Raw genomic sequence first — 121,896 nt, forward strand, 5'->3', positions numbered from 1 at the left:
AATTTAGGGTCACCTTGCCGCTGGTGGGACGGCTTGTATACTTTTTTTGATCAAAAATAGTTCACTAAGTACCCTATATTTATTATGCAACTTTGCTTTACATTTATATATAATGATGGTAGGGTATGAGATATATTTTTGTCTTTTGTAGGTTTTGCTTCTTTTTGCTAGTGTGAACATGCTCCTATTTCTTGCATGTCTACCATCTTAGACCTCAGTTCACATTGCTTGGTTTTTTGTCTTCTCTTCAGCCCGACAGTCTGTCTCCTGCATCCGCCAGTCTGTCTATGGGCAAGTCCACCTGCGGAACAGGAAGCACCTGCCAGTTACCTGCCTGCTACCTGCCGTACCTGCTAACCCGCTCACCTGGGAGCGCTCACCTGCTACCCACCTGCTAGCCTACTTGGAGGCTCCGCCGTCACTTGCCGTGACCACCTGCCTGCCAGCCAAGAGACTCTTACCCGCTCAGCCGTCACTTGCCGTGACCACCTGCCTGCCAGCCAAGAGACTCTTACCCGCTCAACCGTCACTTGCCATGACCACCTGCCTGCCAGCCAAGAGACTCTTACCTGCTCTTCCGTCACTTCCTGTGTCCACCCGCTACTCCGGTCAGTCCCAGCTATCTGACCCGTGGGAGCCACCTGCACTCTACAGGGGCGTCCCCAGAGTATCTTCTGGGCCCCCCCTTGCACCGCGGCACAGAGGTTCCACCACCCGGACCCGTTACAGTTTGCTCGGGCCATGGAACCCGGTGGCACCCAAGCTCCCTCGCTCTCTGACTTATTCCATGAAGTCTCCCGTCAGAGATCCCAACAGGAATCCATCCTGAATCACCTGCGCAATGTCAACTCCCATCTGGACACACTGACTGCTCCTTCGGGACCTGCCTCCAGTCGCACGACCCACGCCTCGGCAGCGCCGCTGCCCATCAATACCATGGTACCCGGTCCTGGTCCCCGGCTTTCTGCACCGCCCCGTTTTGGTGGAGATCCCGCCTTAGCTCGAGGCTTCATTAACCAGTGCACCCTGCACTTTGAACTCTTGGCACATCATTTTACCTCTGACCGGGCCAAAGTGGCCTTCATCATGTCCCATCTCACTGGGGAAGCATTGGCCTGGCTAAATCCCCTGTGGGAGAGAGGGGATCCCCTGGTGTCCAACTTGCTGGCTTTCCTCACTGCTTTCCGGAAAGTCTTTGATGAACCGGGACGAAAGGCCTCATCAGCCTCCTCTCTGCTACGTCTCCGCCAAGGGAGTCTCACCGTGGGCCAATATGCCATACGGTTCCGTACCCTCGCTTCTGAGCTTGCGTGGGATATTGAGGCCCTGGTGTCCGTCTTCTGGGAGGGCCTTTCCGGTCGGATTAAAGACGAACTTGCCGGTCGGGACGTTCCAACCACCCTGGATGACTCGGTGACTCTAGATACCCGGATTGATATCCGGTTCCAGGAACGTACGAAGGAGACCACCCGTGAGAGAAGGTTTCCCCGCCTTGCTCCTACTTTCCAGAGACCTGTCTCCTCATCTGTCACTCCCCGGGCGCACTCACCCGAGCCCATGCAGATCGACCAGACCAAGATGGTCAAAACTCGTCAAGAGTCACGCCGAGCCGAGGGGAGCTGTTTCTACTGTGGCAGTAAGGAGCACCTGATCCGTTCCTGCCCGGAGAAGCCGGGAAACTCCAGTGTCTAGGACCGCTCGGAGAGGTCCTCCTAGACAAAAGTAAACCCTCTCTATCTCTAACCTTGTCTGTCTCTATCTCCTGGGGAGAGAATCGGCACTTTGAAATTGCCCACCTGGACTCTGGAGCTGCTGGAAACCTCATCTCCCAGTCTCTGGTAGAGAAATACCGTATTCCCACCAAGCCCCTGGCTGAACCATTGTCTGTTGCCTCCGTGGATGGAAGACTCCTTCCGGTGACCATCCTGCTCGTCACTTAACCCTTAACCTTGCAGGTGGGAATGCTGCACTCTGAGAAAATCTCTTTCCATGTGCTGTCCGGACTCTCTCACTCCCTGTTGCTAGGTCTACCCTGGCTCCAGACACATGAACCCGTATTGAACTGGCGATCCGGTGAAGTACTCCGATGAGGTCCAGACTGCTATAAGACCTGTCTGGTTCCGGTCCGCCCAGCTCGCCCTCCGCCTACTCCAGCTAATTTACCCGGTCTTCCGGCTCCTTACTGGCCCTATGCGGATGTCTTCGGTAAAAAGGAAGCGGACACGTTGCCACCCCATAGGCCATATGATTGCCCGATCGACCTGGTACCTGGCGCCACTCCACCCCGTGGGCGTATTTACCCGTTGTCAGCGGCCGAGACCCGGGCCATGTCAGAGTACATTGAAGAGAATCTGGCTAAGGGGTTTATCCAAAAATCTACCTCCCCGGCTGGGGCCGGATTCTTCTTTGTCAAAAAGAAAGATGGCTCACTTCGTCCCTGTATTGATTATAGAGGACTTAATCAGATTACGGTAAAAAACAAATACCCCCTGCCGCTCATCTCTGAGTTGTTTGATCGCCTCAAAGGCGCCAGGATCTTCACCAAACTAGATCTACGTGGTGCATATAACCTGGTCCGTATCCGTCAAGGAGACAAGTGGAAGACAGCATTCAATACCCGGGACGGTCACTATGAGTACCGTGTGATGCCCTTCGGTCTCTGTAATGCTCCCGCCGTCTTCCAAGAACTGGTCAACGACATCTTCCGTGACCTCCTTTACTCCTGCGTCGTGGTATACCTGGACGATATCTTGGTCTTCTCTCCGGATTTGCCCACACACCGGAGGGATGTTTGTCAGGTCCTGCTTAGGCTCAGGCAGAACCACCTTTATGCCAAATACGAGAAGTGCCTCTTCGAACAGACCTCTCTTCCATTCTTGGGCTATGTTATCTCCCGGACAGGCCTACGAATGGATCCCGAGAAGCTCTCTGCTGTCCAAAACAGGCCCCGTCCAGAGGGGTTGAAGGCGATACAGCGATTTCTGGGCTTCGCCAATTACTATCATCTCTTCATCCCACACTTCTCGTCCCGGACTGCTCCCATATCTGCGCTCACCCGTAAGGGGGCAAATCCCAAGGTATGGCCCCCCGAAGCCGAGGAAGCCTTTCTTTCCTTAAAGCAAGCCTTCACCTCTGCCCCAGTTCTGCACCGTCCGGACTGCAATAAACAATTCTACCTGGAGGTTGATGCCTCCTCCTCCGGAGCCGGAGCGGTACTCACCCAAAAATCTTCTTCCGGGAGAATGGTAACCTGCGGCTTCTTCTCCAAAATCTTCTCCTCTTCTGAGCGCAACTACTCCATAGGAGACTGCGAATTGCTAGCTGTCAAATTGGCACTGGAGGAGTGGCGCTATCTGCTTGAAGGGGCTCTTTACCCAGTGATCATCTACACGGATCACAAAAATCTGGCATATCTCCAAAATGCCCAGAGACTTAATCCACGTCAGGCCCGATGGTCCTTGTTTTTTGCCCGCTTCGACTTCATCCTACATTTCCGCCCGGCGGACAAGAATATCAAACCTGATGCCTTGTCCCGATCCTTCCTGTCCTCCGATCAAGAGGAGGAGCCTATGCACATCATCGACCCCTACAAGGTGATGAATGTGGCCCCCTTGGATCTGACTCGTCTTCCACCCGGAAAAACGTTTGTAGCAGTTCCTGATCGTGAGAAGGTTCTTCACTGGGGTCATTCTTCTAAACTAGCTGGCCATGCTGGCCAAAAGAAGACCTTCCTGCTCATTACTTGGCATTACTGGTGGCCTACCCTGCGTAAGGATGTTGTAGACTTCGTCACGGCCTGTTCTTCCTGTGCCCGCAACAAAGTTCCCAGACATCTACCAGCCGGCCATCTCCTGCTCTTTCCCGTACCTGCTGCCCCATGGCAGCACATAGCAATGGACTTTATCACCGATCTTCCTGTTTCTGCCGGGTGTACGGTCATTTGGGTGGTCGCTGACCGCTTTTCTAAGATGGCCCACTTTATTCCCCTGCCTGGTCTCCCATCTGCACCCGAGCTGGCTAAAGACTTTATCCGTCACATCTTCCGTCTCCATGGCCTACCCCTCCACATAGTGTCGGATCGTGGGGTTCAGTTCACCTCACGCTTCTGGAGAGCCACATGTGAGCTGCTAGATGTCACCCTGGATTTCTCCTCCGCTTACCACCCACAGTCCAATGGTCAAGTGGAGCGGATCAATCAGATTCTTACTAGCTATCTCCGGCACTTCGTTAATGCCCACCATTCCGATTGGGTGGATCTCCTACCATGGGCCGAGTTCTCTTACAATAACCATGAGAGCAAATCCTCTTCTAAATCTCCGTTCTTTATAGTCTGTGGCCAACATCCCCAGATTCCGGTTCCCGTCTCCGCTTCTGTGGACAACCCTGCCGCGGAGTCTCTTGTCAGTGAATTTTCTACCATTTGGGAGAGTACTAGGTCCGCTCTTTTTCAGTCCTCCGAGCGGATGAAGAGATATGCTGATAAGAGACGTCTGGATCCGCCTCAATTCCGTCCAGGAGACAAGGTTTGGCTCTCCTCCAAACATGTGCGGCTCAAAGTACCCTCCTACAAGTTGGGCCCTCGATTCATCGGACCCTTCGAAGTCCTCAGGCAAATTAACCCAGTGGCCTACAAATTAAAGCTCCCGGCCACCCTACGCATTCCCAACTCCTTCCACATATCCCTACTTAAACCCGTTGTCCTTAACATTTTTTCCAACAATCCAGGTACTCCTCCTGCTCCGGTTTCTGCTGAGGACGTCTTTGAGGTAGAGAGTATTCTGGCCACCAAGAGGGTAAGAGGGAGAACCTTTTTTCTGGTAGATTGGAAGGGGTTTGGTCCTGAGGAAAGAACTTGGGAACCCAGGGAAAACATCAACGCCAGACTTCTCCTTGAGAAATTTCTCTCTGACCTAAAAAAGGGGGGGCCTAAAGGGGGGGGTACTGTAGCATCGGCGTCTCTGCCCCCCGCTAGGCAGAGACGCCGTCCCTCTCACCTTCCTGCTCCGGGTGCGGCGTCCTCCAGCGCTCCTTCCCTCGCTGCTGCCGGCGCGCGCTCCTTCCCGGGCGCTGTGCTTAGGGCGCGCGCGCGAGCGCTCCCCCTCTCTTATAGGGACCGCGCGCGTCGTCCTAAGGAGTCCCCGGCCAATTGCCGGAGGACCTCCCATATTTAAGGCACCTCCTCCAAAATGGAGGTGCCCGAGCAAAGTTGTTGCAAAGCATACTCACCTCTGCTTCAGCCCTCAGGTCCCGTTGCCAGCCTGACTTCCAGTCCTGTCTGCCTGCTTGTCTTCTCTTCAGCCCGACAGTCTGTCTCCTGCATCCGCCAGTCTGTCTATGGGCAAGTCCACCTGCGGAACAGGAAGCACCTGCCAGTTACCTGCCTGCTACATGCCGTACCTGCTAACCCGCTCACCTGGGAGCGCTCACCTGCTACCCGCCTGCTAGCCTACTTGGAGGCTCCGCCGTCACTTGCCGTGACCACCTGCCTGCCAGCCAAGAGACTCTTACCCGCTCAGCCGTCACTTGCCGTGACCACCTGCCTGCCAGCCAAGAGACTCTTACCTGCTCAGCCGTCACTTGCCGTGACCACCTGCCTGCCAGCCAAGAGACTCTTACCCGCTCAGCCGTCACTTTCTGTGACCACCTGCCTGCCAGCCAAGAGACTCTTACCTGCTCTTCCGTCACTTCCTGTGTCCACCCGCTACTCCGGTCAGTCCCAGCTATCTGACCCGTGGGAGCCACCTGCACTCTACAGGGGAGTCCCCAGAGTATCTTCTGGGCCCCCCCTTGCACCGCGGCACAGAGGTTCCACCACCAGGACCCGTTACACAACTGCTCTGTTCCTCCTCCAGAAATGTACTCCAGGTGTAAAACGCCCTTAAGTTGCAAAACATTTGTGCAACTCTGAGTTGCGTAAAAAATTTGTGACATTTCTGGCAAGAAGTTCTTGATAAACCAGGGTCCAGTGTGTACAGATTTTCACATTACTAAGATAGGAGATGACAGTTGGTGCTCACATAGTTCTATGGAGACAGAGGAGGAGCTAAAAGCAGACAAAGACATTCTGCTGCAAGTTCTACTGAAATAACAGTTACGCTTTCAATTGCTCTGCTAAAATTACAGCTGCTCCATGATTGGTTGATATGGGCAACAAAGAGCTTCCGTTACAGATGTTTTACTGTATTAATCAAGTCTTTAAATCATTTAGATTATTTAACGTGATTGATAAATGGAGCAAAAAAATAAACAATAAAAAAAAATATCAAATAAATTTCATGTATAGAAAAAGTTTATTTTTTACAATAGCTTCAACAGACACTGATAAATGAAGAGACTTTATAACTGTTGAAGAGCACAGGTCTCTCAGCTAGGCTGATGATGTCACTGGTCCTCTGTGATGTCACATGACCTTTGGCTTTGGTCCCTCTGTCATGTCATGTGACCTTTAGAGTATGATGATGTCACAATTGACTTTGTGATGTCATGGAATAGTCATCAAAATGTCACTGCAGCCTGAATATTGTTCATATGTCTTTATCACTTGGTGGGTGAAGGCAACTTTTACTTGCGCTTGGCAAATTTTGGTTTTGTATAAAATATAAGACCGTATAATAGAAGGCTTGTTAGAGGAGCAGTTCCAAGGGCCATCATGGAGCGCTACGGAGGTGAACAGGACCTTCTTCAGCCCAAACAGACATCTATGGAGCTGAATATGGAGATTTGGAGGAAGAGAAAGGGAGAGAGAATAGATGAGGTGCCAAAAAAGAGGAGAGCAGAAACAACTGAGAGTGAAAAAAATGGCACCAACCAAAGCATTATCAAGGCTTCAAAAAGACCTGGAAGCCCAATACAGGAGAGTATCATGAACAAGAGGAAAAGGGGAGTAGCAATGGGGGACAAAACTGATGATGGATCCAGTGTGTCCCCCATTACTGACACTGAGCAGCTGTCAGTTGAGTTCAGATCTAAGAAACCGAGAGCCAGTATTCCCCAATGTAGCCATTGCCAGGATTGTCCACATTTGGAAGATCCCGCTTATTATGATTTTGGTGCCTTTTCTATTTGATACCCTTTAATATTGTTCTACCACTATGTGTTGTAATTCTTATTGGAGGCCACATTGCACTATATAGGAGTGTTACATCTTATTTCTCCTCTCTCTACCAGGGACAACCCCAGCTGAATCCTCCATCATTGTGACTGGACTGGAGAGCTTCACCTTCCATAAAATGATTGGAGAGGGCGGATATGGTAAAGTAAGCATTTGGAATTGCAGTGACGTCATCATCATGTATGTAATATGACTCTAGAAACATCACTGCCTCATCTTCTCATCACGTCTCGTGGCAGGACAGGCCTTTCCTCCATTTCTAATGTTCTCTATCCTACAGGTCATGTTGGCCACACATCAGGCCTGCCAACAACAACTGGCAGTGAAGATGGTGAAGAAGAGGCTCCTACTTGAGAACTTAGGAGACAACGTTCTGATAGAGCGACAGGTCCTGGAGATGCCTAGGAATAGTCCATTCATTACTCGGCTTTTGCCACCTTCCAGTCCCAGGTAAGAAGGTCATAATCCAACAGCTCTGAGTCTTCTATGTGTTCTATGAATGTCAGTCTATGTGCCAATCTGTGTGCAATGTTCTATGTCACTACCATAGTATTACATGTATTGTAAGATTATAACCAGTGCCGCATATCTAGAATATGGCAATAACCCCTATTATCGCCTCTGTTTTATCACAGGACCACGTCTTCTATGTCATGGAATATCTCAGTGGAGGAGACCTTAGAGACCTCATGGCAACAAATGCCCCATTTCCCATTCCAAACACCAGGTAAGACAGAATATGGATGTATTAAATGAAGATGATGGTTGTCAGGAACATCTGGCTTTAAGTCATTAGTCTCTTAGTTTAGTGGATGAAATGTTGGTTGTTGATGATTTTCTATTTTTTTCCCATCAGATTTATTGCAGCTGAGATAATGTATGGGCTGCAGTTTCTCCACTCCAGAGGCATCATACACAGGTAAGTGCAGTCTTATTCTGTGTAGACCTGATATAAATACTCCCATACCCCCATCCTCATGCTCCCTGTAGACACTTAGTATCTCAGGCCATCATGGGGTCCTAATCCCGGCTAATCTAATAATTATGATATTTTATAAACTCTTTCCTTTATCAGAGACATAAAACCAGAGAACATCTTACTAGACAGCAACGGTCACTGATTTCGGTCTGGCCGTGATGAACATCTTTGGCGATGCGAAGACTTCAGATCAGGTCGGAAGTCTTTTATACATGGCTCCTGAGGTGAGGAAGCATCTACACATCCTTGACTTATCAATGTGTACAAGGCTGGACATCTCCATGTCTTCGGCTATCTGGACAAAGTTCTTATTGTCTTCATGTCTTCACAGATTCTTCTAGAGAAGCCCTACAACATGGCAGTGGACTGGTTCTCTGCTGGTGTGGTGATATATGAGATGGCTACCGGCAGATATCCATTTTATATAAGTGTAGTGCATGACACCACCATAAAGTCACTGATCAATGATGATCCTGCCTTTCCAAAAGGACTAGACCCCCAAGCCAAAGCCATCATAGAGGGGGTGAGTATAAATAAACATCTAAGTAATAAAAGGGGTAAATATAACGAAAAACACAACAATGAAAATGGAAATCAACTGGAGACTGAATTCTTAATTATTTGTTTCCAGCTCTTGGATAAGTCACCAGAGAGTCGGCAGGTAGCTGTGGACAACATCAGGGATCATCCCTTCTTCATGGAGATCAACTGGACAGATATAGAGGGGGCTGGAGCGTGTCCACCATTCCAACTACCACCTGTACGTTTATCACCCAGAGAAGATGGTGGCAGCTGTACATCTCTATTGTGTGTCTTCTTTATGACCACTGGTTCTTGTATTTTCTTTCCGCAGCCACCAGTGATGACATCAGATATAATGAAAAATGTCCTGCCCTTCACTGAAGCTATTAAACCATCAATGGCCGAAACAGATCAAAAACTCTTCTGTGGATTCACATTTGCCAGTGATGGATGGAAGGTCATAAAACAGATACCAAAATCTGTAATACCCCATCGCAGGTGAGTCAGTGTAAATGGGACAGGAATTAGGGAGCTTTTTAAGGTTACTCTCTTATCCTTTGAATCTGTCAGCAGAGTGTAGTGTGGGAAACCTCTTACTGACTGCTGCTTACAGTCTGCTGATGGGCCCACAGGAAAAACCTGGAGGCGTTTTCCTATTAGGATAACCCCAGTTTATATGTCTTATTTGGGATATAAGAATTGTTTCTAACCTATTATCTCTCCTGGCAGAACATTTGGCAGTATTGTGAAGAACGCTTTCCACAATCTCTGGAGGAGAATAAAATGCTGGAAGTGAACAGCTCTGAAAACCACTGTTCACTGGTTGATATTCCACCATCACCGCTAGGAGTATCCTGAAGGCCGTGACTTGCAGTGTAACGTGCAGCCATACCCATTCCTCCTCCCTGCTGTAATCCGGGCTGGGGGTTTTGCTGGATTATGGTGATCTGCAGTGTCCGAATACAAGAAGAAGCTGGAGACCAAGAAAATCCTACCAGGAGTCAATAAAATGACTGTGGACCAGCGCTTCTAGACGACATGTTGCCTTGTGCTCCCAGGGAAGGGCACTTATCCTTAGGCCATGGTTCCCTAGAGGTTTCCCCCACAGGGGGTTTTTCCTCTCCTGAGTGCCAACGGATAAACACAACAAAAGAATCGCAGCTTGTCGCACCCTGCCCTCGGTGGAGCTCACACCAACCACTAGTGGCCGAGAGGAACCTAAGAGGACATTTATCAGCAATAAACAGGACCATTCACCATCATGTGCTAGTAGTAGATTTATTTTATATCTGAATGGATAAGTATTTTACCTTTAACTCCTTAAGAGCACAGGCTACATGTAATGTGTTGATACATTTTATGTACTTTTCATTGGTACCATTTTGAGACACATCAGACTTTTTGGTTCATTTTAATCTGTATAAGTTTGTTAACTCTGTTTTTGAAGGACGGGATGAAGAAAAAAATGCCTCTTTGGTACACTGTTTGAGGTTTTTTTTGAAGAATTATTTGTGCAGGAGAAATAATGTGTAAATTTGATAGTTCAGGTTGTTATTCTGTAGGTGCAGTGTGGCTCCCAGCTGCGCTTGGTACCACAGATCCCAGAGGGGTGCATGGACGGATTCCTCCACAAGAGGCCCTCATAAGCATTCACACACCTCCACCTTCCACCTCAGACCACCAGAGGGAGCCGGTTAGGGATATAAATAGGGAAGGTGGAGCTAGGCAGTTCGGTTAGTCTGGGAGTCAGCTAGTCTGGAGTCCACAGAGAGTGAAGTCTGTGTGAAGTCTGCTGCAGCCAGATAGGAGCTCCTGCAGTTGCTAGCCTGCAGTCGAGCAGAGTCCAGACTCAAAGAGCTCAGGTTAGTGAGCCAAAGGCATGCCGACGCCATAAGAGCGGTGAAGAGTAGCGAGGCTTACTGCCCATGTGAAGCCTAGTGAGGGCCCGAGCGAGGCCGAAGGCGAGTGGAAGTAGAGTAACATAGGGGGCAGAGGAGCGTTATCAGCTCACCCCAAAACCATATAACGGACACCGGGTTGGCGTCTGTAAGGATCTCCTATATCCAGCAGAAACAACCGGAACCCCTGGCGAACTACATGTCCCAGGAATACCAAACGCTGACTGTTATACTAGGGTCAGGAGCCACTGAAACCCCAGAAACCAGGGAGTGCGTACTCCAACAGAAGGCCCTACCACAGGATCAGCAGGTGCAAGACAGAGACCAAGTTAGGCCTAGCTCCAGGCAGGTCAGAAACATACTAAGGAAAGGCAAGGAACAAGGAGGCCCCACTCCCGCTCACTGGGGAGAGTCCTGAAATGCACCCTTCACCCTAAAGTGCCCTGGATTGTGCCTGAAACACCACCAGTAAAGGTACTGAAGTGAACCGTTGTGTGTGCCTATCCTTTCCCTGAACCGGCTGGGTCCCCTCTGTCCTGCATCCCCCCATCTACGCTGCCCTGAGGTCCCGCTCCACCTGTAGGGAGCTACACCAACTAAGCTGCCTGAACACCGGCCTCAGAGGACTGCAGCAGCGCTGGTGAACCTCACCAGAATCTACAGGTGGCGTCACGAACATTTCCCCTTTTCCTATCCTATATAAACTTTTCCCTTTTTGTTTTGTCTTTTTACTGACCGCCCTGGGTCACGAACCGGGCCAGCGACCGTGATAATCCCAGCAAGCAGCCATAGGCCCGGCTGTCGAGTACCCCACGGCCCAGGGGGCGCGTCAGCTTTGGCGTCACGAACAGGATTCCGGTCCTGCTGCAACGACGGAGTGTTGTGCCCGTTGCCACCGAGTACTGTGCGCCTTTAATAAGAACTGTGTGTTTAACTGTGGTGAAGATCGGCGTCATTACTGTGTTGCCGTGCGGAAAGAAGAAGGGCGTAACCGCGGGAAACTTAGGGGCGTAGCTGCTGAAGCGCACGAAGCCCCGGACACGCCCCACGCCTCGACGTCAGACCAGGAAGAGCCAGGTCCTGGAAGGAGCCTCGGTGAGCGCTCTGACGTAGGACGCAAGCGGCGCAAGGTCCTGAAGAAGATAGTCACCTGCGGAGCTGGGACTTACTGGAAGAAAAGAAAAGAAGGTAGGCCACGGTTAGCTAGGGGGGCGCCAGAATGTCGGAAGAACAGCACAACACCGAAGTACTGGTTAACGACCCTGATCATCAACCCGCGCCCGACGATGAGCAGGCCGGAGCAGCCGCTCCACAAGCGGGGCTGGTAACCCCTGTCATACCCATGGCCCTACAAAACATCCCTGGAGCGAAGTGGCTCCCCCAGTACAGCGGCAAACCAGATACCCTGTGTGACGGGAGCTGGTTACCCCATCCGCAGATGTCCAATCTTCTTTGGTAGGCCCCTGACATGGAAAGGCTTTTCTTACACTGGGATATATAAAATATGACTATCACACAGTGTCTCCAAGATGAACTTAACTTTTATTCTCACAAGCAGGTTTTATAGAGAATCACACAGGCTATTTTTAGCACCCATTGTTCTCACCAGATAATACCCACAGTAGGCTCCCAGACAGCAGTTATGCAACTGTAACGACCGGAACGCCGGTCGAATCTGTATGAGGAATACGGCGCTACTATGAATGACTCCGACCTTGTATAGTGGCAAATAACTTTCTTTTTACTGGTCACAAAAATGACAAGGTTAAACAATTCTACAAAATATGGGCCACAACAGCCACTAACACAAAATACAAGTTATGCAGCCCGAGAGAGCCCAAGTGCCAATCTACCCCTGGGCTATGCCGCTCCCACTCTTATTCAGTACAGGGCCTACCCAGGACGTTACCACAGACGTGGCACGTGATCCTCCCAGGAATATAACCTTAAACCCCCCTCCCACACTAATACAATGAAATCTGGGTACCCTTGTTTTCCCTTTAGAGAACACTCATATATTTTACCAACGCGTTACCTATACAGTGTACAGTTTCTCTTCTTACAAGAGCAAAGAGAAATCTCTCAGACTTTATACATATACAAACAGTTAACAAACTAAACCTTTAACTAGACTCTGATCTCCGGCCACAGGGTTTGATCTGCTTCTCCTTCTCACCAATCTCTCCAGCACATCCAGGTGTAAGCAGGAATTAGAATCAATCTTAGTCTCGAAGTGTAGTTCACAACAGGGCTCCTTTGTAGTACCCACGTGCACAGTCTTAGTATGTCAGATCCTTCACAATCTCTGGATCAAGCCTGATCAGTCCATCAGCAGTGATATACACCAGGCAGTTCTCAGCACTACTGAAATCACTAACTAGCTTTCCCTAACTGACTACAAAGTTGGTGACCGGTCACATATCTCAGTTACTCACAAGGCACAGCTTATTCTTGGACACACTGTCTGGCTCCAGTCTGTACAAGCTCTCCAACGTCAAACAGCATCCACACGCATGTCGCCTTCTCAAGGACTTCCTGGATCTCTCTTTTCCCGGGCTTTTTACAGATCCCTGGGCTTTTTCTTTACTTGTTTCTTGCTGACCCCTAATGGCCGGACCAAGTCATTGCAGGAGAAATTTACACTGTCATAAATATGAGCTCATTACTAGAAAGACATGTCAACCTGTTACACAACAACCCATTAATCAGCACATTGTCTGTTTGCCACTGCTAAGTGAGCACAGGAAGGTGGGGGCCAGGAGTGTTTCGGTCACATCCCAAAATGTCCAACAATATGTGATCCACAATATTCACCCCACTTTATAACATTATGTCCCATTAGCTGCATAGGCGCTACGACAACCCCCATGCGGCAAAATCTTGGAGTACGGGGTTGATCCGTCACAATGCTCCCCCTTCCCGGACAGGATCGGCCTACCCAGTCTGCTTCCCGATGGATCAGCTTGGAGGAGGTCCATGATTTATGAGGTTGGTAGCAGGTCAGTTTGTCGGCTTAGTCCATCGGCGTTACCATTTTGCTTGCCGGGTCTATAGTGGATGGTGAAGTCTAACGGTTATAGCGCCAAACTCCACCATAGTAGTCTGGCATTGTCCCTGGAGACCCGATTAAGCCATACCAGGGGGTTATGGTCCGTAATGAGGGAAAACTGTCTTCCATACAAATATGGTTGTAGCTTCTTGGCAGCCAATACTACTGCCAGGCATTCCTTTTCGACGGCCGCATAGCTGACTTCTCGAGGCAGTAATTTCCAACTCAGATAAGCTATTTGGTGTTCTTGGCCGTCCGGCCCGACTTGGCTCAGTACTGCCCCCAACCCAAACATAGATGCGTCTGTGTGAAGAAGGAAACGTTTAGTTGGATCGGGTGCGGCCAATATCGGGGTATTTGTGAGAGCGTCCTTTAGCTGGCGGAAGGCTTCCTCACACTCGGAGGTCTAGGTTACCTGGCGGGGGAGGTTCTTACGTGTCAGATCAGTGAGGGTCTTGGCAATGCTGCTGTAATTAGGGACAAATTTCCTATAATACCCCGCAGTCCCTAGAAAGGCCATAACTTGGGTTTTATTACGTGGGGTGGGCCACTTGGCTACGGCTTCAATCTTGGCGGGTTCCGGTCATTGTTTTCCACCCCCCACCCAATGTCCTAAATACTGAACCTGCTATGATCTGCTACAAGAACTAAGGAAAGAAAGGAAAACTGTCCCTACAATAGGACTAAGCTGATTCTCTACAATGCAGCGGGCAACCTGTTCCTTGTGAACAGACCCGCCTTCGTCCTCAGCTAGTCTGAACGCAGACCTATAGATATAAGGGAGGGGTCCCTAAAAGTACTAAGGACTGGGACAAAATTGGACACCTCCTAGCAGAAGTTGTAGCGGAGCAAAAAGACAAACAGACAAAAAGTACTAGAGGTCCAAGGACCAAGCAAACTATAGAGATAGGTACAAAGCACCTGGCTAGATTAAGAGTCAAAGTAACACTGAAGTCCAGAAAAGCCAGGAGGGCGGAGCTGGAATAAATAGGCAGCAGGTGACGTGACCACAAAATAGAAAAAAACTAACAGGAGGGTTCTAACAGAACCTCTGCTTTGCCTACGTGACACTTGTTGGGGTTCAGGGTGATTCCGGCTTTGTGGATCCTATCCAGTACTGTCTCTAGGTGATTTAGATGCTCATCCAATGTCGCACTGTAGACGGCGATATCATCCAGGTAGGCACAAGCATAGTCCTGGAGACCATCCAGAAGCCGGTCAGCCAGCCTCTGAAAGGTCGCAGGGCATTCTTCATCCCAAATGGCATAACCCGAAACTGGAATAAGCCAAACGGGGTGACAAATGCAGACTTGGGAATAACATCAGGACTTAGGGGGATCTGCCAATAGCCTTTGCATAGATCGATGGTAGTCAAATACTTTGTCCCAGCCAGCCGGTCTAACAACTCGTCCACACATGGCATGGGATACGCATCCGTCACAGTTTTCTCATTTAGCTTGCGATAGTCTACACAAAACCGGGTCGTCCCATCTTTCTTAGGCATTAACACTACAGGGGACGCCCAGGGACTATCTGACTCCTCAATGACCCCTAAAAGCAACATCTCCTGTATCTCTCTTCGCATCCCTTCTCGTACAGACTCCGGGACGCAGATGGGGGGTTGTCTCGGGGGGGTCTGATCTTGTATCTCAACCTTGTGTTGTGCAAGTTGGGTGAACCCCGGTCTCTCTGAGAACATCCTCTGCCGCTGCCTCAGCAATGTTTCGGCCTGCTCTCTCACCCGGGTCCCTAGGTATTCTCCTAAGTGTACCTGGTCCCAGGTTTTCGACTGAGTCCTCTCACCCAAAACATCAGGCAAGGGGAGTCTGGCTAAATCCTCTGCTTCGGGTGCGCAGATGGCAGCTACCTCTTCAGGGCGCTCCCGGTAGGGCTTCAGCATATTCACGTGGAACATGCGGATAACCCTGGGGTCGTCACAATCGGCGACATTGTAGGTGGTGTCGGCTATTTTCCCCACTACCCAGTAAGGCCCCTGCCATGCGGCCTGGAATTTGTTCTGCCTAACCGGTTCTAGTACCAGGACCCTCTGTTCTATCTCGAAGGTGCGTTCTCTAGCCCTCTGATCGTACCATACGCGCTGGCGCCGTTGGGCCGCCCGCATGTTCACACGCACACGCACAGCCTGAGTCAACTCCTGCAGGCGGTCCCGGAGTTCCAGCACGAAGGGCACGATAGGGGTTCCTGCTATGGTTTCCTCCCCTTCCCAGGGCTCTCGCACTAAGTCTAGGGGCCCCCTCACCCGCCTCCCATATAACAGTTCAAATGGGGAGAACCCCGTAGATTCTTGGGGCACCTCCCGATAGGCGAACAGGAGGTGCGGCAAGAATTTCTCCCAGTCCCTGTAGGTCCGGGTGAACGTCCCAATGACGCTTTCTTCTTCTTGCCAGCTAGAGCGCATGCGCCCTACGCCGAGCGCCTCGGACTTAAGACAGTCCGGCCAATTGGGAGCGCACGCGCAGTAAGCCGGCACATTACCGTGGGGATACTGTAGCGTGCGCTCCACAGGCCGGAAGCCGGAAGTCCCATTTACAGGAAGTGCCAGCGGGGGTTATCCATGCGCCGCAAACAGCTGCTGCTCATTTCTTTCTAGCCACGTGACATCCCACCCTCTAGTTGATAGGTGGTCACCACACATAAAAACCACATGCTTCTCCTCTCTCTCCACACCCCCTGAGGAAGTCTGAATAGATGAAACGTGCGTAGGGGATTGAGGGGCTCTGCACTATATGGTTGCCTGTTACATGACCAGCCTCTAGGTATGCTTACCATCTTTTTTACTACTTTGCATCTGCTTTGTTAGAGTTGTATATTCTCACTATTTGCAGTATAGCACTATATGGTGGTATATATACTGTACTTTTACATGCTACTATGATATTTTGGCACTGTATTTAAGATGCTACCCCTCACAGTTTGGAGGTGCTTTTTATCTCATCATGTTATTGTTTATATATTGTATCAATAAAAATCTATGTTTGCTGTAAAATCTGGTCTCTGACACTTTAATCAGACTAGGACCAGGTTTATTGATAGTTGATGTTTATGTGCTTCAGCAATTATTTACTTCTATAGGACTTTATCTTTTCTTTTTGGATCTTAAATTCTCCTAAGTGTACCTGGTCCCAGGTTTTCGACTGAGTCCTCTCACCCAAAACATCAGGCAAGGGGAGTCTGGCTAAATCCTCTGCTTCGGGTGCGCAGATGGCAGCTACCTCTTCAGGGCGCTCCCGGTAGGGCTTCAGCATATTCACGTGGAACATGCGGATAACCCTGGGGTCGTCACAATCGGCGACATTGTAGGTGGTGTCGGCTATTTTCCCCACTACCCAGTAAGGCCCCTGCCATGCGGCCTGGAATTTGTTCTGCCTAACCGGTTCTAGTACCAGGACCCTCTGTTCTATCTCGAAGGTGCGTTCTCTAGCCCTCTGATCGTACCATACGCGCTGGCGCCGTTGGGCCGCCTGCATGTTCACACGCACACGCACAGCCTGAGTCAACTCCTGCAGGCGGTCCCGGAGTTCCAGCATGAAGGGCACGATAGGGGTTCCTGCTATGGTTTCCTCCCCTTCCCAGAGCTCTCGCACTAAGTCTAGGGGCCCCCTCACCCGCCTTCCATATAACAGTTCAAATGGGGAGAACCCCGTAGATTCTTGGGGCACCTCCCGATAGGCGAACAGGAGGTGCGGCAAGAATTTCTCCCAGTCCCTGTAGGTCCGGGTGAACGTCCCAATGAGTTGTTTTAATGTTCCGTTAAAGCGCTCACACAACCCATTGGTTTGCGGGTGGTATCGGGCGCTTCTAATGGACTTTACACCACACAGTCTCCACAGTTGGCTGGTCACCTCTGCCGTAAATTGGGTGCCCTGATCCGAGATAATCTCCTGGGGAAATCCAACCCGTGAGAAAACCTGAAGCAGGGCAGCCGCCACCGTCTCTGCCAGTATGTTAGGTAATGCAACCGCCTCTGGATACCGCGTGGCGTAATCTATCACTGTCAATATATACCTTTTCCCTGACGGACTGGGTTTGGCTAACGGCCCTATCAAATCGACCGCTACTCGGCTAAATGGCTCCTCCACAATGGGAAGGGGGTTAATTTGGCCTTGCAGCGATCTCCCCTCTTGCCAATGCGCTGGCAACTGTCACAGGTCTGGTAGTACTGACGAACATCATGGGATACCCCTTGCCAAAAGAAGTTTTGTGTCAGACGATGCCTGGTGCGGCTGACTCCGAGGGTATGTCATGAGAGATTCGCAGCAACTCCTGCCTATACTTTTTGGGAACTACCAGCAGTCGTTTTACAGTGGGGATCGTCCCTGAGTGAGTTTGCTCTGTAACCCTGTAGAGGAGTCCCTGATGCCATATAAACTGTTCACCTTCCAGTACCCCTCTCCCCTCCTATGCCTTCCCGTGATACCCCTGCAATGAGGGATCCTCTAGTACCTCCCTCCTAAATTCTGCTGGGGTGTCCCATGAAATGTGTCTGGCTATGGGAATACGCGAAGGGCTGTAGTGTTTTACCTGGGCCTCCTCCGAGTGTGATTCCGCCTCCGCAGCTCGAGCTTGTCTCCGGGTAGTCACAGGATATGTCTCAGCCAGGGGGGCGACCGAGAAGGAAGACAACATGGGCCCCAAGTCATTTCCCAGCAGGACATCTGCAGGCAAATCCTTCATCATGCCGACCTCGACAAGGCCATCCCCGACCACCCAGTTCAGGTGAATCTTGGCCGTGGGCAGTCGATGTATGGCTCCCCCTGCTACACGGACCGCCACTGTCCGACCCGTCTTTTGGTCTTGGGCGAGATGCGACTTCACAAGGGTCAGAGTATCTCCGGAATCTCTTAATCCCTGCAGCCGTTTCCCATTAATCCATACCGACTGTCAATGTTGTTGTCGATTATCTGCCTGGGCTGCCTGCACAGGTCCACTTCATGCAGCACTCCCTCTATCTCTTCCAACCCATAATTAGCCATAGCCACCGATGCCGGGTCGGTTTCGCCTTGGTAGCAGTGTACAGCGGCCCGGTTGAAGGTAGCCATTTCCGGTTTTGGCCACTGGGTGCGCTGGGTCCAGTTGGGACAGTGTCTCTGCAGGTGACCCAGCTGATGGCAGGTGTGGCATCGCACCCCAGGAGGACTCTGGTAGGCCGGGGTATTGGTGGGTCACCCGCCAAGCTTCTGTGGTTTAGGGGCCTCCAGACCCATGGGAGGGGCCCTTGAGACAGTTTTGGACCCTGACAATTGGGCCCTCCTGGCATCATAATGTTCATCGGTCAGCCGTGCGGCCTCCTCAAGAGTCGTCGGTCCCGAAGCCATTCTTGTGTCTCGGGAGTTAACCCAGTAAAGAATCGTTCTAACGCGATGAGCTGTAGGACGTCCTCCTTCGTGTCTGCTTTGCTACCTTGCACCCACTGTAGCAGTGACCGCCATAGTTTACAGGCCCATTCAGCGTGGGCATCCGTTTCCAGATTTGTGGTTTGCGGAACTTTTGACGGTATGCCTCTGGTGTTAGTGCATACCGGGCCAAGATCACTTCTTTGACTCGCTTATAGTCCATACAGTCCTTATCCGATACAGTGCGATAGGCATCCGCTGCCTGGCCTGTCAGCTTGCTGACCAGAATCTGGACCCAATTCTTCGGCTCCACTTTATGAAGGGTACACTGCCGCTCAAAGTCCTGCAGAAAGCCATTAATGTCTTCCTCTGCCTCCCCCAACTGTCGGAAGGCATTGTATTGGATCTTTTTGTGGCTTACCCCTGCTGATACCGGGGAGGAAGCCAGGGCTCCCCCTGCTCGCTGTATCTTCTCTCTCCGCTCCGCCATCTCCATCTTGGCTAGCTCTATCTTGGTCCGCTCTGCCATCTCCATCCTGGCTAGCTCCATCCGCTCTGCCCTCTCCATCTCCATCTTTTTATCCAGATGAGTACGCACATCAGCCATCACCTTATCTATGATCTGTACTGCCGGGTTGGGAGCATAAAGTGCCAGTCTGCTCTTTACCTCCGTCTGGAATTCAGTCTGTTGCGTTGTCGAGCTCCATAATGGCAGCTATCCAATCCGCTTTTGTTTTGTTGCTGGCGGTTAACCCTCGAGCTTCCACAAGGTCTTTCAACGTATTCCTCTTTAGCTACTGGCAGATGTCTTCCATTCAGTCCTTGGTTCCTGAAGAAGATGGACCGACTCCCACTTCTGACACCAGGGTGACGGGAGCTAGTTACCCCATCCGCAGATGTCCAATCTTCTTCGGTAGGCCCCTGACATGGAAAGGCTTTTCTTACACTGGGATATCTAAAATATGACTATCGCACAGTGTCTCCAAGATGAACTTAACTTTTATTCTCACAAGCAGGTTTTATAAAGATCACACAGGCTATTTTTAGCACCCATTGTTCTCACCAGATAATACCCACAGTAGGCTTCCAGACAGCCATTATGCAACAGCTCATTAATCAGCACATTGTCTGTTTGCCACTGCTAAGTGAGCACAGGAAGGTGGGGGCCAGGAGTGTTTCGGTCACATCCCAAAATGTCCAACAATATGTGATCCACAATATTCACCCCACTTTATAACATTATGTCCCATTAGCTGCATAGGCGCTATGACAACCCCATTGTGGCAAAATCTTGGAGTACGGGGTTGATCCGTCACACCCTGTCTGGATTCAAAGGAAGATATGCGGTATACTGGACATGTACTCTATGACAGACAAACAAAGAGCCGCTGTGGTATTGGGACAATTGACTGGTGCTGCGGAGCGTGAAGTAGAAACCTGGTCGGCCGCAGACCAGGAGTCAGTGTCCGCAATCTTTAAAAAGTTACAGACTGTCTTGAGGATCGTACTGAGACGGACCTCCGGATGAGGTTCTACAACTGCTCTCAGCAACCGGAGGACAGTGTTCAGGACTATGCCTGGCTCTTACAAGGCTCCCTACGAGCTCTGAAACAGGTTAGTCCAAACAGCATCGATAATGAGAATAAAATGCTGAAGGAACAGTTTGTTCGGGGACTGAGGTCTCCAGAGGAGAGCAGGACTGTGCGTTGGTGGTCCCTGGATCATCCAGATGCCACTTTTGAAAACCTCAAGGACATGGCGATAAAAGGACTGCAGCCCCTGGAAACAAATACTATTCAATGTTACCAGGGTGGGGCCACACCAGTGCCTGCAGCATACACCTTTTCCCCGGTGGCTGCTGAGGCCAAGGTTCCAGCAATGTCCCCTAGTGAGCAGGACAACCTGCGCTCTGAAGTGCGTCAGTTGAGCAAAACCCTGACCACTGTACTGAGTGTCCTGCAGCGGCGGACGGAGCCCGAGGCAGAGGGGAGGATCCTGCTAGCCGACAGCCCTGAGGATGTCCCCTGGATGAGGAGGAGGAGGATAATGCCACCCCCTGAGAGGACCAGCGACCAACGCCGCCCGCCGAAGGACCCTGTCTGCTACCGTTGCCGCAAGACAGGTCACACCGTCCAGAGCTGTCCTTTAAACGAGAAAACCCTGGAGCCGAGGGACGACACCCAGGAGTAGATTCCCCAGGCCCATCAGACTGGTACAGCAGGTTCGTGGGAGGAAGACCTTTCCTGTCCATTGTGCTGGACGGCATCCCGACACACGCTCTGCTGGACACAGGATCTCAGGTAACCATCATGCCTGATGTCCTCTACAAAAGGTTCTTGTCCATAGATGAACTAAGCCCACCAGATCCAAATCTTTCAGTCTATGCCTCAAACGGCCTCCCCCTTAACCTAGTCGGGGTTAAGGATGTGGCAGTAAGGGTGGGAAGAGTGGAACTGAAGGACCAGGGACTAATTGTAGTAGAGACTAATCCTGATGATACAAACTTGTATATGGTACTTGGCACAAACATTGTTGGTAACTGTTTGGGAGAAGTGGTGTTCTTGCTCCAACAGCTAGCTGACACTGCAAGACCAGGCCAGAGGAAGCCTATGTTTTCATTGGCTGTAAGCCATAATCATCAACATTAACAGAAATAAACACTTGAAATAGATCACTCTGTAATGACGCTATGAGTTTCACTTTTTGTATTGAAGAACTGAAATAAATTAACTTTTTGATGATATTCTAATTGTGAGATACACATGTACATGTCAGTGTATGCATGATTCCCGTTCACAGAACATATACAATCAAAGTGCTCTCCTTCGCTAAGCCGAGCCATCTCTGTGACCAGCGTAAGTTTCTTTTGTTTATCCTCTTATTTTATGTAATTGTATGTGCTGTATTGCTTTGTCCCCTTTGTACATTTTTTTGTATATTTTTATAAACACTGCCTATTGTGCTGGATTAAATATAAAATTTAATAGTTATGTTCCTTTTGTTCTGTAAACCACACCCCTGAAAGCCATACGCTACCAGAAATCAGGCGTCAAGTCCGCCGTTATAAAAACGACTGATGGTGGCAGCGAATAAGTTATTGTGGAGTTAGCAGTCACCATACCGGGGTACATTTATAAATTTCAAGCGTTGGAACCAGAGGTGTATATACCATATGCTCACTATTAGTTTTCCAATAACCGGCCTATCAGTGGTAATAGCCGCAGCCTCATCTGTTAATCGTTGGCCAATTGTGTAATTGTCCTGACGACAGGTGGCAGCAGAGGACTGTTCGTGGCAAAAAAGTAACTGGGATGTGTTCAGCGTGACCCCCTGGCTGTGAACTTTGACAATACACATTACTTAAAGGCCCTTTTACACTGACAGTGATCAGCATCAATAAATAATAGAGATGGTCTATCTTTAGTGTGGCGAACTCTATGTAGGAGACAAATGATACAGAATATTTTATTTCTGGTATTTTTTTTTATTGTGAAGCACGCACCGAATGGTTGTGAGCTACTGAACACCCTGATCGGTGGAAGAAGGGGCCAGCGCCCCTGATGAAGCCACCGTGAGTGGCGACACGCGTCGGGCACTGCGGCGCCAGCTGTTCTCTCTCACGCACAGGCTCCCACTATATGGTATTACCTTCTCTCTTGTTTCAGGCCCCGCTGCAGACATGTGTACATGTTAGCTTTGGGGGCAAATTTGGCCACCCACAGCGACTGTGCATCTATTTATGTGGGGGCACTTTCCAGTGTGGGGTAAAAGATATTGTTCTATTGGATTATTTATTTATTTATGCATTATCATTTCACTGGCTTGGCTCCCTGTAATTGGTAATGGTTGTATCAGTCTGTCTGTAGGCACCTTAAGCTATATCTCGCTTTTCCAGCCATTGGTGCGTTTTACACGCCTTCTGTTAGTTACTCTCTTTTCTGATACATGCATTGCAGGGTCTGGGTAGTATTGACCATCACAGATATTGTGTTGAGCCTGTGCGCTCTGTATTACGTATTTCTGTCTTATTTTTGTATTATTATATATTGCATTATTATATACTAGATTTCATATTAGTGCATCAGCTGGCTCCTTTGATAGTGGTGTTTTCCCACTATTTTTAATGGTGTTTTATTTGTTTGTTGGTTTGTCATTATGTGTATATGTGTCAGGAATTATTTGTGTTTAATAAATTAATATATTTTTATATATCATTATTGCCATTGATAATTATTTGGTTACTCTTGATTATTTGGGTGATTACTGCCAGTTAGCATCTCCTCTTTCCTTGTTGTTTTTCATACTTGCTAGTCTATGAGATGCCGCAGGTAGATCCCGCTCATTAGATGGTGCCCTCCTCATTCATGGTGGTTGTTTACTCATATTCTTCATGTATAACTCATTAATAAAAACCCTTGTAGACCTTCAAATATTTCTTAGCCCCAAAGTGAGTGTGTGTGTGTGTGTGTGTGTGTTGGGCTCTGTGGGAGACATTGGAAAGGTTGGCAAGAATTGCTCTGTCAGTGGAAGAGGTCGTGAGCGGTTTAAATGCCACCACTCTGATGGAAAAAAAGATATTCATCAAAAGGGGGACCACTGTAAAATTTACTGAACAGTGGGGAAGGGGGTGCATGGATTAAATGCCCAGAGGTGTTGTCAGAGGTACTTGCAGGATATGCCATTTAACTTACTTCTCCTCTAAAAACCAACCTAATATTTCATCAGATATGAACGATTAACTGTATAGCTCATGTTTAAATTGCCGTCTAGACATTGGACCCAGCCTAATAAACTGAGTTCAGACAGGCGAAAAGTTGGGTGGGTGAGATTGGGCATTATATTCTTGTCAAATAATTGATACAAAATGTTACTTTATTTCTTGGGATTGTATAATATGATTTTTTTCATCAGCCATTTTGTAAGATGGAAAAGTTTGTTCAATATATACGGTATATTTTTTTAATTAAAAAAAAAATAATGGTCTGTGTATTTATGTGCAACAAAATGAATTTAGGTCAGTTTTTGGTTATGAGTAAATCGCTGCCATCTGAATGAGGCCTTACTCCCAAGTAGACATATTGTAAAGGGCCTACCACAGCAATAAAAACAAATGAGAATTATCTGTCCTTCCAGGTTTAATAGTTTCAAAAATAAAACAGAACACACAAAAGCATGAAAACCGTTCCAGCACAATCGTCCCTTCAGGTAAAAGTCCTGCAGACTGAAGATGTTCGTGAAGTTATACACTGGTGGCTAAAACCTTCTCCCCTGTGAAATATCGAGGTCCCCTCCAATGGGGTGCTGGCGTTCTACAGCAGGTCGATTCAATGTTTGCACAGAACAAACCACAGGGAGTTTCTTTCTCACAGGCACGGAGTATATGTAAATTGTGCAGTCGCTGGTCGGGTACTGCACAGCCAGTCACCAGTTTACAAGGAAATTGTTTCTCCACAATTTTTTTTAATTAAGCAATCATATTTAAATTTTTATTAATAAAGTAATTTTTTTGTGGGGCAAACACTAAACTATTTACACCTTAAAGAAGTGAAAGGCACCTGCATAAAATCTATATACAACCTTTCATGACAAAATGTTGCATAAAGGAATGACTACACTGGAGTGCAACAGAAAAAAAAAATCCTCATGTCAGGTTAGGAAAGGTTCCCTCATCACTATTCAGTAACCAGCATCACCAACAACTGCACATTTCTATTTTCTCAGATGACAGCACTCTGGATTGGTGAAGACAGGGCATGCGGAGGACCAAAAGAGGCGGCCGGCTGAGGAGAGATCAGTCTTCTAATTTCTTGCTCTCATGGTCATCAAAATATGGGGAAAAAAAAGAATCTCAGAATTACTAAATGTTGTGGAAATTATACTTTTCCAGGTATTGGAGGGAGAGAACCAGACATCCCCGTTGATGGTCCTAGGAGAATCTAAGTGGAAAAAAAGAAACATTTAAAATCAGTGTCCAGCAAAAGTGGTCACTTATATTTTACTATATTACTTAAAGAGGATTTTTAACCAAGGGGACTGAAAACAAAATGTACTAGCGGCATTTGCCTGTCTGTTAACCCTTTCACGACATGTGCCGTACATGTAAGGCGCATGGTGTGTCTCTCCCTTTCCAGTGCCCTAACAACCACGGGTGGAATCGTGATCCACCCGCAGCTGTTAACATGTTAAGTGCCGCTGTCGATTTCTGACAGCGGCATTTAATATGGCTGCGGCGGAAGGACGTCACTAGTCCCGCCCATCGGTGCCCGTGTCACATGACCGCGGGTCGCCAATTGGTGGCATCAATCTGGGGTCTGCAGGAGACCTCTGCGGTTGTCATTGCCAGGATGCTATGAGTAGCAGTCAGTGCTCATAGCAAGTGAGCATTTCTGCTACAAACAAGCGATCTGATGATCGAGCTTCTAGTCTCCCATGGAGACTATTGAACCAAGTAAGAATTAAAAAAAAAAAAAAAAAGTTTTTAAAAATATAAAAAGTTTAAATCACCCCCCTTTCACACCCATTCAAATAAAAAAAAAAAATATATATATAATATACACATATTTGGTGTCACCGCGTTCAGAATCGCCCGATCAATACTTTCTTTGGTTGCTGCAACATTGCAATAACAGGCTATCAAAAGATTGAATAATAATAATCTACTCCAAAATGGTATAAACAAAAGCATCAGTTCGGCACACAAAAAATTAGCCCTCACCCGGCCCTGAAAAATGGAGACTTTTTTTTTTTTTTTTACCATGTTCACTAAATGCTGAAACTGACCTGCAATTATTATTCTCCAGGTCATTACGAGTCCGTAGATGCCAAACATGTATAGGTTCTTTTTTATGTGGTAAAAAAATCAAAGTTTAAAGAAAAAAAAAAAAACAAAAACAAAAAAAACTGTGGAATTACACTTTATTTGCAACTTCACCGCAGTTGGAATTTTTTCCCTTATTTTCCAGTACACGATATGGTAAAACTAATCACAACTTGTCAAGCAAAAAATAAGCCCTCACACGGCCATATTGACCGAAAAATAAAAAAGTTATGGCTCTGGGAAGAAAAGGAGCAAAAAAACGAAAGCGCAAATATGGAAATGGGCCACAGCGTGAAGAGTTTAAAGAGATGTTAGCAATCAAGGTATTTGGCCCCTAATGAGTTAACTTCTGTAAAGCCCAAGTGGGCGTTATCAGATAGTTTTCACTGAGGGTGTGTATTTCTCCTTGTATGATGCGGACCAATCAAATAGGCAGCAAAACACTTCCCCACCATAGCTTAGAGAAAGTTTCTCAGTGTGTGTAAGTATACAGCTCCGATCTCCTGGTCTAACCTCAAGTATGATTAGAAAGTGCTGGCAGTAGAGCAGAGATGCCCAACACCTTTCAGATACGGTCATTACTGCCCCCCATGGTCCCATACCCTGTCACTATAAGTCTCATATAGGAACAGCCTGCTCTGCTCTCATTGCAGAGCAAATTCAAGTTTCTGGGAGCACAACAAACTTAAGTGTGATAGTCACACCTAAGAGCTCACCTGGACAAGCAGTGTGGGGGGGGGGTTGGCATTATAGCAGACTGGTGTTGAAAGAAGGCTTTGTAATGTGAAACAGCTAAACTCAGCTGTGCTTCCCCTTACTCCCATACTGACTGCTGGGGCCATATCTGAAAGTCATCTGTGCATTACTCCCAGCACTTTGTAATCATACAGCTCCGGTCTAACCTCCTGCATGATTACATCTCACACATTCAAAAACCTGCTCTGAGCTATTGTGGGGGGGATGGGGTGTTTTTTCCTGCTGTGTGTTGATGCACGCTTATGACTGGTCAGCATGACACAAGAAGCAGCATACACACAGTGAAAACTCTAACACCACCCACTTGGCGACTTACGAGTTGCTTGCACATAACATACATAAGTGTGATACTGACACACTCCGTAATCAGGAGAGCTGAGAGAAGGGTTTGTAATTTGACACAGCTAAACTCAGCTGCACTGCTCCTCACCCCACACAGACTCACGCCGGAGGTTAGACTAAGATCAGAGCAGCAGCATTAAATCTCACACTAAGGGTCTGTGCAGACTCTACCCGAAGCCGCCTCCGGCTCCGAGGCTGCGGAGAATGCCGCCTCCGGCTTCAGCTCATTATGCAAATGAGCGCCAGCCTCTTCTTTTTCTCACATGCAGACTTTCTCCATAGAGATTAGGTCTATGGAGAAAGCCCGCAGGAGAAATTGACATGCTGCGGTCTGGAAAGAAGCTCAGCATGTCAGTTTCTGCGGGTGTGCAGCAGACGCATAGTGGGCATGGGATTTGTATAAATCCCATCCACTATGCTGTAGCATCTGACCGCTGCGGATTGCACACAACACACTTGCGCTGCGTCCAATCCGCAGCGAACACTGATCGTGTGCACATACCCTAAGAATCCTGCTCTAAGCTATGGTGCAGGCGTGTTCTTCTTTCCTTTGAGTGTTGCTACTTGCTTATGAGTGGTTAGAAATACACGCCCCCAGTCAAAACTGTCTGTTAAGACCCACTTGGACAAAAAAGTTAACTCATTAGGTGCAAATTCTTTGATAGCTAATATCTCCACAACAAAGGCAAAATTAACAAAAGGATATTCAGCTCTGCAACCACTATTTGTGAAACAAATTAAAAAGTGGTAAACGGCCCTCTTTAAATTGTAATAACAGGCCTTCCTATAAGTTTATTCCTACTGGTTTCTTTAAGGCGTATTCACATAGTTTTTTGGTCATACAGGCTCTGTTCTTTTTTTTTTTTTTTGCAGAACACAGACAAACTAAGGCAGAAACAAATGTGTTAATGAGGGTTAGTAACTTTTTACATGTATCACAACTAATATTGTTTTCAAAAGGCCCTTACCGACCCATCTGGATCTCAGAAGTAAGAAACAGAGAATGCTAAAAAGACAGAGGGCCTAGAAGTAGTGTTCCCATACCCCGACTCAAGAGTTATCAAGGCACCCAAAATCATATTACTGTACATAGATGAGCATCCCGGGCAGGAAAAACAATTCTTATAGTTAATTGTGACAGATTAGCAGTTTGTCTTCTTATATACATTACCTGTCTCTGTTGTAGCTGCTGCTGCTGTTCCATCTGCAATTTTTCTGTCTCAAACACTACTGGTAATACTAAAATCATGAATGATGTGGTTCCTATCCATAATGCGGAGCGTGAAAAGCTGTAAAGAGCATACAGGAATTACTAAGCAAATAAGCAGAATGAATAAACTGTAATTAAAATGTTCTTCAACCTAAGGCTCCAGTAAAGGGGTTGTCCAGGCATAAACTATTCATGACCGATCATCATTATTACATCGGTGGAGTCCATAACCTAGAAGTCCCCACTTATCAGCTGGCATCAGCTCCGGTGGCAGCAGGATGTAAGCACTGAGCAAAGGCGAACAGCACAACTCTGTTTAATGTGTAGTTGCTACTGACTGGTACTGCAGATCAGCTGTTATATCAACCAACAGTTCATTGATGTTGGTGATGAGTGTCAGACCCCCACCCACCTGATAATGGCATTTCTTAAGGATGGATCATCAATATCCATATACCGTATTTTTCAGACTATAAGACGCACCCCAAATTTTCAGGAGGAAAATAGGGAAAAAAATTTAATGAGTCAAATGGGGGGTCCGTCTTACAGTCAGAATTCAGCTTACCGGCGAGGGGAGGCAATGGAGTGGGGGACACAACAGGAGGTGTTCGGAGTGATGCTGGGAGTACCATCCCAGGCTGGAAGAAGGGGCTGCACAGCGGCAGGAGTCGGGCGATGCAGCGGGTTCTGCGTTTGGAGGAGGGGATGTCTGGAGCTATGACGCTGCGCGTCCCAGGATGGTAAGATCTCCTGAGCTCTCAATCTGCGTAGGCGCCGCCTCCGGCGGCCATTTTCCCAGAGTCCACAGCATAGAGAACATGAAAGTGCAGGGGCTAAGGATTTTCACAAAATACTGGCAGAGCTCCCGCACTGCCGAGGACCGTCAAACACCCCCTCTTACCACCCTGCGACACGCAGCGTCGCAGCTCCAGACATCACCTCCTCCAAGAGCAGGACCCGCAGCATCGCCCGACTCCTGCCGCCGCCCCACCACCGGTAAGCTACTTTCGATCTAGAAGACACACCTCAATGTTCCCCCAAAATTTAGGGGAAAAAGTGCATCTTATAGTCCGAAAAATCTGGCAACTCAATAACCCCCACCCAAACAAATGAAAAAAAAATATATATATATATATATATAGCACAGACAAAAACTTTGGACACCTTCTCATTTAAAGATTTTTCAATATTTTCATGACTATGAAAATTGTACATTCACACTGAAGGCATCAAAACTATGAATTAACACATGTGGAATTATATACTTAACAAAAAAGTGTGAAACAACTGAAAATATGTCTTATATTCTAGGTTCTTCGAAGTAGCCACCTTTTGCTTTGATGACAGCTTTGCACACTCTTGGCATTCTCTTGATGAGCTTCAAGAGGTAGTCACCGGAAATTGTCATCCAACAATCTTGAAGGAGTTCCCAGAGATGCTTAGCACTTGTTGGCCCTTTTGCCTTCACTCTGTGGTCCAGCTCACGCCAAACCATCTCGAATGGGTTCAGGTCTGGTGACTGTGGAGGCCAGGTAATCTGGCGTAGCACCCCATCATTCTCCCTCTTGGTCAAATAGCCCTTACACAGCCTGGAGGTGTGTTTGGGGTCATTGTCCTGTTGAAAAATAAATGATGGTCCAACTAAACACAAACCGGATGGAATAGCATGCCGCTGCAAGATGCTGTGGTAGCCATGCTGGTTCAGTATGCCTTCAATTTTGAATAAATCCTCAACAGTGTCACCAGCAAAGCACCCCCACAACATCACACCTCCTCCTCCATGCTTCACGGTAGGAACCAGGCATGTAGAGACCATCCGTTCACCTTTTCTGCGTCACATAAAGACACGGTGGTTGGAACCAAAGATCTCAAATTTGGACTCATCAGACCAAAGCACAGATTTCCACTGGTCTAATGTCCATTTCTTGCGTTCTTTAGCCCAAACAAGTCTCTTCTGCTTGTAGCCTGTCCTTAGCAGTGGTTTCCTAGCAGCTATTTTACCATGAAGGCCTGCTGCACAAAGTCTCCTCCTAACAGTTGTTGTAGAGAGGTGTCTGCTGCTAGAACTCTGTGTGGCATTGACCTGGTCTCTAATCTGAGCTGCTGTTAACCTGCGATTTCTGAGGCTGGTGACTCGGATAAACTTATCCTCAGAAGCAGAGGTGACTCTTGGTCTTCCTTTCCTGGGGCAGTCCTCGTGTGAGCCAGTTTCTTTGTAGCGCTTGATGGTTTTTTGCAACTGCACTTGGGGGCACTTTCAAAGTTTGCCCAATTTTTCGGACTGACTGACCTTCATTTCTTAAAGTAATGACGGTCACTCGTTTTTCTATACTTAGAATTTGTATTATGGCAAGAAAAAAGCAGCTAACAGTCTATTCAGTAGGACTATCAGCTGTGTATCCACCAGACTTCTGCACAACACAACTGATGGTCCCAACCCCATTTATAAGGCAAGAAATCCCACTTATTAAACTTGACAGGGCACACCTGTGAAGTGAAAACCATTTCCGGTGACTACCTCTTGAAGCTCATCAAGAGAATGTCAAGAGTGTGCAAAGCAGTCATCAAAGCAAAAGGTGGCTACTTTGAAGAACCTAGAATATAAGACATATTTTCAGTTGTTTCACACTTTTTTGTTAAGTATATAATTCCACATGTGTTAATTCAGAGTTTTGATGCCTTCAGTGTGAATGTACAATTTAACATTTTTTGGCAGTATACCGGTCAGACAGAGGCCAAAAAGACATGCTTGGCTTTCATCTGACCTGACCCCATGGACAATGTAGTATATACATCTTAAGTTTTCCTGGCACATTCACTAAAAAGTATATCACAAACTTGATATGAAAAGAACCGAGGAGGCAGAATTCTTGAGTTAAAAACTATATGCATCTTGATCACTAAGGATGAAGTTTTACCATTCAGTTTACCAGAGAGTGTCCATACAATCATGGATACTTCTATACCAGGCATTTGTTTGGGAGCAGATCTTTAAACAGGATCTGTCAGTTGCTCAAAAATATTGAGTTAAATACCTTGTAAAAATCCCTAAATTCCCCTGATTCTGTCACTGTTTTACATTGTGTTGTGTTACTCCATTACAAAGATATTCTATTTTTTTTTTTTTTTTTTTATTTGGAGAGTAGTATGTGAAATCTCTTCTTGCAAACAACTGGGCGTTTCTTCACAGACTTCTCTCAGGGCGTGCGCCTTCACCCCTCCCTCCCACTCGACTCCAATCACAGCTCATCTAGCAGTCTATCGCTCTTGGAGTTAGAATTGAAAGTGCACAACGTCAAAGAAGACTGAAGAAACTCAGTGTTGGACTGCAAAGCAGAGATTTCACATAGTACACTCCAAGAGCAACAAACGTGAATATCTCTGAAATGGAGCGACATAGTACAAAACTGAAAAAAGCATCAGAATCGGGAGCGTTCAGGATGATTTTTTTTTTTTTACACAATATTTAACACATTTTTGAGACAGGTCCTCTTAACTGACATACAGTGGGTATGGAAAGTATTCAGACCCCTTTAAATTTTTCACTCTGTTTCATTGCAGCCATTTCGTAAATTTTAAAAAGTTCTTTTTTTCCTCATTAAAGTACACTCTGCACCCCATCTTGACTGAAAAAACCCCAGAAATGTTTGCAAATTTATTAAAAAAGAAAAACTGAAATATCACATGATCATAAGTATTCAGACCCTTTGCTCAGACACTCATATTTAAGTCACATGCTGTCCATTTCCTTGTGATCCTCCTTGAGATGGTTCTACTCCTTCATTGGAGTCCAGCTGTGTTTAATGAAACTGATAGGACTTGATTTGGAAAGGCACACACCTGTCTATATAAGACCTTACAGTGCATGTCAGACCAAATGAGAATCATGAGCTCAAAAGTAACTGCTCAAGGAGCTCAGAGACAGAATTGTGGCAAGGCACAGATCTGGACAAGGTTATAAAAGAATTTCTGCATTACTCAAGGTTCCTAAGATCACAGTGGCCTCCATAATTCTTATATGGAAGAAGTTTGGGACCACCAGAAGTCTTCAAAGACCTGGCCTTCCAGCCAAAATGAGCAATCGTGGGAGAAAAGCCTTGGTGAGAGAGGTAAAGAACCCCAAGATGACTGTGGCTGAGCTCCAGAGATACAGTAGGGAGATGGGAGAAAGTTCCACAAAGTCAACCATCACTGCAGCCCTCCACCAGTCGGGCCTTTATGGCAGAGTGGCCCGATGGAAGCCTCTCCTCAGTGCAAGACATATGAAAGCCCGCATAGAGTTTGCTCAAAAACACATGAAGGACTCCCAGACTATGAGAAATAAGATTCTCTGGTCTGATGAGACGAAGATAGAACTTTTTGGTGATAATTCTAAGCGGTATGTGTGGAGAAAACCAGGCACTGCTCATCACCTACCCAATACAATCCCAACAGTGAAACATGGTGGTGGCAGCAGCATGCTTTGGGGGTGTTTTTCAACTGCAGGGACAGGACGACTGGTTGCAATTGAAGGAAACATGAATACGGCCATGTACAGAGATATCCTGGATGAAAACCTCTTCCAGAGTGCTCGGGACCTCACACTTGGCCAAAGGTTCACCTTCCAACAAGACAATGTCCCTAAGCACACAGCTAAAATAACAAAGGAGTGGCTTCAGAACAACTCTGTGACCATTCTTCACTGGCCCAGCCAGAGCCCTGACCTAAACCCAACAGAACATTTCTGGAGAGACCTAAAAATGGCTGTCCACCAATGTTCACCATCCAACCTGATGGAAATGGAGAGGATCTGCAAGGAAGAATGGCGGAGGATCCCCAAATCCAGGTGTGAAAAACTTGTTGCATCATTCCCAAGAAGACTCATGGCTGTACTAGCTCAAAAGGGTGCTTCTACTCAATACTGAGCAAAGGGTCTGAATACTTATGATCATGTGATATTTCAGTTTTTCTTTAATAAATTTGTAACAAACGAATACATTTGTTTTTTTCAGTCAAGATGGGGTGCAGAGTGAGAAAAAAAAATGAACTTTTTAGAATTTACCAAATGGCTGCAATGAAACAAAGAGTGAAAAATGTAAAAGGGGTCTGAATACTTTCCATACCCACTGTATATAGGTTGATATACAAAGGTAAAATACAATCACCAGAGTTCATCTATAACTATTTTTCTCTTTTTTGAATAATCTGCCCTATTAGACCAGAATCGAGGTGAATTAATTACTTGCCTATAGAATTTTTTGGCAGCACAAACGGAGAAGTCAACAGTCACTCCTGCAGCACTTCGTAGACTGTCTGGAAACATCTCTGTAAGGCCCCATAGTCTTTCTGATAGCGTCTCGTCCAGCTAGATAAAAGACACACACATCAGGGAAACAGACCATTTTCTAAAAGCCAGCCTAACATTATAGATATGGATCTAATTAATAAATTCATCAACTATAATATAACACAATGATAAAATCACACCATGTATGACAGACTACAAGGCCCACAATGTCCACAGTACATGGCAGCCTGCAAATACCATCAAGTCTTAAAGGAGTCGGGGCAGGTTTGTATATTTTATTTTTTTACAAATTGCTCAGTTTGCTATAAAAATAAATGAATAAAAATCCAACAATACTGAACTCACTGATTGCGAGCTGCTCCGATTCTGACCCTGCCTGACTACAGTGATGCTGTTCTTGTGGCAGGACATAGTTATAGGCAGGTAGTACAGACCGATAGCAGAGGTATTTTTATTTATGTTTTTTTAATCTATACATTTAGTAAAAAATAAAAATCTACTTTAAAGACAGCTCCTTTCAATCGGATTTCTGCTTTAAGTGTACAGCGTTTCATTTAGGGCTCATTCAGACATCAGTGATTTTTCTTGACCAATTTATCACATTTTTACCTGTTTGATCAGTTTTTCATTTTTGTATCAAATAAAAAAAAAAAAAAAAAAAAATGGACGACACTCCGAGTAATTTTTTCATAACACCTTAGAGGGGCTGTCCAGTGCTAAGACAACCCCTTCTCATTCCTCATGTTCAGCCTCGTTACAATAAAAACACCTATCTAACCATGAAACGCGCCTCGTGGATGAAGCTGTGCTCCGGCTCTTGCTTTCGTTGCCATGTCGCAGGCCGGTGGGTCAGCTGTTCTGATGTTATTTATTACTGCACTTTATGTGCTTGAACATTATTTCTCATCGGCATTCTGCCACCTGCTGGTCAATATTATATACCTTCTAGACTGTGAGCCCTCGCGGGCAGGGTCCGCTCTCCTCCTGTACCAGTCGCTGACTTGTTTTTGTTCAAACTATTGTACTTGTTGTCTATGTAACGTCCTTTTTCACATATAAAGCGCCATAGAATTAACAGCATAACAATATTATTATACCCGATTCAATTGTTGCACTTTAGCCTGATTTATATTCACCATTTCTAATCCTGTATTCTCGCCGTGACCTCCGCACTGGTTTAGTTCATTTGAATAATGTCCAATTGTATTTCTGTAATAATATTGCACTTTGGCTGCTCATTGTTGTGGTGCAGTTTAATTAGCTCTGGATTGGGGAGTCTGATCTGTGAATTGGACACGACTCTTGTGTTTTGGCTGTAAAAATACAGGAATGTGTGAACAGCGCCATAGACTGTGATGGGTGGGAGATCTAGCCTTGAAAACACGCACGAGAAAGGCTGATGTGTGAATGAAGCCTTAGTCATGTACCAACAATGCGATCACTGAGGTCACTACAGTGGAGGATGACCATGGCCACCTATACATGGCAGTGATCAGTGTGGCCGCCAGGAACAGACCGCACTGTCAGAATGGCTGACAACACTACATGGCTGACATCACTGAGCCCAATAATCACCTCGTCGTCCTCATCCTCCTCCTCCTCGGTGTCCGGGCTCCTCGCTCCGATGAGCGAGGTTTCCAGGGGCAGCTCAGACGGGGAGGACATGTCTTCTCAACGTGCGGGAAGGAACACTCAGGGGTCACACCACCGGAACTACGTCACCGGAAACAAAAGCCGGCACAACACTGTAGAGAGGAGCGGCGTGAGCAGTAAAAAAAATAGCGGCTGCCACCTAGTGGTGAGTTCAGGATCTGCAACGCTGGGAAAGGGAATTAGTACAATGTATGGAAGACACAAGCAGGGGAGGGATGGCAGCAAATGGTTAGAAGTTTCTGTTTAAAAAAAATAGTTCAGACTTTATTTCATAACGTCAGTTAGAATCCATTCTGGGTCACAATCATACAGTGATACATACAGTGCAGTGGTCTCACAATGTAAAGTGCTTATAGGGCTATCAGAGACAATGTGCTGGGTATCAGGCGGTGATCAGGGACTGGGTGGCTGATTCCTCATCCTCCGGCTTTATCGGAAACCTTCTATCTACTTCTTTTCAGCTACGTTCCCACGATGAGTATTTGGGGAGTTTTCGATGTCGCAGATTTTTCTGCATAATTTAAGTACATTAGGTTACTTGCGCTTTTTCATTGCAGTTTTTAGTGCGTTTCTTCCAGGGGCGGACATGCAGGCGCGCCGAGGCCCTTGTAGGGCGATTAATAAAGAGAGCAATCTGTCCTGAGGCTCTGAGGGGCCCATAGCCAGATTGCCCTCATTATATACGAAGTCCCGGGCAGGGATCGCTCCTGCAGCTCCGCTGCCTACGGAAGAAAATGGCAGCAGAGCCGCAGGAACGCGTCCTGCCCAGTGCTGTGTGACACAGGTGCGCGTCTGCACTCTGCACGTGTCTGCGTCATTCTGGCGAGAAAGAAGCGATGCTGCGAGAGAACGTGCGGAGAGGTGACAGAGTGCGTGTGAGAGTCACTATATGTATGTGGTTTTTTTCACATGCGCTTTTTTGTCTCTTGTCGATATGTCACGTTTTAAATAAAGCTGCTTTGTCTTTGATACTTCCTAGTATTTGGCTTTGACAAAGCTTTATTGATTTAATCATGTGCGGATTACATGAGTTTTTTGATGCGTTTTCGCTGCAGAAATGCACTGAAAACACATGTGCATTTTTTTTACCTGCAGATTTTTCTCATCAAATGCAAGTCTATTGGGAAAAATCTGCACAGAAACCTCAGCGTATCCGCAAGACAGACGGACATGATGCGGTTCTGAAACCCGCACTGCAGGTCAGTCTACGCGGAGAAAAAAGAAGCACCGAGGGCAGGAGATTTCTATACATCCACTATGCTGGAGACACTGCACCTTGGACACATCGAAGATACACAAGGTCAAAAACTCATCATGAGCACACAGCCTTAGGCCATGTTCACACGTTCAGTATTTGGTCAGTATTTTACATCAGTCTTTCTAAGCCAAAAGCAGAAGTGGTGACGTGTTTCTATTATACTTTTCCTCTGGTTGTTCCTTTCCTGGTTTTGGCTTACAAATACTGAGGTAAAAAACTGACCAAATACTGAATGTGATCTTAAGAAAGTATTTTCAGTCCAACTGCAGTTAGTATAAAAATGGCCCTCACACAGACATCGCTGCATCATTCCTGCTTCTCCAGTTTTCATAAGTAATTAGCTTTTTTTAGTGGCTTTATTACTTGTGGATTATTCTCTATGGGTCCGATTCATCATTGCATTTCTACCAGTTTTTTCAGTGTAATTACCACTCACTTAGTGACTTTTTGATTTGCAACAAATTTATCAATTAGTGCCTTTTTTTTCAAGTTGTCTTTTGAGCTTTAGTTTGTTTTCTAATTTATACGTCAATGATGCTTTTCCAGATTTTTTAGGACTTGTTCACTAGGCCAAATTTTTGGCCCGAGTGGGATGAGTCATAACATTAGATCGCACTCGGACCAATGTTATTCTATGACCCATGCACATATCACATTTTTTCTTCAGTCAGAGGAAAAAAAAAATTGCAGCTTGCCCACGTTTGATATGATATTCAGATCGCACTTGGCCATGCAAGTCAATCAGTGTGTGGACACCATCAGACTGCACTCGGATGACATCTGAGTGTGGTCTGATTTCCACTGACTAACAGAATAGAGAATTTTTTTTTCATCTTCGCCTCACCCGAGAAAATCGGATCACACTATGATCAGACTGTGATTTGCATAATCCACCCAATTCTCTCAGATGAGAGAATACCTGGACGTCTGCACCTAGCCCTAGATAAATTTATGAAATGTAACCTTAACCGGGAATAACCTATGGTTGCAGTACAGAATCACAGCTGCTGGCTCTGAACAGAGGTGAGATCAGTAACTTCACCGCTCATCAGTGACCGAGTCACACTGGCCTCTATGAGACTCTGCGACTCTGATGAGCGGTGTAGTTACTGATCGCACCCCTGCTCAGAGCCGCCAGGTAACTTTGAATCTCTACTGCAACCTATGGAGTGTTGTTCTGAGAACGATGCTTCATAGGTCACTCAGAATTCACTGATTGAGGACCTTAAGAACTCCAAAACAAGCCCACTAATTCAAAAACTTACTGACTGAGGTGGACTTACCATTAAAATATCTGTATTCTATGTATTTTTAATAGTAATTGAATAAAAGTTGTATTTTAATGGTAAGTCCATCTCAGTCAGTAAGTTCATAGGTCACTCCCGGTCATGTCTCACGTGTGAGGACACTACAGAGTTACTGACGTCATGGAGGGTGAGACATGACCGGGAGTGACCTATGAAGCATCGTTCTCAGAACTACACTCCATAGGTTGCAGTACAGAATTGCTGGACATCATGGGAAGGCCATGGATTACGTCGGAGCTGCAGGGATTTTTTTTTTTTATTAATAAATTGTTGAATGCGGGAGTGTTTCTTGTTTTTATTCCTTTACCTCTCTTTTGATGTCTTTCAGGTTCCCATTTTTGGACTACTTCGGATTTGGGGGACTCTGTTGGGTCTTCTTATTTTTTTTATTCAATTGGTGAATGAGGCGTGGGGGAGTGATTTTTAAAATAAACTTTATTTCTGTGTGTGTTTTTATTTCTGATTACTGTGATAGTAATGGGGGGTGTCTGATAGACACCTCTCCATTACTAATCCCTGGGTTTGATGCCAGCTGACATTACCCCCACGATTGCCACCACACCAGGGCAATAATATATGATAATATAAGCCCGCAGCTGTCTGCTTTCCCTTAGTTGGTAATTAAAAATAGGGGGAACCCCACAAAAAAATTGTTTAATAAATTTATTTAATAGGTTAAAAAAGACAAAACACCCTTTAGTGCCACATGAAAGGCACTGAAGGGTGCTAGTTTATTATATGTAGGGGGCTTGTGATATTAAATGTCTACGTGACATCCATCTATTGTATATATCTATTCTGACGTTTCTGGCTGTGAATTTATTGTACTTGGCCGATGAAATGTCGTGTTTCCTTTGAGACATGTGAGTGCATGGTCCGTGCAGTTTTTTTCTCGCACCCTTTGACTTGCATTGGCGAGTGCAATCCGATTCTCACATCTAATTGCAGCGTTCTGCGATTTTTTTTTTCCTCAGTCCCACTTGAGCGGTCAGGGAGGGGGGGATTGCAGATGAGCACTGACTCATTTAATAACATTGGTCAGAGTGCAATGTGATGCTTTCTCTCATTGCACTCCTCTGTATGATATGCCAGTGTGAGTCAGTCTTATATATCAAGTTTAATTCTGATAATAATCTGTAGATGGAAGCAGAGACATGCATGTCTCACTCTTTTTTTTTGTCCACGTGCAAAATCATCCTTGTGCACTGGTACATTGGCTTTAATGGGTGCTTGTGCTCTCCATGAACGGTCCGTGGCTCACAAGGATAGCAAATGTCTGTATAATACACTCATCTGAACGAACACTAAAGCTAAGGCTACAAGATGACGTGTTGCATGATATTGAGATTACATTTTTATTGTGTCACACAGTTGTAATTATTTCCAAAATTGTATTTTCGGTCACTGGTCTTACTTGCCACACACGTCAATGCAAGTCGCATATGACTTGTCTGTTTTAGGGCCCCTGCAGATGAGCATCTGAAAAATTATCATCCAGAAAACTTACTTTTTACTTCCATGTGCAATCAACTTTCCATACATTAATAAATATACATGATCACATACAGTTTCCTAGCTTTATAATAGAAATCTGTCCATAAAAATAGGAAGGCACTCCGATGTTCCGTTTGGGATCAATTTTTTTTTCTTGCACCCATAAACTTGAATGTGTGAGTCTCATGTGAGACTCTGATGAAAAGTAATGCATTCTGCAATTTTTTTCTTATAGTCAGACCAAGAGAAAAATCATCTGAACAGCCCTATTGAATAGCATGGGTCAGTGTGCCATCCGATTAAAAATCTGATCGCACATGTCTAATCTATACTCTCGTCTGAATGAGCCCTTATTCGTGGCAAAATCACAGATCTAAACTGGTTTTGCAACAACGGTTTTTGTCACGCGATACATGTCACCATGTAGCCCCCCCCAGCCTAAATTATACTGAACTGTGCCAGGAATTTCAGTCTAACATTCTGCAGCAAACATGACGTGTGCGACCACAAAAATGCATTAGAACGCATTTGGGGTTTACACCTACAATTACAAAATGAACATAATGCAAAAGGCGGCAAATAAAAAAAAACACTTTAAAATAAGCATTATTGTATTCAAAACTTGTATAGAAATAAAACAACTATTAAAAATGCAACATCAGCAGGTGGTATACACCAATTTCATAATCAAATAACAAAAACCCTAAAACTCATGACGTTTGACTGGTAATTTCACTAATCGGGGAGAGATCGTTAGTAGAAATGACATTTTACAAACCTAACATTGCACTTTTATATTATTTAAAAATAAATAAATTGAACTTTATGGAATGAAGTTCAGGGCGACTGATAGAGCCCTGCTGAAAAGAACGGGGAGAATGGTCCCAATAAGATGTCAGACTCCTGGAGCAGAGGGGCATTATTAATATTCTGTAAGATGAAAGTATTGCGTCATGAGCTGATCCTGGATCATTTGGGTCCATGTTCCTTATATTTCATTCATTTCCTCCGTCCACTCAAGCTCTTCATTTCCTCCAGTTCCTTATCCTTCAGATGGGATTCTGCTGTAGCCTCGGAGAGCTTTTGTTATAGAAAAAGAGAGAAAGATTGAACATACTGCATATTACAGCCTTCACACGTACAGGGTCAACCATTGTCCCCCAGACTACTATTACAGTATAGTGTTTCATGAACTTACTGACAGCCATAGATCAGGATACTGCATACAACCAGAGGTCAGATGATGAAGCCAATCACATGGATCATATTCTTACGCCACCATTTCCTCTACTACATGCTTACAGGCTACGGTGACCACTCGTTCCCCTATAGCGGAGCGCAGCTGCTGAACGTAAGACTTCCCCGTACCTGATCACTCTCATTACCTGTGTACTTTCCAACCATAAATGTATTTATGCATCAGATATCTATTACTGATGTATCATGAAGAGGAGGGAACACTGCTGTCAATGTTAGTTTCTTATAATGGAGAAAGAAAAAAAGATATATAACTTTGCAGGGTAAAATAAAAAAGTGTACCCTCCAACCTTAATCTTCTAGGCAGGGAAAGGAAACAGTGAGCGGAGAGCTCCCTCCATGTAACGTGGCATGTCATTTTAGACATACGAGTTATAAAAATACAGCTCTAGACTGTATTACCAGTTGTTGATGGATAGAAAGAATCCCAGATGGCACGTTTTTATACAACCATTAGGAATAAGAGTCAAAATCACCCATTTATTGTTGGGTGTGTGAGCCCTCATTATTGTATATTATTTTGTGTTGATGTGTTTTCCGATTCCCACCTGTCTCTATTGTGCTGGGTACCTGGTTACCCCTATTGTTAATTAAAATGATATATTTAAGAATATAAAAAGAACAACACACCACTATCACACATTTTAACCAGTCTATAACATATATGGCCAGCTGACAGGGAATTTCCAGTTTAATGTTAACATAGATGACGTCTATTTTGCCATCATTGTGATTACTAGGGGTCTGACTGTCCCCCTCTGATCCTCAGAATAAAAAGAATGCAGTCTGAAAGCCATGAATGGGCTGTGATACAGTTCCCTGCAGTCAGTGGATAGGAGCAGTACAAAAAACGTCGAGGGTGAGCAATGCTAGACTGGCTCTGTGGCCCCTTGATAATCAGGAACAGTGACATCTCTGAGGTCCGGTCCCCACCACCCAGAAGGTGATAACATAGTACAGTAATAAACCATCACTTTATGATATAGAAACCTTTTTCAAATAGTAAGAGAAAAGAGTTCTAAACTTTCTAATAAACCTTTTCTAATAAACTTTGGTAATGATTCATCAAGTCTGGCAATATTCACACCGGTCCTGATGAGGGAGTTGGGTGGAGTGCGAGGCTCGGGTTATCATCTATCCTATGGATAGGTTATAAAGGGGTTTTTCGGTGAAAAACAGTTCAAAGTTGCATCCACACTTTTGAAGGTGTCAGAGTTGTAATATCACTTTAGACCATTACTTACCATGTCCAAAAGCAACTCTACTTTCAGACGAAGCAAATTATTCTCCTCCTCCAACTGCAGATTCCTCTTCCGAAGACGCTGGATTTCCTTCTGTGACCCGGTGCCACCTGATTCTATCAGAAGCATGCATTGTTATGTAGTATACAACAGAAAACAAATTAAATAAATGCATGTCCTATTCACACCACTAGAAGTTTAGGATATACAGCACTTTTTCCCCTTTGTTATACACAAGTAAGTCAATGTCTAAATACTACTACTGGGCAAAACCACTCTAGATGACACCATGGAGGGCCACGAATCAGCAGTTGTCTAAACCCGTTTCTAATTCCTTTAATCCTACCATAGCTTTTACAGTCTTTTTCCTGATGAATCAATCATCTATTATAGAATTATATTAAGTAAAATAATGTCATGATTCCTAACTGAAGTGATAAATTAACTCCTTAAGGACCAGGCAATTTTTCCTTTGGTGTGTTCATCCCCTTTCTTTCAAAATCCATGACTTCTTTAATTTTACATTGACAGACAAGTTAACTCCCAGCACTACCGCTCTCAGCCACGGCAGGATGATACAATGGCCAAGGCACCGGCACAACCACAGGAAAGTCCGAGTCCTGCCACGGTGACGTCATCACGCTGCGTCGGGACTCTGATGTCCTGCGAGTGTGCCCGCGCATAGGCCTTTGTATCCTCCTGCTGTGGTTGACAGAGGTAGTGTATGGAGATCAATGCGTTGGTCTGCCCGGTGGCCTCATCCGCATCCTGGATTAGGCGAGTATATGACTTTTTTTTAATTTAAAACTTTTTGTGTGATTGTGGGTGCATTATGCATTGAGGGAGACCCTTAGAGTGGGGAGGGGGGTCTGTCATACATTTTAGGGGTTACTGTGGGGAGCCCTCAAAGTGTGGGGGTCATTATACAGCATGGCAGCTAATGTGGGGGAACCTCATATAGTATGGGGGCTTATTTGGAGGCCTTCATATAGTATAGCGACTATTGTGGGGGCCCTCATACCGTATGGGGGCCAATATACAACTTGGAGACTAATGTGGAGGGGCCCATCATATAGTGTGGGGACTATTGTGGGGGCTCTCATACAGTATGGGAGCTGTCAAAGTGTGGGGACTACAGAGTGAGCCATCATACAGTGTCAACGCCATTATACAGCTTGGGGACCATCATACACTGTGAGGACTACTGTGAGGGGCATTATACTCTGTTTTGGGGGAGCTGTGGGCCCATCATACTATGTATAGGTGAGCTGTGGGGCATTATACTGTGATAGGGGAACTGTGGGCTCATCATACTGTATATGGTGGAGATGTACATGGGGTACCCGGGGGACATTATCAAAGAGTTTGATCATGTGTGGTGCCGACTGAGTCTGCTGATGCTTTGAAGAGCCGTCTCCCTGCAGAAAGAAGAGTGAGCACACATGCTCAGGTCAGACTTGAGACTGCTGTCACTCACAGAGATGTAACCCCGTCCCCACCAGTGACATGTCCTGCTCTATTCGCCCGATTCCTGTCCCCATATCAGAAGTAGTGGAGCCAGAATCAAAGCAGAAGGATATGTGACCCACAAAGAGATGAGTTTGCAGAAGCAGGGCAGGTAATAAAAGTGTATTAGAAAAGTGTTAGTTGGGAAGAGTTAGGACAAATGAAAGGTGGTTAAACTAGTAGAGGAAAACCGCTTCAAATGTTAAAGCACCACTTTAGCGTTTTTTTTTTTTTTTTTTCAGCGTTGGCATGGTGCTTTAAATGTAAGCCCCCTGCTCCCGGTCATATACTCACCTTCCGCCACCTCTTACCGATGCCGCTCCAGCGGCGCCATCTTGTGATAGTAACTTCTGACTGTCCGGAAGTCAAAAACTACGTCACAGGAACTCAATGCAAGTCTATGAGTGCCAGAATGAGGCCAGAACAAGGCTCTCATAGACTTGTATTGTAAAATGACCTTCACATAGGTCCATGAAACACTGCAGCTGATGGCAGGTCACTTTTCACCGGAGACCGACCAGAGTGACCTTGGAAAATAATGAAGGGGATGACAAGTGAATATCAGAAGGGGGCAGGAGACATGCATTTAAAGCACCACTCCAGAGGTGCAATAAAAAAATAAACGCTGGAATGGTGCTTTAAGTGGGGACTTAAGCATTATTGTTATAGGAGCACTCAGTACTGTGACCGTCAAAGGGGCACATGGGGCATTATTATATTCTTGGTGCAAAATGTGGACAGTGTTTTCAGGGCACTTGTACAGGGCATTAATATTTTCTAGGGGGCAATTTTACCATCCAGAGGGCATTTTACTATGTAAGGGGCACAGTTAATAAATAATGACCCACAGCAAAAGTCATAAGTTATAAATAAACAAATAGTTTGGTGGGTGAGCTACTTTTTGCCAAACACCCAACACGTGTTTGACTGTTGCTTCGTCAGGGGTCAGGGTTTTAGTCCTTGTCAGTTTTCTAGAACTACCTGTATTTAATGGTTTTAAAATTTTGTACCTAATAAAGTTTATTACATTTTTAATATATTTGTGTTACTTTTCCCTGGCACAATTTTCTATTTTGGTCATATTCATTGTTTCAGAGCCCTATGGGAATCTTTACACTTCTGACCTTCTAGGATTATAACCTTTGGTTACATATGTAATCTGACAGCAGCATGAGGTAGGGACAGATACTCTGATTCCAAGGATGTGTCACTTAGTTTACTGGGTGCAGCACTTGTGATAGAGTCACAGTTTTCTCTGCTGCAGATCTAGCAGAGCTTGGAATGCTGGTCTGTGTATAGCCCCGCCCACACCCCTGATTGGCTGCTTTTCTGTGTACACTGTACAGTGACAGAAAACTGCTAATCAGTGCTGGGAATGAGGGTGGACTAGGAGGCACGTGGGCTGCTAGTTCTGACGTGATAATCTCCTGCTGATAAAACAATGATTGTAGTGAAAAATCAAAAAACAAAAGTAAGTGACCCATCACTTGAATCAGACTCATCTCCTACAAAATGGTGCTCTCATATTACATAGGAAAAACAGATTCCCTTTAAGGGGTTAAACAAAAACATTTGAGCATTCGTTTCTTAATTGTCATTAAATGTAACATTTATTAACATGCAGCAGAAAATATGAAGGGTTTACTAAGGTGTACTGTCCTCCCACGAGAGCATCATTTGCCACTAGGACAGCATTGAAGACACACGAGCTATAGGTAAAGAATGGAGAGGAGAAGATTACCAGGGTTAATAAGGTGATTCCTGAAGAGTTCTTGAGGTTCATGTCTGATGATTATGGTTTGTTCAAATATGAGCCAAGACACTGCCTGCAGTCTAACAACGTACTTACCAGTTATCCACTGGCCATTTTCAAACTTCAGACTTTGCCCTGCAATACTGATACTGGGGGCCCCATAATCCAAACCAAGCTCCACCTCCTTTGTCGTCCGGTCCAACTAGAAGAGATGGAAAAAAGATCTAAAGGGATGAGATGGGAAATCTACTAAGTAAAAACTGAGTAAACAATATAGTGTAACCAGTGAAAGGAGTAATTTACTGTGTAATTATCCCCTTCCCGACAAGGCTATTCTCAGTTTGTGTTTTTTCCTCGCCTTCTTCCAAGAGCCACAACTTTTTATTTTTCTGTTGACAGCCATATGAGGGCTTGTTTTTTGGGGGGGACATGTTGTACTTTAAAACCATTCATTTTATCATGTGATGCATTGGAAAAATGTGAAAAAAAATTATTTTTATTTTTTTTTTATTTTTTTATTTACAGTGTTCATTATATCGTATCACTTCTGTCGCCATATTCTGAGACGTTTTAGATTTTTTTTCATATTTTTAATAACTTTTTGTTACTTATCACTGTATTTGTTAGTCCCCTTTGGTGACTTGAACCTCGGATCATCCGATCGCTTGTGCTATATACAGCAATACTACAGTATTGCTGTATTATAGCAAAAAATCTCAGCCCCCTATGAATGCCAGACAGAAGCGGCATTCACAGAAGTACCGTACTGACAGGCATCATTCAGCAGACACCAAGCTGTCATGGCAACCCATCAGCCACCAGCGATAGTGTCACGGGACGTTGATGGGCATATAGAATGATGCCAAGCCGGCGTGCTGTAAATGTCGGTGTCAAGAGACTGACAACAGCATTTAATAGGTTAACAGCGGAGCTTTGCTGCACACGCTGATACAGGCAGATGAAGGCCCAATAACACAGCCTTCATGGCTGGAAAAGATGTGGGCTAGTTCCTGAGCACACGTCATATTTCGGTAAGGGGTTATTTGCATCCTTACAAAGCCCTTTCCCACTCTGCGTAGTAAGGCTATGTGCAGAGTTGTTCAAAATAAGCAAGTTTTTTTAAATGAGAAAACTTTTGCAACCTTCTTTCATTTTACAGTGCCTACTTTGGAGCAGATTCCACTTCCTTTTTTTCCCCATTAATCATTTTTCAAAACCTGAAGTAGAAAAAATGCTCATAAAACCTTAACATGTAAGCAGCAAAAAGAACAAGGCTGTGTGCACACGGTGCGTTCTTTGGTGCGTTTTCGATGTGTTTTTTTTCCGGACGGAATTGGGCCAAAAAAACGCGAGGTAATTGTGTGTCAGCTAATTAAATGACAATCCTGAAGTGCCGTGCACACGATCAGGAATTTTCCTGTCAGGATTGTCAATGTGTTTAAATCTACAGCATGTCAATTCTTTGTGCTTTTTTGTAGCGTTTTTCACCCATAGACTTGAATTGAGTCAGTCAAATCTGCAGCAAAAATGCAGGTATAAAAATGTTTGCGGATTTGCTGCAGATTTTTGCTGCCCATTTGACTGACTCAATTGAAGTAAATGGGTCAAAAAAGTGGCAAAAAGGGAAAGAATTTACCGCGAGTCACAGGCGTCGGCTGATGAGAGACTATTACTCCCATCAGCCTACGGCAACTGCCGCTGATAACAGTGAGAGCAGGCGCCACTGATTGGAAAAGTAGTCTCTCATCAGCCGGCGCCTGTGACCTGCGGTCAAGAAAAAAAAAAAAAAAAAGTTTAAATAAAAAATATTGAAAGAAAAATTAAAAAACAAAACACATTATACTCAATTTCCAATGCCCCTCACCTGTAAAAAAAAATAAATAAATAAACCACCATATCCCTCATCTGTCTGCCGTAATCCGTGTCCGACGGATCACTTTTAGAACAGTCACTTTGAGAGATGTGACTACTCTACCCAGCATCCGGCAATACTCTGACAGGAGCGTGAGAGCTCCTGCAGTGTACAGCGCTGAGCTGCGGTGACAGAGGTCACACGAGTTCATTAGCTGAAGAGCTCCGGCGATCTCACTTACGGCACCGCCGCTGAGTGAGAAAATTCTCATGCAGCAGTGGTGGCGTAAGTGAGGTCACCGGGGCTCATCAGCTAATTAACTCGTGTGACCTCTCTCATTGCAGCTCAGTGGTATACAATGACACAGGAGCGAATACTGTCCTGTGTCGGCCTGCTGTCATGTAGATCAGTCACATCTGCTGATGTGACTGTTCTACAAGTGAGCTCATTGTGGGACACTCTGGATTATTTCATCAAGTCAGACAGGTGAGGGGTATGGTTGTTTCTTATTTTTGTTGTTTTTTGTTTTTTTACAGGGGACAATGGCTTCAAATGGAATGGGCGTTAGGTGAGTAATTTATTTTATTTTTTTACAGGGGGCAATGACTTCATGGGATTGGGCGTTTTTTATTTTTAGATAAATGTGTAAAAAATGGTGTGGTCTTTTATTTAAAATAACAGATTTTATTCTTGCTTTGTCTTAATTTAAAAACTTTTACTATGGGGTTAGTAATGGGGGCGTCGTATAGACCTTGGATGTATGGATAAGTCATGGTGATTTTGCGCTCAAAGAGGCTATGCACGCGCAATCGCCGCCGGTTATCAGCTGATTCTGACAGCTGACACCTGGCTCTATGTGCCAGGAGCTGTGCCTGTACTGTCAGGAGCTCTCCAAACACAACATGGCGTTAGCTAATTATTTCAGAAAATTTTGATTTTTGATTTCAAAAAGTCAAATGCCACTCCTTTCCTTCAGAGCCCTGCCGTGAGCTCAAACAATGGTTTCACCCCCCATATGGGGTATCGGCATGCTCTGGAGAAATTGCACAAAAAACTTTGGGGTCCATTTTTTCCTGCTACCCTTGTAAAAATTAAAAAAAATTGTGGTCTAAAGTAAAATTTTTGTGAAAAAAAGTTAAATGTGTTAATTCCTGTGAAGCATCTGATGGGTTAATAAACTTCTTGAATGTGGTTTTGAGCACCTTGAGGGGTGCAGTTTTTAGAATGGTGTCACTTTTGGGTATTTTCTGTCATAAAGACCCCTCAAAGTCACTTCAAATGTAATGTGCTCCCTAAAAAAATGGTTTTGTAAATTTTGTTGGAAAAATGAGAAATTGCTGATCAACTATAAACCCTTATAACTTCCTAACAAAAAAAAACATGTTTCAAAAATTGTGCTGATGTAAAATAGACATGTGGGAAAGGTTATTTATTAACTATTTTGTGTGACGTAACTCTCTGATTTAAGGGAACAAAAGTTAAAAAGATTGCAAAATCAAAATTTTGCCAATTTTCAGTTTTTTTCACATAGAAATGCAAAAAATATCAAACACATGTTACTACTATCATGGTACAATATGTCATTTAAAACCAGTCTCAGAATAAGTGGGATTCGTTGAAGCGTTCCAGAGTTATTACCGCATAAAGTGACACTGGTCAGAATTGTAAAATTTGGCCTGGTCATGAAGGGGCAAACAGGCTTGAGGTGGTGAAGGCAGGGCTGTGGAGTCGGTCAGCCAAACCTCTGACTCCCTCATACATGGCTCATGTTTAAGTGATAAATTTACTGTAGCACAGATTCATCTCAGCTAAAAGTCTAGACCCTTAGATCAGGAATAGGACATTTCATAACTTTCCCAAATTCTTATGAAAAAATATTCCCCACAAACTGCATTGAATTACTGTACCCAATTTATTATACATATTTTAGGAGTTGGAGTCGGTCCATTTTATACTGACTCCATAGCCCTGGGTGAAGGGGTTAAGTAGCCCATGTAAAACATACCACTACAGTGGGTACAGAAAGTATTCAGACCCCTTTAAATTTTTCACTCTTTGTTTCATTGCAGCCATTTGGTAAGTTCTAAAAAGTTCATTTTTTTTTCTTATTAAAGTACACTCTGCACCCCATCTTGACTGAAAAAAACCCCCAGAAATGAATAAATTTTTTCAAATTTATTAAAAAAGAAAAACTGAAATGTCACATGGTCATAAGTATTCAGACCCTTTGCTCAGACACTCATATTAAGTCATATGCTGTCCATTTCTTTGTGATCCTCCTTGAGGTGGTACTACTCCTTCATAAGAGTCCAGCTGTGTTTAATTAAACTGATAGGACTTGATTTGGAAAGGCACACACCTGTCTATATAAGACCTCACAGCTCACAGTGCATGTTAGACCCAATGAGAATAATGAGCTCAAAGGAACTACCCAAGGAGCTCAGAGACAGAATTGTGGCAAGGCACAGATCTGGCCAAGGTTACAGAAGAATTTCTGCAGTACTCAAAGGTTCCTAAGAGCACAGTGGCCTCCATAATCCTTAAATGGAAGAAGTTTGGGACCAACAGAAGTCTTCCTAGACCTGGTTGTCCAGCCAAACTGAGCAATCGTGGGAGAAGAGCCTTGGTGAGAGAGGTAAAGAAGAACCCCAAGATCACTGTGGCTGAGCTCCAGAGATGCAGTAGGGAGATGGGAGAAAGTTCCACAAAGTCAACTATCACTGCAGCCCTCCACCAGTCGGGCCTTTATGGCAGAGTGGCGCAACGGAAGCCTCTCCTCAGTGCAAGACATATGAAAGCCTGCTTAGCGTTTGCTCAAAAACACATGAAGGACTCCCAGACTATGAGAAATAAGATTCTCTGGTCTGATGAGACGAAGATAGAACTTTTTGGTGATAATTCTTAGCGGTATGTGTGGAGAAAACCAGGCACTGCTCATTACCTGCCCAATACAATCCCAACAGTGAAACACGGGTTTTTCTTTTTTAATAAGTTAGCAAAAATTTCTACATTTGTTTTTTTCAGTCAAGATGGGGTGCAGAGTGTACTTTAATGAGAAAAAAAATGAACTTTTTAGAATTTACCAAATGGCTGCAATGAAATAGAGTGTGAAAAATTTAAAGGGGTCTGAATACTTTCCGTACCCACTGTATATGCTATTTTTGGAGATGGGAATACCCCTTTATCCACAAGTAAACCGTTCTATAATGCTGTCCAGCCGTCTTACTGAAAGTGCGAATGTACTTGTTTCCTCCCGGGAACCTCCGGCTTTTAGTCATGGGGGCAGTACAGGGTGCGGCTACAGTCACCAGTCACAATAGTGAGTGGCAGATGTAAGCACTTGCACTGCACCTGGCACTTTGACAGCTGGCTCTGCAGAGCATCCGTACAGAGCAAGCTGTAAATCAAAGTGTTGGGATGTACTTACTTCCGCTACTCACAGTATTGTGAGTGGTGGTTGTAGCCGTGCCTTGTACTGCCCCCATGACTGAAAGCCGGCGGCTCCCAGGAGGAAATAACTAGATTTTCTCCCGTTATCTGCACTTTCAATAGGGCAGCAATATAACAGTTTATCTACTTGCAGATTAACCCAATATCTGCAGGTAAAAAGCATTTTCCAAGGTGACAGGTTCTCTTTAAATTTGTATAGTTTATATTTAAGTTTTAAAGAAAAATTATGAGGATACATTTCAAGAGGCCCATAACATTTTATGTTGACAGAGCTGTGTAAGGTTATTTTTTTTTGCAGGACGAGCTATAGGTTTAATATATAGTTGGTTCAAACTCACCCGCGCCATACAAGTACCACAACTGCACAGCACCTCATATTAATGACCTTCCGGCTGCACCTGATATATATGCCATGTGCAGGGAAAGCTTACTGTAAAACACCAGGTAGTGCTTTCTACTCTGATGAATTCTATACTTAGTAAATACATTATATTATGCATCTTGTTCCAATCCTGCATTGCAGCCTACAAATTCAGAGCTGCATTCACAATTCACATTTTAGAGCTTACATTTAGCCCCATTTCTGCTTGTCCGCACAAAGTATGAGCTTCTTATGTGCTTTGTCGTTGTAGAGTAATCTGATGCAAGAAGAACTAATACTCCCAGTGTATTATAGCAGCTCAGCTAAGATGTTAATCTGATTACAAGCGTAAAGGGAATCTGTCACCAGGTTTTTGCTACTCCATCTGAGAGCAGCATGATGTAGGGGCAGAGACCAAGATTCTAGTGAGGTGTCATTTACTGGGCATCTTGCTGCAGTTTTGATAAAATCACTGTTTTATCTCCTGCAAATCTAGCAATTCTCTGAATGCTGAGCTCTGTATAACCCGCCCACACCACTGATTGGCTGCTTTCTGTGTACACTGTGCATAGGCAGAAAGCTGCCAATCAGTGGTGAAGGCGGGGTTATACAGAGCTCATGTATATGGAGGACTACATGGCAGCAGGTATACTAGTCTTCAAGTGATAATCTCTTGCTGATAAAACTGTTTTTACCAAAAGTATAGCAAGCAGCCCAGTAAGTGTCACATTGCTGGAATTAGGTCTCTGTCCCTACATCATGCTGCTCTCAGATTAGGTTGCAAAAACTTGGTGACAGATTCCCTTTAACAGAAAACAGACCACTAAAGGCTGGGTCTTAATTTTGATGATCATCATATATTAACATGAAACTGCACCTAATCTCCCATATACTCCTATTTAACTGATCCAAAACAGGTATAAGCGTGTTCAGTATAGATCACTATTCACTGATCGCACAGTGCCGCATTTTTAAACTCACGACTAGAAATGTAACGACTGCTGGCAATGTCACTCATCTAGGGTTGAGTCTGAAACGGGCAAACAAACAGGTTTAAGTGAGGGGCTGTGAACCAAAATATGAGTTTTACAACTACCTATTTATTTCAGCACATGCACTATATATCACTATCGCCATACAAAGAAAAAGGAAGAAAAATATAACACATACTGCATGCAAGTTGGAAAGCGATGCCGATTTTCTAGGCGGCGTTTTCTTCGGACTAAAGGTGTTTCCAAATAGAGGCATCTTGCCTATTTTCCAAGTGGATTCCAGAGCGGACCTGCTATGCCTACAGTGTATACGCTGCTACAATAAAAAAAGAAAGAAAACTAGTACTGATTAATGTCATCATTCCTCGGTTTAGACTTCGTACACACTAGTGTCATGTTTCTCCTCCATCAGATTTCAGATGCCCCTAACAAGCAGGACGTCTGCACCACTGTGACAGGCAATAATAGAAGTATACAACAATGGACTACCAAACCTTATCAGTTAGGGCATGTTCACACGTTGCGTTTTTGCAGCATTTCTTTTTTCTGCAGCTTAAAAACGCTGTGTTTTCAAGTACCAGCAAAGTCAATGTGATTTCAAAAATCTCAAGCGCATGTTTTTTTTCTCTATGCATTTTCTGAGCTACTTGGCGTTTTTTGAAATCTGCAGCATGGCAAGTCTTTCACTGTTTTTACATTACTTTTCTCCTGATCTAATGAATGGGAAAAAAAAAAAACACTGCAAAAATGTCACGTGTAGTGTTGAGCATTCCGATACTGTAATATCGGGTATCGGCCGATATTCGCGGTATCGGAATTCCGATACTTAATTCCGATACTTTTACAATATCGGATACCGGAATCGGAAGTTCCCATAATGCCTGCGCTCTGTAGTGTCTGTGAAGGATGACAAGTTGGATGGCAGCGCGATCCAGCCTGTCATCAGAATGCCATCCCAGCGGGGGAGAATTCTCCTGATTGTTTAAAAGCCGGCGGGCGGTATAAAGCCGCCGGCTTTTAAACAATCACACAGCCCCATACTGCTTCCCCGCAGCCTCCCACCCCGATCCTCCGCTCCCCTCGCCACCTCCCATCCCGATCGTAAGTTAGGACCGGGCGGGGAGCGCAGCTCCAAGGAGCGGGGAGTGAAGGACCCGGGCGGGGAAGCCGGCAGTGAAAAGACTTCACCGCCGGCTTTCCCGTTCTGTGCTGCGCTTTCCCGCCGGTTATTTCAAATGAACAGCTGAGGTATCAGGTGATGCCGATCAGCTGTTCATTTGAAGTCGCCGCGTTGCCCTCAGAGGGTTCATGTGAGTTCATGCTTGACTGCATGAACTCACATGAACTTTCCCACGGCCGCACAGGTCAGCCTCACCTCCCAGACCCGTCATGATTAGTGTGTGTGCGGGGTGTGTGCGCGATGTTTGTGCGGGTGTGCGGGGTGTGTGTGCGGGGTGTCTGTGCGATGTGTGCGTGCAGGCAGACATAGGCCGATGTGACACTACTACTCCCATCGGCCTATGTCTGTCCCCCGTCCACTCCTGCCAGCAGGATCAGCTCGATGGGAGCAGTAGTTCCCATCAGACTGATCCTGCTATTTAAATTGCCCTACTGTGTCCCCAATAAATGTTAAATACATGTCATTGGTGGCCAGTGGTTACCTAAAAGAAATTAGTTCATACATTACCTGTCCCCGCCGATCGCCACCTAAAATAAAGTAAAAAATAAAAAACTACACCTATACTCACCAAGACACCTAATTCCCCGAAGCCATCGATCTCCTGTAATAAAATATAAAATAATAAACCACAACCTTATCCTTACCCCTCCGTAGTAGTCCACGAGTGTCCCACGAAGATCTCCAGTTCAGAGCAGCCACATAGAATGTGACCGCTCTGAACCGCTGCCGCCGCTAGAATGACAGCATAAGCGGGTTCACCGGAGTTCAGGCAGCGCTGCTCCGGTTAGCTGCTTTACGGCCCTGCTGTATAGTGAGAAATTCCCACGGTACAGCAGTGCCGTAAAGGAGGTCTCCGGAGCTGCGCTGACTGAATGCACTCCGGTGACCTCAGTCAGTGGCTCCCGCTGCCGGGAGCGGACGTGTTCCCGGCAGCGTGAGCTTACAGCAGCCATGCACAGCTGTCACCATCTCCAGATGTGACAGCTGTGCATGGGAGATCAGCGCAGGAACGTGGACAGGTAACTATTATTTTTAGTAAACTAAGAATTAAATAAAATTGTGTGTTTTATTTCAAATAAATTATTTTTTTCTGGGTGTAGTGTGTGTTTTTTCTTTTTAACACTTTGTAGGTTAGTAATGGGGGTGTCTTATAGACGCCCATCATTACTAACCTGGGCTTCATGGCAGCTGGCGCTGACATGAACCCCACCACTATTACCCCCTGCCACCGCACCAGGGCAGCGTGGAAGAGCGAGGCTAAGTGCCAGAGTTGGCGCATACTATGGATGCGCCATTTCTGGGGCGGCTGACGGCTGGTGTTTCTAGCCTGGGAGGGGGCCAATATTCATGGCACCCTTCCTGGGCTATTAATATCAGCCCCCAGCTGTCTGCCTAGCCTTTGCTAGCTATTAAAATAGGGGGGACCCCACGTCATTTTTTTTGGGGGGGTCCCCCATTTTAATAGCTAGTAAAGGCTAGGTATTCAGCTGGGGGCTGATATTAGTAGCCTGGGAAGCTCCGTGGGTTTTACCCCCTTCCCAGGCTTCAAACATCTGCCCCAGCCGTCTGCTTAACCTCCGCTAGAGACTAAAATTATGGGGGATCCCACGCCATTTTTTTTTTAAATAAATCCATTATTTTAACACTAAATGACATTTGAGGAGTTAATAAAGATGCAGTCCCTAAATTATTATTTATTTTTTAATTAATTTTTCCCAAAACTTTTGACGTGGGCTTCGCCATATTTTTGTATGCCAGCCAGGTACAGCATCCAGCTTCTATGAACGCGCCATTTTCCGGGGCGGCTGCGGACTGCAATTTTCAGCGGGGGGCAGAAAGCTTGGGCCTCCCTGCGCTGCAGATTCCATCCCCCAGCTGCCTAGTTGTACCTGGCTGGACACAAAAATAGGGAGAAGCTCCACGTTTTTTTTTTTTTAAATTACCGTATATTCCGGCGTATAAGACGACTTTTGAAGACTGAAAAATCTTCTGTCTAGTCTGGGGTCGTCTTATACGCCGGTAATGCTTTTGAACTTTCAGAAATTGACATGCGGGGATACTCTGGGGGTGTTAATAAGCTGCCGTGGCCGTATCCCTGCCATGTCGGAGTTAATATAAGGTGGAGGGAGTTAAAATACGGCGGCGGTAGGTCCAGACAGTCAGCGCTTCTGTGCTGAAACTGACACATCGCTGCGTATTCCCAGCTCCGGACACAGCGCAGGACTTCTGTGCCGACAGCTTTCACTTGTCACAGAAGCGCTGCGCTGTGTCCGGAGCTGGGAAGTTCGCATCGCTTCTGTGACAATATATGAAAAGCCGGCAATTCAGCAGCGGCATAAGCCGGCACCCGACAATTTAGAATAGAAAGAATAGAGAATCACACATAGATTAGATAGATAGAAACATGTCAGTCACATATATATGAAGTACAGTGACAGTGTTGCTTACTGTACTTGTCATTTAGTGTAAAGGATTTATTAAAACAAATAATAGTGTTTTCATGCACCGTCTCTTTAAAAAAGCCGGCCGGCAATTCAGCAGCGGTACCCGACAATTTATAACAGACAGAATAGAGCTTCACACATAGATTAGATAGATAGAAACATGTCAGTCACATATATATGAAGTATAGTGACAGTGTTGGTTACTGTACTTGTCATTTAGTATTAAAATAAAGGATTTATTATTAAAAAAATTGGCGTGGGGTTCCCCTTAATTTTAGGCTCTAGCGGAGGTTAAGCAGACAGCTGGGGCAGATGTTTGAAGCCTGGGAAGGGGGTAATACCCACGGAGCTTCCCAGGCTACTAATATCAGCCCCCAGCTGAATACCTAGTCTTTACTAGCTATTAAAATGGGGGACCCCCCCAAAAAAAATGACGTGGGGTCCCCCCTAATTTAATAGCTAGCAAAGGCTAGGCAGACAGCTGGGGGCTGATATTAATAGCCCAGGAAGGGAGCCATGAATATTGGCCCCCTCCCAGGCTAGAAACACCAGCCGTCAGCCGCCCCAGAAATGGCGCATTCATAGGATGCGCCAATTCTGGCACTTAGCCTCGCTCTTCCACGCTGCCCTGGTGCGGTGGCAGGGGGTAATAGGGCTGGGGTTGATGTCAGCTTATAATGCCAGCTGACATCAAGCCCAGGTTAGTAATGGAGAGGCGTCTATAAGACACCCCCATTACTAACCCCATAGTCAAAGTTAAAAAAAACACAAACACCCAGAATAAAGTCCTTTAATTGAAATAAAGACACAATTCTTTATTGTTCTAAATTAAACCATACTTACCATCACGCCCATTCCAGCTGAAGCCAACGATCTCCTGCAATAAAAGAAAAATAATAAAGCAACCTCATCCTTACCTCTCCATGGTTCCCAGGACAGCTTCAGCTCTGCTACATCGAGATGACAGGCTGGACCGCAGCAGAACGCTGCCATCCAGTCTGTCATCCCGCAGACACTGAGAAGCGCAGGCATGCTTGCGCTCCTCAGTGTCTCGCTGTGACGGCATCCAGATGAGCCGACAATGAACTCAGCTCACCTCCTGGACGTCCGTCACTGACAGCGTGGGAAACTTCTACTGCGCATGCGGGGAGCAGGAGAATTTTCCCACGCTGTCAGTGACGTGCATGAGGTGAGCCGAGTTCATTGGACATGATCTCGGCTCATCTGGATGCCGTCACAGCCAGACACTGAGGAGCACAAGCATGCCTGCGCTTCTCAGTGTCTGCCGCATGGCAAGCTGAACGGCAGCGTTCTGCTGCGGTGCAGCCTGTCATGTGAATGTAGCAGAGCTGGACCGGTCCTGGGAACCATGGAGAGGTAAGGATGAGGTTGCTTTATTATTTTACTTTTATTGCAGGAGATCGTTGGCTTCAGCTGGAATGGGCGTGATGGTAAGTATGGTTTAATTTAGAACATTAAAAAATTGTGTCTTTATTTCAATTAAAGGACTTTATTCTGGGTGTTGTGTTTTTTTTAATTACTTTACTAGAAATTCATGGTGGTCATGTCTAATATTGGCGTGACCCCATGAATTTCGGGCTTAGGGCCAGCTGATAATGCCAAGCTGGCCCTAACCCCTTTATTACCCAGTGAGCCACCGCACCAGGGCCCTGGATGAGTTGGGTACAGCGCCAGAAGATGGCGCTTCTATGAACGCGCCATTTTCCGGGGTGGCTGCGGACTGCAATTTGCAGCGGGGGGGGGGCCCAGAAAGCTTGGGTCTCCCTGCGCTGCAGATTCCAGCCCCCAGCTGCCTAGTTGTACCTGGCTGGACACAAAAATAGGGCGAAGCCCCACGTCTTTTTTTTTAAATTATTTCATGAAATAATTAAAAAAAAAAGGGCTTCCCTATATTGTTGTGTCCGGCCAGGTACAAATAGGCAGCTGGTGGTTGGGGGCAGCCCGTTCCTGCCTGCTGTACCTGGCTGGACACAAAAATATGGCGAAGCCCACGTCAACATTTTTGGGAAAAATTAATTACAAAATTAATAATAATTTAGGGACTGCATCTTTATTAACCCCTCAATTGTCATTTAGTGTTAAAATAAAGGATTTTTTAAAAAGAAAATTGGCGTGGGATCCCCCATCATTATAGTCTCTAGCGGAGGTTAAGCAGACGGCTGGGGCAGATGTTTGAAGTCTGGGAAGGGGGTAATACCCACGGAGCTTCCCAGGCTACTAATATCAGCCCCCAGCTGAATACCTAGCCTTTACTAGCTATTAGAATGGGGGACCCCCCCAAAAAATGACGTGGGGTCCCCCCTATTTTAATATGTTTATGAGTGACAGTTTTCCTGCTATATACCTGCATGTCATAAGAATTTAAATTAAAAAAGGACCATGTTAAATTCAAATCTGTTTTTTTTTAATTTTTACCGGTGTTTGGTATGCGTTGGAAAAGGGGTAGTCTTATACGGTGAATATATCCTAAACTCTATATTTTAACAGGAAAGTAGGGGGGTCGTCTTATACACCAGGTCGTCTTATACGCCGGAATATACGGTATTTCATGAAATTCATGGAATAATTAAGAAAAAAAGGGCTTCCCTATATTGTTGTGTCCAACCAGGTACAAATAGGCAGCTGGTGGTTGGGGGCAGCCCGTTCCTGCCTGCTGTACCTGGCTGGACCCAAATATAGTGCAAAGCCCCACGTCAATTTTTTTTTAATTATTTCAGGAAATTCATGAAATAATTAAAAACAAAAAAATACTTGAAGCTTCTCCCTATTTTTGTGTCCAGCCAGGTACAACTAGGCAACTGGGGGCTGGAATCTGCAGCGCAGGGAGGCCCAAGCTTTCTGCCCCCCCCCCCCCCCCGCTGAAAATTGCAGTCCGCAGCCACCCCGGAAAATGGCGCGTTCATAGAAGCTGGATGCTGTACCTGGCTGGCATACAAAAATATGGCGAAACCCACGTCAAAAGTTTTGGGAAAAATTAATTAAAAAATAAATAATAATTTAGGGACTGCATCTTTATTAACTCCTCAAATGTCATTTAGTGTTAAAATAAAGGATTTATTTTAAAAAAAATTGACGTGGGGCTTCGCCCTATATTTGTGTCCAGCCAGGTACAGCAGGCAGGAACAGGCTGCCCCCAACCACCAGCTGCCTATTTGTACCTGGTTGGACACAACAATATAGGGAAGCCCTTTTTTTCTTAATTATTCCATGAATTTCATGAAATAATTTAAAAAAAAAATGCGTGGGGCTTCGCCCTATTTTTGTGCCCAGCCAGATACAACTAGGCAGCTGGGGGCTGGAATCTGCAGCGCAGGGAGGCCCAAGCTTTCTGGGCCACCCCCGCTGCAAATTGCAGTCCGCAGCCGCCCCAGAAAATGGCGCGTTCATTGAAGCGCCATCTTCTGGCGCTGTACCCAACTCATCCAGGGCCCTGGTGCGGTGGCTCACTGGGTAATAAAGGGGTTAAGGCCAGCTTGGCATTATCAGCTGGCCCTAAGCCCGAAATTCATGGGGTCACGCCAATATTAGACATGACCACCATGAATTTCTAGTAAAGTATTTAAAAAAACACAAACACCCAGAAAAAAGTCCTTTAATTGAAATAAACACACAATTCTTTATTGTTCTAAATTAAACCATACTTACCATCACGCCCATTCCAGCTGAAGCCAACGATCTCCTGCAATAAAAGTAAAATAATAAAGCAACATCATCCTTACCTTTCCATGGCTCCCACGACAGCTTCAGCTCTGCTACATCGAGATGACAGGCTGGACCGCAGCAGAACGCTGCCATCCATCCTGTCATCCCGCAGACACTGAGAAGCGCAGGCATACTTCCACTCCTCAGTGTCTGGCTGTGACGGCATCCAGATGAGCCGAGGTCATGTCCAATGAACTCAGCTCACCTCATGTACGTCACTGACAGCGTGGGAAAATTCTCCTGCACTCAGCACTTCAGCGTGAGAATTTTCCCACGCTGTCAGTGACGTGCATGAGGTGAGCTGAGTTCATTGGACATGAACTCGGCTCATCTGGATGACGTCACAGAAAGACACTGAGGAGCGCAAGAATGCCTGCGCTTCTCAGTGTCTGCGGGATGACAGGCTGGATGGCAGCGTTCTGCTGCGGTCCAGCCTGTCATCTCGATGTAGCAGAGCTGAAGCTGTCGTGGGAACCATGGAAAGGTAAGGATGAGGTTGCTTTATTATTTTACTTTTATTGCAGGAGATCGTTGGCTTCAGCTGGAATGGGCGTGATGGTAAGTATGGTTTAATTTAGAACAATAAAGGATTGTGTCTTTATTTCAATTAAAGGACTTTATTCTGGGTGTTTGTGTTTTTCTTTAACTTTGACTATGGGGTTAGTAATGGGGGTGTCTTATAGACGCCTCTCCATTACTAACCTGGGCTTGATGTCAGCTGGCATTATAAGCTGACATCAACCCCAACCCTATTACCCCCTGCCACCGCACCAGGGCAGCGTGGAAGAGCGAGGCTAAGTGCCAGAATTGGCGCATCCTATGGATGCGCCATTTCTGGGGCGGCTGACGGCTGGTGTTTCTAGCCTGGGAGGGGGCCAATATTCATGGCACCCTTCCTGGGCTATTAATATCAGCCCCCAGCTGTCTGCCTAGCCTGTGCTAGCTATTAAATTAGGGGGGACCCCACGTTATTTTTTTTGGGGGGTTCCCCCATTTTAATAGCTAGTAAAGGCTAGGTATTCAGCTGGGGGCTGATATTAGTAGCCTGGGAAGCTCCGTGGGTATTACCCCCTTCCCAGGCTTCAAACATTTGCCCCAGCTGTCTGCTTAACCTCCGCTAGAGCCTAAAATTAAGGGGAACCCCACGCCAATTTTTTTTTAAATAAATCCTTTATTTTAACACTAAATGACAAGTACAGTAATCAACACTATCACTGTACTTCATATATATGTGACTGACATGTTTCTATCTATCTAATCTATGTGTGATTCTCTATTCTTTCTATTCTAAATTGTCGGGTACAGATGCTGAATTGCCGGCCGGCTTTCTTAAAGAGACGGTGCATGAAAACACTATTATTTTTTTAAATAAATCCTTTACACTAAATGACAAGTACAGTAAGCAACACTGTCACTGTACTTCATATATATGTGACTGACATGTTTCTATCTATCTAATCTATGTGTGATGCTCTATCTTTCTGTTATAAATTGTCGGGTACAGATGCTGAATTGCCGGCCGGCTTTTTTAAAGAGACGGTGCACGAAAACACTAATATTTTTTTTAATAAATCCTTTACACTAAATGACAAGTACAGTAAGCAACACTGTCACTGTACTTCATATATATGTGACTGACATGTTTCTATCTATCTAATCTATGTGTGATGCTCTATTCTTTCTGTTGTAAATTGTCGGGTACCGGTGAATGCCGCTGCTGAATTGCCGGCTTTTCATGTCATTCTACATTATTCTTAGTTGTTTTACTTCATGTAGAATTAACCTACAAGGAAAGAAAGGGTTTATTTTCATTCCGATATTTGTGTCCCATTGACTTGCATTGGTTTCCGGTATCGGAATCGGCGATATCCGATACTTTTTGGGTATCGGCCCGATCCAATCCGATACGATATTTCCTGATATCGGAAGGTATCGCTCAACCCTAGTCACGTGTGAACATACCAAAGGGCACTTGGCCATATAGTAAACAGAGATCAAGGCACAGTCACTCTTCAATTATACTCCATCTGTTTTTAGGGCACATGGAGGCCATGCTGTAATCTCTTTCTATTAGCTCTGGTTGGCTACATCTCTAAAAGTAGCTAATGGAGGGAAAATGCATTGCCAGGTTCCAATCATTGGCATTGCTTCAATTTAAAGGGGCTGTCCGGCCTTAGCGTACAAGTCTGCAGTCACTCTATGTGACGGTAGACTGGTGAATCTTCACAACGTGCAGTGAGGACTCTATTGCCGGCGCTGGGCACTTGAACGCAAACATTTGCATACATGCGGTCACGCAACGACTAGACGTGTAATGAGCAAGGCCGGATACGACTAGTAGGAATGTGGCGGAAGTATGCGAATTGTGTACCTGTGGTCACATGACTGTTCTTTCTCAGCGTTTGCACTAGAGAATCCTCACAGTGCGCAGATTCACAAGTCTGCAGTCAAATAGCGCGACTGAAGACTTGTCCCCCTTTAATACCTGAATGGGATATAGAGAGTTCTATTTACTAAATTGCAATGTGACTGTCCAATTTGTCCCCACCTGTTATGTATCAATGGCAGTTTATGATCCAGATCCATGTTCTCTTTATCACTTTTCTATGTTCCATTCATTCATTCTCTATGGGACTGTCCAAAGAGTTGGACCTAAACTGAGGTCAACAAATTATCATTTATCCTGTCCCAATAGGAATGTATGGCATCAGAGGCATTGTCCCCCGTACCTTACAGACTGTGAGCCCAGGAGGGTAGGATGCCCGCTGCCTCTATGCCAGTCTGTCACTGTTAGTTCATTTTCACTGTATGTGCTGATGTACAGTGCCTACAAGTAGTATTCAACCCCCTGCAGATTTAGCTGGTTTGATAAGATGCAAATAAGTTAGAGCCTTCAAACTGCAAACGAGAGTAGGTTTTATGAACAGAAGCATAAATCTTACAAACCAAAAAGTTATGTTGCTCAGTTGAATTTTATTAAATTTTAAACATAAAAGTGTGGGTCAATTATTATACAACCCCTATGTTTAATATTTTGTGGAATAACCCTTGTTTGCAATTACAGCTAATAATCGTCTTTTATAAGACCTGATCAGGCCGGCACAGGTCTGTGGAGTTATCTTGGCCCACTCCTCCATGCAGATCTTCTCCAAGTTATCTAGGTTCTTTGGGTGTCTCATGTGGACTTTATTCTTGAGCTCCTTCCACAAGTTTTCAATTGGGTTAAGGTCAGGAGACTGACTAGGCCACTCCAACACCTTGACTTTTTCCCTCTTGAACCAGGCCTTGGTTTTCTTGGCTGTGTGCTTTGGGTCGTTGTCTTGTTGGAAGATGAAATTACGACCCATCTTAAGATCCTTGATGGAGGAGCGGAGGTTCTTGGCCAAAATCTCCAGGTAGGCCGTGCTATCCATCTTCCCATGGATGCGGACCAGATGGCCAGGCCCCTTGGCTGAGAAACAGCCCCACAGCATGATGCTGCCACCACCATGCTTGACTGTAGGGATGGTATTCTTGGGGTCATATGCAGTGCCATCCAGTCTCCAAACGTCACGTGTGTGGTTGGCACCAAAGATCTCGATCTTGGTCTCATCAGACCATAGAACCTTGAACCAGTCTGTCTCAGAGTCCTCCAAGTGATCATGAGCAAACTGTAGACGAGCCTTGACATGACGCTTTGAAAGTAAAGGTACCTTACGGGCTCGTCTGGAACGGAGACCATTGCGGTGGAGTACGTTACTTATGGTATTGACTGAAACCAATGTCCCCACTGCCATGAGATCTTCCCGGAGCTCCTTCCTTGTTGTCCTTGGGTTAGCCTTGACTCTTCGGACAAGCCTGGCCTCGGCACGGGAGGACACTTTCAAAGGCTGTCCAGGCCGTGGAAGGCTAACAGTAGTTCCATAAGCCTTCCACTTACGGATGATGCTCCCAACAGTGGAGACAGGTAGGCCCAACTCCTTGGAAAGGGTTTTGTACCCCTTGCCAGCCTTGTGACCCTCCACGATCTTGTCTCTGATGGCCTTGGAATGCTCCTTTGTCTTTCCCATGTTGACCATGTCTGAGTGCTGTTCACAAGTTTGGGGAGGGTCTTAAATAGTCCGAAAAGGCTGGCAAAAGAGATCTTTAATCCACACATGTGAAGCTCATTATTCTTGGTGCCTGAACTACTTCTTAATACTTTAGGGGGACCAAACAGAATTCTTGTGGTTTGAGGGGTTGAATAATAAATGACACTCTGAATTAACTTTTAACGTTTCAAAAAAAAAAAAAAAAACAATATTTGCTGCAGTGCATTTCCCACTTCCAGGCTGATCTACAGTACAAATGTCACAATGCCAAGTTAATTCCGCATGTGTCAACCAGCTAAATCTGCAGGGGGTTGAATACTACTTGTAGGCACTGTAAGTAGACCCCCTAAACATGCACAGCACCCTGCAATTAACAGTGCTGTAAACACATAATAATGATTTAACATCTACATCCTGGCAGACGGCTAAACATGATGTGAACACGACCTAAAGCCTTATTCAGACGTCTGTGATTTTTCCTGCACGTAAAAACACTGGTCAATGTTCTTCAGTGTTTGGATATGATTTCTTTCAGTGTGTGGCTTTTTACCATCAGATTTTCACTGTTGAAAAAATAAATTAGGAATCTTCTCCTGCCCATAAGACTTGTGCACACACTATTTGCATTTTTGGTGCGTAAAACAACAAAAAAAAAAACACGCTGTTTTACACCACCAGCCAAATGAATGAAGTTTCTGAAATCTCATGCACATGCCGCTCTTATTTTTCCTTGCGCATTTTAATCATCAAGGCCCCGGAGAATAATACGAGTGCGAGCTGTCAAAACAACGGCTAGAAGTTGTCGGATTTTTATGGTCACGTACACGAGCCCTTCTGATGTTAATTACAGACAGCAGACAGGCCCGGTGTGTTCATGCCGAAATTCTGGCATAAAAGCTTTGAAAAGTTACAACTTTGGGTGCCAGTTTCTCCCAGCTCCAACAAAATGGGCAAAGCTGGGGTGGGACAGGGGTATGGCGATCCTCACTCCTCAATTTCATGATGAGTAACGGTGTTTCAGCAGGGACTGGAGTAGGATTTGTGACCAGGTGCACTCAGCAGTGCCTGCCAATCGTCTGACTCCAGCAATCCTCCTAATCAAGACGAGTGTGAACGCTGCTCTTCATGCATCATAGACTTCATGGGTAATTTTGACCCAAAACTCCGATCAAAAACAGACATCTCCATCCACAAAAAAAAAAAAATCAGACGTGTGAACAGCACCATAGACTACAACGAGTAGTGCTCTATCCCTGAAAACCATGGATAGAAGATGTATTTGAAAAACAGACGTGTGAACGAGGCCTTACTGTTCTTCTAAAATATTTGTTTTCTTACTTGTTATTATCTTTCTACAACTTTCCACACCAAGACACACCCGGCCCTCCATAATGCAGCACACAACACTGCGCCGACCACCCTCCTACACGCAAAGCAATAGTCATTACCTGCCTCCCGCCGTTAGCACAGCACTCTATACCAGGTTACCAACAAAACGGATCGCGCATGCGCGCACACCACCGGACCCAACAACTGAAGCGCGGAGGGGGCAGAAGTAATAGAAACACTGATTACAACTAAACAGCGCTGAATTCTGTTACTTATAAACCACTTATTCAATTAGTAAATCTGTACAATCATTGCTTTTGTGCTTAGAATTGAGATACAACTATATATAGAAAAAGCTTAACCCCCTCTCCTTGAACGAATGGTTTAACCCCAAGCGTTCGTTGCTATAACGACGTTTACGGGTTTAACTGCCCAGCCATTCGGACTGTACCATTTAATAGCTAGTAGGGGATGCACAATATATCACTGAGGAGACAAGCAGGCGGCTGTGGCAGGCTTACGCTGTATATGTACAATATGGGATCTGATATTAAAGCATGAACGTGCGGTGTAAGGCCGAGGAATCCGCGTCGTGTTTATCATGGTACAGTCCATCTGGTTTCCTTGGTAGCCGAGGACGCCGGAAGTAGAGGGAGGACACCGGCTGTAGGTAAGGCTGCGATGTCTGGCGGGGAGAGGACACATGATGGTCTCAGCACCACCATGTTCTGAGGCCACTGTCACATTTATATCAGTGTTTCCCCGTAATGTAAGGGCTGATTCCTGCCCAGATCCCTGCTATGTATCAGTCCCAGGAGAATTCCTCTAGCCTTATACAGTCTGACTGCTTTGCTTTCTCTATGGTTATTACAGAAAAATCCATGATTTCATAAACATGCACATGAAGCGTTTGGTTAAGTGCTCCGGGCAGGGAGAAGCACCTAAGTCTTGTTTTTTTTTTAAAGACTGCATTTATTGTTCAAAAGTTTTTAAATGTAGATCAAACTATATACATTTGGTATCGCCATAATCGTACTGATCCATAGAATAAAATTAATTTACTTGTGCAACACGATGAATAGCATGAATATTCAAATACAAACAACAGAAGAATTGATGTTTTGTTATATTTCTCCCCATGAAGAATTAATGAACGTTTGTTAATAAACTATATTATCCAAAACTAGTGCCAAATACTACTAATCCCCCCAAAATATAACAGCCCCCATACGGCTATGTAAATAAAAGAATAAAAAAGTTACAGCGCCCATAATGCAACTATAAATAAGGGAAAGAAAAACGAAGGCCTCAACTGACTTTGGCGGGAAGGAGATTACAATCAGTGGTGTGAAAAATATTGATGATCTTATTACAATGGCACCTTCAAGGGGAATGATCTACTTCACAGCAAGTGAACAGCCAGTTCTGGAAGTTGACATGTTTTACACAGAAAAAAAGGGCACAAATAAGGTTTTGCCCTGAGTCAGACATCCGTGAGTCACATTCTTGTCCTATCTGTGTTTTACTCTCATAGAACACGTACCCATTATATTTTATGGGGCTGTTCACATGTCCGTATTTTTTGCGGACCAAGTGGCCAAAAAAAAAAACACATTGATGTCTGTTTTTGATTGGAGTCTTGGATCAAATTTACCCAAGTTTATGGGTCCCTGAGAATCACAGACATCATTGTGCAGTCCGCGATTAACATTATAATGTATAGGAAAAGCTTTGCAGTTTATTTAATTTTTTTCATATGGGAAAATAACTGATAGTAAAATCTGACCAAACACTGATGAAACAATGTAGCACAACAAGGTAAAAATGAAAAACAAGACCTCATAAGTAATGAGGGGCATACCACTAAACATTAGATAAGCAAGACAAGGACCATAAGTGTTTCAAAAACCCCAGAATAAGATGTAGTTAAAACACAATGTGATGACTAAAAAGGTCCAATACTTTATTTGAATATTTAAAAAGACATATAGTATAAATTTCATGTATTAACAGACATAACATAGGCAGATGAGGCAACAGAGGTTAGATAGAGACACAGTTGGTATCAGATTTACACTGGATTTACTGTATAATAGGTCATAGTCCAACCCATACAATCCATTGATCACAACAAAAGTGTGCAGGAGAAGTTATAGTAACATAGATCATGTGACCTGTATCAGGTCAAATATAGACAGTCATCAAAATCCTGCAACACACAGAAAATACAACTATCACATGGATAAGGTTAAAGAAGACATACTTAGTGGAGGTAAAGAGATAACCAACAGTGCCAGGGGAAGCCCCGACACGTGTTCCCGTACTTCCTCAGGGGGCAGTGGTGGGGTGTGTGTGGATACAGGGGCTCTTATATATGTGAGCCTAATAGTGAGCAGGTGGGTACTGACCAATAGCGACGCACAGCAGCGGACATTGGTGACAGCGGCACGGTCTCAGGCGACATCCAGGAAGAGGGGAACTCCCCCATTGACTTCAAATGTTCAGGGACGCCGCCCATCCGAGACCGCGTCACAGTCACATGACCGCGGCATCCGGCGCATGCGAACAGGGTCAGCCCATAGATACCAGTCATGGACATATAGAGGATAGATATGGAGCAAAACAAGACCTACTCCACACAAAAATATACTCAAGTATCGTATACAATCACAATGTGACTGTGTCACCCCGCTCACAATGTACACTGCTCAAAAAAATAAAGGGAACACTTAAACAACAGAATATAACTCCAAGTAAATCAAACTTCTGTGAAATCAAACTGTCCACTTAGGAAGTAACACTGATTGACAATCAATTTCACATGCTGTTGTGCAAATGGAATAGACAATACATGGAAATTATTGGCAATTATCAAGACACCCTCAATAAAGGAGTGGTTCTGCAGGTGGGGACCACAGACTACATCTCAGTACCAATGCTTTCTGGATGATGTTTTGGTCACTTTTGAATGTTGGTTGTGCTTTCACACTCGTGGTAGCATGAGACGGACTCTACAACCCACAGAAGTTGCTCAGGTAGTGCAGCTCATCCAGGATGGCACATCAGTGCGAGCTGTTGCAAGAAGGTTTGCTGTGTCTGTCAGGGTAGTGCCCAGAGGCTGGAGGCGCTACCAGGAGACAGGCCAGTACACCAGGAGACGTGGAGGGGGCCGTAGGAGGGCAACAACCCAGCAGCAGGACCGCTACCTCCGTCTTTGTGCAAGGAGGAACAGGAGGAGCACTGCCAGAGCCCTGCAAAATGACCTCCAGCAGGCCACAAATGTGCATGTGTCTGCACAAACGGTTAGAAACCAACTCCATGAGGGCCCGACGTCCACAGATGGGGGTTGTGCTCACAGCCCAACACCGTGCAGGACGCTTGGCATTTGCCACAGAACACCAGGATTGGCAAAGTCACCATTGGCGCCCTGTGCTCTTCACAGATGAAAGCAGGTTCACACTGAGCACATGTGACAGACGTGACAGAGTCTGGAGACGCTGTGGAGAGCGATCTACCTGCAGCATTCTTCAGCATGACTGGTTTGGCAGTGGGTCAGTAATGGTGTGGGGTGACATTTCTTTGGAGGGCTGCACAGCCCTCCATGTGCTTGCTAGAGGTAGGCTGACCACCATTAGGTACCGAGATGAGATCCTCAGACCCCTTGTGAGACCATATGCTGGTGCGGTTGGCCCTGGGTTCCTCCTAATGCAGGACAATGCCAGACCTCATGTGGCTGGAGTGTGTCAGCAGTTCCTGCAAGATGAAGGCATTGAAGCTATGGACTGGCCCGCCCGTTCCCCAGACCTGAATCCGATTGAGCACATCTGGGACATCATGTCTCGCTCCATCCACCAACGTCACGTTGCACCACAGACTGTCTAGGAGTTGGCGGATGCTTTAGTCCAGGTTTGGAGGAGATCCCACAGGAGACCATCCACAACCTCATCAGGAGCATGCCCAGGCGTTGTAGGGAGGTCATACAGGCACGTGGAGGCCACACACAATACTGAGCCTCATTTTGACTTGTTTTAAGGACATTACATCAAAGTTGGATCAGCCTGTAGTGTGTTTTTCCACTTTAATTTTGGGGGTGACTCCAAATCCAGACCTCCATTGGTTAATACATTTTATTTCCATTGATGATTTTTGTGTGATTTTGTTGTCAGCACATTCAACTTTGTACAGAGCAAAGTATTCAATGAGAATATTTCATTCATTCAGATCTAGGATGTGTTATTTGAGTGTTCCCTTTATTGTTTTGAGTAGTGTATATTTTAAACAACACTTATGATGCACAGCAGATCACATTACAATGAATGTCCATAATATGAATAAATGTCCATGTCCACTTGTTTTCCTTAAAGGAGAAGAGTTCCATTCAAATCCAAATAGGTTGTTAACCAAAAAGCAGTGGGGTTCTCCTCCAACTCTTAACAGAGCTCCGAATATAGAAAGAGGCCGGGGGAATAAGTGAGCTAAAACAAGGATAAAAAAATAACAAACACACTATTAAAAGACAGACTGAAAAAAGAGATATGGGGCAGAGACACAGAGATAAATCGATCAAAATTGATTAATCATACTTAAAACAGTATGTACGGGGGAGGTCACCGGGAGGTCAAAGCATCCAGGTAAGGGGATTTATAAAGATCACACAATGGGCAATCACAAAGAAAAGTCAAACAACCGCAATTAACCTGATAAGTAAGTCCTATGAATAATCATATACCAAGGGACATGGGTCGTACCATGAGGGTACCCGCGTCCAGAGAAGAAGAGGCGCGGAAGGAGCAAGGTGGCCACCACATGGTTAGAGGAAGGGGAGAAACCCAATCATTCATTCAGGCCTGCTGGTGACATAGTTCCCAGTCTATAGATCCAACGGCATTCTAATTTGGCCAGTGCCTTCTTTGCATCACCTCCTCTTAGGCCCAAATGGACCTGATCAATGCCGCGGACCTGCAGACTCTTGGGATCGCAATATTGCTTAAAATGTCTTGGCAGGGTCCGAAGTGATGATATGTCCTCCACCTCCCCGGCCCCCAGAATATCCAACACATGCTCTCTCACGCGTCTCCTCAATTCCCTAGACGTGAGCCCCACATAGACGTGCCCACATCCACAGGTAGCGTGATAAATGACCCCAACACTGCTGCAGGAGATGTATTGTCTAATGTCAAAGACTCTCGTGCCATCCGCATTGTGAAATGTTTTAGTCCTAACTATATTTCTGCAGGTCACATGATCTATGTTACTATAACTTCTCCTACACACTTTTGTTGTGATCAGTGGACTGTATGGGTTGGACTATATGACCTATTATAAGTCCAGTGTAAATCTGATACAAGCTGTGTCTCTATCTACCCTCTGTTGACTCATCTGCCCATGTTATGTCTGTTAATACATGAAATTTATACTATATGTCTTTTTAAATATTCAAATAAAGTAATGTACCTTTTTAGTCATCACATTGTGTTCTAACCACGTCTTATTCTGGGGTTTTTGAAACACTTATGGTCCTTCTCTTGCTTAACTGAACAATGTATTTACAGGAAATATCACAGACATCTGAATGAGGCCTTATGCGCCTTCACACATCAGTGTTTCAGGATCCCACTATGGACCACAATGCACAGACTGGCTCCTGGCTTCCTGACCTGCACTTACCAGATCTACAGCCATATATGTGGCTGTTGAGTTTGAGTCTAGAGACCTGCGGCCGGTCCGTGCATCGCTGGCCATACTCAGACCGTGACAAACGGATGTGTGAATGTCATCTAATTCACACAAGCATATTTCCAGTCTGGGTGCTGCCCCAGTTCTCTACAGACTAAACACTCTCTACTGTAATTGTCCCAGTTAACATGAACACCTCTCCTCACGTCAATGAGCGTGCATCATCATGCTGAGGAGAGTCAGATGAATCATTTCTCCAATGAGAAACATGGGTACAATACAGACAGGATACATGGAAATTCACTCTGATGGAAGCAAATCCATCATCTTAGCACAACACCAAACACTGACCAAAAATATGTAAGGGCTCATGCAGACATCCGTGGATCTCAGTCCAATCTCAGACCACAATGCACAGACAGGCCGCAGGGCTCCCTACCCGAGCGTGACAGCTTCATAGAATTATATGAAGCCGTCATGCTCCGGTCGGGAGACCTGCGGCCAGTCCGTGCATTGTGGTCTGAGATTGGACCGATCTGCACGGACGTCAGCATGAGCCCTTAGGGCGCTGTCAGACGACCACCTAAATCGGACCGAGATTGGATCACAATGCACGGACTGGCCGGCAGCTCTCCCGACCCAAGCATGACGGCTTCATATATTTCTTTGCAGCTGTTACACTGGGGTTGGGAGAGCTGCCGGCCAGTCCATGCATTGTGGTCTGAGATTGGACAAAGATCCACGGATGTCTGCATGAGCCCTTACAGCCCATTGTGGTCCAATCTCGGTCCAATTTATACGGCCATCTGACTTTCACTCTTAGGCTGTGTGCCCACAATGTGTTTTTTAACCGTTTCCACAGCGGCAAAAACGCTGCAGAAACGCTTTAAAAACGTATGGTAGAAGGCCTGCCATGTTCCCCAATGATAATCCGCATGTGCTGTGCACATGTTGCGGAAATTTCCGCTGCGAATTATCACTGCGGAAAAAAACGCAGCACTACCAATTATTTTGCGGAAGCGCGGCGTTTTCGCCGCCATTGACTTGCATTGGAACGCATGGATTCCGCATCACTGGATCTGTACATGCAGAATCCATGCGTTTCAATGTGCGGATGGTACCCGGGTGTGGAGGACAGGAGACTCTCCTCCGGACCCGGTTACCATAGAACCTGTGAAAAAAAGAATAAAATAAAAAATAAATGTTATATTTACGTTCTGACGGCCCTCGCTGCGCTCGTCCTCACTTGCCGGCAGATTGCGGTGGACTGAAGGACCTGCGCTGACGTCATAGTCATGTGATGGCAGGTCCTTCAGTGCAGTGTACCGCGAGCTGCCGACAAGGGAGAACGGAGCGAAGCAAGACTCCGGGGGCCACCGGAAGGTAAGTATAGATTTATTTATAACCATTCTTTAAGGTCATACTATATAAATCCATGTTGTTTGCATGGATTTATATAGTGTGACCAAGTTGACAAGCACTTTCCAAGTGATGCTAAAATCGCTTGGAAAGCGCTTGACAACCCGCATGCGGAAATGCATGTGAAGAACGCTTCACATCCGCATGTCCCTGGCAGGAAAAACGCATGTACAATCCGCATGCGTTTTTTCTGCCAGGGAGATGCAGAAAATCCGGAGCATTTCTGCATCGTGAGCCCATCGGTCACTTACCCCGCCCATCGGTGACCCCGTCACGTGATCGCGGGTCACCTATGCATGGGCATGACAACCCTGGGTCTGCAGCAGACTCCAGTGGTTGTCATGAGCTGATCACTATGAACGCCACCTAGTGGTCGGCGCTCATAGCACAGGAGCATTTCTGCTACATAGAGGTGATTCACCTCTATGTAGCAGAGGCGATCAGACAAGTGCTGCATCTAGTCTCCTATGGAAACTATAGAAGCATGCAAAAAGTGAAAAAAAAATGTTTTTAAAAAAATATAAAAGTTTAAATCGCCCCCCCTTTCGCCCCATTCAAAATAAAATAATAATAAAAAAAAAACACATACACATATTTGGTATCGTCGCGTTCAGAATCGCCCGATCTACCAATATAAATAAAAAATTAATCCGATCGGTAAATGGCGTAACGAGAAAAAAAATTCTAAATGACAGAATTACGTTTTTTGGTCACCGCAACATTGCAATAAAATGCAATAACGGGCGATCAAAATAACAAATCTACCCCAAAATGGTATCAATAAAAACTTCAGCTCGGCTTGCAAAAAATAAGCCCTCACCTGGCCCCAGATCCCGAAAAATGGAGATGCTACGGGTCTTGGAAAATGGTGCCATTTTTTTTTTTTTAGCAAACTTTGGAATTTTTTTTCACCACTTAAATAAAAAAGAGCCTATACATGTTTGGCGTCTACGAACTCGTAATGACCTGGAGAATAATAATGGCAGGTTAGTTTTAGCATTCTGTGAACGTGGTAAAAAAAATAAAAAATAAAAACATCTGTGGTATTGCACTTTTTTTGCAATTTCACCGCACTTGGAATTTTTTTCCCGTTTTCCCGTACACGATATGGTAAAACCAGTAATGTCGTTCAAAATTAAAACTCGTCCTGCAAAAAATAAGCCCTCACACGGCCATATTGACCAAAAAATAAAAACGCTATGGCTCTGGGAACAAGGGGAGCAAAAAACGAAAATGCAAAAACGGAAAATACCAGGGTTGCGAAGTTCAGCAAAGCTCATTACTTTACATGGAAAGCAAAGGCTAGTTTGTCTGATTCGATCTTAAAGGGTCATTCCAATCTTCAAATGGTTATTATGCTTCTAAATACACAATTTATTGCTAATTAATATTTTCAGCTTTTCTTGAGAAATTAACACTTTTCTTTTGTCTCACTTCTTATTGCTTTGGTAGACAGACCACCACTGCTAGACAGCAGAACAAGCTCAGTGCTTTAGGCTATGTGCCCACTATGCAGAAATGCTCTGGATTTTTCCTGAGCGTTTCTGCATCTCCCCTGGCAGAAAAAAACGCATGCAGATTGTACTTGCGGATTGTACATGCGTTTTTCCTGCCAGGAACATGCAGATGTGAAGCGTTCTTCACATGCATTTCCGCATGCAGGTTGACAAGCGCTTTCCAAGCGATTTTAGCATCACTTGGAAAGTGCTTGACAACTTGGTCACACTATATAAATCCATGCAACCGGCATGGATTTATATAGTGTGACCGAAAGAATGGTAAAAAATAAATATATAATTACCTTCTGATGGCCCCCGGTGTCCTTGTCTTGGCTTGCTGGCAGCTCGCGGTAGATTAAAGGACCTGCTGACGTCAGCGGTCGCGTGACCCGTCACATGACTAAATGACGTCTTGGCAGCGCCTTGAGTCCACTGTGAGCTGCCGGCAAGCCAAGACAAGGACACCGGGGGCCATCAGAAGGTAAGTATAATGTATATTTTTTATTTTATTCTTTTTTTTTTTTTTTTTTTTTACAGGTTCTATGGTACCCGGGTCCGGAGGAGTCTCCTCTTCTCCAAACCCGGGTACCACCCGCACATTGAAACACATAGAATCCGCATGTACAGATCCAGTGATGCGGAATCCATGTGTTCCAATGCAAGTCAATGGTGGCGAAAGCGCCGTGCTTCCGCAAAATAATTGGTAGTGCTGCCTTTTTTTCCGCAATGATAATCCGCAGCGGAAATTTCCACAGCATGTGCACAGCACATGCGGATTATCATTGGGGAACATGGCAGGCCTACAATGCGTTTTTTAAGCGTTTCTACAGTGGAATTGCCGCTGCGGAAATGCTTAAAAAACGCATCATGGGCACACAGCATTACTCTGAAACACAAGATGGAGACTGTGGAAAGGATGTAAGTACTGTCCCCAGCTGGCTATTCAAACTGTGTTTTCTCTGAAGTGCAGCCAGGATCTGATTCATGCTGCTTGTGGTTTGGTTAAGGCCAGGGTCACACGTTCAGTTTTTGGTCAGTATTTTACATCAGTATTTGTAAGCTAAAACCAGGAGGGGAACAATCAGAGGGAAAGTATAATAGAAACACATCACCACTTCTGTATTTATCACCCACTCCTGGTTTTGGCTTACAGATACTGATGTAAAATACTGACCAAATACTGAATGTGTGAATGTGGCCTAACAGGAATTAAATGATTGGCTCTACAATCCTGGTATTAACCTCAGCATCTGATATTAATATAAAGCAAGAAAACGTTCAAAAAATGATTCTACAGCCATTCTTACAATAAGTTTCCCAGCTTCAATAGATCCCATTTAACTGTTCGTTCTTTATTCTCAGTTTAATGATGGACTTAATTAATCGTCTGAATTCCCCGATGGCTCTTTATGTGGAAGACTTGACAGAACATCCTTTGGAGCTGGAGAGAAGAAGGGAGACAGCACAAAAAGCGGTGTGCGAATTTCCAGCGTGTATCCTTGAATAATTGTTACTATAGCAACATTTTAAATTAAAGGGAGCTTCCACTTATAGAAAAGTGGCCCTCAAACATGTCCTGCCATTTCAAATAAAATTAGATAGTACTCACCCTCACCAAGTGCTCTGCTACCTGTGGCATCTTGTGCCCAACTGGTTACTTTCCCAGCTCCCTGTGGCATCTTGTGCCCAACTGGTTACTTTCCCAGCTCCCTGTGGCATTTTGTGCCCAACTGGTTACTTTCCCAGCTCCGTCTGTCTAGACAAGAGACTGGAGGTACCTCCCCCTACGGAATCTTCAATTCTCATGTCAGATCTTCACATTGCAAAGGGGATATAAATCAAACACTTTTACCAACAGATATGCTGGAGAACAGCAAATGAAAAGTGCATTTATATAACAAATGAAACATATCTGGAACAATGCCTGAAAAGTACACTGGGTATAAATGGATTTACTTGAACTGCATATCTAACACTCAGTAATACTGGTAGGGGGTAGCTAAGGAATGAGCTGCAGTGTACAGAGGATACTCACAGCCTAGGGGTACTTAAAGGGGGCATAAACAGTCTGGACCGGGTCACTACACCAGCTCTCCACCCCTAATATGGACTCAATGTTTTGGCTACAGTGGTGACACCTCACATCTCTGCTGCAGACAATCACTGAGCACAGCAGCTCATGACGCCTGAATTGGTTTAAAGATTAGCTGCAGCGGTGTTGTGAGCTATTGACATGATGTCAACACTACAACCAAAACACTAAGGCTGAAGCATTGGCGGAGAGAAGGCACTGGACTTGGGGAGAGTAAGTACTATATGATTTTGTTAACATGCACCCCCCAACCTTCTGACTCCAGTCAGTGTGAGTGAGGACGAGGGGCCGGTTTTGGAGCTGAGAGACAACCTGCAGAGACAGGAGAGAGAGGAGGTAACGCTTCCTGTCCCTGTATAAGTTTAGAAAAAAAGATGTAAAAAAACATGAATAGATCTTTTTCCTTTTAAGTCCTTTTTTGGGAGGTAAGGGGGATATACATTTGTAGCGACCTGATCTATAAAAGTAGTTTGTCAGTTAACCAGCTATTTTTGATCATTTCGCCTTGAATTTTTTTTTTTAAATAAAAATCAATCATAAAGTCACCAGCCCAAAAATTATAGCAGTTTGTCCCTCAAATAAGACGTCATCATACGCACTCAGCGTGGAAAATATAAGAAATGTATTGCTTTTACAATGTGGCAACAGAATTTTTTTTTTCTTGCAGGATTTTATCGTGAAAAGGGAATAAAATATAAATAAACTATACATATATGGTGCTGTGGTATCACTGTGTAAATAATGACTCAAACTATAAAATGAGCATGCAGTTTATCCCTCCCATTAACCACTTGCTGACGTTGGAAGCGGACTTCTTCACTTCCGGACATGCGCAGCGCACCTCTGAAGCCGAGAAGCGTACACCCAACTTCAGAAGGTGCAGTGACTTGAGCAGGGAAAGTCGCGTGCATGTGCGAGATTTGCAGAGAGCTGGAGATGATGCCGTCTCTTGCAAATCATGTTATCACACCCACAGGGGAGTGGTAACAAGCTGAGAGGGACCATTAGTCTGGGGAAACTAACGCCCCATTGACTAGTCAAAGGCCAAATTTGCTTATGAAAAATGGACTTTATAAAGCCTTTTTTTAAATGTGTTTAGGTAATAATCACTATGATGGGCTGATCAGGCAGGGAATTTAGCAAGAAATATACAAATGCTGGTGGGTTGTGGGCATGGGGGACCTGTCAAGCTCCCTTTAAGAGATTAATTTCCAGAAAGTTTCAGAACCTTAGGCTGTGTTCACACACAGCTGCCATGGGGTGTTATTTTGCTGCAACATTTGAGCCGGGATTATCTTAAAATTTAGGAACCTCATCTATTAGTCAGAATAAAGATTGGCTACAAAGGGCCCTCAAGAACACCCAGGCCTGCTCATTATGCCTTATTCATACATAATTTTTTTGGCAGAATTTTGAACAGCATTTGTAAACCAATGGTCTGATCGGTCGGGGTCCAACACCTGGCACCCCCGCTGATCAGCTGTTATCAGTGTCGGAGGCCGCCGCCAGCCTGAAGTACTCACTTGTGGAGCTGGTAGTGGCCGAGGCATGGTACTACACATCCGCCTCCTATTCAGATCAATAAGAGGTGGATGTGTACTACCTTGTGGCAGCCACTACCAGCTCCATGAATGAGTACTTCCGGCTGCCGCCGACACCAATAACAGCTGATCTGCGGAGGTACCGGGTGTCGGACCCCGACCAATCAGACATTGATGACTTATCTTAAGGATAGGTTATCAATAATAATGTAGTGGACAACCTGTTTAATTTTAAACGGAAACCAATTTTTATTGATTAAACTTATGGTCCTCAAAGTGTTAAACTGATAGCACATTGTTTTACCTGAAAATCGTACAGTGCTTTATTTCCCCTGCAGAAATATTAACCTCTTACCAACACCCACCGTACATGTACAGCATAAGTGGAGTGCAGGAGTATGAAGCAGGCTCACGGGCTGAGTTCGTAACAATACGCAGCAAATAACGGCTGTGTGCCACAGCCAGGATCTGCCTCTAACAGCCGCTGCTGTCAACCTGTACGCATCATTCTATGCTCCCATTGGCCCCCTGTGGGGGGGTTCCAATGGCTTGCTATGGCAGCCGGGGTCTGTTGAAGACCTCCATGCTTACCATCACAAGGCTCCCTTAAAACTCAGCCTGTGGCTTCAAAGGAGATCATGATTTTTAATATATGCAGCAGAATTGTGTATTCTGTATATAGCACAAGTGACTGGATGATCGCAGGTTCTAGTCCCCTAAGGGGACTAATAAATGCAGTAAGGTTTTTTTTGTTTTTAACTAGAGTAAAGAATAATAAAAAAAAGTTGTAAAAAAATATGAAGAAAATCCAAAAATGTAAAAAGTTCAAATCATACCCATTTCCCCCATTAACTTCTTTACAGCATGGGGCGTAATAGTATGCACCAGGCTATCACCCCCTGTTCAGCGCGGGCTCCGGCGCTGAGCCCACACTGAACCGGGTACGTGTTAGCTGATTTATACAGCTGAAATGTGCCCGCAACAGCCGCGGGTGGAATCGCGATCCACCCGCGGCTGTTAACTAGTTAAATGCCGCTGTCAATCTCTGACAGCGGCATTTAACATCGCCGCGCTGGAAGCGTGTCACTTACCCCGCCCATCGGTGACCCTGTCACGTGAACACGGGTCACTGATGGGTGGGCATGACAACCCTGGGTCTGCAGCAGACCCCAGTCGTTGTCATGTACTGATCGCTATGGGCGCCACCTAGTGGTTGGCGCTCATGTCACAGGAGCATTTCTGCTACATAGAGGTGATCTGCTCATCACCTCTATGTAGCAGAGGCGATCGGACAGTTGCTGCTTCTAGTCTCCGATGGAGAAAATAGAAGCCAACAAAAAGTGTAAAAAAAATGTTTTTAAAAATATAAAAAAAATTTAAAAAGTTTAAATCACCCCCCTTTCGCCCCATTCAAAATAAAATAATAATTAAAAAAACCACATACACATATCTGGTACCGCCGCGTTAAGAATCACCCGATCTATCAATATAAAAAAATAATTAATCCGATCGGCAAACAGCGTAACGAGAAAAAAATTCTAAATGCCAGAATTACGTTTTTTGGTCGCCGCAACATTGCAATAAAATGCAATAATGGGCGATCAAAACATCGGATCTACCCCAAAATGGTATCAATAAAAACTTCAGCTCAGCACGCAAAAAATAAGCCCTCGCCTGGCCCCAGATCTCAAAAAATGGAGACGCTACGCGTCTTGGAAAATGGTGCCATTTGTTTATTTTTTTAAGCAAACTTTGGATTTTTTTTTCACCACTTAAATAAAAAATAACCTATACATGTTTGGTGTCTACAAACTTGTAATGACAGGAGAATAATAATGGCAGGTCAGTTTTAGCATTCAGTGAACGTGGTAAAAAAAATAAAAAAAACATCTGTGGTATTGCACTTTTTTTGCAATTTCACCGCACTTGAATTTTTTCCCGTTTTCCCGTACATGATATGGTAAAACTAGTAATGTTGTTCAAAAGTACAACTCATCCCGCAAAAAATAAGTCCTCAAACGGCCATATTGACCAAAAAATAAAAACGCTATGGCTCTGGGAACAAGGGGAGCAAGAAACAAAAATGCAAAAACGGAAAATCCCAGGGTCCTTAAAAATAAAATGAGGAGAATCATATTGCAAGGTCATTTTTACCACTCAATATACGCAGTAAAAACAATTCCCTCCCCAAAAATGTCAGAATTTCATTTTTGTTTTTTTGTTTTTTTAAATTTCACCACACTTGGAATTATTTTCCCAGTTTCCAGTACACTATGTAGTAAAATGAATGGTGTCATTAAAAAGTGCAACTTGTTCTGCAAAAAACAAACCCTCATACGTTTATGTTTTCGGAAAAATACAAAAGTAATGGGTCTTTTTAAGAAGTGGTGGAAAAAAGAAAATGCAAAACCAGATATTGGCCGTGGTGGGAAGGGGTTAAACAATGGATACCTTACAGGTTACAGTTAGTCAATGGATCTCGCGTCAGGAGCAGACGCTTATATCAACTTATTATAAGTGGACAATTCTAGCCAAAAGATTAGCTTGTCCATGGTGGATACCCCTATAAGAATCCTAACCCCTCCTGACATCTGCCGTACATGTACAGCCCATGTCTGGTGCAGGCTCAGCAGCTGAGACTGTTCCACACACGCCGGATGCTGGCCGTGTTACATAGCCAGAATCCACCTCTAAAGCCTCATTCAGACGTCCGTCTTTAAACACGTATGTGAAAAAATGGTGCTCATCTGATTAGTATTTCGTTAGTGTGTCCATTTGTACCATCAGTGTTTTCTTCAGTGTTGGATAAATAAATAAATTACAAAGCTTCTCCTATAAATTACAATGTTAATCACAGACGGCACCCTGATGCCATCCGTGTACTGTCCGTGATTTTCTCCCACCCATAGACTTGTATTGCCACTTTTCATCCATCACACCATGAAACAAATCAGACTTGTCTCTGTGATTTTTACACAAACTCATGATCCGCAGAAAAACACGGACATTGGAACAGTTCCATAGACCATAATGTCCAGTTAGCCTTTTTTTCTCAGTTTTTTTGTGTTGTTCCACAACACACAAAGGAAATAAACATGTATATAACGAAACCTGTAATTGCAATAATTTTCTGGGAGAAATACTTCATTTTCTGGAACCATTTCAAGGGTGCCAACACTTTCGGCCATAACTGTATGATGTGTCCAAAGTAGGCAAGTCGTAGCATGGTGATCCTTGCTTCAAGTGACATGTCTGGCTTGATTTGTTCCAAAATTGGTTTATTTGTTCTTCTTGCCATCCATGGCATCCTTCTTTCATCACCACATTTCAAAGGCATCGATTCTTCTGTCTTGTTTCTTTATTGTCCAGGTTTCGCATCCGTATGTTTCCAAAGAAAATACCAAACTATGTACAAGCCATATCTTAATCGCCAGTAAAATGTTCCTCGATTTGAAGATCGTGTCCAGTGACTTCATTGTTGATTTGCCCATAGCTGTTCTCTGATTGACTTCCAGTGTCGTTGCTGCATCTTGAGTGATCATTGATCAGAGTAGGTTGAAGTCCTTTATAACTTCCAGTTCATCGCCGTCCATCACAAATGTATCCTGGTTGTACTTAGCAGTGGTCATTATCTTTGTCTCCTTTTTATTGAGTAGCAGTCCCATGTTCAAGCTTTTCATCTTGACACTACGTAATAAGTCCTTCATTCCATCTACACTTTGCTATCAATGTTGTATAGTCTGAATATTTAAGATTATTCATGAATCGTCTAGCAATTTTGATTTCTTCTTTGACGGCAAGTCATCAAAATAGCTTCTACATATAAATTGCAGAAAAATGGTGACCGGATGCAAGCTTGTCTGACGCCTCGCTCTACTTTGAACCATGCTGTGTTGCCATGTTTTGTTCATACTGCTGCTTCTTGGTCGATGTAAAGGTTCGTAATGAGGCCGATCAGATGGTTCGGCACTCCCATATCCTTCATGGTATTCCAAAGTTTCTGGTGATCAACACAGTCGAAGGCTTTGCTGTACTTTATGAAGCAAAAATAGATTTCCTTGTTGTATTCTTTGGCCTTTTCCATTATCCATCTAATGTTAGCAATCACATCTTTTGTTCCTCTACCTTTTCTGAATCCTCTGTCAAAGTAAGGCTGTAACCATCTTTGTAAGATCTTCAGTTGTATTTTACTGGCAGGAGGCATGAGCGCAATAGTATGATAGTTTCCACAGTCGGTAGCATACATGTAGTAAAAGTAGTTGCAAAAAAACATTCCAGGATCCAAAGTAATTGTTATCTTTAACATACTTGTCAGCCTTCCTTGTTGGCTCTGTGGAATCAGTAACCCAAAAGATTGCAGATCTGGAGCAGCCCTTCAACAATTTTGACACTGATGATCTGGTAAGGTTAAAGAGATGGTCCACTACATTGTATAATGCGCCCATCGATTTACACCTTTTAACTAAGTATTTTTGTAAATTCCTTCTGCCTCCATTTGTGCCTATGAGCGGCGCTATCACTGACCGCTCAGTCCGCATCACGTGACCCCGCATGCAGCAGCTGATGTCATGCCAAATTCCAGATTTCCTGGATTCTCCCAGGTGTGACCCAGTCATACACATTCCCCTGATTGACTGGGCTGTGGGTGATGTTTCACCGCACGCCACAGCCCACTATCCAGGCGGACTTTTCCTCTCTGCTCTGCTTTCATTGGCCGCAAACGCGTGCTGGATACTAGGCTGTGACGTTCGGTGAAACGCCACCCACAGTCCAGTCAATCGGGGGGATGCGTGCGACTGGGTCACGCCTGGGAGAATCCAAGAAATCCGGAAGTTGACGTGTCGTCAGCGGCAGCTGCAGCCGGGGTCACGTGATGTGGACTGAGCAAGCAGCGATAGTGCCTCCCACAGGCACATATGGAAGCAGAAGGAATTTACAAAAATACTAGGTTAAAAGATGTAAATAGATGTGGGCATTATATAATGGAGTGGACCATCTCTTTAAGTATGTTGTCCTTTATTCTTTCATAACAATTTTGTGTGGATCACAATGAAGACAAACTCAAAGGATACTGAGTTTGTTTGGCTAAGCAAAAACAAACTTTACAGGTAAAATTAATGTACTAAAAATAACAAAATCAGCCATACCTAGTGACTCCAATAAATTGAGCGCTGGCGGCTGCAATGGTCTGTGTCAGGACTGGAACCTTTGGTCACTTTGCCTAGCCTTGTGATTAGCTACAGCAGTCCGGTTACTGGAATGGCACATCATAAGATGTGTCTTCAGATCATGAGCCATTCCAGTAGCCTGACTGCTGCATGAACTGTTCTGTATCCACAGAAATAATTTGGTCTTTAGTCCAACCACCATTGCTAATTATGACTGATTTTGCCTTACTAGGTGGGAAAATATTAATTTCTATTTCTCCAAGACCAGTCAGATACACTGGTTTAAATTATTTATTTATTTAAGTTTAAAGGGAACCTGACAGCAAACACATGCTGCGCAATCTGCAGGCAGTATGTATCTGACACTAACTAAATGATCTTAGCGTTTCAGAGAAAAACATACTTTAAAATCTGTCGGGGACTGAGTCGCACAGGCGACTAGTCGCACAGGCGGGTCCCTGGCAGCTTCTCCCATGTTTGCTGCTCTGGAGTGACTGGTCTCTCCCTATATGTGCACGCAGGCAGAGACCTGTCACCTCAGGGCAGTGGGCTGGAAGAAGCAGCCACGGGAATTTATATTTATTTTTCAGGCACTTTAATTGCCAGCAGATTAGTGGGGATCCAGGTCCAGACACCCCCACCTGTCATTCAGAAGACCTCTGAGAAGTGCACTGCTCGAAGCACACAGGTCCTGACTGAGTGAGTGCACCTTGTGAAGGTTTTCTATTTAATTTGCACTCTGCTTTGTGTGCTTGCTCAGAAGGAGCTATGCGCCACTGCTTCCCACTTATCAGACTTTTGAGCAATCGGTTGGAGTCTCAGGATCCAGACACCCACTTATCTGCCTGAAAAATTAGAAAAAAATGTTCAACGTTTACTACTCTTCTGCCTTTTAAGGAAAGGGTCCCAGTCTCATTGCATGTATGTCAATCATGACCTTGGGTGAGCAGCCTCCTGGCATTGGGCTGTGCGCAGTATTTGTCTGTATACGGTAGTTATTTTAACTATTTGCTCTTCTTGAAGTGTAGTCTTTCCTGGGATTTAAGCTCACAACCTCTAGCATGACAGAGAGCTTAGTAGCGAACCACAGGCTGCTAAGAGGATTTTCTCTATCAATCTAAGTAGTATTAGTCTTTTTTTACATTCATATTATACGGTACGTAGTGATACAACTACAGTATGTGTTCCAGTACATCTCTATATTAAAATATGCGTTAAATAAAAATGATTTTTTTCCCTAGAAATTTACTAAAAATAATGAAAAAAATAATTTCAATTACAAATTTTTAATAGTTTTTTAAAAATAAACTTCATAAATCATCAAATAACATGGGCATATATAGTATCCCTGTAGTCAAAACAACCTGTATAATACACTGAAAAAATTACTGAATATGTTCCTATTGAAATTTGCACATTGTAGATTCAGACTAAAGACAGCAAAGTCACAAAAGAACATACATGGAAACAAGGAATAAAGAAATGTGTGAAACAAGCCAGAAAATGTGTTAAACTTTAGATTCTTCAAAGTACCCCCCCCCCTTTTTTCTCTAATGACAGCTGCACACATCAGGTAGTCACCTGGAATGGCTTTCATGAATTTATTTGATCATCTGGAAATACTTTCAAGTCTAATTGAATTCTACATGAATATCGCAAAAATCCACATTCACTTTCATTCGGATTTAGAAAGATGGCTGCCATTTTCTGGATTTTAAAGGGTCATCAAAAGGTTAAAAAAAACAACACGTATACTCACCTCTCCAGTCCCTCCGCTCCTCACTGTCACCCGTCCCTTCCTTGTCACATCATCTTATTAATGCCGCTTATGGCCCTTTTTATGTTAGGTCAGGACTTCCGGCTCTGATGCGGCCCAGGACATTTCAGTGCCTTCATGCACAAGGTCACGCTGCACAACGTAACCTCTTAACGTTGTGACCTTATGACCTTACACTCACTCGCGCTGAACTGTCCCGGGCCTCATCAGAGCTGGAAGTCCCAGTCTAGGGTGAAGAGACCTGGGGAATAAGCACTCGCGGTGACAGGAGATGCGTCGAGGAGCTAGAGAGGTAAGCTGTAAGGTGAGTATAGGCATTTTTTACATATTATGTTTATTATGCTCTGGGGTCTGTAGAGACCTCGGAGCATAATAAGGAACATTCAATATGCAGACAATAACTTCTACACAAATCGAATTTAATGGGAAAATCTGCACGAACAGGCCAACTTGAATTCTACCTGATCTGCCCATCTCTAATTGGAAGACATTCCAGGTGACTACCTGATAAAGCTGCCTGAAAGAATGACAAAGGTTGTAAAATGGTTAGTGGAAAATAAGGGGTGTATTTTTGCGAAATCTAAGGTTTAACAGATATTCTGTTTTTTTTTTTCTCACGTTTATTTCTTTACTCATTGTTTCATATGTGTTCCTTCCTGGTTTTGCTGCTTAGAATTTGAATATACAATGTGCACATTCCAATAAGAACAAGGAAAACAACAGCATGAACAGGTGTGTCCAAACTTTTGACTGATACCGTATGTTAAGTCTATGTACGCATGTTATATATGCTTGTGTAAATGTAAGTGCTATTTATACACTGTGCAGAATTATTAGGCAAGTGAGTATTTTGACCACATCATCATTGTTATGCAAATTTGCCATCTCCAAGCTGTATAAACTTGAATACTTATTAGATGAACAGAACAGGTGATGTGTATTTGTGTAACAGGTGTGGCCTATGGCTATCATCTCCCTTCATCAAGGTGTGCAGAGTTATTAGGCAGCTTGTTTTTCTCAGGAAAATGCCAAAAGAAAGATTTATCCATCTCTGAAAAGTCAAAAATTGTTAGAAGTCTTGCAGAGGGATGCAGCACACTAGAAATTGCTAAGCTATTGGGGTGTGGTCACAGAACTATCAAAAGTTTTGTTGTAAATAGTCAACAGGGTCGCAAAAGACATATGAAAAAAGAATAACTGTCAAAGACTTGAGAAGAATCAAATGTGAAGTGACCAGAAACCCATTCTCCTCCAGTATCGTCATATTCCAGAACTGCAACCTCCCCAGAATGCCCAGATGTACGAGGTGTTCTGTGCTCAGAGTCATGTCCAAAGTATGCAAGGCTGAAAACCAACCACTACTGCGCAAAACACAGAAGCTGAAATGTCAAGACTGGATCAAGAAATATCGGAAGACAGATTTTTCAATGGTTTTATGGACTGATAAGGAGAGTGATTCTTGCAGGACCAGATGGATGGGCTGTGGCTGGATCAGTAATAGGCACAGACCTTCACGTTGATTGGGAAACCAGGAAGGTGGAGTTGGACACTGCTATGGGTTGGTATTATTAAAGATCAGCTAGTTGGACATTTTTGAGTTGAACATGGACTCAAAATCAACTCCCAAACCCACTGTCAGTTTTTAGAAGACACTTTCTTCGAGCATTGGTACAAGAAAATGTCTGTGTTTTTCAAGAAGAGCATGATTTTTATGCAAGACCATGCTCCATCAAATGCATCAAAGTCTGTACTGCTTGGCTGCCAATAAAGGCCTTAAAGATGAAATAATAATGACATGGTCCCTTCCTCAGCTGACCTAAACCCTATTGAGAACTTGTGGGCCCTTCTTAAATGGGAAATTTACAGTGAAGGAAAACAGTACACCCCTCTGAACTGTGTCTGTGAGGCTGTGGTTGGTGCTACCCAAAAAGTTGATCATCAGCCAATTAAGAAACTGACAGACGCCTTGGATGGAGCTTATTATTGGTATTGAAAAGAAGGGTGACTATAGTGGTCACTGGTATTGTTTTTAGAAACGTTAGAAATTATTTTTTGTCCATTTTGAGTTGTTTATTATTCTCACTTTAAAGAGAACCTGTCACCTGATAAAATGCTATTATCCTGCAGATATGGGGTTAGTCTGCAGGCTAATAGCAGTGCTGACCTGCCCGGTGCCTGCAATTAGCCAAACACTGCAGGCAACGGGCAGGTTAGTAATGCTATTAACCTGCAGAGTAACCCCATATCTGCAGGTTAATAGCATTTTTTCTGGTGACAGATTCCCTTTAACAGATGAAATTAAACAATTGAGATGCGAAAATATATGTGTTGTATAAGAATTCTGCACACTAATAGTTGCCCAATAATTTTGCACACAGATATTTTTTTAAGCAAGACAAAACCTCACTTTTACTTTCTTAAATAATCGAGTTTCAAGTTTATTCATCTTTTGGATTGACAAACAGCCCTATAGTTGTTCAATAATAAAATTAATCATCAGAAATCCAAATAAAAAAATCAATAAAACAATTTAACATTACAAAATCGTGTGAATTTCAGCCAAATATAACATATTCAGTCTTACATTAATATGTGACAATATCAGGTGAATAAAGGCAAATCAAGCAAAAGATGACAAAAATAAAAATATTTTATGTGATTGAACACCTCCAGGATTCAAATAGGACGAGCGATTCTAAGCGATACCATTCATATAATCTATCTAGCACAATCACACTGCCCTCCATCCCCTCCACTGCTATAAATAATGATTTAAGTGCTTTTGCGGTAAGTTAGCTACATTTATGCTATGTTTATGGTAGTGAATGTAAGATATGAATGAGTAGTATCCTACTACCATCAGGTTATCCTTTAGTTCAGTGTTCCCCAACTCCGGTCCTCAAGGCCCACCAACAGGTCATGTTTTCAGGATTTCCTTCCTATTACACAGGTGATGGAATTATTGCCTGTGCAGGTGATGGAATTATCACCTGAGCAATACTAAGGAAATCCTGAAAACATGACCTGTTGGTGGGCCTTGAGGACTGGAGTTGGGGAACCCTGCTTTAGTTGATTTCACCACTACACAGGTAGTAAGCTTTTTTCTACAGTTGTTTTTTTTAAAGAAGATACCCCCAAAATTACAATATGGTTTTAAAATATTGTATGTAATAGTTACTAATGTAATTTTAAAATCTTCCTTGTTTTACACATATCTCCCCCACAGAATGCCCCAAACAGGCTCTAGTTACACTCCAGTTGCCATTGGAACCATCTTGCTGTAGTTCTAGTGCTCATGGTCAACCATATACAGTGAAGTATCTCTCATAGCCATCACAGCTCTGCTCTGCCTCCAACAATGACAAAGTGTATCCTACGTTTATTATATACTCTATGCCTCTATGGACTGTCTGTCTCTGTTGGTACCCTGCCTGCCTAATGTTATCTTTTGCATTAGTGTCTATGGGTTTTTACATCCTTGTTATATGGTTCCTCTCAGAGCTCATCTTTCCTGCACCGTGGAGCTTGTAATTACAAGGAAGTGCCGTGGTGAAGTGTGTCTGTTTTTTGGCCACTGCTGACTGATCAAGGATGTGAAACTACAAATCCTGCTCTGTTGATGCATATGACAGTGGACTATCTTCTGCCATATGCATCAACAGAGTGTGCATAACCATTTCACGTCACTGTTTTGTCAGCAGCAGGTAAAAAACACATCTCAACTCTGCTCCGCCTAGTAAGCTGCAAGCTCCATTCAGCGCATTAGAGTCAGCCACTGTATACTGATGTAAATGATAGAAGATAAAATAGTTCAGTCAGGGTTCTGTATAAGGCCATACAGCGCTCAGGAGCATAAGGTGTATTATACACTTATCTTGATGATAATTTAGATTGGGGTTAGTCAAGAGCATAGGAGGAGGTAGAGGTCTGCAGCACTGAGCAGAAGAAAGTGCTACTGGGAAATGTAGTTATAACAGTGTAAGACTAGGACTGCCCATTCAGCTACATGAATCTGGATGCACAGCGTGTTAGATAGAGATTAAAATAAATACACAATGGTAAAAAAGAAAAGTTATGTTGGTCTTAGTCTGTATATTAGCAATAAGTATGCATTTACTGCGCTTTGTGAAAAATAACATGATTGTGGGTATAACCATTTAAACAAATATTTATTCCATATTAATTCATGTGCATAATTGCAAAAAACAGCACTTGTCTACCTTATAAAGATAATAAATTTACTAGAAAAGCCATTAGAAAGTCGTTTAAAGCTCAGTTGTGTGTCAAGCATCACATCTTAGTTAATATTTCCCATCATTTGCTTAATCTAGGTGATTGAATCTCCAGAGACATACCAGACATTATCCAATGCTGGATGTTTTACACTGTGGCTTAATCCTATGGAACAAAGCAAAAAGAGTAAAGGTACTTTGGGTGTGCATTGTGGAAGAACTCACCCCACACTGAATTTGGTGGCATTCACTGGCTTTTGTAAATTTTGTTTTCAGATATTAGTTCACACGCTACTAATTGAAATATTATATAATAATATTATATATAATTATATTTTATACAAAATTAAATATATATACATATATACAGTGGTGTGAAAAAATCCTCTTTGTGTACAGCAGTCAATATCACATTCAGATCAGAGTTAAAGCACCACTCCAGCATTTTTTATTGCAGCACTGGAGTGGTGCTTCTAATCTAAGGTCTCTGGCCTTAGTCTTATACTTATCCACCACCATCTTCACCTTCTATTGCTGCTGCTCTGGTCGGACTTCAGCAGTTTGTGACCTGCCGGATCTCTCCAGTTGTTTGCTGGGCGGGCCAGAGGTCCCTTTTTAATGCAAGTCTAAGAGATCCTTGTTCTGGCTCCCATAGACTTGCATTGAGAGCTTTTAACCGTTACTTCTGAAGTCCAGCCAGTCAGAAGTTGCGGTAACAAGATGGTGCTGTGGGACCGGAGCGATGCTGATAGCAGGTGAAGACAGTGGCTGGTAAGACTACGGGCAGGGACCTTAGATTAGAAGCACCACTCCAGTGCGGAAAACCCCCCACTGAAGTGGTGCTTTAATTTGTTCCTGTTCTCGCTGGTTCTAAAAATAAACAAAATTCAATATTGAACATGAACTTTTCTAGATAAGTGATACATCTCTCTAATAATTTCATTTGTATTTATGTGATTTACAGAATGTAATGAGAAAGAGGTGGAGAAATTCACATGCAGATACCCGATATTTATGACAAAAACAGACTATGCAAAATGTCCAAAAGCACAAGAAAGAACCAAGAAAGTAAGAAAAATCCATAAAACATTCACGATGCATTTGGGTATGTGCATACAATGTCTTTTTGAGGGGGATTCCGCCTGGAAGTCGCATGAAAAAGCGTCGCAAAAAAAAAAAAGAACATTGTGCACAGCAGTGTAAAAACGGCATTGCTGTGCACATGTTCTGTCTTGTTACTTCTTTTAACCACTTCAGGGTGCTGAAACTGTCAAGCAGTTAATAGTCGTAAGATGAGCATCCTTCAGGCGGATTCTGCCAGGAAACTGCACGCAGCTATAGTGTAATATGAAGAGAAAAGATGCCGGTGGCAGAGCCATCTCGAAAATAAATTGCAAAATTACTTCCAGAAAAAGATCACTTTCTTTTTCCTGAAGAGGTTTTGCCTAGAAAGACTTAGTAGCTCTGCCACCGGAAAGATAAAGTTGTGTGCACATAGCCTATAACTGTTTATGAGTTATTATCCCATGTTTATCACCATAGGTGTCACATGAACTTCCTGAGTCAAAATGAAAAACTGGGACCCCAACTTTACATGTAAAGAAACTGTCAGGTCACTTAAAGCACCAGTTCACAAGTTAAAAAAAGGGAAACTCTGCACCCCATGTTCATTTGTATACCGTATATTACCATACATAATAAAAGAGCACAGAAATGTCAATGCACAGAAATGATTCTTGAAGGAAAAAAAGTATTCCTGTGATTTTATTTGCATTTTCTCATCTATTAGCAGATAGTAACGTGAATGCAGAGAATGTATTGCAATACTCATCGCTTGCCATCCTCGACCATTTTCTACGGTACTCTGGTCTCCTCTGGCGTCATGTGACCAAATTTCTAACGTCCCAGATCACTGAGTGTCTTCTGTGCGGAGCGGCAGTTACTGTCTGTATGCAAGTCCTTGAGACTCAGAACGGGGCTAGCGTGCCTTGTTTGGAATCTCAAATTTACATTGATAAAATTTAAAGAGAACCTGGCAGCACTATTTTGCATGTTAACGTAAAGGCATGGCCATAATGGCGCTGTTATACAGATTACATAGATACCTTTAGTGTAGAAATCCGCATGGTGGTTTTTCTGTAATCAGCTTTTGAAGTTTTGGTGTAATGCACTTTTGCTGCACTGGGGCGGGACTGTGAGTAGGGTCTTTGGCTCCTTCTTGCGTCACTCCATCTGCCTCTGGTGTCTGCATCTGCCTCCTGTTTGAAAGTTTGCTCTGGCCCCATCCTTGCCGTGTGCGACGCTTGCACAGATTGATCTCCCAGCAGTCTTCAATAAAATGGCACTGGAGGTGGCACATTCACAGATTGAGACCTCGGCTCAATGATGGCCTCTGGGAGAATGGCCACTGGCACCATTTTATTGAAGACTTCAGGGAGATCAAACTGCTCAAGCACCACCCAAGGCGAGGGCTGCGTTGGCACAAACTTTCAAACAGGCAGATACTACATGTGGATTTCATCTCTAAAGGTATCTATTTAATTTGCATAAAGCGCCATTATTGCCATGCCTTTACTTTAACATGCAAAATTGTGCTGACAGGTCCTCTTTAAAAAGTGTCCTCTGCTCCACTCAGGAGACACTGTGTGATTCGACAGGTCATAGATGTGGTCACGTGACCCTGGAGCGCACCGGAGCGTCGCTGGAAGCAACAGAAGACAGCAACCGGTGAGTATTGCAATACACTCTCTGTATACACTTTGCTATGTGCTAATAGATGGCAAAATAAACAAAATCATTGTAGTGCTCTCTTTTAAAGGGAACTTGTCACCAGGTTTTCCCCATATAAAGTAGGACCAGCACCTTTACGCCCTTATATACAGCATTCTAGAATACTGTATATATACTGAATATGTAGCCAATCAGCTCTGCAAGGCAAAAAAATAGCTTTAATTATACTCGCCTATCAGGTCTGATGGGCATCTCTGGCCTTGATCCGGCGCATCCTTTCTTGTTGCGATGCCGTCCTCCTTCCGTTTTTCATGTGGATGACGCAGCCTACATCATCCACACAGCTCCTCCATAACGCTCCTGCGCAGGCGCACTTCTCTGTGCTGCCGAGAGCAGAACAAAGCACTGTAGTGCGCATGTGCAGGGAAAGGCCACAGAGTGCCGGCGAATGCACTCTATAATACTTTGCTCTGTGGATAAGTGATAAAACATAATTTAATTGTATGTGGATCACTACCTAAACAGGAATTCACAAAATAAAAAGTTTTGATGATAATTCACTAATATATATCTTTAATATGTTTATTAGGAAATTAAACCCAAACTAGTTGAATTATACCAGTTTCCAGGATTTTCACATTGTGGCCCTTTGCCTTTGCCACATGATATATCACCACGTACCATTATTGAAAAAGTGGTATCAGCCCATAAGAATACTGGGGCAAAGGTAAGTGTGCATATCATACTATATTCAGTACTGCTGTATATCAGATTTCCCTATACAGTGCCATACCATACCCAGCAAGTGCTTGTATACAGTTAGTTCAGTCCAGCCTCTCTGCCCTGCAATAAGGCCTATCTGTTAGATGAAAGCCTGTCAAACCCATAGATTTCAACAAGACTGGCCAACTGTCTGACATGTAGGGGAGAGAAGGATCACTGGAATTTAAATGCCCAACCCTTTTGTTTAAAGGGGACACAAGCTGCTGCCAGAGGTGTAGGACACAATAACTGAAGCCACATTGAACCCATTATAGTCAATAGCGTCCATCTAGCGTTGTTGGGTCATGTCACAAATCTGTTTCCATCATTAATTCCATTTTTCTGTTTCTGTAAAACAGCGGAAAAAAAGAACTCAGAACAGCGTGAACCTAGGCTAATCTGTTGTTAATTGTTTGGGGAAACTAGAAATGAATTTTAAGCATGTTATTGGCCTTCCTATCACCAGATTTGCTCCACCAAGGAACTGCATCGAATTCTTCGTACTGCCGTCTTCCAGAAGATCCTTCTGGACTGCTATTGGTGGATTTTTCTACACAGATACATAGTAAGGTTTGAAAATCAGATTTACAGGTTACAAAGCAAATAAGTTATAAATAATATAAGTAGCATGAATCTGCCATTGTACATGTGATTTTTCCTATTTTAGTATTTTCTTCCATACTTGTATTTTCTGCACATCTACACCTATTCATTGGATTAGGGGTGGTTCTGCAGTACCCCACTATAGTCACTATGCAGTTGATGCAGCTGTGTGGTTCCACTCCTCAAATGAGCAAATCTAGTCTATGCAGGCACTGAGAACAGCTGGGCAGGGTGGGTGCCGGCTGTCGCACCCCCAACCAATCAGATATTGATAATCTATCCCAGTGTTTCCCAAACTCCTCCCCGGCCCCCAACAGATCATGCTTTCAGGATTTCCTTAGTATGGCCCACATGAGAGCACCTGTGACAATTTCAGATGATGCCTTAATAACAATTCCATCACTTGTGCAATACTAAAGAAATCCTGAAAACATAATGTGTTGGAGGCCATGAGGACTGGAGTTTGGGAAAGGCTGATCTATCCGAAGGCAATGTTCACACGTTCAGTATTTGGTCAGTATTTTACAACAGCATTTGAAAGCCAAAACCAGGAGTGGTTGATAAATACAGAAGTGGTGACGTGTTTCTATTATACTTTTTTTTGTGATTGCTCCACTCCTGGCTTTGGCTTTAAAAATACTGAGGTAAAAAAACTGACCAGATGCTGAACGTGTGAACGTGGCCTTGGGATGGGCCATCAATAAAAAGTACCAGACAACTCTTAACTTTTTATGAAAACTGTTGTGAAGAAAAAAAAAAAAAGTTATCATATTTGTTGGCATGATTAGCTTGTAGTGTGTGATTATTATTTTTTTGTAGCCTAATGCAGAATGCCAAAGTAAGCTGTTTGACCGGGTTGCAGAGAACTACATCCAGTTGCTTACTTTGTGTCAAGGTTCCTATCATGGGGATGCTTTCCTTAACGTAAGTGTGTGTTCTTGGTGACGATAAATCATTGACTAACGCTCCAGTATGTCACTAGCCTAATGATGACTTAAATCAAACAAATCTAGCAACATATAGTAAGTAATAGCATTTTATTGAGGTTATTGAGGTAACACTTAACTTGTTTCTGACATATGGTTAAAGGGTTTTCCCACGAACAAAAGTTAATTTTATAGCTCTTTGAATAATACTAGCTTCCACAATTGAATGTATTTAAATAAAATGTTCCTGTGCTGAGATAATCTTATAAATGTTCCCGTGTGTAATGGCTGTGTCTGACCGTACAGGACATGGTCTGATCATACCACATCTCCTGGGCAGGGGAGGAAGCAAAAAAGTATACAGACATTTCAGCCAGGGATTGCAGCTTATTCTTTCTTTGAAGTAAAACATTGTTTAAAAACAGGCAGGAAAATGTTTTACCTCACAAAAAGAATCAGCTGCAATCCCATGCTGTCCTGTCTGTATACTCTTTTGCTTCCTCCCCTGCCCAGGAGCTGTGGTGTGATCAGATCGTGTTCAGTACACGGTCAGACACAACCATTACACAGGGGAACATTTATAAGATTATCTCAGCGCAGGAACATTTTATTTAAACACATCCAATTGTGGAAGTTATTATTATTCAAGATCTATTCATTAAAATTAACTTTCCTTCGTGGGAAAACCCCTTTAAGTCAAATGCCTGCTCCGTGACTTTGATGCGGGCTCAGGATCTGAGCCTGCATCTCTCCCAGCAGATGATGGCTATAATATTTAGCCATCATCTATCTCTAACAGCCACATGTGCAGCAGAGCTCCACCCAGGACTGTTAACCAGTAAATGGCCCTGTTAATGCCATTTACAAAGCAGCAGTAGGGAGACGTGTCATTCCGTGCTGCCATCGGTGCCATGTGATGTGATTGCAGAGCGAGGATGTGTTGCCATGATGGCTGGGGGTCTGCTGAAGACCCACGTGCCTGTCATGATTGTACTCCTGTGAGTGCCAGCTTCTGGCTGGTGTTCACAGGAGACCGTAATTTCTGATATATGCAGCAACACTGCGGCATTGCTGTACATAGCACAAGCCATCAGATTATCACAGATTCAAGTCCCCCAAGGAGACCAAACAAATACAGTGAAAAGTAAAAAAAAAAAGTTTTTTAAAAAATATATAAAGTTCTAATCACCCCAATTTTGCTGTATTAAAAATAAAGAACTAAAAAAATGATATCTCATATCAGTATGCCTGTAAAAGTCCAAACTATCAAAATATAAAATTAATTAACCCTTTTGGTAAGTCGCGTAATGAGAAAACAAATTTAAATGCCAGAATTATGGTTTTTCGTCCGCCTCAACACTGCATAAAATTGCTATAAGAGGTTATCAAAACATTTTATCTACCCCAAAATAGTATCAATAAAAATGTCAGCTCAGGGTGCAAAAAATAAGTCCTCAGACAGCCCCATAGACCAATAATTAAAAAAGTTGCGGGTTTTGAAAAATTGCGACACGAACAACATTTGTTTTTCCATATTTCCGTTTTATTCTTTGCCACTAATGAACAAAAACTCATGTTTGTTGTTTGTTTTTTTCTTTCAGCTGTCTGAGGTATTAGATGACAGTTGCTGCTCATACACCTCTATAGAGAGCAGACGTTCTGCTGCATGTTGAACTTTAAGGCATTTTTTCCTCGCAGAAATGCACCAAAAACGCTAGGTAATCCGTGTGCCAGCTAATGCAATGACTATTCTGATCTGCTGTGCACATGATCAGGAATTTTCCTGTCAGGATTGTCATTGTGTTTAAATCTGCAGCATTTCAATTCTTTGTGCATTTCTGCAGCGTTTTTCACCCATAGACTTGAATTGAGTCTGTCAATTGAGCAGCAAAAACGCAGGTATAAATATATTTACGGATTTGTTGCGGATGTTTGCTGCGTATTTGACTGACTCAATTCAAGTCAATGAGTCAAATACGCCGCAAAACAGCACAAAGAAGGGTACCCGGGCCAGGGAAGACTACTCCTCTTATCATCCAACGGCTGCCTTAGTGCGGTGTTATATATATATATATATATATATATATATATATATACAGTACAGACCAAAAGTTTGGACACACCTTCTCATTTAAAGATTTTTCTGTATTTTCATGACTATGAAAATTGTACATTCACACTGAAGGCATCAAAACTATGAATTAACACATGTGGAATTATATACTTAACAAAAAAGTGTGAAACAACTGAAAATATGTCTTATATTCTAGGTTCTTCAAAGTAGCCACCTTTTGCTTTGATGACTGCTTTGCACACTCTTGGCATTCTCTCGATGAGCTTCAAGAGGTAGTCACCGGAAATGGTTTTCACTTCACAGGTGTGCCCTGTCAGGTTTCATAAGTGGGATTTCTTGCCTTATAAATGGGGTTGGGACCATCAGTTGTGTTGTGCAGAAGTCTGGTGGATGCACAGCTGATAGTCCTACTGAATAGACTGTTAGAATTTGTATTATGGCAAGAAAAAAGGAGCTAAATAAAGAAAAACGAGTGGCCATCATTACTTTAAGAAATGAAGGTCAGTCAGTGCGAAAAATTGGGCAAACTTTGAAAGTGTCCCCAAGTGCAGTTGCAAAAACCATCAAGCGCTACAAAGAAACTGGCTCACATGAGGACCGCCCCAGGAAAGGAAGACCAAGAGTCACCTCTGCTTCTGAGGATAAGTTTATCAGAGTCACCAGCCTCAGAAATCGCAGGTTAACAGCAGCTCAGATTAGAGACCAGGTCAATGCCACACAGAGTTCTAGCAGCAGACACATCTCTTCAACAACTGTTAAGAGGAGACTTTGTGCAGCAGGCCTTCATGGTAAAATAGCTGCTAGGAAACCACTACTAAGGACAGGCAACAAGCAGAAGAGACTTGTTTGGGCTAAAGAACACAAGGAATGGACATTAGACCAGTGGAAATCTGTGCTTTGGTCTGATGAGTCCAAATTTGAGATCTTTGGTTCCCACCACCGTGTCTTTGTGCGACGCAGAAAAGGTGAACGGATGGACTCTACATGCCTGGTTCCCACCGTGAAGCATGGAGGAGGAGGTGTGATGGTGTGGGGGTGCTTTGCTGGTGACACTGTTGTGGATTTATTCAAAATTGAAGGCATACTGAACCAGCATGGCTACCACAGCATCTTGCAGAGGCATGCTATTCCATCCGGTTTGCGTTTAGTTGGACCATCATTTATTTTTCAACAGGACAATGACCCCAAACACACCTCCAGGCTGTGTAAGGGCTATTTTACCAAGAAGGAGAGTGATGGGGGGCTACGCCAGATGACCTGGCCTCCACAGTCACCAGACCTGAACCCTATCGAGATGGTTTGGGGTGAGCTGGACCGCAGAGTGAAGGCAAAAGGGCCAACAAGTGCTAAGCTTCTCTGGGAACTCCTTCAAGATTGTTGGAAGACCATTTCCGGTGACTACCTCTTGAAGCTCATCAAGAGAATGCCAAGAATGTGCAAAGCCGTCATCAAAGCAAAAGGTGGCTACTTTGAAGAACCTAGAATATAAGACATATTTTCAGTTGTTTCACACTTTTTTGTTAAGTATATAATTCCACATGTGGTAATTCATAGTTTTGATGCCTTCAGTGTGAATGTACAATTTTCAAAGTCATGAAAATACAGAAAAATCTTTAAATGAGAAGGTGTGTCCAAACTTTTGGTCTGTACTGTATATATATATATATATATATATATATATATATATATATTAAAAAAAACACCTTCCATTCTCACCTGTCCGCCTTCCTCCCGATGTCCCACGGTGACCTGACCACCCGGCAGCCGGCAATACACTGACGGAAGTGCGATTGCTCCCGGCAGTGTACATCGTTGCGCTGCCGGGACTGAGTTCATCAGCTGAGAGCTCCGGGACCTCACTTTACGTCACCGGTACTGCGTGGAAATTTTCCCATGCAACACTGATGCAGTAAATGAGGTCACCGCGGTGTATGGTTGACACCTCTTCATCACTAAACAAAGGGCTTGATGTCAGCGACACCTAATCCCATTAGCCCTAATTCACATTCATGCCATTTCTGGGGCAGCTGAGAGCTGCTATTTTTAGCCTAGGAAAAGGCCATTAAGCCAACATGTTCCCTGGCTATTAATAACAACTCACAGCTGTTTGGTTAGTGGCTGCGTCCCCACGATCAGCAACCAGCAGTCCTTTGGACGCAGCGTATTTTCGCTGCGTCCAAAATCCTGTGTTCTAATGCCGCACTTATTTTGTCAGTACATACGGATCCACCACAATGACATTTCAATCGGTCAAAATCTGCAACGAAGACTAGCGTCTCCGCTACAGAAATTTACATGCTGCCGGTGAGTTTTGGTATGTGCCCATAATCCGGAAATGCTGCGGGTTTGATGCTGCATGCTTATGCAGCGTCAATCCTGCAGCAGTTAGATGTTATAGTATAGCATTTCTAGAAATCCCATGTCCACTATGCTTGTGTCTGAGGCTGCGGATCACCCGCGGACACTGACATGCGAGGCGTCTTTCATGACTGCAGCTAGTCAATTTCTCTTGCGGAGTCGCTAGTCTCCGCAACAGAAATTTGACCACTAGAATGTATTCAATGTGGTAAATCTGCATGGTTCAGTGAACACATGCGAATTTACCTGCGTTCAATAGAACGCAGCAAAAATATGCTGCTTCCAAAGCGCTGATACATCCGGATCGTAGGTACATAGCCTAAAATTTAAAAAAATGGCGTGGGCTACTGTGTCATTTTCATAACCAGCAGAGGGAAAGCCAACCACTGGGGGGAAAGCCGGGAAAGGGGCCATTAGCCAAAAATGTTCCCTGGCTATTAATAACAGCCCACAGCTGTTTGCTTAGCCTTTACTGGCTAAATTACAGGGGGACCCCAGAAAAAAATTGACATATAAAATATAACCAGCAAAGGCTAGGCAGACAGCTGCAGGTTGATATTAATAGCCAGAGAAGGGGTTATGGATCCTGGCCCCCTCTGTGGCTAATAATATCAGCTCTCAGTGGCCCCAGAACTGGCGCATCCATAAGATGCGCTAAATCTGGCTCTTAGCCTCCGCTGTTCCCACTTGTCCTGGTGCGGTGGCAAGTGGGGTAATAGGGTTGGGGTTCATGTCAGCCTTGTATTAGCAGCTGACATGAAGCCCAGGTTAGTTATGAAGGGCGTCTATAAGATGCCCCATTACTAACCCCATAGTAAAGTTTTTTAAATAAAGACACGGCCAGAATAAAGTCTTTTATTTTAAATAAAATTCCACATGGTTTTAATCATTTATTTAAAAATAAAAAACACTGTACACTCACCTAATGCCTAATCCCCGATGCCCTTGTCTCTTGTAAGAAACCAAAAATAAAAAACAACCATATCCCCCACACACATCCAGTGTCCCACGACGATCTGGGTCACTTCTACAGCAGTCACACCACCAGTCACTAGTGTGACTGTTGTAGAGGACAGCACTCTATACACTGACAGAAGTGTAATCACTCCTGTCTGTGTATAGCACTGAGCTGCTGGGACTGAGGTCACTTGAGTTGCACTGGTGCTGTAAGTGAGGTCACCGGAGCTCTCAGCTGATTGAGCTCAAGTGACCTCAGTCTTGGCAGCTCAGTGATCGTGCTCCCGGCAGTGTATAGAGTGCTGCCAGGTGATCGGATCGCTGTGGGACACTTGGGATTACGGCGAACAGGTGAATATAAGGTGTTTTTATTTTAATATCGACTTATTTTAACTTTTTTTTCACACTGCGCACAGACACCGGCAATTCTGTGCGTTTATGACTCATTGACTTTAATTGAGTCAAGTCAAATACGCAGCTAACATCTGCAGCAAATACGCAAATATTTGTATACCTGCATTTTTGCAGCAGATTGACTGACTCAATTGAAGTCAATGGGTGAAAAAAGTTGCATAAACGCGCAAAGAATTGACATGCTGCAGATTTAAACGCAATGAAAATCCTGACAGGAAAATTCCTGATCATGTGCACAGCACTTCAGGATTGTCATTGCATTAGCTGGCACACAGATTACCTAGCATTTTTGGCTCATTTCCGCCGGGAAAAAATGCAGTGAAAATGCACCAAAAACACACTCTGTGCATATAGCCTTAGCATTTGGTAATTTTTTTTACCTCAGTATTTATAAGCCAAAACCAGGAGTGGGTGAAATATACAGAAGTGGTGACGTGTTTCTATTATACTTTTCCTCTGATTGTTCCACTCCTGGTTTTAGCTTACAAATACTGAGGTAAAAAACTCACCAAATACTGAATGTGAACATGGCCTAAATGTACTCTTCCGTTCCAAACAGGTTTTCCCATCTGTTCTGAGCCAGGCTGTATACTGCAGTTTTTGCTTTTCTTTTCCCCAATCGATGCACCAATTCCAATCAGATGATTTCAAAACTCAGCTGTGTAATCTATTGTGGCAATGGTTTGGAGGTAAGAAATGTCGGGTTTTCAATTTACTTTATATATATTTAATAGATTAAAAAAAAAAGTAAAATGAGATGTGCACTGAAAATGATCAATCTACCTACTGTAATTATATTGTGACATTGAATGTAAAACAAACATCTATAAAATGCAGGATTTGTAAAAGTTTTGTAGACTTTTTATAAAGACAAACGTGTTTTACCTTTGTACCGTATCCCAAGCACCATGCGCCATATCTGTCTCACAATAAAAATGTCCTTTGTTGTTCATACCTCCAAATTCTTATCATTTTACTTTTCTTCGGAGGCTGGGAAAGGATGCGTTATAGATAAAATGTTCTCATAGATATAATGGGGGAACCAGTTATTTCTAAAACTAAAAACTACCAGTAAGCCTGAATTCACATGAGCATATTTCACAGTCCGTATATAGACTGCAAATGTCAAAACCAGCGTCAGAGTGTCTCCCGAGCCAAACTTACAACATCATATGTGTCTATTAGGCTTCCTTCACACGTTCTGATAACATCGGTACTGGAAAAATAAGTACCGGTGTTATCTGTATCCATGTGTGTCGTCCGTGTGATACGTACTGGAATAAAATGTACAATAGAAATGACAGATGTTTAGGTGTTAAAGATGTGCAAAGATATAGATAGATTGATATATAGGAGGTAAATAGATGATAGAATAGATACCAAGCTAGATAGATATATAATTAGTGCTTTGCGTGTCTAGTTTAGTGTACATGTAAAAAATTACATGTGGTCCCCCCTGTTTTTGATAATCATCAATGGTAAAGCAGACAGCAGGGCCCTTCCCAGGCTAAAAATACCAGCAGACAGCCGTCCCAGAAGTGGGGCATCACATTAGATGCACCAATTCGGGTGCTTTGTCCGGCTCTTCCCAATTTGCCCTGGTGCGTTGGCAAATGGTGTAATGGTATTGGGATTGATGTCAGCTGTGATTTGTGAAAAATCAGACACTTCCATTACTAACCTAGTAATAAAAAAAAAAAAACACACATACCAAAAAATACTTTATTTGAATAACGACTTCCCCATACTATCCCTGGTTCACCAATTTATTGAAAAAAAAACCCAATGCAGCTCCGTCATAGTCCAACGAATTCAATGTAGTCCAGAAATGGATATATTAAAAACATATAAAGAGAGAAATAAACACAAGAGACTGTCCTTCGTTCACCAATTTATTAGCAAAAATGTTCCCACGCAGCTCCGTCATAGTAAATCGTTCCTCATCTGACTCTGGCATCTGAGAATAGCAGTAAAGTTCCTGCTATTCACAGTCGCCGGATACTGACGACAACGCTCATCAGAGCCGCCGGGTTAAGGTTGGATGGTTTAGATCTAGCCAATGATATGACAGCAGTTTACGTGCCTTAAAAAAAATCCTCGAGATGCGAATAGCTATTGGAAATTCTACGTCTATATTTTCCCCCAGAAGACCCAGTATACATCTTCTGGGCTCTGGTTCCATTCTCACCCCAAATACTCTCTCCAGAAGATCCAATACTCCCTTTCAAAAGGCTTGTATGGAAACGCATTCACACATCATATGCATTAAGTGACCATTCTCTCTACCACACCTAGGTCTTTGCCAAAACGCACATTGCCCTATTTTGAAATGGAAGCTTGGGGTTCTATACACCCTGTGGACAAGATATATTTGTGATAATCTTTAGGATTCACAAGCAGATAACTTTGGGATTAGTTCAAGGACTTCTCTCCATTGTTCCAAAGAAATATCTCCCAGCCCCTCTTCCCATTTAGACTAAGGCTGCGTTCACACATTGCGTATTTCCCTGCGTTTTTTTACGCGCGCGTATTTTCCTGCTTTTTTTACCTGCGTTTTTTTACGCACCTCCATTCACACACTGCTTTTTTTTACGGAGGTGCAGGAGAAATGAAGTGTGACGAGCATGGACACCTGTATGTAATGTATGTGTCTGTGTGTACTGTCTGTGTCTATGTGTCGTGTGTGTGAGTGTCCCCCTAGCAGTGTATGTATAGACAGCTTCTGGCTGCAGTACATACACTGCTAAGTTATTAAAAGAAAAAAACTGTGGATACTCACCTATCCGATGGATGGGAGAGGCGTCCGGTCCGGTCCCGCGGTTTCCAGCATCTGCCGTGAAGCGATCAGCTGACTGTCAGCTGACCGGCTTGTAAATCAGCTGACTGGCCGGTTAGCTAACAGCTGATCGCTTCACCGGCAGATGCTGGAAGCGCGGGACCGGACCGGACACCTCTCCCATCCATCGGATAGGTGAGTATCCACAGTTTCTCCTGCGCCTCCGTAAAAAAGCGCTGGAATTACGCAGTGTGTGAACACCGCTGCGTAATTCCAGCTCTTATAATGGGCACAATAGGGAGAAAGTGCAGGACGCAGCTGCGTAAAGAATTGACATGTCAATTCTTTACGCAGCTGCGCTTTCGCGCTGCGTAAAATCACACAGTGTCTGAACGGCAAAGTGAATTTCCCATTCACTTTGCTGGCAGACACAAGGCACATTGCGTATTTTGAAAAAGCGCGCGGAAATACGCAATGTGTGAACGCAGCCTTAATCTCCATTGTATTTGTCTCGAAATCAACAATAGTTGTTGATAGATATGTGATATTAGCCATTATATAATTCATAGATTTACAGTGGATATAAAAAGTCTACACACCAGTATTATAATGCCAGGTTTTTGTCATGTAAAAAAAAAAAATCATACCAAGAAGAATAATTTCAGAACTTTTTCCACCTTTAATGTCATCATTAATCTGTACAATTCAATTGAAAGGTAAACTGAAATCTTTTCGGGTAGAAAAAGAACTAAAACAATGTGGTTGCATAAATATGCACATACTTTAAACTAACCTTAGATTAAGGCTAAGTGCCCACGAAGCAGAAATGCTCCGGATTTTTTCTGCATCTCCCTGCCAGGAAAAACGCATGCGGATTTTACATGCATTTTTCCTGCCAGGTAGAACCGTTTTTGCATGCATTTCCGCATGCGGGTTGTAAAGCGCTTTTCCAAGCGATTTTAGCATCACTTGGAAAACATCTAAGCAACAGCTCTGGGAGGGTATTCTGTCCTCATGCAAAACAATTAAAGCAGAAACCATCCAAAACCTGACAAATTCAATGGACGAGAGAGTTCAGAAGCTCCTTTCGAACAAGGGGTCCTATGTGCAAATGTAACATCACCTAGAATAAAGTTTTTTTTGTTCTTTATTAAAATGAAAAGGTTGGAAACTCTGCTGTGCATAATAATTTGGAACATGCATTTTGAGTGCAGTTTGAGTTTTTTATTTTTTTTAAAAATATACTGTTATCATAGGCAGTTTGTACAAAAACCTTTCAATTGTACTCTAATAGTTATTTGACTGGAAAATTACAATGACTGCAATTCATATAGGTAATTTGGGAAAATCTGAGAAAATATTATTTGCATAATAATTTGGAACACAGTGTATACTCACCTTCCGATGGCCCCCGATCTCCTTCTCCGGTGTGTTCTACGGCTCGCAGTGGTGTAAAAGGACCTTCAATGACATCGTTTAGTCATGTGACAGGTCACGCGGCCGCTAACGTCAGCAGTCATGTGACAGGTCACGCGGCCGCTAACGTCAGCTGTCGCGTGACGTGTCACATGACTAAATTACGTCATGGAAGGTCCTTTTACACCACCGCGAGCCGCCAAAGACACCGGACACACCGTACAGGAGACCGGGGGCCATCAGAAGGTGAGTATAATTTTTTTTTTAACTACAGGTACTATGGTACCCGGGTCTGGAGGAGAGTCTCCTCTTCTCCAGACTCGGGTACCATCCGCGCATTGAATCGCTTAATATCCGCATGTGTACATGTACTCATGCGGATATTATGTGATACAATGCACAACACATGTGGATTATCATTGGGGACCATGGGGCACGTATTACCAAGCGTTTTTTAAGCCTTTTCGCTGCGGAAATTCCACGGCGAAAACGCTTGAAAAACGCCTAGTGGGCATGCAGCCTAATAATTTGTTGAAGTCCCCATTGAACGTATGACAGGTTTCAGCCTTTTTGGGTAGGAATCAATCAGCATGACACATCTAGAATTGACAATCTTTCCTTACTTTCTTTTGCAGTAGCGCTCAAAATCTGTTTGATTCTGCTTGTATACAGGCATCTCCTGTGTACAGCTCTCTTCAGGTCACTCACAGATTTTCAATTGGATTCATTTCTGGGCTCTAGCTGGGTCATTTCAAAGCTCTGATCTTCTTCTGGCGAAGCCATTCTATGTTTAATTTGGAGGTATGCTTAGGGTCGTTGTTGTGCTGAAATGTGAATTTTCTCTTCATCTTAAACATTTTAGCAGAGGCCTAAATGACTACAGCCCAATTTATAGCTGCTGAAAAACAGTCCCAAAGCATAATGTTGCCTCCACCATACTTCACTGTGGGTATGGTGTTCTTTTGCTGATGCACAGTGTTGGCTTTACACCAAACATACCTTTTGGAATTATGGCCAAAAAGTTCAACCTTTGTTTCATTAGACCATAGTATGCTTTACCACATGCTTTTGGCAGATTTGATGTAGTTTTTAATAAAACTTATCCGGGCTTGGAAATTTTTCTTTGTAAGTCTTGCCACCCTGCCCCACAGGCCAGACATATAGAAAATATGGGAGATTATTGTCACATACAATGCACAACCAGTACTTGCAATAAATTCCTGCAGCTCCTTTATTGTTGATGAAGGCCTCTTGGCAGCCTTGTGGACCAATTTTCGTCTTCTATTTTCAGAAAATTTTGAGGGATGTCCAGTTCTAGGTAAAGCCACTTCTCAATGCAGTCTTCACAGTGTTCTATAGTATATCTAATGCCTTGGAAACTTTTTTTGTGCCCTTCTCCTGACTTTCAACAATGAGATCCGTTTGCTTTGTTGTAAGCTTCTTTTCAGACCGTGATTTTTGTTGTAAAATGCAACTAAGAAAATATCAGGAAAATCCTACTGTTTGAGCTAAACTTTATATGGGGTATATCAGAACCACTATAGATGATGACAGCTGTTATGCACACGCCCGGGCTAAGCGGCGTGTGCGTGTGATTGGTAGTGATTCCACTGGACCGTGCCGGAGAGTGAATGCCTGGAGGGGCGTGACTAGGTATTCACCCGATCCGACCAGGGTCGCACGACGGCATACGACGCCAGTGCACCAAGGAGGAACCGAGCAGAGGGACCAGGTGCTACTCCAGGACAGACCCCGGACACGGCTGTTGACCCACACAGGGGAATACAGGAACAGGCTGGTAGGCTGGCACACAGACTGGTGGGTATAGGCAGGCACGACTGGTATGCAGGCAGGCGGGTATGCAGGCAGGGGGGTAAAGGCAAGCACAGCTAGAGTGCAGACAGGGAGGCACTAGCAGGTAGGAACACAGGCGGGATAGGACCCAGTACACACCGGGACTCAGGAACAATACAGGCAGAGGGTTACAGGCAAGCACAGCTAGAGTGCAGACAAGGCTGAGCAGGGAGGACAGGGCTCTGTTCACACGGAACAGACAGGAAGGGAAAGACAGAGCCAGATACTCACACAGTACTTGCAGAGACAACAAGCAGGAGTTAGGTACGAGTTCAGACTCTGCAGAAAAAGGAAGGGAACGGACATAGAGGCAAAACAGGTAAAGGACAGGAGAGAGTTCAGACTGGAACTGAGTGTACGGAGGAGACCGACACTGCAGAGGGATGCAGGAGCGGGTCTGGGAATACGGCCCCCAGAGAGGCGGAACGAACAGGCAAGGAGCGTGTTCAGACAGGACAGACCAGACACAGGAGCGGGTCTAGGAAATCGGCCACTAGAAGGCGGAACGAACAGGCAAGGAGCGTGTTCAGACAGGACTGACCAGACACAGGAGCGGGTCGAGGAAATCGGCCACTAGAAGGCGAGAGGAACAGGCTAGGAGCGAGTTCAGACAGGTCAGACAAGATACAGGAACGGGTCTAGGTAATCGGCCCCTAGAAGGCAGGAGAAACAGGCTAGAGGCGTGTTCAGACAGGTCAGACAAGATACACAGAAAGGACTCAGTTCAGACACGGGAACAAATACCGAAAAGCAGGAGACATACAGGACTCAGTTCAGACACGGGAGCTGATACCGCAAAGCAGGAGACATACAGGACTCAGTTCAGACACGGGAGCTGATACCGCAAAGCAGAAGACATACAGGACTCAGTTCAGACAGGCCTGGAAATACAGCCTCCAGGAAAGGCAGACACGGAAACAAAGAACGGGACCTGGCACCTTCAGAGTGCAAGCACACACTGAAGGAAACACTATGCTCAGGCCGGGATAGAAGGGAGCTGCTGAGCTATATACCAGGTGACAGACAGCAATAGGCTGAGGACGCACAAGGGGTGTGACCCACAGCAGGTACAAAAGGCAGGAAGTGATCGGGCGCCGCCCTTAAGCAGCAGAAACAGACACAAACAGACAGTATGGAGGGAAGCCAGAGAGACATTCTGGACAGGAGATCAAGTGCGCCCTCTTGCACAGTGGGAGATGGACCACCATGCAAGGACGCCGCCAGGTATGTTACAACAGCCATCTATAGACTGCTGTTTAACATGAGTTTAAATATGACTGGCAAATTCTGAACACAAAACACATTTTCAATTATAAAAGGGTGTTCACACTTATGCAAACACATTATTTTTTGTTATTTTTATTTTCCCCTTCAAACTTATTTCAGTTTGTTTCTCAATGGATGTGTACAATTTATGGGTGACATTAAAGATGAAAAAAGTTCTGAAATTATTGGTATGATTTTTTCACTTGACAAAAAAATGGCATTTTAAAACTGGGGTGTGCAGACTTTTCATATTCTTGCTGGATTAAGCAGGTGACATTTCATGAAAAAATTACAATGTTCCACTCCCCCTTGCTGTTGGAAGTGCTGTGCCACTGAATCATCCAACTGTTCTGTTTATACTGGTTGCAGACATCACAACCTATATACCACATGTAAGCACTTCATCCCATCACTGATTTCAGTAATATATGGCACGAGAGAAAGGAGGCCTGTGATTGCTCATATGGATATTAGGGCTGTGATGTCTTCAACCAATGCAGACAGGAGACCGCCGGGAGAAATCAGGGATGGGGCACAGCAATGTGTGGTTGATCTTTAACCACTTCACGACATTTGACGTACCTATACTTCATTGTCAGATAGGATTTCCCGAACGACGATGTATAGATACGTCATGGCGATCGTGCGTGGCACAGGAGCTGTGTCCACGCGATTGCCTCTGGGAGCTCGGTTTATATAATAGCCGAGATCCAGCTCTCACAGCCAGGAACGGTGCCCGCACCTACCCTGGCTGTTTAGCCCTTTAAATGCCACAATCTATATTGATTGCAAAACTTAGGAGGCTGGGAGAGGGAGTCGGCTCCCTCTCCCGTCCTATTAGCACCCCAGAAACGTCATCGAGAGGGTCCGATCATTGTCATGGCAACCCAAGGTCATCATGACATCATTCGGGTCACCAAGCTATGGAAAGCCTGTTAGACTATGCTCAGAACATAGTCTAAGAGGCTTCTGTCAATGCAGCACTGACATGTATGATGCATTGCACACACACACATACATTGTGACAAAGTCACTGGCAGAGTACTGGAGGGGAGATGTGTGTCACGCAAGGTGAGGGAAGGAATAAGTGTACAATGATAGGAAGGGGGAGGAGGGAGCCCAGCAACTAGGGAAAGGGGAAGTGGGGACTCCTAGGCAGATCTAATATCACCCTGCCTACCCTATCGTCTCTAAATAGGTTCTGCACCTATCACCGAGCAGGAACCTAAGCCCTGAAGGTCCTTAGAGCTAGGCCCTAGATAGGGAAGGGACGGGGTAAGCATTAGTCAGGCCCCACTACAAACTAAAGACAACAAGGTAAACAAACAAACGGGATACACTTAGCTTGAGCAGACACCAGAGAGATAACGCCAACTGTCCTCCAAGGCACCAAAGACGAGACTAGCCAACTGCCAGTACTCCAAGTCTGCACAGAGGTACATAGAACTATCACTGGCGACTGTCTGGGGAAACTGAGAGTTTTTGACTAACTAAAGGAAGAAGTATCTAACTATACTACAGAGATGAGAGTATCAAGAAGGCGTCTGCAATGCCAAGCGCAGTGACATTCTACAGCCGGATCGAGAGCGATTGTCACACCTGACACACCCATGACAATATGTTTCACTGTGGCTGTTAGCTTCAGTGAATTGAAACCTGGAAGTTTTTTCCAGCATGTTATGTGCTAGAGGGTTAAATAGCCATTTTAAAAAGGCTTGGTTTTTGTAAATGACCATAGTGTGGGTGGGAGGTCATTCATCATATCTACACCCCAGAGTGTGGTCTGGGCTGTAAATAGCCAGCCTTTTGACTCAGGTGTTGTTCAGTGTATGGAGAACAAGCTCCTGAGAGAGAGGAGCTTGTGTTTTTGTGCTAACCTGGCCTATGTAAGGACTGTTCTGTACCTTTTTTTTCTTTACTGTTATGCCAGAAGGGCCGTGTTTATTTTATGAACAACCTGATCTATAAAATTGTCACACTAGTTAACCCTTTCAGTAAACACTAGAAGAAGAAAAAACTACCGTGTTTTTTGGACCATTACACGCAAATGGGGGGGTACATTTTTTGGTTTGAATGTAGGTTACTGGGGAGTTGCAGTGGTGATGGAGTAGAATAGCAGGAAGCAGGGTCCCTCCCTCAGGAACCCGGCGGCAGAAGCGGTGCGATGCTGCAGGCCTGGTATCAGCGGTCAGGCAGGGCTTTCCTGGCGGCCATTTTCCTGAAGCCGTGGGCCGCATGTGCAGAATGGGATCTTAGCCCAACCGAGATTTCAACCACGCAAGCGCCGACTCCAGCCATCATCTTCTTGAAGCCATGGGCCTCAGGGAAATGGCCACCGAGATCCCAGTCTGCGCATGAGCCGGTTCGGGTAGCCTTTTCCCTGTAGACCACGGCTTCAGGAAGATGGCTGCTGGAAAAGCAATGGGCTCCACTCTGCCTCACCATCGACACCGGCCCCGCAGCATCTCACCGCTTCTTCCTCCACCGGCTTTCTGAGGGAGGGACCCTACTTCCTGCGATTCCGCTCCACCACCGCTGCAACCCCCTTCTCCCACCCAGAGCCTGTAGCATTGTTTCTTTTCTGCCATAGCTGGCATCTTGAGGATACAAAGCCTCCTGTGACCCCCGCTCCACCACTTCCGCTCCCCAGGTAAGATACCTATTCGGACTATAAGACGGACCCACATCTATAAAAAATATTTTTTTCCTATTTTCCACCTCAAAATTTGGGGTGCATCTTGTAGTCCGAAAAATATGGTAGGCAAAAAACTATGCTCTATCATCATACCGCCGAACAAAAAGTGGAATAAAACGTGATCAAAAGGATGAATGTAAGTAAAAATGGTACCGCTGAATACGTCATCTTGTTCCGCAAAAAACAATCTGCCATAACACCTCCATCAGTGAAGAAATAAAAAAGCTTTAGCTCTCTGTGTAAAGCAATGCAAAATAATTTTTTGTCTATAAAGTAGTTTTTATTGTGTAAAAATGCCAAAACATAAAAAATATTTAAAAATGTGGTATTGCTGTAATCATACGGACCCGAAGAATAAAGCTGCCTTATCAATTTTACCACTTGCGGAACGGCATATACAGTATAGACCAAAAGTTTGGACACACCTTTTCATTTAAAGATTTTTCTGTATTTTCATGACTACGAAAATTGTACATTCACACTGAAGGCATCAAAACTATGAATTAACACATGTGGAATTATATACTTAACAAAAAAGAGTGAAACAACTGAAAATATGTCTTATATTCTAGGTTCTTCAAAGTAGCCACCTTTTGCTTTGATAACTGCTTTGCACACTCTTGGCATTCTCTTGTTGAGGGGTACAGTTTTTAAAATGGTGTCACTTTGGGGTATTTTCTGTCATATAGACCCCTCAAAGTCACTTCAAATGTGATGTGGTCCCTAAAAAAATTGTTTTGTAAATTTTGTTGTAAAAATGAGAAATTGCTGATAAACTTTTAACCCTTCTAACATCCTAATAAAAAAAATGTATCAAATATAATGTAGATGTAAAGCAGACATGTGGGAAATGTAATTTTTTAAATTATTTTGTACAGCATGACTAACTGGTTTAAGGATATAAAAATTGCAAGTTTGAAAATTGCAAAATTTTTCCAAATTTTCACCATAATTTCGATGTTTTCACAAGTAAACGAAAAAAATTTCGGCAAAAATTTACCACTAACTAAAAAGTACAATGTGTCACGAAAAAAACAGTCTCTGAAGCACTGGGATCCATTGAAGCGTTCCAGAGTTATAGCGTTCCATAAAGTGACACTGGTCAGAATTGTAAAATTTGGCCTGGTCATGAAGGCTTGGACAACCTCTTTAAAAATTATGCTCATCTTTATAAGTATGTTATTTTGTGCAATTACTTTTGAGCGTGTTGAAATGGAGGACCTATGTAAAAATGCAAAAGTACTTGAATTAAATTCTGTACTTCAATCAATGTTGATGGCTTTGTTTCACATCCATTTTGCTAGTATACAAAGGCAAAAATTTGAAAACAGTTTATTGTAATGCAGAGTTTGAAGAAAAGATACTTCATAGTTGTTATTTCATGGGGTATACAATTACTAGGATAGACATTTCATAAAAGCTGGTCCCTGTCTTAATGAGACTTCATAAAGTATTGCCACATTGAACTTCTGAGTGCTGTGGACCGTCTTTAAATGTATGTTTAGAAATCTGAAAAGATATTACTTTTATGATTTATATGTGTCTTTAATACTGATTTAAAGGAATTTGTCCGATATCCAGAGTCTATAACACTTGGGACTATTTAAATTTGGAGCCAACAGATGAAACAACAAATATGAAAGCTAAGCAAAAGAAAGGTGAGCTTTTATTAGTGGAAACTGAGGCTGCCTTGAGGATAGTGCTAATTTATGTAAAACAGCTAAAAAAGGCTTTTAAGCAAGTTAAAGGGTTTTCCCATCTTCAATGTTGGGTATTGTTGTGGCTAGTGCCTGTAAAAAAAACAAACTCAATTTGCTATTTATTAAAATTTTCAACTGTTCTTAAAAAATTAACACTTTCTAATTTATTTTACAGCTGATTTCCTGTATAAGGAAAGTGGTGGCTTAACGTGTAGTTCTTACAAGCTGATTTCCATTGATCTTGACACCACTGCTTTAAATCTGACTGCGATCGCTTTAGTGCTGTGCTAGTTCATAATCCCGGCTAACTTCAGCGCAGTGCTTACAAGCTAGATAGGAGCGGTGGTCTAGGTCATAGGTGATGAGTTGTAAACATAAGAGAAATGTTGAAATCTCAAGATCGGCTGCACATTTTAATAAACAGTAAGCTCTGGTGGACATCTTTCTCGAGGCAGGCTCCAAGTTGGAGACGGCTATTTGCAGCCCACCTCAAATAGGCAGATACACACAGAAATAATGTCCAACAGAGCACACAGTGGCTCCATCTGAATCCCATTTTCCAGGGCTTCAGACGTAATCCCCGACAAAGCCACTAACCATAGGGTAAAGCACAAAGTGTACCTTGCCTCAGGTAAAATGAGATTCAGTTTTTGACATTTTTCCCTTAAAGAATATTTGTCCAAGCAGGTTTTGTGACTATTTTTTTTTTTTTTGCAAAAGACAATACTAAACCTGCTCTTATAAACACTCTATAAAATATTGTCAAAACTGATTACAATTCAAAATGTATACCATAAAATGTTTTTGTTTTTTGACAATTTTTTGACATCATTTATTTTTTTTCCCACATTTACAGACTCGGATGCCTTTTGGTTTAGTTTATCAAATGCAGAAGAGCTCAATGGATTTTCATCCACTTTAGGTTTTAGATCCAGAAAGTGTTCTGTACTTAAACCATCTAGAAAGGTTTGTTAAAAGAAAAAAAAGTTATATATAAAGTCAAGTTTCTTACTGCATAAAACACCAATAAATCACAATAACTGTCATCTATATATTCTCTTAGTGTTAGGGCTCATTCAGATGTCCGTTTTTCATGTATGATTACTATGGCTTTTTCATGGAGAGAACGCATTGCTATGATAGCATATGGGGCTCTTCACAAATCTGATTTTTATTTGTCAAACTAAGTGGTCCATGCAAAATCGTGCTGACATTCCCGATATTGATCGAAGTGTCAGATCAAAATTGCCAATGTAGGTCTATTGGTCCATAAACATAATTCGGACAGAACTAGGATAATATCAGTGTGTGATAAGTTTTTCTCAGAGTGGTTCATTGGGGAAAAGCTAGAACAACTTTTTTTTTTTCTCATCTGAGAAAAATTTATGAAACTCAGGCCAAACGCTGATAAAACTTGGATGACACTGAATAAAAACACTGATGAAATATGGTACGTTTTTCTCGTCACGAAAAAAAAACCGGACATCTGACTAAGTCCTTACTCTTTGTCCCTTTATGCTACTCATGAGAATATATGGAAAGGAGATTTGTGGCAGAAATACTTGCAATTGTTTTTTGATTTTGTGAATAAAAAGGGGCCTCATAGCTTTTACTAGCTAAAGTTGAAGTTAAAGAGCATAGGTAGTTCTGTTATTTAGAACTGATTCAAACTGGTGTGAAAACGCCAATATTTTTCCACAACTGACATAAAAGCTTTCATAAATCAGCCCCTATATTTATACCATCTGCATCAAGTTATTTAATGATTTTATATGTTATTTTAATAATTTTTTGTTCATCTTTTACTATTTAGAATTCGTCGGCAGCCAACCAGACATCGTTACACAAGAAAAAGGCAACTATCTCTCTTTCAAATGAACATTTGCAATTTTTGCCAGGTAACAGTGAATCATTACACAGTAGAACTTCTTTGAACCGGCACCAATGAATTGTAATAGTTATCAGATCATATATTACACTAGATTATTGGACGGTCATGGAAAGGTATTTGAAACCAAACTGTAGGTAAAAAATATATATATATATATACACAGTACAGACCAAAAGTTTGGACACACCTTCTCATTTTAAGATTTTTCAGTATTTTCTTGACTATGAAAATTGTACATTCACACTGAAGGCATCAAAACTATGAATTAACACATGTGGAATTATATACTTAACAAAAAAGTGTGAAACAACTGAAAATATGTCTTATATTCTACTGTAGGTTCTTCAAAGTAGCCACCTTTTGCTTTGATGACTGCTTTGCACACTCTTGTCATTCTCTTGATGAGCTTCATGAGGTAGTCACCGGAAATGGTCTTCCAACAATCTTGAAGGAGTTCCCAGAGATGCTTAGCACTTGTTGGCCCTTTTGCCTTCACTCTGCGGTCCAGCTCACCCCAAACCATCTCGATTGGGTTCAGGTCTGGTGACTGTGGAGGCCAGGTCATCTGGCGTAGCACCCCATCACTCTCCTTCTTGGTCAAATAGCCCTTACACAGCCTGGAGGTGTGTTTGGGGTCATTGTCCTGTTGAAAAATAAATGATGGTCCAACTAAACGCAAACCGGATGGAATAGCATGCCGCTGCAAGATGCTGTGGTAGCCATGCTGGTTCAGTATGCCTTCAATTTTGAATAAATCCCCAACAGTGTCACCAGCAAAGCACCCCCACAACATCACACCTCCTCCTCCATGCTTCACGGTGGGAACATGGCATGTAGAGTCCATCCGTTCACCTTTTCTGCGTCACATAAAGACACGGTGGTTGGAACCAAAGATCTCAAATTTGGACTCATCAGACCAAAGCACAGATTTCCACTGGTCTAATGTCCATTCCTTGTGTTCTTTAGCCCAAACACGTTTCTTCTGCTTTTTGCCTGTCCTTAGCAGTGGCTTCCTAGCAGCTATTTTACCATGAAGGCCTGCTGCACAAAGTCTCCTCTTAACAGTTGTTGTAGAGATGTGTCTGCTGCTAGAACTCTGTGTGGCATTGACCTGGTCTCTAATCTGAGCTGCTGTTAACCTGCGATTTATGAGGCTGGTGACTCGGATAAACATCCTCAGAAGCAGAGGTGACTCTTGGTCTTCCTTTCCTGGGACGATCTTCATGTGAGCCAGTTTATTTGTAGCGCTTGATGGTTTTTGCAACTGCACTTGGGGACACTTTCAAAGTTTTCCAAATTTTTCAGACTGACTGACCTTAATTTCTTAAAGTAATGACGGCCACTCGTTTTTCTTTACTTAGAGTTTGTATTATGGCAAGAAAAAAGCAGCTAACAGTCTATTCAGTAGGACTATCCGCTGTGTATCCACCAGACTTCTGCACAACACAACTGATGGTCCCAACCCCATTTATAAGGCAAGAAATCCCACTTATTAAACCTGACAGGGCACACCTGTGAAGTGAAAACCATTTCCGGTGACTACCTCTTGAAGCTCATCAAGAGAATGCCAAGAGTGTGCAAAGCAGTCATCAAAGCAAAAGGTGGCTACTTTGAAGAACCTAGAATATAAGACATATTTTCAGTTGTTTCACACTTTTTTGTATAGTATATAATTCCACATGTGTTAATTCATAGTTTTGATGCCTTCAGTGTGAATGAACAATTTTCATAGTCATGAAAATACAGAAAAATCTTCAAATGAGAATGTGTGTCCAAACTTTTGGTCTGTGCTGTACTTTAGCAAACAATGTCAAAATAAATTTTAGCATGCAATATGTTACTAGAATGTTAATTTTTAACAAGAGGCTTTACCAAATATGTTAATTGCTGTTAGTCTTAGTTCTGGATTTTACAGTTTCACATTATAAGGCCCCATTCACACGTCTGTATATTATACTAGTACCGGAAAAAATGGTACAGATGTCATCAGTGTTTTGGATCAGTGTGCCATCCATGTGTCAACAATATGCCATCAGTGTGCCATCCGTTTATTTCTGGTATGGCTTAAGAAAAATAATTTCTAAAGCTTCTCCTATACTTTGCAATGTTAAACACGTGCAGCACACTGATGACACACAGATACCATCCGTGTGCTGTTTTACATGGACCCATAGACTTCTATTGGTCCTTATCATCCGTGCTGCTGGTAAGAAATGGACATATCTCTGTGTGGTTCTCACAGGCACACAGTTCGTGCAAACACACGGACATGTGAGCAGCACCATAGATTATAATGGGTAAGTGTGGCATCCGTGAAAAAAATGGATGCCACACATACTGCATGCACGGACATAATAAGGGGGACTAATACATTTTTTTGCTGGAAGAAAGAGTCAAATTATCAGACTTTCAGGTTAAGGTCCCAAAATGAGTTTTTGATGCTGTATATTTTCTCGGCACAAAAAAATGCAACAACCTTCAGTTCCAGCAAAGTGGAAGGGATCTACAAATATTTCCTGCCCACTGTGCTTTTTTTTACGTAGCACAAACTGACCTGCGGTGCGAGTTTGAAATCAGCAACGTCATTTTCTCTTGCGGGTACGCTGAGTTTTATATGTAGATTTCCCCCATGGAATTGCATTAGATGCGGAAAATCCACAGGTAAAAAACGCATATTCATTTTTAGTGCTTTTCCGCTGCGCAAAGCTTATGTATTTCACACATGAAATTTTGTCAGAGCCCAATACCAGGAAGTGTCAAAAACAAAGCTGCCTTTTTAATAACATTACGTACCAATAAGATACAAAAACCACAGCGTCAAAAGCGTGATAAAAACGCAATGTAGAAATGCAAGTAACCTAATTCACCTAATTGGTGCAGAACTGCTGCTGAAAATCTGCAACATCAAAAACTCCCCAAAAGCTCATCGTGGCATAGCTTTAAGACTATAGGATATCAATTGAAGGAATTCAATGTGACATTTTTCATGTGACAGTTGAACTATAACAACATATTTATCGTATTCCTTAAATAATATTTCCACCTCACTTGTGTACGGTTAGGGTAAAATAGCGTTTGAGGCTCAGTTCACACGAGCATATAAAAAAACGTTCCAGAAAACTCAGATGATTTTTTTCTCACTGGTTTCTCACTTGTCATCCTTGTGCAATCCGTATACAATCCGTTTTTTACAGTAACTATTAATCATTTACAAGACCATTTATAGTTTCCTATGTTACAGAATTGCAATGTAAATAATTGATCCTATATTGTGGCTCTGTATGATATCCGATTTTTTTGGGTGAGTCTCATCCAATTTACGCAAGAAACTAATGCATGCTGTGATGTGTTCACACACAGATTCAATCAGTGAAAGAAAAAGAAATAGCTCATCTGCACTGCCCCATTGAATAACATTGATCCGAGTGCTGTCCGTTTTTTTCACGGACAGCACTCAGACCAAAAATACGGCCTTATCAACAGGCCCTAACACTGTAATTTGCTCATCCTGTCAACACAGTTAAGGAAACTGGAAAACGTATTTTGTTTTGTGATAACGCAATTCTTTTGTCTCAACTACAGAAGAAGAATATTTCATTAAAATTAAGAATAGAGTTTGAATCCATTTTGATTTCCATTTTTTTCAAACAATGTAGATTCCGAAGCAAAAAAAGTTGCAAAGCTGAAGAAAGATACAGGATCCTTTAAAGTAACCCAAACTAAAGAGGTAAAATAGCAATTTATTATTCCAGCTCCCCACTCCTAATAATGTTGATCAGCGAAAATCCAGGCGATTAATCAGAAGCTAGGGGATAAAAAGCAAGGACCCAGGAGTCAATTTAGGAACAATGCATCTAGCGACGGAACCAACCAGAACTGGAACCGATACTTGGAAAAGGTTGCAAATGAAGGGTCTACGGTTGTAACATAGTCTGCTCGTGCCAGTTACCCAGCAGCACAATGCCCCCACTGAGGATGCGGGGGTACTGCTAGAGAGGCAACGCTCTGTGTAACAGGCCTATCTCTGGCCTGTTGAACATTTTGCATTATTATCTGGTCTACCCAATACTTTTTTGATCCAAAGCTTTTTTTTCTGCCACATCTATCCTATAGAGTCATTATTATCTAGGGTTTCATGTTTATTGCAGTGGGGTAATTTTAATTCAGAAAGCCACTGTCAGACCATTCTAGGATGAAATCCATCATGCGTTATCCCGCCTTCCATCTACATATGCAGGTGATGGACACCAAGCAGGCCCCCAAACATATGAGTTCATCAGTCATTTTCACTGATCCCGTTGCCCTCTGCAGCCAGTCACTTGCTTCAGTACAGTTGTCAGGTGACGGAAGGATGGGACATCATGACTTACAGTATTGGGAAAAGGAGGATTGAACTGGTGAGTAGAAGTTCATTTGTTATTTTAGAATATTTGCTGGCTTTGGTTACATTTTTATTTTAAGGGAACCTGTCAGCTGAATCATGCTGCCAAAATCACAGACCTGGTCGGGGACCATAGTCTGAGACAAGACTAGTCTGGATTTTCCCTGCAATTCTCTAAGTGATTGATATCTCTCCTATGTGTGTACATATGGGGAAACTGGTGAATCACCTGGAACGGCGGGGGAAGAAGGATCTTTAACCCTTTAAGTCCCGGGGCATTTTCCGTTTTTGCATTTTCGTTTTTTGCTCCCATTGTTCCCAGAGCCATAGCGTTTTTATTTTTTGGTCAATATGGCCGTGTGAGGGCTTATTTTTTGCGGGACGAGTTGTACTTTTCAACGCCATTACTAGTTTTACCATATCATGTACGGGAAATAAATTCCAAGTGCGGTAAAATTGCAAAAAAAAGTGCAATACCACAGTTGTTTATTTATTTTTTTTACCACGTTCACTGAATGCTAAAACTGACCTGCCATTCTTATTCTACAGGTCATTACGAGTTCATAGACACTAAACATGTATAGGTTCTTTTATATTTAAGTGGTGAAAAAAAATTCCAAAATTTGGTAAAAAAAAAAAATAGCGCAATTTTCCGAGACCTGTAGAGTCTCCATTTTTCAGGGTCTGGGGCTGGATGAGGGCTTATTTTTTGCGCGCCGGGCTGACGTTTTTATTGATGACATTTTGGGGTAGATCCGATGTTTTGATCGCCCGTTATTGCATTTTATTGCAATTTTGCAGCGACCAAAAAACGTAATTCTGGCGTTTAGAATTTTTTTCTCATTACGCCGTTTACCGATCGGATTAATTCTTTTTTTATATTGATAGATCGGGCGATTCTGAACGCGGCTATACCCAATATGTCTATGTAGGTTTTTTTTTTATATTTTATTTTGAATGGGGTGAAAGGGGGGTGATTTAAACTTTTATATTTTTTGATTTTTTTTTAAATTTTTAAAAACTTTTTTTTTTTACTTTTTGCTTGCTTCAATAGTCTCCATAGGAGACTAGAAGCAGCAACTGTCCGATCGGCTCTGCTACATACAGGGGACGAGCAGGTCCCCTACATGCAGCAGAAATGGTCCTGTGCTATGAGCGCCGACCACTAGGTGGCGCTCATAGCGACCAGATCATGACAACCACAGGCGTCTGCTGCAGACCCTGGGTTGTCATTCCCACCCATCGGTGACCCGCGATCACGTGACGGGGTTGCTGATGGGCGGGGCTTATGACGCGCTTCCCGGAAGCGCGCGTTAAATGCCGCTGTCGGAGATTGACAGTGGCATTTAACATGTTAACAGCCGCGGGTGGATCGCGATTCCACCCGGGGCTGTTGCGGGCACATGTCAGCTGTAAGAATCAGCTGACATGTGCTCGGTTCAGTGAGGGCTCAGCGCAGCGCAGCAAATGTGCGTACTAATACGGCAAGGGTTGTTAAGAGGTTAAAGTGTATTTTCTGTGAAAATGGTTTGGGCAGCATGAATCAGCTGATAAGTTCCCTTACATTACACGGGTGTCCTTACTTCTTTTATAACTATTATTGCTATAATAGATAATATACAATATTCAAAATCTCCAGGGCACCATCTTCCATGACCTAGTTCTGAGGCTCATAAGAAGTGGGCATGTCTGTGGCTTGTACCTCCATATGCAGCGAGCTGCAATACCACTATGTGTTCTGACACCTTTCTCTCAGCAGCATGAAAGGGATTGTCCTGTCTTAAACTACTAGTCTGCAGTTACTCTATGTGACTGCGGACTTGTGAATCTTCACTTTGCGAGCACTGCAGCGGTCATGTGACAGCAAGTATGCGATATACATATTTCCGGACACATTCTGACTGGGTTCTTTCCGGCCTCGCTCAGTACACTTGTATTGAACGAGTTCGTGCCCATCTAGTCAAAATGTGGCCGGGGAGTATGTATATCGCATATAGAGTGATTGCAGACTTGTAGTTTAAGACCAGACAACCCCTTTAACTTTTTCAGCATTTTTTTCTACAGTAACTATTGAGTGAGATCGGACCAGACAGACTAGCCTTTGTTAGTCAATAATTTGTATACTTTTGAGCGTGTACAATTTGTGCTGAAAATGCATTTTTTACTGTGCAGCCATGTTCTTATTGCGATTTGTACATAATTATGGTAAAAAGTTACATTATTGTTCATGACTGTCGCCTTTCTGTAGGATAGGTGATATCTTGGTCGGTGGGAGTCCAGCCATTGAGACACCTGCAGTAATTGGCAGAATGGGGAACTGTTATCCCCTTTAGAATGATGTGGCAGTGCACATGCCCAACTTGTGCTTTATTTTATTTTTTCTATATGGGGCTTTCTGGCAGCCTCATTGAGAATTAATATAACGGTAGATAAAAGTTCCCCGTCAGGGCTAAAAATTCCTCTTTCTGCTAATCGATTGGTACAGATCCTGAGTGGTCAGACTGCCACTGATCAGATAGGTGGACCCGTGAACCTTTAAAGGTTCCTCAACTCATTTATAACTATCTACAGACTTAAAAAGTATTTGTGTTTTCAAAATCTCTCTAACCACATAACATTTCTTTATTACTTTCAGTCCCATTCAGCTTCCCATACAACAAATGTCATACACTTGATGTTCAACCTGCGTGGACACAGTCCTCTGGTTCAATATTACCTGGAAAAGCAGAAAGCTGATTCACAAGCAGGCGTGAGTGTTCTAGTGCACAGGACTGAGCGTTCTAGTGCACAGGACTGAGACTCAGAAGCAGATACCATATCCTTTCCAAAAAGGCTTATGTCCTCTTTATATTTTGTAATTGTTCTGTTTCCTAAATAGTAGTTTATTAATTTTTATGTAAATATATCTAATTTCTTAAAACCGCTAAACCTATAGTTGGATACAGATTTTTAATTATATAAAGTAGCTATTTCATTGGCAGGAAAGGAAGACCGATATGTTACTACTTAAGGGTAGAATTTGTTTATGCTTATGATAACTACTTTATCTCAGTACAAGTTGAGTTTCCACATACATTGTATTTCCAGTTGCTCAGTAATGCTGCTGTTACCGCAATATTTCTCCAATTAGAGAGAGACCGATTTCAGTTTTAGCAGTTTGGAAACAGTAGCACAACAGCACAACTAAAGCCCCCGTCTCACATAGCGAGATCGCTGCTGTGTCACGGTTTTGGTGACGCAACATTGACCTCACCAGCGATGTCGCTATGTGTGACACTTTGCAACGATCAGGCCCCTGCTGTGAGGTCGCTGATCGCTGCAAAGTGTCCTGGACCATTTTTTGATCGTTGCCCTCCCGCTGGTCAGCACACATCGCTGTGTGTGACCAGCGATCAGGCTGGTAACCATGATAAACATTGGGTTACTAGGGGCACACGCGCTCCTAGTAACCCGTTGTTTATCATGGTTACGAGCCTGCTAAAGTGAGCGGTAACCTCTCGCTCACCGTAGCAGAGTGGTAACCATGATAAACAACGGATTACTAGGTGCGCGTGTGCCCCTAGTAACCCGATGTTTATCATGGTTACCAGCCTGCTCCTGCTTCAGCAGGCTGGTAACCAGGAGCAGGACATCGTGGAAAGATTCTTTCCACGATGTCGCTGCTCCCCTGATCGCTGGTGAGCCTGCCTGTTTGACAGCTCACCAGCGACCACATAGCGACGCAGCAACGATCCCTGACAGGTCGTATCGTTGTCGGGATCGTTGCAGCGTCGCTAAGTGTGGCGGCGCCCTAACACTGCCATCTTAGATGCACGAAAAAAGTCTGTGGCTTTACAGCAATACTATATAAAAGTTTGCAGGTGAAAAAGTTAATGTCTTTTGTATGGTGGCATGTTTAAATTTAGCATACCCAATTCTTTCTCCGTGGTGAGAAGCACTGCCATAGTGTGAAGCATTAGCTTTTTCCCCTTCTTTATCATATATACATTCCTACACATCTAATTGTAACACCAAGAAGGGAACGTTGTAGAATTATGGAAGTCTCAAGATCAATAGACATTTTACTGATGTGCAAAACAGAAACAAAAACATTTTTTTCAAAGCATGTCATATTCAGCATCAAGTATAACTGTCACATGCACACACGTTGGCTGCTATCAGTGAGGAAATTAATGGTTGTCTGAGGAATGTTCTGCCACCCTGAATATACTTGGGCAAATCATCAAGATCCAGGATTATCATGAGGAATGGCCTAATGTACGGTAGCCTGATCCATATAAATTTTTACTCCAGGTACACTAACAGTTTAGCATTACATTGACTTGATCATGGTACCAGTGTTACGGCCATTTCTCCAAACTGTCTCAGGAGCCATTTTGTAGCACAACGCCAGACCACATGTTGTTCGTGATACTGTGAGCAGCTTACGTGGCATAAATGTGGTACTATGTCTTGCAGCGTCTCTGGACTTGTTTCCCATCGAGCACATCTGGGACGTCATTGGTCGGCAATAGCAAAGGAAGTTGCCAGCAGTGGATCTTGATCATTTGTGTACCCAAATGCATTCAAGAATATGCCTCAGACAACCATTAATAACCTCATACATAGCAGCCAATACATGTAAGTGCAGAGATTTCGTGGGCAGCGCTCATACTCCATACTGAAAAAATCAAGATGATCTTAAAATTTTGTTTCTATTTTTTCATCATTTACATATCATTAATATGGTCTGTTAAAACATGGATTTACATAATTCTACAATTTTTCCTTCTTGGAGTTGCAATTACAATACGAGGGAGTTCATATATATCATGTATATATATTTTTTATTTGTTTTACTTGCATAAAAAACATCATTAGATTCCACAGCACTTTACAACCATCATTAATTTCTGTCCGATCAATACATATCTGTATCTCTTTATATAGATGTATCTATATACAGTATAGGCAGCTTCACCTCTGAAACATAAGAGAAGGTCCTCCACTCTCTTCTTACTTAAACTCTGAAAAAAAGCCTTAGGGTTCAGACAGATTTTTTTGTGGTAAACCAATGAAGCCCCAAGCAATAACGTGAGGGTCCACAATTGGACGAAATCTGAGAATATAAAAGGATTTTTCTGTGGGTTTGAGGTAGTAGAGACATCACCCCATTTCTGTCCTTTCATTTCTTTCCCAAGCAATCCAATACCTCACCCGTTTTACTAAAGAGTTTAAAAAAAAATTGAAATGAAAATTTGAAATTTATTAAAATAATAAAATAACTTACCCATGTAGTTCTCAACTGCTTCCGTGCTGTTGATCTTGTCGTCATCACCAATCCTACAACAATCATGTTATATCCATCATTCACCGGTCTCATGTCACGTCCCATCCATGCAAACGTCACCGCTGCGGTCAATGATTGACTGCAGCAGTCACATAAACAATAGACATGACATAGCTGCTGAACTGGAGGGGTCCATTGGAATTGAAGTGACGGAGCGCCAAGGAT

The 121,896-nt window shown here is 43.7% G+C and overlaps 3 protein-coding genes across 5 annotated transcripts; 1 reads left to right on the forward strand and 2 right to left on the reverse strand.

Moving 5' to 3' along the window:
* Nucleotides 1-24,748: 24,748 nt before the first annotated feature.
* Nucleotides 24,749-35,068, reverse strand: TOMM22 (translocase of outer mitochondrial membrane 22). Its single transcript, XM_073642702.1, has 4 exons — nt 34,901-35,068; nt 33,264-33,382; nt 28,000-28,117; nt 24,749-24,849 (listed from the first exon to the last, which is right to left on the reverse strand). The coding sequence occupies exons 1-4, from the start codon at nt 34,988-34,990 to the stop codon at nt 24,787-24,789; spliced, it is 390 nt and encodes a 129-aa protein (XP_073498803.1). The 5' UTR covers nt 34,991-35,068; the 3' UTR covers nt 24,749-24,786.
* Nucleotides 35,069-39,630: 4,562 nt separating this feature from the next.
* CBY1 (chibby 1, beta catenin antagonist) lies at nt 39,631-64,423 on the reverse strand. Of its 2 annotated transcripts, XM_073644236.1 has the most exons (6): nt 64,315-64,401; nt 61,168-61,281; nt 51,628-51,765; nt 44,891-44,996; nt 41,539-41,651; nt 39,631-40,117 (listed from the first exon to the last, which is right to left on the reverse strand). In XM_073644236.1, the coding sequence occupies exons 3-6, from the start codon at nt 51,703-51,705 to the stop codon at nt 40,037-40,039; spliced, it is 378 nt and encodes a 125-aa protein (XP_073500337.1). In that variant the 5' UTR covers nt 51,706-51,765; nt 61,168-61,281; nt 64,315-64,401; the 3' UTR covers nt 39,631-40,036. The 2 variants fall into 2 exon arrangements, with proteins under 2 accessions (XP_073500337.1, XP_073500336.1); XM_073644235.1 differs by lacking the exon at nt 61,168-61,281 and having other exon boundaries at nt 64,315-64,423.
* Nucleotides 64,424-64,631: 208 nt separating this feature from the next.
* Nucleotides 64,632-119,682, forward strand: FAM227A (family with sequence similarity 227 member A). 2 transcript variants are annotated; one of them, XM_073642703.1, is made up of 14 exons: nt 64,632-64,865; nt 74,152-74,282; nt 80,738-80,823; nt 87,699-87,792; nt 88,564-88,667; nt 90,919-91,056; nt 91,558-91,656; nt 92,514-92,618; nt 98,983-99,112; nt 109,993-110,088; nt 110,987-111,096; nt 111,944-112,028; nt 115,678-115,748; nt 119,038-119,654. In XM_073642703.1, the coding sequence occupies exons 2-14, from the start codon at nt 74,156-74,158 to the stop codon at nt 119,197-119,199; spliced, it is 1,407 nt and encodes a 468-aa protein (XP_073498804.1). In that variant the 5' UTR covers nt 64,632-64,865; nt 74,152-74,155; the 3' UTR covers nt 119,200-119,654. The 2 variants fall into 2 exon arrangements, with proteins under 2 accessions (XP_073498804.1, XP_073498805.1); XM_073642704.1 differs by lacking the exon at nt 80,738-80,823 and having other exon boundaries at nt 74,152-74,263; nt 119,038-119,682.
* Nucleotides 119,683-121,896: the final 2,214 nt, after the last annotated feature.

Source organism: Phyllobates terribilis, unplaced genomic scaffold (assembly GCF_046119375.1).
Source record: "Phyllobates terribilis strain yellow unplaced genomic scaffold, ASM4611937v1 Scaffold_8__6_contigs__length_399053987, whole genome shotgun sequence".
In the NCBI taxonomy this organism is placed as follows: Eukaryota; Metazoa; Chordata; class Amphibia; order Anura; family Dendrobatidae; genus Phyllobates; species Phyllobates terribilis.

Coding starts and splice junctions, on each gene's coding strand:
- TOMM22 (XM_073642702.1), bottom strand. CDS start 34,990: ATGTCCTCCCCGTCTGAGCTGCCCCTGGAAACCTCGCTCATCGGAGCG. Junction 33,383..34,900: donor AGGAGGATGAGGACGACGAG/GTGATTATTGGG, acceptor TCTTTTATCTAG/CTGGACGAGACGCTATCAGA. Junction 24,850..27,999: donor AGCAGCTACAACAGAGACAG/GTAATGTATATA, acceptor TTTTCCACTTAG/ATTCTCCTAGGACCATCAAC.
- FAM227A (XM_073642703.1), top strand. CDS start 74,156: ATGATGGACTTAATTAATCGTCTGAATTCCCCGATGGCTCTTTATGTG. Junction 80,824..87,698: donor ATTTTGACACTGATGATCTG/GTAAGGTTAAAG, acceptor TGCTTAATCTAG/GTGATTGAATCTCCAGAGAC. Junction 111,097..111,943: donor TACTTAAACCATCTAGAAAG/GTTTGTTAAAAG, acceptor TTTACTATTTAG/AATTCGTCGGCAGCCAACCA.
- CBY1 (XM_073644235.1), bottom strand. CDS start 51,705: ATGCCTCTATTTGGAAACACCTTTAGTCCGAAGAAAACGCCGCCTAGA. Junction 44,997..51,627: donor CGCTTTCCAACTTGCATGCA/GTATGTGTTATA, acceptor CATCTCTTCTAG/TTGGACCGGACGACAAAGGA. Junction 41,652..44,890: donor AAATGGCCAGTGGATAACTG/GTAAGTACGTTG, acceptor TGCTTCTGATAG/AATCAGGTGGCACCGGGTCA.